Below are 108,410 nucleotides of genomic sequence, written 5' to 3' on the forward strand. Positions count from 1 at the left end.
ACGATATGACCCTTAGGTAATTGTTTAGAGACTATCCATATCATTCACAATAATGTAATTTAAAGTCGGATCTATCACCTTTACTTCTGTTGGTAGCATCTTGCTCTGGGAGTGGTGCCATCAAATCCAAGTAAGAATGGTGTAATGTGAACCACATTTTTAAAATTGCTTTGCCTTTTATAGAATCACTCATTGGTTTCTATATAACCTTGTATACACCATGGCTACATCTAGACCGGCATGATTTTCTGCAAATGCTTTTAACGGAAAAGTTTTCCATTAAAAGCATTTGCGGAAAAGCGCGTCTAGATTGGCATGGACGCTTTTCCGCAAAAAAGCCCCGATCACCATTTTCACGATCGAGGCTTTTTTGCTCAAAACAAATCTGAGCTGTCTACACTGGCCCTTTTGCACAAAAGCTTTGCTCAAAAGGACTTTTGCCCGAACGGGAGCAGCATAGTATTTCCTCAAGAAGCACTGATTTCAGACAGTAGGAAGTCAGTGTTCTTGTGGAAATTCAAGTGGCCAGTGTAGACAGCCGGCAATTTTTTCCGCAAAAGCAAATGCTTTTGCGGAAAAACTTGCCAGTCTAGACACAGCCCATGAGTATGTGATAAATTGTACTTTGGTTCTGAGGAAAATAGTTTTACGTTATTGTGAAATGAAGACCTTTTTTACCCTCCTGGAGATTATAATGCCAAAAAGAAGGTTTTACTGGGTAATTTTAGGCCTGGCTTCCTGTTGGCTGTAATTTTTTATCTGCAGCAAGGTGAAAGGCATGCCATATACTTGCTCTGTTCTGGTACTGGCAGCATGGCACTACCTAGAGAATATAACAGATAAAAAGAAAGTGAGTGGGTGATATGCCTTTCACTTCATTCAAATGCATACTACTATAGTCTCTGCACATTGTTGAGTAAAATTTCTAAGAGTTCGGTCAGACAGTCCCATTTTCATACCCTTGTGCTTGTTTATGCTCCAACGTGTTTTTTTCACCTTTACAATTTTAGCAGGGTTTCCCCAGAAACGTGAGTGCAAATTCCTTTTCTCTCTTCACATCATTATTCTTTGGTGAGATAAATGTCTAGAACAAAGGGGATGGTCAAGGCAGCTAGACTCTGTCAAGGTAGAAGAATTTGCATGGTCATCACACCATGCTAAGTTTACAGGGTTTGTGTTTCATGAACTGGTTGAAAATTTGAAAGTGGAAGGCAGCTTGAGTGCAAGTGATTATGAAATCATAGAGTGCATAATTCTAAGGAATGATAGAAGGGAGAACAGCAAGACAGAGACAATGGATTTCAGCAAAGCAGATTTTAGTAAACTCAGAAAGCTGGTATGTAAAGTCCCATAGGAAGCAAGACTAAGAAGAAAAACAACTGAAGAGAGTTGACAGTTGTTTAAAGGGACATCATTAAGGGCCCAAAAGCAAACTATTCCACTACATAGAAAAGATACAAAATATGGCAGGAGACCACCTTGGATCAACCAGGAGATCTTATTTGATCTAAAAATAAAAAAGGAGTCATACAAAAAGTGGAAACTAGGTCAAATTACAAAGGATGAATATAAGCAAATAACACAGGTATACAGGGCAAGATTAGAAAGGCAAAGGCACATAATGAACTAAATCTAGCTAGAGACATAAAGGGTAACAAGAAGACATTCTACAAATATATCTGAAGCAAGAGGAAGATCGAGAACAGGGTAGGCCCATTGCTCAGTGAAGAAGGAGAAACAATAACAGGAAACTTAGAAATGACAGAGATGCTTAATGACTTCTTTGTTTCAGTTTTCACCAAGAAGTTTGATGGTGAGGGGATGCCCAATATAATGAATGATAGTGGAAAGGAGTAGATTTACAAGTTAAAAAAGAAAGGACAAGTTAAAAGTTATTTACAAAAGTTAGAGGTCTTCAAGTCACCAGGGGCTGATGAGCATCCTAGGATACTCAAGGAGCTGACAGAGGAGGTATCTGAGCCTTTAGATAACATCTTTGAAAAATCATGGAAGTTGGGGGAGATTCCAGAAGACTGGAAAAGGGCAAATATAGTGCCCATCTATAAAAAGGAAAATAGGAACAACCCAGGAAACTACAGATCAGTAAGTTTAACTTCTGTGCCAGGGAAGATAATGGAGCAAGTAATTAGGAAGATAATAAGGTGATAGAAAACAGCCTGCATGGATTTGTAAAGAACATATCATGTCAAACCAATATGATAGATTTCTTTGATAGGATATCAAGCCTTGTGGATAAGGGAGAAGTGGTGGACACGATATACTAGACTTTAGTAAGGTATTTGACACAGTTTCATATGACCTTCTTACCAATAAACTAGGGAAATGTTACATCAATGGGGCTACTATAAGGTGGGTGGATAATCATTCTCAGAGAGTAGTTATTAATGGTTCACAATCCTGCTGGAAGGCATAACAAGTGGGGGTCAAAGGGGTCCGTTCTGGGGCTGGTTCTGTTCAATATCTTCATCAACGATTTAGATGATGACATAGAGACTACGATTATTAAATCTGCAGATGATACATACCTGGAAGGGGTTGCAAGTGCTTTGGAGGATGGGGGTCAAAATTCAAAATGATCTGAACAAACTAAAGAAATGGTCTGAGGTAAGTAGGATGAAGTTTAACAAGAACAAATGCAAAGTACTCCACTTAGGAAGGAACAATCAGTTTCACACATACAGAACAGGAAGTGATTGCCTAGGAAGGAGCACTGCTGAAAGTGATTTAGGGGTCATAGTGAACCACAGGCTAAATATACGTCAACAGTGTGATACTGTTGCAAAAAAAAGCAAACATGATTCTGGGATGCATTAACAGGAGTGTTGTGAGTAAGACACAAGAAGTTCTGGGCACCACATTTAAAGAAAGATGAGGAGAAATTGGAAATGGTCCAGAGAAGAGCAACAAAAATGATTAAAGGTCTAGAACACATAACCTGTGAGGGAAAACTGAAAGAATTGGGCTTGTTTAGTTTAGAAAAGAGAAGATCGAGCGGGTACGAGGCAGTAGTTTTTAAATATCTAAAAGGAGGGAGAAAATTTGTCCTCCTTAGCCTCTGAGGATAGGAAAAGAAGCACTGGACTTAAATTGCAGTGAGGGAGGTTTAGATTGGACATTAGCAAAAATTCCTTAACTATCAGGGTGGTTAGACACTAGAATAAATTGCCTGAGGATGGTTGTGTAATCTCCATCAATGGAGGTATTTAAGATCAATTTGGATAGACATCTATCAGGGATGATCTAGACAGTACTTGTTCCTGCTGTGAGGGCAGGGGACTGGACTGGATGATCTCTCGAGGCTCTTTCCAGATCTAGCATTTTTTTATTCTATGACTTCCAGGCCACTTAATTAGCCTCATTAGCATTGGTATTTTTCGGTCTCTCTTTAGGTGGAGAGGCAGAGAAGAAACAAATTGAAGACCCTGATTGTTTTCCTTCCCTACCTTATATAGGATTTCCATAAGGCAGACATCTTTTGTTTGATTCCCCTACCTCCCTGTGTTCAACAGTCCAAAATGGAGTTTAATATCAGGTGACCAGGTTATCTGATTCTATAGTATCACAGTGTCCATAATTTAGTGGCAGTATAGAATGTTGGCGGGAAGGCCAAGCTTTTTCACAGTCCATTGTCCTCGCTGAGAGGCCATCTATCCTGTCTGGCGTTTCCATTGTTGTACCAGAAGTGTTAGCCCTGGGTGTCATCCAGAGTAGCACAGCTGAAATGCAGATATATAGTCAATATTCCTAATTTTATATACAAAAATGGAATAATTGTATTCAGTAAATCACAACCTTTCCAATGAATTACGTGAATTATCTTGCATGAAGTATATATTAGTTATGCCTTATTCATATCATAAGCCCATTTCCATAAAGAATATGGAATATAATGTCACACTCATTACAGTGCCTAATGAAAACCAATGCACATAACAAAACCCACCATTCTATTTGTCACTCTTGCAGATTCTTTCAGCAATAAAGCCAAGGAGAGAGAGCTACCTTCTCGACATTGGAGATGGTCCCTTAAGATCAGGGCTGAGGTCTACTGCCAGAGTAAAAATGAGTGCCTTAAACAGATGCAGCCACCCTCCTGTACAATATAAACAGAGAACTTCCATTTCTAGTACTTTCCATTCATAGCATTCAAGGTCACCAGATCAAATTTGCACCAACCTATACACATAGGAAATATGGCCCATGGAGTAAGAAATATATTCATGTACTTTTACAGAAAGAATATATCATTATGTTGCTACATGCTACGTACTTTATTTTCTCACAACATGTATGTCACAACTGGAGATATGTAAATCTACAATAATAGCATGCAACTATTTCTCAGCTGTCTCCAGCCTGATCAGGGTTGACTGGTTCTAACAGCACTTGCATGTTTGTCTTCTATTGTCTAAATTCTTCATTATTGTGGTGGTGTCACAGTACTTACCATCCTGGCAGACCATTCTAAACAAACACGTATCATAAAACAAATGCACTAGCCCTGTGGGTCCAGGACTCAATTATTAGATCAGGCCCATATACAGGAATTTCTGGGGGGTGTGTGTGCTTTTTTGGTAAATGTGGACAACATTTGTTTTAAATACAAAGGAGTTCAAAATAGTGTACATGAGAAATGTTAATGAAAAATTTGAGTGGAAATAGTGATAGGTAAAATGATTTTGTTATACTAAAAATTTATACAGCAATACAGGTTTTATTACTTGTGTGATCTTGCTGTAATATCATAAGTGAAAAACAATATTCCAAAATATTCCAGTCTTTTTCTTCAGAATTTTTCAGCTAAGACTATAGATCAGTTACATATCTATAGCTAAGACTATAGATACCTTAGTAGTAGTGAAATAGATTTTAGTTAACAGCAAACTTTTCTTCATTACAGTAAGTTCATAGCAGTGTCTAAGACATGTTCCTAGTTAGTTTCCATCTTTAAGGAGTGTTTGAAGCTTAAATCTTCTAGGGAACTTCTGGGCAAAGATATCCACCACTTCATCCAAGTGCACTTTGGCTGCATAGTGACTGTGAGTGTGAATGAAACTGTAATACTTTCAGAAGAATGGGGGAGGGAGGCTCAGGTAGTACACTGCCCCAGACTTCCCCCGCCCACTCATGCTTGTGGGAACCTTTTGCCCCCCCTCCTCGCAGACAGGCCTGTAGATATAGGAAGGGGGAAGGCATACATCTCTGACCCCAAAGTGGGTTTTAAAGTAAGAGTAGAAAAACACAGTGTTACAGGAAAAACAACTAGGAGCCCAGTGGCACTTTAAAGCCTAACACATTGATTAGGGTTAGGGCATCAGATTTTGAGAGCTACAACTCACTTCCTCAGATGCTGAAAAGAAAGAAAGAAAGAAAGAAAGAAAGAAAGAAAGAAAGAAAGAAAGAAAGAAAGAAAGAAAGAAAGAAAGAAAGAAAGAAAGAAAGAAAGAAAGAAAGAAAGAAAGAAAGAAAGAAAGAAAACAAACTGGAGAGAGCTGGGAATGAGACATCAGTGCTAATTAAATCAGTGTGGGTATGGCTCATCTCCAATAGTGGTGAGAAGGAGAGTATCTGAATGGGAAATTACCTCTTACAATGCGAGAACCACTCCATGTGTCTATTTAAACCTTGGTTTAGGGTGTCAGATTTGCATATGAATTACAGAATGTTACAGATGTTGCAGCATACCTGTCCTACATTATATGCAATATACTCCATGTTCTCCTCCAAACCCAGATTGCTATGCCAAACATTTAGGCCTAAGAGATCTAACTGAAATCTCACAGGCTGATTTTCAAAAGGGCTGAATACCAGAATAACCATTAATGAGCAGGTGGCCATTAGTTTAAATGGGTGGCTGCCGTTAGTGTTAATTCTTCTACAGCTCATTCAGGAGGAAGCTGGTATTTCACATATGGTACTTGGTCCTGCCATGAGGGTAGGGGATTGGACTCGATGATGTCTCAAGATCCCTTCCAGTTCTATGAGATAGGTATATGTCCATATCTGATGACTAGCTAGTCCTAAGGATACTTATGGGAAGGTTGTCCCATGACTGTTACTAAACAGAATAGAAAGAAAAGTGCTAACAAATAAAATGTAGTATGATTAAGAGAGATTTACAGATAATAAATTAATGACTGGCTTGGCTTCAAAAGGGTCCAGTGAGGCAGTAATTAAACTGCTATTGTTATTGTTAATGAGATAGATATTTTCTATAGAAAGCACCATTGAGGCACATTTTTTATGAATACAATTGGCTGTGTTATTAGCACAGTTTACAAAAGTAAAAGGATTTATTGATCATTTTGTGTGTATTTCCTACTTGTGCAATTATGCCAACAGTTAAAACAAAGCAGGCACGAAAACGAGTTGGTGGGGGTTTACAATCTCAGTTTAACTGGAGAAATCCATGATCCAGTGAAAACCCTACAGGTATCTGCATATACACATCGAAACTAAGGCATTGTCATGCATGCTTCATAGTTCTACAAAAGGTTTTAAGCTAACAAAAATTGTTTGGAGAATATTCTCTCCTTACTGCATATGAACAGGAGTTGCAGATGCTCACTGAGTAAAGAATATACACCCAATAGCAACAGAATTTATATTTAACCCAGTTTTCAAGTTTCCTAATATTTTGTCAATCATTTATAGGTTTTAGCTTAGGGATAAATTTGAAGCTGGTATTTCCCTGGTGAAACCTGCAACAATAGAGAAATATATACTGAAGGGAAAGAGAAACAGGGATATAGAGCATGCCTAATAGAAATCTAACATTTCATGTTGCACTTAATAATTACTTTTTACAGATCCCTTTAACAGAGAAAGCTTTTGTGACTCAAAGTTTTATTGCTCAGCAATCTTGCGGAAAAACTCTAGACTTTTTTCTTGTTCCATATTCTAAAATATACACATGGTCTGTTGTCTGCTTTAAAACAATAGTTTCAGTTTCAAATGACATTAGACTGTCTATGCGCTGTGTAAAATTTTAACAGCTCAAAATTATTTTAAGGGCAACCTGTAAAAATGGCAATTGTCGCAGTTCACAGGAAATAGCTGATTTGTTCATTTACAAACAGAAACCTCATGTTTTGTTGTATAGCTATGGTAATTTCTACAGATGACTTATCCAGTGCTTTTATATGATTCAGACTTACTAGTACTTATCCAATTATCTCTCCCAGCCTGCATTACAGTATCTCCACTTTTCTCTGACTATTTCAGAACTGATTTCTTCAATCTCCATGTCCATATGAAGCTGTATGTTTACAAAACGAAACAAAAAAACCTAGACAGGGTCTTGATAAGGGTGAGTACATCTTATAATTTCAGGTTTTTATTATGGCACACCTACAGTGCTAGGTTCTGATCTACTACTTCATGACAGGATCTATTTTATAGTCAAAGTAGTAAAATAAGTACAGCATGTGACAAGGAAGTAAGTACACCCACAGTTTGTTTCCAAGTGGATCAGTTCTTCAGTATATATTAAGTCCTTCCCAAGTTAGCCCCAGTGGTTGGCTGCTTGCCAGGGCTTGGATTCTGTTCTATTGTGCAGTGCACTGAGTATTCCCAGGTGCTGCTATATTTTTATGCCTAGTTCTTATTTACAGTTTCTCTTAGGGTTGCTCTGAAATGTGAATAATCAAGTTGAAGCATGTGGCAAAGTTCTTTCCACATAAGGCAATTTTTTACTGCCTTAAGTTAAGCCTTTGTTAAAAGAGAAAATATTACGAGGATGAGTACTAATAAATGTAAAGAGGAGACACTCAATTTATTGTATAAAATGTTACTTGAACATATCAGAAACTATTTAGCAACAAATACAATGCAAAACTAATCATTTAAAATAAATCATTTCCTCTTCATAAGCCTTTTTGACATCAGCTACTAATGCACCATTGCTTTCAGCTCGACTGCTCCCCTTTATAACATTACTATAACATTTAACAAGCTTGGCTACCAAAGATATTCCTATAAAGTGGGACTATTGGAGACAATTACAAAACATCAAATGGAGTATTAGAGGTCTTCAATGCAAATCATGTTCCAATCCCTGCAACGTCAAGTGGCCAATGCAAAAAGGGCAATATCATGACCCTGTAGATCATAAAGAAGTACATTCAATTAGCTCTTTAACTTTTCAGGCAATTTTCAAAGCAACAACATCCAACAAATGCAGCATGATACATTCCAGTATTACTTCCATTTTGCAGAACAGGCACACAAGGAAGAATACCTAATAGTGAGAAAGGGGAGAATCAGTCACACTACACTGTGGTTTTTACAAACATCACTCAGATGTGACTCTTGACAGCTGTCTGATGCAAGCAACTGTTCAGCAGCTGGTAGAATGCCACATGACGTGCTAGTAAAAGCTGAGCATTCAGTGAGGCAGGCAGCATGCTGTGGAACAACAACAAAAATTAGGATGAAGCTCTTTGGACTCTTCTGGTTTTGGAAACATTGTTTTTCCTCCAAGTATGAATTAAGCTCTTGCAGACACTTTCCTGGTTTTGAAAATAATATTTTCCACTGATGATTATTTCTTTTCCTTCAATCCTTTCTTTTCCTTCAATCTATATCTATAAATTCAGATATAATCTAATTATTTATATACATATATACATAAGCAGTTTTATAAACATATTACTATCATGTTGTTTACAGTTCATAGGCTTATGGTGTTACTGTAAATATACCCTACAGGAAAGGGTACTCTAGTGTTTTGAGGAATACACAGGAAGCCAGAATTCCCTGGATTCTAAATCCACCCCAGACACTGAAGTACTTTGGCCAGCAGGCCACTGAGTGGTTTTGCCTCAAATTCATCATTTATAATATAAAGACATTACATCCAGGACTGTTGTGAGGATTAATTAGAGAGCATGTGCAGAATGTGTTCAATATGCAAAGCACTAAATATGTCAGGCTTTATGCACAGTACTATAAATTCTGTTAAAATATCTGAAAAACGTTGACAGAAATTGCATTGTGCAACAGTCTGAGATTCATAAGTGTGGGAACTAGGGAGAGCAGGAGGAGCTGCAGCACTCCCAAGCTACCAGCTTAGCACCCAAGGTCCTGGCTGCCTCCCAGGCACTGCAGGCTCTATTACCAGCCCACATCTGGGGTCCCAGCTGCCACCCCATGTTCCGGAGGCTCTACTGCTGGCTCCAGGGTTGGGGTCTCTGCTTTAGCCCTGTGTGCTGGGGGCTCTACCACCAGCCCCATGTCCCAAAGTCCCACACCAGGACTTTGCTCCTGGCCTCAGGTGGGGGAATAGGAGAGAGATGCCAGTACCCCCACTCTTAAAAATCTTCCTGTGCCACTGCTGGTTGTGGCAAAATGCAGGACAATGTAGCACTTTAAAGACTAACAAGATGGTTTATTAGATGATGAGCTTTCGTGGGCCAGACCCACTTCCTCAGATCAAATAATGGAAGAAAACAGTCACAACCATATATACCAAAGGATACAATTTAAAAAAAAGAACACACATGAAAAGGACAAATCACATTACAGAACAGAAGGGGAATGTGGGGGAGGGGGGGGAGGAAGGTGAATGCCAGTGAGTATGCTGGTTGTGGTTATGAGGAAAGTGGGTCATGGGCCTGCACCAAAGTCCCTACGAATTATTGAAAATCTTTCCATGAATCTCAACGGGCTTTCGATCAGGCCTTTCATGAGCCTATTTAAACTTCTAGCTGATGGTACAGCAAATAGCAATGGTGCTAACACACGGTCCAAACATTACCTACTAACTGCAGTACAGCCTTGATAGTAAGAGTCATACAGAGACAAATGTCAGAGAATATTCCATTTGACTACCATCCTCCCCTTCACACTGGATCTAGAGCCAAGGGAACCAATGCATCCTTGAAGCCATCCATCATTTATAACAGCTATTGCCAACTCTATATTTTTCAGTTTTGTATGCAGACCACTTTTAATACATGAATAGTTTGGGATCAGGTTTTAGGGAACATAGGTGATTTCCAAAATGCATTTGAAATGTTAACATTCTAGAGTCTGACTACATCCTTTCTCCTTCTCCCTCTCCCTACAATGTGCATGCACATGCGTACGTGCACTATCAACTCCCACTGACATCTCTTCATTTCTGTGAAAAAGTTCTCCTGAGAGATTTTTGCAAACTAGTATTCTTCTTTTTAATGAATGCTCCTTACTTATATCTCTGCAAATGATCTGCAGAAGTTTTTGTACTGCATCAGAAAGTATCATTTCTTGTCTTAAGGTGGAGGAGTCATGTTAACAAGGTCCTCTTGTGAAGGTTTTTACAGTCCTTGGAGCACTGCCTCATTCTTTCTGATGTCTTCTGTTTGTCCAGATTTCAAGAACAACATTAGAACATTTGTTTGGTGTTGGAGGATGGAAGTAGGGGAACATGTCATGTCTAGTACTCTATATTCTTCCATAGCAATCTTGGTTTCTTGGGAGGGAAAAATGCCTCCAACTCTATGGCTATGGCTATATATACGTTACCAAGCTATTTCAAAATAAGTAATTTTGAAATAATAACTCCCAAAGAGTACGTCTACACTGAACTGTTATTTCAAGATAACTAGCATTATTTCAAAAATAACAATGCAAGCGTCTACACAGCCATTCCGTTATTTCGAAATAATTTCAAAATAACAGACGGCTTATTCCAAAATCTGTAAACCTCATTCTACTAGGAATAATGCCTATTCCAAAATAACTATTTTGTAATAAGGGGTGGGTAGATGCTCCACTGCTACTATTTCAAAATAGCCCCTCACCAGGGCCATTCTAAGTTATTCCTCCCCAATGCCTTCTGGGGCTCTAAATTGAGATAGCACATCTACATTAGGGAAGCCTGCCTTGGACTAATTTTGAGGCTTCCCTGCAGTGTAGACATGCTATTTTGAAATAAGCTATTTTGGAATAAGTATTCCGGAATAGCTTATTTGAAATAAGCGTGCAATGTAGACGTACCCAAAATAACTATTTCAAAATAAGCTTATTCCTTTTCACAAGCGGGAGTTATTATTTCAAAATAACAAGTCTATTATTTCAAAATAACAGGCTTGGTAGGATGTATCTAGACTACAGGATTTTTTCAAAAAAGTGGCCTAATTTTGAAAAAACTTCCCCTGAGTCTAGACTGCTGCCGCAGTCTTTTGAAAGTAAATCAAAAGAATGTGGCAGTTTTTTTGACTGCAGAAAGCCTCATTTTGTGAGGAAGAACGCCTTTTTTCGAAAGTGCTCTTTCGAAAAAAGGTGCTATGTAACACAAACTGTGCTTTTTCGAAAGAGAGCATCCAGACTGCCTGGTTGCTCTCTTTCGAAAAAGTGGCTTGCTTTTTTGAAAGTACTGGTTGTAGTCTAGACACTTTTTTTCGAAAGAGGCTTTTTCAAAAGTATATGTCTAGCTCTTTAGGTAAACTTGGGGATATAACTTATAGGGACATTTTGGTTCTTATACTGCACTCATTACCATGGTGTCTGACTACCTAGAAGGCATGTTTTCCTAGAAACAATAATAGAACTTTAGGTACATATAGGGATCTGTTATGTAAAAATGTTTCTTTGGCTTTAGTAAAAATAGTAGTGCATATGCTTCCGGCCATTTAGTGCCATATATGTAAAATATGTGGGCAGTTCCAGGGACTGGAGCAAGATCACACTCCCTGTAGCAAATGCAACTGAGCCGTGAGAAAAGGCTGTGGAGAATTAATGTAGCTGGCAGCAGTACTAATTTAAGAAGTGCACACTATGACTCTCTACTACAGAGTCACAGTGCAGCAAAGGGCCTGTAACCAACAGCTGTAGGTTCTCATATCACCCTGTTGGTATCCATGATTGAGTACCTCCATTAGTAACTATTATCATCTCACTGCAGACTGCAAAATTAAGGCAGAGAGATTAGTGACTTGAGCAAGTGTAACGCCATCAGGCAGAACCAAACCTGGGAACTCTAAAGCTTAGTGCATGAGCCTCTACCACTTGAGCTAAAAGCCAGAAGAAATATTCCGAAATAGCTTATTTCAAAATAGCACAGCTACACTATAGGAAGTCTCAAAATTAGTCTGCGGCAGGCTCCCCCAATGTGGACATGCTACCTCAATTTAGAGCCTGAGGAAGCACTAGGGAGTAATTACTTTGAATGGTTCTGGGGAGGAGCTATTTCAAAATAGCAGCAAAGTATCCACACTACAGCTATTTCAAAATCGCTGTTTTGGAAGAGGTGGTATTCCTCATGGAATGAGGTTTACAGAAGTCGGAATAAGCCACCCATTATTTCAAATTTATTTTGAAATAACAGAATTGCTGCGTAGATGCTCACTTTGTTATTTCGGGATAACAGCCACTATTCCGAAATAACGCTGCTGTATAAACACACATTAAGTGTTCTCAGTGCCACTACATGGGACAGTCCACCACACCCAGAAGGTGTGTGGGTTACACAAGGTCACACAATGAACCAATATAACAATTAATATTAAAATTCAAGAATTTCCTGCTCCCAATCCTAAGCTCAACCCACTAGTCAGTGTTGTACCTGCAGAATCACATCAGCTTAAGATAAGGAAAATTAAAACAAAAAAGCAAACAAAAAAAAAACCCCTAAACCACTCACATTTTCTTCTTGCTATACCATTTCTTTAAAATATCTAAGAAGATTTTCTACAAATTTAATTTTTTAAAAAGCAATGTAGACTATGACCAGGTAGTAATTAAAACAAAACAAACAAACAAAGTATTGTGTGGGGGAGAGGGAGAAAGGAGTTTACAATAAAACTGCTGTCTACTGTCCATGTGGCAATAGTGTCACATTATGGTTTTACTTGGGATGGCCTATAAATCTAATCACATTGTCTTCATTTTGCAATTAAACATGTTTGCATTAAGGCTTCTTTATGGTTGTCTTGAAACTTAAATGGTAACTGCTGCTGTGGCCTCCTTCAAAATCAGAGGAAATAGATATTCTTTTGTTACCATTTTAGCTCCAAAGTACAGTGTAATTAATTTGAAAAGTCTCTTGGGGGGGAAGGGTTCTGACTTTTTGCTTATGCGGGTGTTCTTAACCATATAGTGCTGCTAACCTTGTTTTAACAAAACATCTGGTATTAGTATTCTACATTCACAGAAAGTACAGTTTATAGAATTCAACCAGGAAAAGAATGAATTCTAGAACAATTTCTTTTTGGTATACAAATATTAGGGTTTCAAGGGGATCTAGCTGATTGTTCTTGTTTGAGTTAGTCCTAAAATATCATATTAGCCTTGTGAAATCCTCATGAAGTATATATGATCTAATGTCATAGCAACATGTTTCAGTATTTGCTTTGTTTGTGTCTCCTATAGATATCTTATGATTTGATGAAAACGTATAAGCTCTTGGGACATGTCTACACTGGGGAGTTATTTCAAAACAACTCCCTTTATTTTGAAACAACAAGGCAAGCGTCCACACTATGGCTATGTCTAGACTGCAAGCCTCTTTCGAAAGAGGCTTTTTCAAAAGATACTCTCAACAAAGCCTCTTTCGAAAAAGAGCATCTAGACAACCAGTACTTTCAAAATAACGTCAGTTATTCTGAAATAATCGGGCTTGTTATTTCAAAATAAGGGGAGTTATTTTGAAATAACTCACCAGTATAGACATGCCCATACAGTCTGCATTAGCAGAATGACAGTTTAAGTGCCTTCCAGAACACATTCATGGTAATATTTTTCAAAGTATCTCCTCCACTCACCACTTCTGGCCTGTCTGCCTTCCAAAAATATTTCCCATTGTTGCCATAACCATCTTTTCTCCTGCAATTCTTGCCATATGGAACTGCCTTCCAATAGCCTCCACTTTGTTAGTTCTCCATTTCATTCCCTAGTTCATCTCAAAACCACTTTTTTGCTCCCTTGCTTCCTATTATATTCTCTCCTTATTCACACTATCTAACAACTCTATTAGAATTATTCTACAAAGCTTTGGGGATATAAATGCTGCAAAAGTGCAGTGTTTTAGAAAAAACATAGCACACAGTGAAAGGAATGAAAGCTCTGTGAAAAGATATGAATGGCCTATCACAGAACTGAAAGTGAGGTGGTCTAGACTTCTTTCCTAGCCAGGTCACCACAGGAAAAAGTGCTTCAAACATGGTCATTTTTCTACAGGAAACTAGAAGAACTTGAGCCTTAAAATCTTCAGAAATTATCTGTCAGTGTGTGTCAACAAAATAAAAATTCAATTTCACTGCTGAACTGCATAATCTATAATCTCTAGCTGCCACTCAATGTTGCATGAGTTTGAACATATCCAGGTTTGAACATATCCTCTGTTGTCCAGAACTGACAGGCTAACAAATTATATTCAGATTAGTTTTCTAAACATCAGGTTGTTTTCCATTTTTAAGATAATTACATTTGCCTTACCTAATAAATCCCACTGTCAATTTAGTTCCACTACCATACAATGTCCTACAATGCTGAAAGCTGTGTTCAGTGCCATTTCACATAGGTATATGCACCATATTGTGGCCCCTGGGGCTTCCAAAGTTGAGTAGCCCTACTCTAGACCATCACATTCTGAATCTTAATGTGTCACTGTGTGGCTAACTGATGGACTCTCTCATTTATGAGAGCAACTTTGGGGGAATGTTGACAAATAACTTTAAAATACTATATTCCTCAAAGCCATGCTGATTGGGTGGAATTGCTTTGAAAAATGGGTGAAGTATATTCTAATACTTAAGGCCCCAAATTCAACTCATGTGCTTAAAATTAAGCATGTTCAAGTGCTTTGCTACATCACAGTCCTATAATCCTCATTTTGGGCACAAGTGAAAAATATATACTACCATGTAGTATTGTGTAATTAATTACTGCTTGAGAAAGTGATGCCAAATGAGAAGTCAGAGTTAGAAAACATTAAACTACAAAGGCACAGGGCAGCCCTTGTTCATTTTAGCTCTTAGACAGGAATACATACATTGCACTAAAAATATGCCACTTTCAGTTGCCCCTTTTTTATCAAGACACTGTCTGGCATAATCTGATGCAACAGGTTGTATGGATATTTTGGGAAAAAATCCTACTTGTGTTATATTTTTTAATTTACAAAATACAAAGGAAAGAAACATCAAAGATACTATTTTATTGAGTAATATAAGCTGGCAGAAATATAGGGGGTGGACAACCTGCACTTTTAATATTTTAACCGTAAAAAGTATATTTAATGTACTTTAATGTGCTCACTTTCTAGAAATCAGTGATCACCTCAGTCCCCATCCTGTATTTTGATGGTTGTACATTTGTCCTAATTCATTTTTCCTATCTCACATACAAAGATTTAGATTAATTTTAAAACTCTCCTGTCTCTCTGTGACAAGATAACATGTTTTACATAGCAATAAGAAAATAGCCAGTATTTGGCATAAATTTTCAATAATAAATCTAAGTGTAAATTGTATTATCTGCTTGCACAGAACCTCAATATTAATTTAAAAGTAATATGTCACACCCTTTAGATCCTGACTTAGTATCACTATCATTACCTTAGAGTGAATGAATCAGGAGTAGATTTAGCCACAAGAAGAAATGCTCAGATTAATAAACGGGTTGGTATTGATCAGAAATGAACCTCCGAAACCTAATTCAGAGAAATTAACTTACATTTTATAGCTGCCATGTTACAAAGAACTACAGCAATATCTTGCAGGAGCCAGCAGAGGGTGCTTCCTTTTTAGGGTTGGAATGGAAGTGAATCTTAAACAGTAAAAGAAAAACAAATTTTTTTGTATAATGAATAGTGCTTGTGCCTCTCTTGTATACGTGTCACTTTTTTATATGAAATGTCGGTGCTTCAAACACAATGTAATTATATCATTTTAAATCATATGCATTAAAAAAAATATATAATCTTATAATAGCATCTATGTCAGTGGTTTGTGGTCTAAAGTTTCCAAAACACATTTTTTTTCCTATTTAAAGGAAGCGATTTACTCCACAAACTAATTTCAGGAGCACGTCACATAGGCAAGGTTTTCACTGCAGCAGCCCTGCACTCTATGAAACGGGATGGACTGTCAGTGATATCCTTGAAACTGCTATTTGCCTTTGAACATTATTTTAGTTTTCCTCAGGAATTCTCCATAATGAACGTAACATTTTCCTGATATTACATCACCACCAGGGATGCTTAGATCAGATGCCTGAGTACACCCATCAGGAAAAAAAATTGCTGTGCATTATGCATCAAAATAGCCTATTCTCCATGGTGGGCTACATATATAAATCCTAGGACCTACATTTTCCCAGCATGCACCACTTTTGTCCCAGAATTCCTTCCCTAGGGAAAACCAAGATCTGTAATTTTAAAAAAGACTTTTTACTAAGCTACCTAACTTCAAACTTGTCTTGCAGTGCTAGCCCTGTTAGCTTGCTTCCCAGTTTTGAGAGCAGTATTCTGATTTGAATCACAGTCCTCAGTAGAGCAAACCACCAGCTCTATAAAGGATTAAGAGTTCTGAGGCATCGAGCTAGCTTTAGGGTTTTTCTTTCCCCATTATTTTTATGTTGGATAGATTACTTATATTAAATACTTGGAAGATTACATATTGCTAAATATGTTGCAAGAAAACATATTCATCAAGAATATTCATCAAGAAAACATATTCAGCAGTGAAAATGTTCTTTCATCCGAGAACACTTATCTTGAAAAGGTAGCACATTTCCTTGGAAAGCAGCCATTCCTGGCAGCAGATCTCAGCACTCAGTAGGAAACCCATGTCTTTGAGTTCTGTACTAGCCCATACTGGAATTAAAACACAACACTAACAGTCAGAAATAGTTGTTCTTGGTGTGTAAGTGTTTTATAACTGTATGGAGATGTAAGAGCTGAGCTTCAAGTTTAAATCCTTTTTTAGAAAATGCTGTGATTAACTGCATGACTTCACTCATTGTTAAGGTAACAGATGGAAGTGCCTCAGTGAAATATTTCCTTTTTATTTACAAACAATAGAACATCTTTTTAACTGATAGGAATTATAACATTACACCAGCATTGGTTCCACAAGCTTAAATTCTTTCATGCTACTGCATACATCTTTCTCGAAAAGTCGACATCTTTAACATTTTTACGCTACCTGAATTTATCATTCGTAACTTTTTCATGACGCCCGTTCAAATGTTTGCTTTTTTAGAAAGAATTATGTACCTACAGTATAATAAGCTAATTAACCAAAGAACAAAAGATGCTTTTGGTTATTTGTGAGACACTGTTTCCTGGGATAAGCAACTCATTCTGTATTTTTAAAGGCTATCTGTATTGCTGATTTTGATGTCAGAAATCCTGTATCATTTTGTATAGTGCCACAAAAGACCTAATAATCCAATTGTCATTTTAATGTTTTAAGAACTAACTCTCTCTCTTTCTTTCTCTCTCCGTATTCTGACTTTTGAGAGGTTTGTAAAAGAGATTCAATTTGCCCAATTGCAGGACTTGTAAGAAAATAATTACTTTTACCTGTTTTGAATAATTACTTTTACCTGTTCATTCAGTGATGAACAAAAATTATAGTAAAAGACAGATGCGACACAAACAAAATAAAACTGGGATTTTATTAAATATTATTTCTATTAATTGACAGCATAATTGTGGCTTATTGTAGTGGTTTAAAAATGAAGTTGTCTTTATTCTAATCATTTCTCTGCAGCCAGCCAAAGTGCAACTTGTCTATGCGTGTGAAGATATCTTAGTTTGCTAGAAATGCCTCAAGCACAAAGAGCGCTAAAATAACAAAACATAAGCCATTCTAGATGTAAATTTTATCACACTTAACAAAATATATTAAAACAATGATCTATAACAGGGCTACTCAATTTTGGAAGCCCTGGGGGCCACAATGATACTCACAGCACATGCTGAGGGCCGCAACTTAAGTGTGATTGCATATACATGAAAATATATATGTAAATATATGCAAATAGCTCCTGGCACCTCCTCCCTGGGGGATAGAAACACTGACACCCTCTACCCGTCTGTTCCAGCCAGCCCATTTGCTTGCGTCTTTCAATGCTCACCCCACCTGGGAGATGCCTCGCCTTTGTGGAGCATGTTCCCAGTGGAGGCCCGCATAAACCTGAACTGCACCATAGGCCACAAACAAATGAGCCACGGGCCACATGTGGCCCATGGGCCACGTGTTGAGTAGCTCTGATCTATAACATAGTTATAGGTGTACTTTGGAGAACACATTTGCTTCTAACAAGTAACAACATAAAACCTTTCATCAAAGGACTTCAAGATATTTAAAAATATTATTCAATTAAGCCTCATAAAACTACTGTGAGATAATATACACGTAACTATTATTACATCCATTTTGTAAATGGGTAAATGGACATAGTGGCAAGGGTGAAATCCACACCAACTACAAAATACCCAAGAATCACAATCCAAAATCCAGGGCTTCTATAGGGCTGCAGCCCCTAAAGAGCAGTTGTGAGGATTGGCGTGGCAATGTCAGCTTCTTATTCCCACTGCACCCTTCACATCTTCCTTCACAAGGCCAGTGTCTTCATTTACTGTACACAGGGCTTTGCATTGACCCTACATACTAAGTGAATTAAATCCAAAGTGATCTAGCACTTGATCACATAGCAGAGCAAGAAAAAGAACTGGAGATCTTGCTCCCAGTCCCCAGCCCTAACCAAAAACCTCATACAAGTGTCTCCTGCCCACATTCTGAAGGCTATAGAAAAGCTCCATTTTTCTTTTATACCTCTCACCTCTAGAATGGATGAGGAGATATTCCTATAAGAACCACAATACTCCAAATTATTAGCCATCAGTCATCTATACAGAGCCTGCATACTTACAAATAGCATGCAATTTTCCAGTGCTCACCTGACTATCAGTACTAATGAAAGCTGAGAGAGAGACATTACCAGGTGATACTTCTGTTCCCCCCCCACCCAACATCTCAGAGAGTGCATGTTCTCACAGTGTACTGAGAAATGTATGGGCTATAGGCATATAGATACATCAGCTAAATCAGAGACATGCGACAGCAGGGTAAAAACACAGCTTTCTATAATTCCTATTTTCATTTACATTCCAAAATAATAACTAAACAAATGCTATTTGAGCCAAGGGAGGATTTCCCTTACTTGGGAATCTCAGGTTCTTCCTAAAACAAAAAAAGCAGTCATGTAGCACTTTAAAGACTAACAAGATAGTTTACTAGGTGATGAGCTTTCATGGGGCAGACCCACTTCTTCTGAACATATTCTGAAAGTGAATTGGCATGACCATTATATAACAGAGGAATACAATGAAAAAAGTAAACAAATTACAAACTAACAAATCAGCTACATAGAACAGAAGGTGGGGGCGAGAGGACAAGGAAGAGATAAGGAAGGAGGAAATTGCTTATTGTAAGAATCAATTAAGTGGATAATCTGGAGATACTATGAATATCAAAAGGTGGGGAAATTGTAATGTGTAAGGTAATTATCATCTATATTAAGGCCCATTCACAATGTGTCGAATTTTAGCATAAATAAAAGTTCTGAAGTCTCCCTGGCTGTGTCTAGACTGGCAAGTATTTCCGTAAAAGCAACTGCTTTTGCGGAAAAACTTTCCAGCTATCTACACTGGCCGCTTGTATTTCCGCAAGAACACTGACTTCCTACTGTCTGAAATCAGTGCTTCTTGCGGAAACACTATGGTGCTCCCATTCGGGCAAAAGTCCTTTTGTGCAAAGCTTTTGCGCAAAAGGGCCAGTGTAGACAGCTCAGATTTGTTTTGCGCAAAAGCACGTCTAGATTGGCACAGACGCTTTTCCTCAAAAGCACTTTTTGCGGAAAAGCGTCCATGCCAATCTAAATGCTCTTTTCCGCAAATGCTTTTAATGGAAAACTTTTCCATTACAAGCATTTGCGGAAAATCATGCCAGTCTAGATGTAGCCCCTCTGTAATCTGGTGTTAAAGTCTCTTTGTAGTAAGACACATGTTGTCAGGTCTTTAAGGAAATGGTCAGTTTGATTGAAATGCTGGCTGACAGGTTTCTGTGTGTGGAAATTTCTGATCTCTGATCTGTGAGCATTGATTCTCTGGCGAAGTGACTGACCAGTTTGTCCAATATACATCGCAGAGGAACATTGCTGGCACATGATGGCATATATCACATTGCTGGACATATACGATCTAGGGCTCATATTCCTGTAACTGACATGGTTAGGAGCAGTGATGGTGTCTCCAGAGTAAATATGGACAAAGCTGGCAACAGGGTTTGTTGCAAGGGAAAGTTCCAGGGTTAGTTTTAATGTAATATGTTACTTTTCATGTTCTTCCTGTGAGCCAGTCACTTGTGGCAATATGATTGCACACACTGAGCCAGGAACTCCCTTCAAGAGTTTCCTCCTTAGCATCTGAGGTTCACAGATGTTGCAATCCCAAAGTCAGAGCACTCTTATTGTGAACCAGATCCAGAACAGTTAGTTAGAAGAGCACAAGCTGGATTCTTATCCAGCTGTCAACTAGAAGGTGACGTGACTCGTGTACACTGAGCTAATACTTTGCATGGCGATATACAATGACATTTATAAATTAAGGCAAAATCTGCGAGAAACCTTTATTACAAATCCAGATTGCTTCTGGTTTCATGTTTCATCACAAACTCAAATCTCAGCTCAACTAAAAGCAACCTTTGCTGCTCCCTGTTCCTAGGACTTCAAGTCCATAGTTTAGTCCCAAGGAGTAACCTAGTATGGCTCTAAATTGTACCCAAGAATAGAGCCCAAGAAACGGTCCTCATCAGACAACGGAGGATCACTGGAAGAACAAGGTCATTCATGCCATGCTTCCAGATTTGTGTCTCCAGGAAACACTCTCCTACAGATAATTTAACTATTCCCCACAAGCTCATCTCAACAACAGCAAATCTAAAAAGACTTCTGTGTGACAGGTTTGGTCACAGAGATCCCCTTAAGACTGTCACCTGAGAAGTTGATCATAATGCTGTGTCCTCCCCCCACCCCACCACCTGCCCTCCGGAATGCTCCCTCCCCAGTCCTGCTGAGACAGAAGGTCTGGTCTCCCACAGCAAAAGTAAAAAGCCCACAGATGAGCAACACAGACACTGAGATCTACTCAGCTCTGGGAAGACTCAGACAAAGGGACTTGACACAACACCCAGGTGCACAGTCCTGATGGGAACAACCCCTCAGATAAATCCATCTCACTCTGCATAAAGTTTATACAGAAAGTGGTCATAAGTTGTGTGTCACATTTATGAATGAAAAGGAGAGATGCATAATTGTTTTCCCTCCCCAGGTAACAAATACTTACACTGGGTTCATTAATACACAAAATTATCTGATTAAGCATAAATACTAAGTGGTTGAAAGTAATAGCACACAGCACAAAGTAAGTTACTAAGCAAAGTCAAACAAAACATGCCAGCTAAACTTAAGAAACTTGTTATATGACATTTCTTACCCTAACAGTAGTTCTAATCAGCTTTTCTCACTAGTATGGAAGCCTCCTAACTTGGGCCTGATCCTTCCCTCTTTCAATCTTAGATATTTGCAGCCATCATCTTAGGTGGTAATCTAGGATCTCCTGGTATCTGGTAGCAGCCCCTATTGCTTGGTTTCATGCCTTTATATAGATTTTGCTCAATGTTCCATTCAAACTTTCCTCACCTTTACTAGAAAAATACAGTGTCAAAAATAGTTTCCAGCTTCTGTGGCCTGTTCACATGTCTTGGCAGGACCAACCATAATTGGCCAGGCTCACAGGAGAAGCAAGACTACTCATAGATCATTGTCTCAAATACCAGACCATCAAGCTCCTTGAGTACCCAATGGCCCTCACTTAGCCTGTCTAGCTTAGTAAACAGGTTTATACTTTATGTTTCCAACTTCAAATACAGGAATGATACATGCACACAATGAAAATATAAACAGTCAGGGGATTGCAAGCTTTCTAATGGTGGATTGGAAGCATTAGTTTGCATAAAGCATATTCAAGTTAGGCATATTCATGTTCAAAAGCATATTTCCATAAAGAATATGAGCTATTTCAAAATAAGCTATGCAATTGACGTAGCTCAATTTGCATAGCTTATTTCGAGTTAAGCTCTGCTGTGTAGATACACCCTCTTAAACAAATCTAGCTTAGTTTGCATGCTTTGTATTGTTTTCTTAGTAATCTGCTTTATTCTGCATGCTACTTCTTTAGCCATTCAAAATATCCCTTTTTATAATTAATAAATGTATTTCTGATTTATAATATAACACAACACAATGTATGTAATTTCTAACAGGGGTCAGGAAGTTGTGGTTATCCCCTCCACATTGAGGTAGGAGGTAAATTTCATATAATTTTGAGTTTGGCACGGCTAGAGAGGTGGACATCCGGGTACTGCGACAAGTACGTTAAGGTGAGCCATGCAGGGCTGAGCTCAGTGTCTGTATCATGCTGCAGCATATATGCAACATCTTATTCTGATTCTAGGCAGATTCTCCATGTAGCAGGAATTGCAGTTATCACTGGCATACCAATCATAGCACCTGCAGAGAACAAGGAAGTCTATCACCAAAAAACCCTCTTGTAATACAATGATTTGTTGTACTAGCACCATTTGAACTTATGTCCTGGCAATGGCAACTAATGTCCAGCCACGACACTTAGCCCTTCAGGAAACTACCTAATTTGAATTGGAACTGCATTTGTTCTAGACAGAAAGGAGATGTGTGGCCTTTCAATACAGGAAGAGACTGAGACCTGCAGACTCCACACGGCCCAAAAACCAAAGGGATAAGCAAAACATCACTCTGTGGGACCCTGAGTCCAGATCCTTCCTGAGGCTGATGCTCCCTTCTGTGCTTCCATTCCATCTGTAGAATTGCAAAGGGAAGAAAGACCTTGGAGAGACACTGTTCTGCTTCCCTCTTTCTCGTACAGCCAACCCACAAGCCCTAACCAGATATTGAACATTTGTGCAGAAGGGCTTCTGCAGAGTGGCAAGAAAGAGGAGGGCATTCAGCAGACAGAGCTGCAGAGAAATACAAGATACAATGCTTGGTGGACAATCATTTTTGACGGGGGGGACACTCCAAGAATTTGGAATGTGGTCAAGAGCGGCACTCTTCCATGATATTAGTGGAGGAGGTATGGGGTCTGAGATGGAGGTTGGGTGCAGAAGCGTGTTCAGGGATGGGGATGGGAGTGCAGGAGGGGGACTAGGGTTTGGGAGGGAGTTTGGGTGAAGGAGGGGGTTGTGACCTGTGATTGGGGTGCAGCAGAAGGTGCAGGTTCCAGGAGGGGGGTATGCATGCAAAAGAGGATTCTGACTCGGAGAGGAGTATAAGAGAGAGTGCAGAAGCAGGGGTGTAGAGTGTTTTGGCTACAAGGGGCAGGAGTGCCAGAAGGGAACAGAGGGCTGAGGGGAGGGAGAGGCTCAGGTGCCAAATGCAGGTTCTGCCTGGGAGGTTCTTACCTATGTAGCTCCGGACCAGCAGCCCAGCAGGTCCCTCAGGCAGGCTCCCTGTCTTCCACACCACTGCACACTGCTAACAGTGGCTGGTTTCAGTGGCATTGTGTTGCTCTGAGCTCCACAAGCCTCGGTGTGTGTATGGGGTGCAGGGGGTACTTTGCGTGCTGCCTGCCCTGCAAACAGGCAACAGCCAATGGGAACTGCAAGATTGTGTTGGGGCGGGGCAGTGTGTGAAGCCTCCTCCCAGCTTGCGGTAGCACTCAGAGAGGCACATGGCCCCTGTAGTGGGCTGCTCCAAGTGGCATGTGGGTGCAGAGCAGGCAGACAGCCTGCCTGAGGCTCTCACAGGCCATATTTTGCCTGCTCCTGCTCAGGATAATTTCTGTAAGTAACTGGTCACCATAAAAGTCCATGTTATAAAATTCAAAAGGCACTCGCTTACTTGAAAAGGTTCAAACACTATCATAAATTGCTTTCAGTTACTCTTCCTGGCAATACTGTCATTCCTGTCCTGAGCAAATTGCTGAAAACACAAAGATGTACATGTTGTGGCTGGGCCAATACATTAGCTCAAATGGTTCTTATACAACAAATCATATACAATTGTATTTCAAGAGATATTTTTGTGATAGATTTTCTTGTTCTCTGCAGGTGCTATTAGGCTCTTTTCCTAAACATTTTAAAAATGTGATCTCTTTGTCCCTCCATCTGTGTGTCTGTTTGTCCTAAATGGTAAGAAATAGGACCACAAAATTTGGTATGCAGGTTCCTCTTATATAACTTAAAGCAGTGGTGACCATCCATTATGAGAAAATGAGTGCAGGAGGGAGTTGGGGCGCAATGTCTGGCTGGGAGATAGGGTGCAGGAGCAGGCTGGGTGGGGAGGGGGTCTGGCCAGGATGTTGGGTGTAGGAACAAGATGAGGGTGGGGGTCTGGGTGGGACGGAGGGAAGGTACGGGGTAGGGTGGGAGTACAGAAGAGGGTGTGGGTCTGGGCATGAGCGAGTTGGGTGATGCTTACATGGCTCCTGCCACTCCTAGGCACTGCTCCCTGCTGCTCTCATTGGCCATGATTTCAGCCAATGAGATCAGCAGGGAATGCCTCCAGGTGAACAGTTTCCTGCACTGCCATTTTCCCAGCTGGGGAAAGGGGGAACAGCAGTGTAAGGAGCCACTTCCTTCCCTCGTAAGCTGGATCTGCCCTATGAGGTTCACCCCTTCCCCCACAGCAGGAAGCCGGTGCAGGTGCTCCAACCTCAAAAGGGAAGCTATGGGGCTAGAGAGCCAGCACAGGCTCCCAGATGCAAAGCAGGGAGCCCCAAGCCCGCAGCCCACCTGCAAGATGGAAAGGCACTCTTCACCTGGCCCCAAACTTCAGCAGTGAGAAAAGGCTGGGGTTGTCCTCTCCCTGGGAGAATCTGCTTATAAAACAGAAGTCTTCACATATTTGCTGTTGATGTGACCTTGAGAGAAACTCAGTTAAATTGATGTACTCCCAGATTACAATCCTCCAAAAAAAAACAACCCAGTAATCTATTACTTTATAAGTCACCAGTCACTTGTAACATTACATTCCCATTCCACTAATAAATATTTTATAAGAAAAAGGGTCTGATTCTCCATTCTCTTACACTTGTATAAATCAGAGTCAATGGAGATACACTAATTTAAATTTACCCCAAGAAAGAGAACAGTTTCAGTAACTTTAATAACCTTGATTAAGGATCGGTCATCATTTGCATTGTAAATCTCTATTTAGAACATGTGAAAGTCTGAATTGTCCTAGAAGCAAAATGACCTGAAAGATTAACACAATGACTCATAGCCTCCAAGCAGATAAATAGTTATTAGGTTGTTATACCTACCATAGATTTCTATATGCAGGATACAGGTTTTTGTTTAATTAAAGGGGTTGCAACAGAATAAAGTTAAGATATATTGAACTGCAGTAATAATGAAAAAGGATGTACACTTTACAGTAATATCTAATTCCTGGTCAACAGCAACTTCACATAGTTTAGCAATGACTGATTAATATCAGGCTACTCATTTTAATAGAGAAATCAACATTGATTCTAACCCACTTAATGAGGTGCTTAGTCCTACATCTAAGAAAAGTTTAATCCATGTTGCAACTGCTTGAAAAATAAATGCAATGGTGTTATAATTTGATTTGACAGTCAGGACTGCAGTGTAAGATCATTAGCACTTCACAGGTTATACCCTGAAGTAAATCTCACAAGAAGTTCACATAAATAAGGATAGATTTACACAATTATGTAGTTATGACTATCACTGAATTTCTAACCATAAGTGGAATGCTTTTCAATTTGCTATTCATTTGACTTTGATATGCATAAAAACCGCACTCCAACACAAAACAAGTCAACTGATTTTCCCTTTTTACTTATTTGGTTTCAGGACATTTATATTTCAGGTGGAGGTGTGTGACCCCTGACAGTTTCATCTAAGAGAATTTTTGCTTGTGAAAGAACTCTGAAAAGTTTCATTTGTTCTACTTAGGTTTGCATTTTTGCCCATTCTTTAAATGGAATGCTGCAACAGAATTACAAGAAAAGTTAATTGTGGCAAATACAAGTCAAAATCAAAGACTCCTTTCTGAAAAAAAATAAAATGCTGAGAATAATGAGAACAAAAATTTAGATAACCCCTGTGGTGGCAACATCAATGTTTTGGAACCCTTTTAAGAGAAAAAATGCAAAGATCAGGGAGCTCTCTACTTTGTAAGCTCTTCCTAGGTATTTGAAAATGAACAAGTCAGAAAATGTTATTGAAGCACACACTCCCTGATCAAACACACTAACTTGTCAAATTTCTCACCTCTGTGGAACCACTGACATCATTGTTTGGTTTTTATCTGATAGGGAGCAAAGAAGAATTGGGAATGCATGATTCTGTGAGATTATAAATCAGTCTACATCAAAGGCCTATACCCAGGAAACCTTGTTTTAAAGGATTTTACTTTTCATATTTTGAATTGTGTGGGTTAAGTATTTAAAAGTTAGAATAAACATAACTTGTTATTTGTCCATAGACAGAGGTTCTAATGTCATAAAATGTTCTCCGGTTTCCAAAATAGGATTATTTATGTTGGCATAGTGGTCGTCGGTTGACATTTAATGAGCTCAGCACAGCCAGTAACGCAGCAGAAGTCACTGACCATTCTGCTGGCTACTTGTGACAAAGCTCAGTTACATTAGTTTGAATGAAAGAAATAAATGCAATGTTTAATTTTAATCTGGTTGGGGAGGGCGGGTCTGGATTGCATCAGGATTAAACTGTTCATCTATAGGAGCCACTCCAAAACTTCAAAAAGGATTATTACCAACTATTTTCTTTGAAAATGTAAGTAATTGTTTTATTTATAAATTACATAGAAAATTAAATTGTTCTCTGCAGTGTTATTGTGCCAGATTTGGAGATGAAATTAAATCTGTGAAGTATGAAATAGAAGAATATTAGTCCTGCCATAGGACCCAATGCAGCCTTTACTACTTAGTCACTACTTATCTATTGATAATGTAATTTCTGCTATCCAAGAAGCTCAGTAAACTTTAGAAACATAGGTGCGGGGGATGAAGATTTGGAGAGTTTGTGCTGGGGTCTGCACCATCTGCATACTGCAAAGCCTTTCTTTTCCAGAGCTCCCTTCAAGCAGCTAAATGGTCATGATGGTCCTTCTGACAGTAGAGTCTACAAGTCTATGATCATTGTCATCTATGCAGATATTAGTTGGCATATTTGTGGAAATGGCAGGGATTGCTCTACATTACCTCCAAAACTCTGCAGAACCCCTTTCTACATAAAGCTTTAGCAAAGTTGGACATTTCGTAGTATTGCTCAGTCTCCATTTCTGCATAAAAAGAAGGAAACCTACCATGGAGCAATCTTCAGGACTCCAATTCAAAAGTGTCTTGACAAATCAGAGAGTTGATCTGAAATCAACATGATGAAATTTGATAAGAGCAAGTGCAAAGTACTACTCTTAGGAAAGAAAAGTCAAATGCACAGTTACAAAATGAGGAATAACTGGCTAGGCAGTAGTACTTCTGAAAGGGTTTTTTTTTAGCAGATTACAAACTGTGTAGGAGTCAATAGTGTAATGTAGTTGTGGAAAAGGCTAATAACATTCTAGGGTGCATTAATAAGAAAGTTGGATTAAGACAAAACAGGTAATTGTCACTCCAAGTCAGGAATACTTCATCAGGAGTACTATGTCCATCTCTAGACACCACACTTTTAAAAAGATGTAGACAAATTAGAGAGGCCAGAGAACAGCAAAAATGATAAAAGGGTTGGAAAACCTGACCTATGAGGAAAAGTTAAAAAATCGGAGCATGTTTTATCTTGAGAAAAAATTACCAAGCGTGGACTTGATAACAGACTTCAGGTATGTTACCGGTTGTTATATCAATTGTTCTCCAAGTCCACTGACAGTAGGACAAGAAATAAGCAGCTTAATCTGCAGTATTAGGTTAGATAATAGAAAAAAAGTTTGTAACTAAAAGGATAATTAAGCACTGGAATAGACTTCTAAGAGATGGTGTGGAATCTCTTCAGGTTTTTAAGAACAGGCTAGATAAACGCCTGACAAGGATGGTCTAGGAATATGTAGTCCTGTCTCCATTCAGGGAACTAGCCTAGTTCACTTCTCAAGTTCCCTCTAAGCATTTATTTTATGATTCACTCTGGATCTCTGACAACCAAAATTTGGATGTTTGCCCAAAACTCACCTGAACAAAGCTTGAATAATTTGTTTGTGAACTGCACTATAGCCCCTTGAGAAGTGGTTTTATCAAGTTATTTCTGGCATTATTATTTATACTATACAATGTTAGTGGGCTAGGTATTTGATAAATTTGATCGTGAATAAATGATACAAAGTTTTTACTCAGTTTGTTTGTTAGAAAATAATTTCTGTGATGTGTTTCCCAAAAGGCATGCTAAAAGTAACAGAAGAGGACACATTCACTCTGACATCCACTGGACACATAGAATCATAAAGCTGGAAGAGATGTCAGGAGATTATCAAGTCCAGCCCCCTGCCCGAGGCAGAACCAATCCCAACTAAATCAACCCAGCCAGGGCTTTGTCAAGTCGAGATTTAAAAGCCTCTAGCGATGGAGATTCCACCACCTCCCTAGGTAACCCATTCCAGTACTTCACTACGCTCCTAGTCTACGTCTAGACTGGCACGATTTTCTGTAAATGCTTTTAACGGAAAAGTTTTCCGTTAAAAGCATTTGTGGAAAAGAGCGTCTAGATTGGCACAGATGCTTTTCCACAAATGTACTTTTTGTGGAAAAGCGTCCATGCCAATCTAGACGCGCTTTTGTGCAAAAAAGCCCCGATCGCCATTTTCGCGATCGGGGCTTTTTTGCGCAAAACAAATCTGAGCTGTCTACACTGGACCTTTTGCGCAAAAGCTTTTGCACAAAAGGACTTTTGCCTGAATGGGAGCAGAATAGTATTTCCACAAGAAGCGCTGATTTCTTACATGAGATCGGCAGTGTTCTTGCGGAAATTCAAGCGGCCAGTGTAGACAGCTGGCAAGTTTTTCCACAAAAGCAGTTGCTTTTGCGGAAAATCTTGCCAGTCTAGGCACAGCCCTAGTGAAAGAGTTTTTCCTAATATCCAACCTAGACCCTGTAACTTAAGACCATTGCTCCTTGTTCTGCCATCCGTCACTACTGAGAACAGCCTTTCTCCATCCTCTTTGGAACTTCCCTTCAGGAAGGTTAAGGCTTCTATCAAATCCCCTTTCACTCTTCTCTTCTGCAGACTAAACAAACCCAAAACAAACCTCAGTCTCTCCTCATAGGTCACATGCTCCAGCCACCTAATCATTTTGGTTGCCCTCCACTGGACCCGCTCCAATGTATCCACATCCTTTCTATATTGGGGGGCCCAGAACTGGACACAATACTCCAGATGTGACCTCACCAAAGCCAAATAAAGGGGAATAATAACTTCTCTAAATCTGCTGACAACACTCCTCCTAATGCATCCTAATATGCCATTAGCCTTCTTGGCTACAAGGGGAAAATATTGACTCATATCCAGCTTCTCATCCATTGTAATCCCCAGGGGTATGTCTACACTACAAAGTTAATTCGAACTAACAGACGTTAGTTCGAATTAACTTTGATAGGCGCTACACACGCGAACCGGTAGTTCGAACTTAATTCGAACTAGCGGAGCGCTTAATTCGAACTAGGTAAACCTCATTCTATGAGGACTAACACCTAGTTCGAATTAACTAGTTTGAATTAAGGGCTGTGTCCACTTAATTCGAACTAGTGGGAGGCTAGCCCTCCCCAGCTTTCCCTGGTGGCCACTCTGGGCACCACCAGGGAAACTCTTCTGCCCCCCTCCCGGCCCCGGAGCCCTTAAAGGGGCACGGGCTGGCTACGGTGCCCGTGCCAGGTACAAGCCTGCCAGCACCCAGCCAGCAGACCCTGCACCTGGCATGGCACGAGCCAGCCACCCGCTGCCACCCAGCGCTCCGCCTCTTCCCGGGACCAGGCTGGTGGCTCCCGGGAGCCTGCCCAGGTCCGCAAGAGGCGGGCGCCCACCTGGTCTAGTGCAGAGATCATGGACCTCATCCACGACCTCCGTACTAGGCACAGGAAAGTGGCCATCTAGGGCAGGAGAGCTGCCAGCCTGGCCACCCAGGAGCAGGTGTGCATGAAAATCAGGGTGGTCCAGTGAGACCCCCGACCCTGAGCCCTGAGCTTAGAATGGCCATACTGGGTCAGACCAAACTGGCCATACTGGGCCAGACTGGGTTAGACAAGTGAGTGGGGAACCCCTAAGAATTGTCTGTCCGGGGTGGGGGTAGGATCCCTTTAAGCACAGCCCTCGGCTAGCCTGAGACAGCAGCTCCACGCTCTAACTCCTAATCTGATGCCCTGCCGGCACTGCTTCCGGCCAGCCTTAACCTCGGTTCAGGGTCCACTCAATGTAGACATGCTAGTTCGAATTAGCAAAATGCTAATTCGAACTAGTTTTTAGGTCTAGATGCACTAGTTCGAATTAGCTTAGTTCGAATTAACTAATTCGAATTAAGTTAGTTTGAATTAGTGCTGTAGTGTAGACATATCCCAAGTCGTTTTCTGCAGAACTGTAGACACTTCAGTGTTAATACTAAATCACATGAGACTAGACAAATGGAGTTTCCTAATGCAAAAATCTATATTTTTGAGGCAAAACTATATTACTAATTGAAGGGACCAGATTCAGCAAAGTTACCACAGGGAAGAGGGTGCACATTAACATTCCCTCTGATATCCAGAGGGAAGGAGACAGTGGGGATGTAGAACACGCAGTGTTTCTGAAGTGAACTGCTAAAAAGGAAGTGGAGAATCAGCACACTCTTTGACCTGGCCTTTTTCCAGTACTAGTGCCTTATAGAGTCACAACACACTGCGGTAGTTACACCAGAGGATCCCAGAGTGACTAACCTAACGTGAATGTCTCCAATTCACATGAAAAATGGAGCTCAATGATCAGAGAAAGACATACAAAAATCACATCCATTTATGATGTAAATAAGGACAACTGCAACTGTGCAGGGGGTCAGACTAGATGATCATAATGGTCCCTTCTGACCTTAAAGTCTATGAGTAATACAGATAGCGGGGTACATTTTCTTATACTCTGGCTGAATGTTGTCTAATATACAGCATTGAATGAATAACAAATAGTATTAGTAATGAAAGTATTTAGCCCTTAGATACCTCATAACATCTTTTAAAAACTCCATTATATACATTTTTATTGTATAATCTTCACAGCATCTTGGTTAGATCACCTGAACATCCTGACTTCAAAGGAATGAAGTGACATTCACCTAATGAAAGCTAAGAACATGTGTAAATCTTTGCAGGATCAGGGCCTACAGAGGAGCCCAATCCTGCAAGATGCAGAGAACATCCTGTGAAGGTAATAGGAATTAAAGAATTTCAGCACCTCATAGGTGGCACTCAGAAATCTCAGACATCCCTAGTGAGCAGGGCTTTAAACTAGGTTCAACAGGGGCAGGTGACCAAAGCCCACAGGTAAGTGAAAAGCATGGAGACATGGGAGATGGCTCAGAAATGGGGAGCATGGGCTCTAATAGGAGAGATAAAGGAGGGACTAGGCAGAACTGGGGGGCAAAATCAAATCAGTATCATGATAGCAGTTTTTAAGTAACTAAAAGAGATTTATAAAGAGGAGGGAGAAAAACTGTTCTGCTTGGCCTCTGAGGATGGAACAAGAAGCAATGGACTTAAACTGCAGTGAGGGAGGTTTAGGTTGGATAGTAGGAAAAACTTCTTAACTGTCAAGGCAATAAACGCTGGAATAAATTGCCTACGCAGGTTGTGGAATCTCCATCACTGGAGATATTTAAGAGAAGATTTGGGGTCTATCGGGATGATCTAGAGTGTGCTTGGTCGTGCCGTGAGGTCCCTTTCAGTTCTAGGATTCTGTGATTTTATGATTCTATGATTCAAACAGTCCCTTAGTTTGTTAATTTCAAGAAAGTTTGGAGTTAAATCCTGTCCTTTTTTAAATTAATGGGAATTTTGTCAGAATTTTAATCCTAAATTGTTTACTAGTCGCTACTGCCAGCAGTCACTATAAGGAATGTTCTAGTCAGTACTTCAACCAATGTCATGAATTCTTTCCTCTAAACTCCTTTTATCAAGTGTATCACTTTTAAAGTTACAGGGAAGCGTTTCAATACACAGCTAGATAATCAAAATAAAATAAATAAACAGAGAATTAAATTTAAAGTTAAATTTAAACAGATATTTTTCTTAAAACATGCAAAATGGGGTTGGTTCAGTCAGACTAGTACCCCAACCATTGAAAGGAATTAGAATTCCTCTCAGATTATTTTACATCTCTGTTGAAGTTTTCATGGATACTACCATTTTGAATTATCTGAACTTGTCATTTTTCAACCTAGCTTCTTTTTCTGAAATACTAGGGAACTAATTGCTCAGAGCACAAGTAAAACTAAGATAGTACATTCCTTGGAAAATACACTCTTTTTACATCTCTGTCTGAAAACCACTTTCTGTATGCAATGAATGTCCTTAGTTCATAAGATAATTTTCCACAAATGTTAATTTTGTTGATGAATCACAAGATCTCCAGCATCTTTTCAATATTACCTCGTTAAATCAGACTGAAAATCTACAGTAGCTATAATAATTCTTAATTATTATAAGACTTCTTAAGATGTTTTCTAGTATCTTCACAGTTTCTATAACTTAAAGCTTGAGAGATATTTATTTTTATAATCTACTTTGAGGTAGATTCAGCACAATATGGTAACACTACATGAAACTATTTGTATTGCTTTCAACTTTCTAGAGCCTTTTGTTTTACCAGACTTCTGTGTTACTTCACTGTGCAATTTACTGAAGACTAGTAATTATTAGGACATGTGGTAGGCGTTTATCACAAGTAACATCATACTATCCTCTCTGTGATCAAGACACAATAGGGCAAATGGTACAATTAAAGGCATATTCTATGGTGCATAACAATAGAAGCCTTGTGACATGGCAAGATTAAGAAAAGGCTCAAACATCTTTAAAACTACTCATTACCACCAGTTAAAATGTGCATGTCTGACCTTTATGATAATCAGTCGTATTCCTCTTGTGCACTATACAGCTAAATAAGCTTTAGTTTAGACACAGATTTCCTTATGATGACCTACAGTTAACTTGAATGATCTCAGAGCTGATGCAGACAATGAATCAAGCCATCAGTGGTCATAATGATAGGCCATCATCTTTATCTACCAATTTATGTTGACAGGCATGAAACAGTACTGGAGATTTTCCTGCACAGCACAGTAGTATTTAAATGTTGACTGCTACATATATCAGATTAACAAGGTTGCAAAGTTGCTGAGAAACCCAGTCCCTGAGGTGTAGATTCGCCCTGTGGTGCGATTATATGATAAGGTATATCAAAGATAATTGCTTAGTTTATTATCCTGTTGTCTTTTATGTCAGTCCATAATTGTGAATTCAGAAGTCCCTTGATCTTGATCTTCCAGTTCCCTTATGGACCTCCCATTAACCCCATTCATTTTAATTAGAATTTATTACTATTTTTACTTTTAAAGTGCAGAATTTTAAAATTAACTAGATGTCTCCAGATGACATGCAACTTCCTGATGTAACTCCTGTAACAGAGAGGCCCACATGATATTCAACCAACATTGAAAAGGACCCCAGGTGGTCCTTTCATCCCTTCTTTCCTCTTCCACCATTGCCGAAACCTACACATCATGATTCAGGACGCTACAGCTAGAATGGCTGCATTCTTAATTAAAGGGTAACTAAATGTGCAACGGTTTCTAAAATAAAGCCATATAACTGTAGAAGAGTCCTATCAGGAAAGCACAAGCTAGTTGTATCATAAATATCATTGCCTTGATGTACCAGAATATGATAGAATATTTTGTTTAGCATTTATGCTGCATTTTAATAGAGCAATTTAGCATGTGTCAATAAAACAAAATGGGAAACCTGAAGTTCCCAGAAAGAGTTAAAAGCTATGGCCTGGCTAGTACAGATAAGTAGTCATTCATAATTCCTCCTAATGTATACAATATTAATCTGTATGTACCTAGAAAATCTGGCTACTTCCTATACTTCAAAGTCATTGCCTTTGCTACGAGACCTAGAAAGTGCTTCAGGATTCATTATGACATGTGGAATATATATGCAATAAGGCATGACAAGGAGTGTGGTTATCATAAGATAATCACACCCCTGGGTCATTACAAAGCATGAGGTGCAGCCGAGCACCTCTCATTCCCCCTGGGGTGTGATTATATCATGATAAGCACACTTCATGCCGTTACCTTATTGCTTTTATAAAAGTCTTTGTTGGGAGAAAAACTATTTTTTTTTTTTGCTTAAAGATTATAAAGTTGGCAGTTTACAATATTGAACAGTAGTTTCAGCTAAACTTGATGGCTTATGTGTATGAATCTATTCCCTTAGAATGGACAGCTGCCAAAGCCAATCAGAATTCATCAATCCAAGAAGGTTTCCATTATTCAGCATGCATTCAAATGAGTCATCCTGGAAAGATTGTATGTATATTCTAGAGAACCCCTTGTCCAGTGACATGCTGCTGGACACATTTCTTTTAAAAAACTAAGCTCAAGTAAGAGTTTAAAATGTTTTCAAAAGTTGTACTTCCAGCAAAATGTAGGCTAAAGTAATTGGAAGAATCCTCAGCCTACAGTACAAGAAGAAATCATAACTTCCCTTCACCCCACTTAGGTGCCATCCACAAATTCAGGGTGACAATTTAATTTAGGGTCCTACATAAACTACAAAATCCCACTGCTGTCATTCAGGTTGTAGCCTAAGGGGGTCTAATGTGATCATTTGGATTTACAAACACCTGTCTTGGATTATGCCATATGTTCTTAGTGGCTCCAGGCAAGTATGCTCTGTCCAGTATTCTGCTCATCTAGTGCTTTAAACAGGCATAACAGCATACAGAATAGTAGGAGGATTGCATCCATACATTATGAAGGCCACATTCTGACTTCAGATACATTAGTAGGGGAGAGAGGATGCCCATGTTAGGGTCAAATTTGGCTCCAGGCTGTTTACACTTCTGGGTACCACTTCACCTAATGAGCAAGACAGAAATTAAAGTGTTGAATTTAAATAGGTCCTTGTCACTATCTACTTTCAAATTTAAGAGCCTCGGATAATAACACTGTCCCTTTGATGGATGAAAGGAGGAGAATGCCACTCGACTGCTATTCTCAGTAGCCTCCACACAGGGGAGTTACAGTGCAGCACACTAGTGCACACTGCAGCTGGCACCCATATAGTCTGAACTGAAGAGCTGTGCAGACAAACCCTTAGTGATCTTGTAATTAGAGACTATATCATAATGTGCAAAGGGGCCAAATTAAGATTGCATGGGCAAACTTCATTCTGGTCCTCTCTCACTTAACAGTGTTCCATTTTTCAACCTTAACATTCTTTTAACGTGTTCTTTATGTAATAGGATATGCAAAGGATTTTACACTATGAAAAAATAATTTGTAACTGCCTATGGACCTCTTTCTGCTAGCTTATAGGGCAGAAGGGATAATGGGAAGAGAAGATATGCAATTGGGGACCGGGAGAGCAGACTGTCCATAAGACTTTCTCTTACACGGCAGTATGCAAAATGTAAGTCTGATCTACTGCAAAATATTGATTTATGCTCTAATTTTCCAATTTGCTTCAAATTTCAGGTATCTGACTCATGTGAACCTCTCTTGAAGGGCTCAAAATGTTGGCACAATATGGCGCAATGAGTGAATGTGAGTAGCTAACCTTTTCCTGATTCCCCAAAAGCAGACAATAATTGCTAGCTCAGAATGATGAGCATTGAGATGGGCTTGTACAACATGGCTGGTACTCAGTGCACAGGCGGGGCAACAGAGATTATAGATTTCAGAACCTACTGGGTTCTCTGGATTGATTCCTATGGCTGCAATTGTCAGCATTTTGTTGTCTTCTACAGCACAAACTCCAGCAACCTAAGGGTAACTAGCCTATAAAAGCAATGACCAATTACCATAGATTCCATATTCCATTGTACTTCAGGGAAGGCTGAAGGACAAGGAAGCATTGTGAAGATCCATAAGAGCATAGGAATTGCTATAGAAGATCAGACCTGTCATCTGTCTACACCAGTAATTCTGTAATAGCCAGAGCCCAAATGCTTCAGTGAAAAGTGCAAGAAATCCCATATTAGGCAGTTGTGGGCTCATCTGTCTCCATCATAGCCTTACACTAATTCCAAATAGTTGGAGGTAAATTTCAATGTTTATTTTTAGGATGAGCAGCAGTGCGGCCCAACAGACTTGCCGGGCCTCTGGGAAAGTGGGAGAGGCCCAGTTCTGTGCTCCCAGGGTAGGAGCATCTGGCTTTCAGCTCCCCCCAAAGCATGCCATGTTCTCAGCCCCCAGCAAGCACGACATGCAGTGCTCCGGCAGTGATTTAAAGGGCCCAGCACTTCAGCTGCCATCACTCTTACAGGAGAGATAATTGGGAGCCCTGGGCCCTTTTGAATCGCTGAGCCCTGAGACAACCGTCCCCTTGCCTCCTCCCACTGTCGGCACTGATGACTAGTATAATCCTGGATATGCCTGAAAACTGAGTAGTCCTTTGGCACCTTAGAGACTAACAAAAATAGAGAGAATCATGAGCTTTTGTGGTTAAAATTCACTTCATCAGATAATCCATACAAGCTCCCAACCACTTTTGGAACTTCACGAAATTCATTACCTCAGTGATATCAGGTGGCAATGTCTTCCAAGGTCCAATCAGTATTTGTGGGGAAAAATACTTCCTTTTATAACTTGAATTTACAACTTTTCTGTTTTAATTGAATGTCCTCTTGTTCTTGTGTTATCAGAACAGAAACTCCCAAGCTACCTTCGGTAGACCATTCATTTCTTACTCATCTTTTCATAATAATTGTCCCAGTCTCTCACTGCATAAGAGTTTTATTATGCCCCTAATCTTTCTCACCTCTTTTCTCTAAACCCTCCTCTAATTCTGCACTATTTTTGAAAAGGGGTGATCACCATTGTACATGATTCCCGATGATACCACACCACTGGTTTACATAGGAGCATTGTAATGTTTTCCCATGTTATTCTAAATCTCATTTCTTATCAATGCTAACATCTTGTCTGCTTTGTTGGCAGCAGCTGAGCAAAGGTCTTCATTGAGCTCTCAATAATAATGCCCAAGTCCCTTTCCTGAGTTCATATCATTACTTTTAAATCCTGCAAGGTATATGAATAGTTCAAGATCTTCACTACATAGAATATGCGTTACTTTGCATCTATCAACAATGAATTGCTCTTATGATGCTCAATCACCTAATTTAGATAGGTCTCGCTCACAGTCTTCTCTGGTCTTAAATAATGTTCCGTCATCTGCATCTTTTGCTACATCAGCATAGAGATCCCTATCCAGATTTTGAATAAATATATAAAATAATGCCACACATAATACAAAACTATGAAGCACCCCATTTTTAGCTCTTCCCTCATGATAAATATTAACCATTTATTCCAATCCTATTTCCTGCATCTTAGCCGTAACAATATTTTGCCTCCCATCCCACAATTATTTCATTTCTTCAGCAGCCTCTTAAATAGATTTAAGTCAATTTGTTCTTTTGTTGACATGTTCAAGGAATTCTGATAGATTAGTGAGCCATGATTTTACTTTACAGAAATTGTGTTCATTAGATACTCTCATATCACTGTCTTTCAGATATTTTAATATTCTATTTTTAAATTATGTTTCAACCAATTTCCAAGTACAGCTATACGGCTTATCAGGTCTTTAACTCTATTGATACCACCCAAAGCTTTTTTCTGCTTCCATGGCTCCTCCCTTGTGGTCTGTTGTGGCCATACTTCCTCAGTTTCCCTCTAGCTCATCAGTGTTCAACCACCACCTCCCATATATTTCAGTGCTGTGGTGACTGGGTCAGTGACCCTCAACAACTTCAGGGGTATCATCTGTTAGGGAGGGAAGTTACTACTTCACATCTGTAAGGGAGGGAAGTTACCACTTGGTTTGCCATTTATCCTTACTTTTCACTTTTCTAACTTCTTAGGTTTTTCTTATCTCAAAACATAATATTACTGACATATTAAAAATCTTTTGTAATAGAATGTAATGGGGAAAACAGTCTGATGCACAAATTTCTGTCCCCTTAGCATCACTAAGGGTATGTCTAGACTGCATCCCTCTGTTGGCAGAGGGATGCAGATTAGGCAGGTTGACATTGCAAATGATGCAGAGATTTAAATATCTGTGCCTAATTTGCATAAAAATGGCCACTGCATTTTGCCGACTCAGCACTTTGTCGGCAAAAAGTGGTAGTCTAGAGGGGGATGTGTCGAGAAAGAAAGCCTTTTTCAACAGATCCTGTAAACCTCCTTGCAGGAGGCATAAGGTATCTGTCGAAAAAGGCTTTCTTTCTCAACAGATCCCCCTCTAGACTGCCACTTTTTGCCGACAAAGTACTGAGACCATTTTTATGCAAATTAGGCACGGGATATTTAAATTCCTGCCTCATTTGCAACGTCGACCTGCCTAATCTGCATCCCTCTGCCGACAGAGGGATGCAGTCTAGACATACCCTAAAGGAGATAGTTGCACTTAACTTTGTATCAGTTGTTTCAAACTTCATATGTTCCTGCTATATCATTAAAGTATAAAGATACACGAAAGCACAACTAGACAGGCCAACATCAAAACTGCTTCATTTTAATTGAATTGTTAGAGAATAGACATCGAAAATTGTTACATCACAGGAATCAAATAATACTATCATGCTAATATTAGGGTTAAGTAGAAACAAATTCACACCTCTGCACTGTGATCTGTTCTATGGAATGTGTAGGGTGATTACTGAAAGCCCAAAGAAGCCAGAAAAACAACAAATGGTCTGGTAGCACTTTATAGACTAACAAAACATGTAGATGGTATCATGTTCTTTCATGGGCACAGCCCACTTCTTTAGATGACCAGAGTTATGAGTAGGAGATATGAAAACTGGAAATAAATAGGAGAGGGGAAGAGAAAGGAAAAAGAAAGGGTGTGGGGGGGGAGAACAAGGCATCATTAAGTATCTGGAGAATGGGTACTTATACCTAAGCAGATAAAGATCAGATTCAATAGATAGATTGCTGAGACAGGAAGGATACAGCTCAGAAAGCTGTTAGCACCTTCAGTGGTAGGAAAGTGCCAGGAAAGCTACTGTAACAGCTTGGGCTAATTTGATGTCTTGCTATAGTTTCAGATAAACTGATAATATCAGTTTTCCTATTGCAACTCAGTACTAGTCCAATCCAGCATTTCTTACCCACTCAAAAATCTCACTGAAGTCAATGAGAGTTTCACCTGGTGGGTGATAAAAGGTTTGGCCCTCTAAGAGGGCTATTTTATTTTCAGAATACAGAAATATTGATACAAACATATAAACAAACGTTGTGTACCTTAGTAGACGTATCATTTTAAAATGTTAAAAATGGTTTTGTTTAACAAAACCACTGAAAGGTTTAACTGCTGGAAATTTTAAAGGCAAAACCTGCAAAATAAAAAGGGTTAGACTTTTCTTTTTACAGGGATTTACCATACTCATCAACTTCTATAGTTCACATTAGCATCCAGTGACATTGCTTTGTCTGTATATATTTCTAGCTGTCAACAGAATGTCCTGAGGCAATCGCATCCTGATTCTATAGCTATCTTTTATTCTTTTATAATACACAAGGGTCTAATTTTCCATCAGCAAAGCATGAAATCATGTAAGAATGCCACATAACCAGCATGTGCAAACAAGTAGCACTTTTTCTACGCATAAAAATGCTTCATAAAATAACAAATAAATTAAATCTTCTTGTTCAACTAAAGTGCTCACAAACGGGGACTCTTTATAGAAATTAGATACTACGTTTACAGAAGTGACAATGTCACACAATTCCTCTAAATATGTGCACCACCTCATAGTATTATTGTATGTGATCAAGTCATTTTACCGTGGCTGATAGTGGAGCTCTCTATTACGTAGCCAAGTAAAAGGGTTGCAAACATCAGGCATATTAAGTTAATTAATATTAATATTCAGTAATTAACAAATTAGTAAAGTAATAATTCTTGAACTATGGGCTAAATTCATCTGGGAAGTAAGCTGTTACCACTTTAACAGAGCTGGCCCAAAATACATATACGGCTACGTCTAGACTGGCATGATTTTCCAGAAATACTTTTAACGGAAAAGTTTTCCATTAAAAGCATTTTCGGAAAAGCGCATCTAGATTGGCATGGACACTTTACCGCAAAAGCACTTTTTGCAGAAAAGCGTCCATGGCCAATCTAGACACGCTTTTCCGCAAAAAAGCCCCGATCGCCATTTTCGCAATCGGGGCTTTTTTGCAGAAAACAAATCTCTGCTGTCTACACTAGCCCTTTTGCGCAAAAGTTTTTCGGAAAAAGACTTTTGCCCAAATGGGAGCAGCATAGTATTTCCACAAAATACTGAGATAGTCAGTGCTTTTGCAGAAATTCAAGCAGTGTAGACAGCTGGCAAGTTTTTCAGCAAAAGTAGATGATTTTGCGGAAAAACTTGCCAGTCTAGACACAGCCTAGATGTATTAGCTTTGACAAAATGGTTTAACATAATTCACCAAAAAGAAACTGTTTCCTTTGTTTGTTATTTTTAGTACATTGCTCTGATAGGGTGAAGGAAAACACTAATCCTCAGCCATCAAAATATTATAAAATGTGACAAAGTATATTGTACACTTAAAGTATTCTTCAGCTCACTATCTGGAAAATACATCTGGTTTTGCAGAATAGTTTGGAATTATCAGTTACCCTCTTAAATACTTTCTGTTCAGAATATATTTTAACCATTTTCAGTTCATATGTTTTCTTTGCTAAAAATACAAAATAGACAAAGCTCAATTCAACCTCACTGTATTGACTACAATGGCCAAAATTATTTTCTCTCTCTGTCTCTCATGTTTCTACCACTTCAGGGGAATTTTAACACTTGTCTCTACATAACATACATGTGGCTTTCATATGTCTGTCTGCAAAGCAACCTGTTGTAATTTAATGCAAATATGTTTTAAATAAAAGGTAGCTGGTGCTTCTAATCTCTGCTGTATTGAGTACAATAGAGGCTTTCAGAAAAAGATGGATTCCCGAGGTAGAAAAGGACCACACAGTCTCAACTCACGAAAAGAGCTGGCCTATAATTTACCTATATAACTTTCAATAAATCTGACTGTCAGGTCCTTACCAATCTACTAATACCTTTGAGAAATGAGACTGACATAAAGAAAACCATGTGCCTGTTTTTCCTATAAACTCTTTTTGGGTTTTGTTTGGTTTGGTTTGGTTTGGGTTTTTTTTTGTTTGTTTGTTTTGTTTATGGGAACTTTTCCAAATCATTATGAATCAATACAGAGACATGAATCTTTTTGCCTCTTAAATGTAGTGATAGTAATAAAAATAATTGTTGCCAAAAATAATAGTACTCTAATAACTAGAGTACTTTGTTATGATTCACTGGGAGAACACAGCACTTATCTTACAGGGGAAAGTCCTGTCCCACCTCCACATCCATAGACAAACCTGCCTGCAGTGGAACTAATGTGGATATGATGCTAAAAATCTACCCAGGTACAAAAGCCAGCTCTGAAATTACTCAAAGCCGCTGCAATGCAGACAAAGAATGTAAGAAGCATTACTGGTAGATCCACAAATGTGGTGGTCCACTAGCCAATTTCACCTGCACCCCAATGGAATAGAAGAAGCCATTATAATCCTAAAACTGGGATAATTCTGTAGATTAAGGCTGTGGTAATTCTGTGAATTAATGAGAGGATGCTTGTTATACAGTGGTTGCTTGGACTATTTGCTGGCACCAGCATTTGTCTCACATTACATCCAATGTCACATAACATCCAAGAAACTGGATATTAGCAAACCTCCAGGTAGTTATTTATAATCGATATCTTCTAGAATTCTCCAATATTAACATATATTTTTTAAAACTAGGGGGCCATGCCTCCTGCTCACTATGCTTGCCAATCCCCCTCTCCATAGACAGGCAGCCCCAGCTCTCCTCCCAGCCACCGGAGAAGGCCAGGCCAGGCCAAGGTGTGGAGAGGGAGGTTGGAGGGGGCCAAGGCCAAGGCGTCGTGGGTGGAGGGGGAGGTTGCATCAGACTGAGGTCACAGCTGGCCCAGCGCTCTCCTTCTGGCCGCTGGGGGGTTGGGCCAGGCCAAGGCTAGCCTGGCTCCTTCCCTCCAGCCACCAGGGTGTTAGGCCAGACTGGCTCCCTCCCTCCAGCCACTGGGGATGGGTTGGGCTGGCCTTAGGCCACAGCTGGCCAGGCCCTCTCCCTCTGGCAGGGATGAGGAAGGGAGTATGGTGCTCAGCCCTCTCCCTCCAGCTGCAAGGGAGAAGGCTGTGGCCCCCCCGGTCCTCCACTGGTGAGGGGCAAAGCCGCATGGCTCCCATGCACCCCCCTTCAGGGATGCTGCGCTTGTCCAGTGTACCTCCCTCCCTCTACCCAAGTTCCCACAAGGCTCTACAGCTCCCGTGCATCCCGTACCCGAGCCCCCCAAGAGATTGTGTGGCTCCCAGAGGGTGGGCAACTCCTGGAGGGACATCCAGCCCTGGCTAAGGGCAGGGGTGCTTACTGGCTCTGATTCAGGGGCCAGGGTGTCCACCACTCTGTCCTTCCCCCTCGCATCAGACCTCTGCAGCAGGGGCCCCTGCTCCCTGCCATGTCTTCTCACCCCCCACAGACAGAAATTGTAACTCCCAGCAGTCTGCCATGTGGCTGCTACCAGGGCGCATCCAGTCCCAGTCCCAGCTTAGGGGCTGGAGTGCTTAGGGGCTGGAGTGCTTCCCAGCCCAGTTCAGGGGCCGGAGTGTCCCCCAGTTCAGTGCCCTCCCCCACAGCAGGCCTCTCTGGTGGCCCATCCCCATTGCTGGAGCTTTTTTAGCCTCCCCTACAGTGGTCTCCCCACCTCCCTTCCCTCCCCCACAGTTTTCCGCCTCCCCCCGGAAACTAACCACCAGCAGCAGCAGCTTACCTTCAGTGCTGCTGCTGCTGCTGCTGCTGCTGCTGCTGCTGCTGCTGCTCGGGAGCCATGGGTTGCTGATCCCTGCTGGGTTAGCAGTGGAAGGAAGGAAGGAGGCAGGGCAGCTTAGGGAGCAGGGGAAGAGTGGGATGTCTGTTGGGATCAGAGTCACTCTGTCGTCCTGCAGGAAATTTTTTTTTAAATAATATACAGGCAGTCCCCGGGTTACGTACAAGATAGGGACTGTAGGTTTGTTCTTAAGTTGAATTTGTATGTAAGTCGGAACTGGTACATATTGTAGGGAAAACTCTAGCCAAACATTTCTCCAGAGCTCAGTTTTATTCTCCCACACCTCACTTCCCTCAGTCCTTTATTCTCAAGCTGAGGTGTCTGCTGAGAAAAGCCGCTCCGCGTTTCCCTGGTCTGCTGGGGGGGGGGGGAGCGCTAGCTTCGCGTCTCCCTGGTCTGCTGGGGGGAAGCAGCTAGTGCGGGGTTGCCTCACCCCGTTTGTAAGTAGGGATCCGATGGAAGTCGGATCCATGTAACCCGGGGACTGCCTGTAGATAGATATTTTTCTATCTATAAAAGGATTTTTTTCTATCTAAAAGAGAAATTGAGCTATCTAGGTTTTATGCCATTTCTCATCACCGTGATAGTTGAATGCTAGATGATCCTCATTCCTTTAAATCTCTCCTGTTTTGAAACCCCAAACCTTCAAACACACCAAGTCAGGATGGCCATGACTCTCATGAGGAGAACTGTTCTTAGAACTATCTAGAACTCATCAGTGATGTCCTCAGGTCATTGGAGATTAGCATGAGTGTTCCCAAGCTCTCTGGCCTGTGAGCAAGAGATAAATTGCAATCTGAGACTGAATTTGAAATCCTGGGAGTTCCATAGACTGACAGAGTAGCAGATAGATTTTATTCATACTGTTTTAAGCAGTTGTAAAAAAACAAAAAACAAAACAAAACAAAAAAACGTCTCTTGCTTTTACATGCTGAACCTCTCTAGTCTGGCAACATCTATGGCCTGGCACGATTTTAGTCAGCTGGATGTCCACTTAATCATGGGTGTGACCAAGTTTCCTGTGGTCCCAGTTTGTTTACAGTCCTGGCTCTCAGTGTTCTGTGCTGTTATTTAACTCTAATTTACCCCCTAATTTACCTCCAAGAGCCCAGTAAACAGTAGAAGTATTGATAATGCTGCTAGACAATACTGACCTCCCATAGGCTTGCAAATGTTCTGTTTTGGCACTGGTCAGATCCCGTGAGTGCTGGACTAGAGAGGGTCAGCCTGCATTAGCTCCTGAAAAGTACCAGACTTCCAGTTCTCTGTTCCCAAACCTGAGAGCTCTTCACCAATAACAAGCCAGAAGAGATCCTTTAAGGGTGAAAGAACAGTTCACTTTCCTTACCCGTTCACTGAATCATTTACAGAGACTGCTGACCAGGGTACCAGTTAGCAACTGCTGTGACTAAGAGCCTCACTGAAAGTTGAGATGAAATGAAAATTTTAAAATGCAACTAGCTTCTTATTCAAGAGCAGCAGTGCAAACAGTTTTTAATGAAACAAGAAATTTATATCCTAATGATTCCTCAAGCTCATGGAAGAGTTTAAATTAGTTAGCATTATTTTTTAAAATCTGCTTTAACTATTTACAACATATGACAACTGGAGGTAGCATAATTTAATTAGAAAAAAAAAATGGATTGTAGCGATATGTTTTTCGTTCTAGGTCAGAGTCAGCCTCCTCGAATAGCTCAGAGCAGTGTTTCTTAAACTATGTTCAGCAGAACACTGGTGTTCCGTGAAAAACTCGCAGGTGTGCCACAACCTCTTCTTTGTTTTTGTTACTTCTTTGTTTATGTCTTTTTTGCGTGACAATTTTTTAAAGAAAATTTTCATAGGTGTTCCGCATAAAAAATATTATTGTTTGATGTTCCGTAACCTCAAAAAGTTTAAGAAATACTGGCTTAAGGGCAGCTCCTCAGCTAGCGCACTTTCTCATCACTCTATTCAAGTCAATAGAATTGTGACAGTTTCACCAGCTGAAGTTCAAAGTTCACAGATTCAAAGGCCAGAAGGGAAGGAACTGTTGTAATATCTAGACTGACCTCCTGTATAACATAGGCCACAGGTCTTTCCCAGAATGATTCCTAGTATCAGATCATTCAGAAAAATATTCAATCTTGATTTAAAACTGACAGATCTGGATAATATACCTCAACTGTTGATAAAACTGTTGCTATTAAAAATGTGTGTCTTATTTCCAGCCTGAATTTGCCTACCTTTGACTTCCAGTCATTGGACTGTTATGTCTTTTTTTTTTCCCTACTAATCTGAAGAGCCCATTATTAAGTATTTGTTCATCAAATAGGCAGTATTGACAGTAATCAAATCACCCCTTAAGCTCCTCTTTGTTAAACTACATAGATTGCTCTCCTGGAATCTATCACAGTATAAGGCATGTTTTCTAATCTCTTAATCATTTTTGTGGTTCTTCTCTGAATCCTTTCCAAATTATCAACATCCTGTTTGCATTGTAGACCCCAGAACTTGACACAGAATTTCAGCCACAGTTTCATAGTGCCTAGTAGTGTGGTAAAATAACCTCTCTAACCCTTATTCAAGGGTCCTATATATCCATCCAAGAAATGTATTAGGCCTTTGGCCTCAGCATTGCACAAGGATCTCACATTAACGGATTGTGCACCCTCCATTTTTTTCAGAGTTACTGCTTCCCAGGAGATCATCCCCCCATCTGGAAATAGGCCTTTGTTCCCAGATGTATACATTACATTTAGCTATATTTAAATACCTATTATTTGCTACTGATTAGCTTACCAAGTGATCCAGGCCTATATCAGCGACGTGTGCTTTTGATTATTTATCGCGCCCCCCAATTTTAGGGTCATCTACAAACTTTATCAGTTATTGATTTTATGTTGTCTTTCACTCCATTGATAAATACGTTAGTGTATGGCCAAGCAAGGATACCTGAGAGACTCTCACTAAAGCATATCTAGTTGATGGTTATTTCCCTTTCACAGTTATATTTTGAGACTTATTCATTAGCAAGGTTTTAATCCATATAAAATGTGCCATGTTAATTTTATATTGTTTCCAATTTGTAATCAAAATGTCATGCAGTACCAAGTTAAATGCCTTTCAGACATCTAAATATATTACACCACTCTATTGCTTTTAATCAACCAAGTATATAAACTCATCAAAAATACAACATTTCCCATAAACTAATGTTATAGCATAAATTATATTACCCTTCTTTAATTCTTTTTTTAATTGAGTCTGGTATCAGCTGCTCTGTTATCTTCCATGGGACCGACTTCAGACTGACAGGCCTGATACATCCTTTTCACCCTTTTTAAATATGGAGTCAACTGTATCTTTCTTCCCCAATTTTGGAGCTACTTCAATGTTCCAAGACTTACTGAAAAATCAACATTCAGTTCCAATAAGCTCCTTGGTCAGTTCTTTTAAAACTCTCTGATATAAGTTATCTGGACCTGCTGATTTTAAAATGTCCCTTTAACATCCTCCTGAGAAATTAGTGAGGTGGAAAGAATGTTGTTACATCATTTTAATATGATTATATCTAGTTTTTCCATATACAGAATGGAAATGTTTATCAAACACTTCTGCCTTTTGCTGCATCATTAAAATAAATAATAATAACTATCATTTCTATCTGGTAAAGGGCCATACTCTTGTTATGATTCCTCTGTTTTAAATCCTGTTCCTTTAAAATAATAAAATTAAAAGATATGTTTAGAAGATATGGAATATTTTACAAAGGAAGGATGAGCGCACTAAACTGGGACGTAGGAAACTGGGCTCAATTCCCACATCTGCCATAGGCTTTCTGTTTAATCTTGGATGGATCTCTTAGTCTTTCTGACCTGCTTACTATACAGAAATAGTACTTCCTTATCTCACAAGGGTCTTATGATAAGTACATTAAAGCACATTAAAGAGTGTGTGATGCTCAGATATATGATAAAAGGGGCGGGGTCAGTAGAGTGCCATAGTTAGATGATCATACTAAGGGACAATGTATATTGGTGTACCTCAGGTAATAAACGTCTTCCTCAATACTCAGGCTTTGACTTCATCACACTATAGATACCCACCTTCAGTCAGCAGTCAACCTAGAAAAAAACATATTTTATCATTGGAATAACTGATGAATGAGTCACAGAGTGAATCCAACTTGTGTCTGCTGCTACCACTAGTGTGCTGCTAACGTTTCCATGGTTTTAACAGAAAATCCTAAATTATTTTCAAGCATTATATTGATTATCTTATGCAGTATGGTCAGAACATATACCTTTTCAAAGAGAAGGATTTTCACCTACATAGGATACATATTCTCCAATGCATAAAGCAACAGTAACCTTTCAAAGTCCCACAATCAAATGTAGCTCTCCACATATTAACATACTTCGCAGCTGCGATGGCATGGCATTATGAAATTAACCCAAAATTACATTCATTTTCAGATTTACAGTATTCTTTTGTATATAAAAGTTTTTGACACCAGTGGGTTTTTGACACCAGTGCCTTGCACCATGATTTACAGCTCAAAAGACTCCGTAAAGTGTATGCATTGTAATTAGAGCTGGGTGAAAATTTTTCAACTATATGATTTTTCATTACAAAATGCTAATTTATCAAAAACTGAAATCTTTATGGGAATGCCTCTGTTTACACCCAATTGTCATCAGAAAAAAAATTCACAGGCCCAGGATGCAATTTCAGAAAGAGAGCGAGAGGGAGAATAGCATCTCCCAGTTAGGCAGAGACTGTCGTATCGCAGGTGAGCACCTTAACCTATGGGTTATTGGATCTTCACATGCCCACTTCCTTATCATATCCACTCTCACTCACACTCCAACTTCTTCCTGCCACTGTTTCTGTGCAACTCTCACTGCATTAAACACGTTTTACAATATATTTATCCATAAAGAATAACAGACAAGCTCATAACTTGTCAAGATGCATAATCATTGTGAGATGTATGTATGGCTAACATTTAAGGATTAATGTATTATATTGTAAGTATGCTTAATGGAACTGTGGTAAAAATTAGTCACCAACAATGTTCCCGCTGAACTTTTTCATCCATGTGTGGATTTTTTGCATCCATATGAAGAATAAATCGTTTTATGAGCACAGGGGCATGTGTGAATGTGCATCACCATTAGGAAACCAAAAACCTATTTATGGATGCTCTGCTAATCAGTTTGGCTGCCTTTGAATCTCTCTTGAGTGGCTGCAAAAACTCACAGCTTACAGGGAACACAGATCTCCAGGAGATAATGTCTCAGTAATGGCCAATCAGGAAGGAGGGAGTTGTCTCCACACCCTGTTTAGCTGGTAATTCAATGCAGGGTGCCCCACGCTGGCAGTGAACCAGTAAGAGAGGGAGACACAACAGCATTACAATAGATAGAACGAGTGGCCCACGTCCTCATGCATTATTACATCAATATAACAGCTATATCTGACCAGGGTGTGAGTCTGAGGCTATGTCTAGACTGCAAGCCTCTTTCGAAAGAGGCTCTTTCGAAAGATACTTTCGAAAGAGGCTCTTTCGAAAGAGAGCGTCTAGACTGCACGCGGAATTTCGAAAAAGCAAGCCGCTTTTTTGAAAGAAAGCACCCAGTGACTCTGGATGCTCTCTTTCTAAAAAGTCTGTTTGCTTTCAAGAACGCCTTCTTTCGAAAGAGCACTTTCGAAAGAAGGCGTTCTTCCTCGTGGAATTAGGTTTACCACCGTCAAAAGAAAAGCCGCATTCTTTCGATTTAATTTCAAAAGAACGCGGCTGCAGTCTAGACGCAGGTGAAGTTTTTTCGAAAAAAGGCTACTTTGTTCGAAAAAACCCCTGAGTCTGGACACAGCCTGAGAGTACGTCTACATTGTATCCCTAGTTCGGAGTAGGGATGCAAATGGAGACGACCAAAGTAGTTAATGAAGCGGGGATTTAAATATCCCACGCTTCATTAACATGATCTCGCCAGCACTCTAGTTCGAATCACAGCTGATTTGAACCAGGAAGTGCGTGCCAGGACGCGTTAATTCAGACTTAGTCCGAACTAACGTTACTTCTCAAAAAATGAGTAGGCTCCTCTACTCCTGTCTGAAGTAATAGCAGCCTTGCTCAGTCCAACACTAGAGGTGCTGGAAATATAGCAATCAATCACATGGAAAATGCAAAGACTGCAATTAGATTTCTGAAAGGGTTAAATGATTACCATCTCAATTCATTCCTACATCTTAACATTTAGTTCTTGAGTCCCTGCCGCAAAGAACTTGTGGTTCAACTTAGTTAAAAACTCAGCATAGGGCAATAGCTTAGATTGGGGAAGGTGAACAGCATGGGAGGAAGTATTCATGGGGAAATAATTTGTGAGACGGGATGTGAAACTGTGAAGAAAAGAGTGCTGCCTGGCAGAGAAGTGTGAGGCTGACCCTAGTACAAGTTCATGAGGCTAAACCTGGGAAAAGGCTAACACCAACAAGAAAAGAAGAGCACACTCCCTATGATCTGGAAAAGAATGAAATGAGAACAATCAACGGATGGTGGACAGGATGGATAATGTGTATGTGTCGTCATGGCGTCACTGGAGTGCAACCATGCCACTTGAGCAGCTTATGCAGATGGGGCAACATTCTGCATAAGCCTGAAAGAGAGGGTGGGGAGTTGGGTTGGAATTTGATGTGCCAATAGAAAGGAATCCAGTGAAAGGATTTGAGGTTGGAGACCAAATGTGACATCTGAACATGCACGTACCACAAAGCTAAAATGTTTTGAAAGCAGTTGAGGCCAGCAAATTAATTGTCCTAATGAAGGTCAATGAGTGTGTTCTCATTCTGAATCCTTACCACATTCTTCAAAACATCTCTGGATTTAAAGGGGAAAAAAATCCCAAACTTTAAAACCACAGTTTCAACAAGGGTGCAAAACGCGTTTATGAATAAGGGTGATTAGTTTTCACTTGCTCTGAGTAACAATGCAATTAAGAGTGCTAATAAAACCCAAGAATGGCCTTTTCCCCTGCATTGGTCTCCACTTAAAGCTTCCTTAATGATTCCTTTGTAAAGTTGATTGTTATCGTCATTCTCAAGTAAGAGTCTGACACTTTATCAATATCACAGCATTTCCAAGGAACGTAACAGGAAATAGCACTGTGCCACTTTAAAGCATGTTTATTAAACACAGAATTAAACTGACAATTAAAATGCCAACAATATAAACAGATGTTCATTTCATACCAGGTCTTGTCAAAGTATTCTGTTCAAGAGCTGGCAACCATTCATCCAGAGCCAAAGCAGCACTAGTTTTACACCAGATGATTTTAAAGAGACATTATGCACTTTTCCTCTAAAACCTCATTGCACAATTTTTATTATATGCAAATGAGTAGCATCTGATTAGATCCTGAGGCAGCTTCACCTAGCTGTTCATAGGAATAGCAATGGGAACTGAGTAAGAATATTTCATAACTGAAGTATATTTTCCCTTGGGGGACACCACCATTTGATTTTGACATTTATTTGTCCTGTGCTGTAAAGGACAAAACTACAATTACACTTTTTTTTCTACTGTGCAGTGGGCGCAGTGTCGGAAAAAATTAAATCAAAGGTAGTGTGTTCTCACAAAAAAACAAGCTCTGAAACCAGACTTACAGAAAATATCCACAGTTAAAAGTCATATTGTGTTAGAACAGTCTCTTTGATTGAACAATGCATAGTGGGAATGCATTTTACAAAACATAAGCAAGTCACTAAACTATAGAAGATAGAAAAAATAAGGGAGAGCTATCTTTTTTTTTCTTCTTCCAGTTTTACAAACAAAATGCATTGGAGAACAAATCATAAATATTTGAGCTTATCACAATTTACCTAATCTATTTGTTAATGGGTTTGTTGTTGTTGTTAATTTAGTGAATACAGCTTTAACTGAACAGTGCAGAACATAAATGTTCCTTCCTGCATTTCAATTATATTATAATCTATTTTTAGCATCAGGATTAATACACAATATACAGTTCTTTACTCTTGAATTCCAATGGCACAATTCACAAATCATGTAAATGAATTTATTCACCTTTTACTGAGAGAATGTCTCGAAATTAGTAACACCGAAAGCAATTTATGATCCACAGTCACGTTTTTCCAGTTCATGAATTCCCAACCCTACTGCAAGCAATTACCTTAACCTCACTTTATGGTTTTAAAAAGCGTATAGATGAAAACTTATGGGGAGACAGCCATAAATAGGCATTTCATTTTCAGGTTGACAATATGCACATATTAACAAACAATGGAAATCTTTAACATTTTCTTCCATATCCAAGTGCCCCCAATGCCTTATCAGCAGAACACTCTTCCCACTGACTAATGGGGGCTGCATACACAGCAGATGAGATAATCATGATAACTTAAAATAAAAGTGTCTAAGGACAGCTTATGTTCTCCTCAGTCCATTCAGATTTCAAACCTCTGTGAGGAATTTGGAATGAAACCAGAAACAAGGCAAAACTGGTAAAGGACTTTGTTAAATCTTTTAATGCAGTTCATGTTTGTCAAATGATTCACATCCTTTTCAGGGATTTGGGATTGAGTGAACTGTAGTAGGATTAGGATGAATTGCAGTATTGTGATACCCAAGGTTTCAGCATGAAACCCATTGAAAACTGGTTGAGTTTCACTTTGAATTTTTGTGTTATTTTGAACCCAAAGTGCACATTCAGGTGGAGCAAAACAAAGTAATAGCCTCATCCAAACCCCTTTGAATTTTAACTGTCACTATATTTTGCACTCCTCTGGTGATTTAAATAGTGATGATGAATCAGCAGATTTGAGCATGAGGGAGCCAAGCTAGCTACTAGAGCACTTTATGTCCTTCTTTCGTTAGGCCCTGATCCAGCTAAACATTGAAGAAATGGATACGTTTAAGTCTATGAATAGCCCCACTAAAGTAGCACTATGCATGTGCTTAAATGCCATTTTTGTATCAAATTGTCTAGAGTGGCACATGACCGTGACTGCCAATCTCAGGGCATCAGAGGGGTAGCCGAGTTAGTCTGCAACAGAAAAACTTAAAAAACAACAGTCTAGTAGCACCTTAAAGACTAACAAAACAGTCTGATAAGAAGCAGAGCACTGAACTCAAACTAGTTGTGAACTCTATGCTCAGAGTTCAACAACCAAGTCTCCAATGTGAACTTCTCAAGCATTATAACCACCTTAACATGGAGTCATTTTGTGTGCTCCTGTCTACCTTGCCACCTAAGCAAGCTTGTCTTTGTGAGATGGTTGTTTTACACCAAAAACCACAGCAATATTTCAGTTATTCCCAGGTCTCAAAGGACCGGCCACTTACCCCAGGTTAATTGTACCTTACATCGCTCACCAAATACAGTGCTTGTAGCTAATCCTATAATAAGCTAAGCAAAGGTTTATTAACTTAGGCCTGGTCTACAATGGGGCTACGTCTACACTGGCCACAATTTCCGGAAAAGGGATGCAAATCAGGTAAGTCAGGATAGGGAAATCCGCGGGGGATTTAAATATCCCCCGCAGATTTAAATAAACATGTCCACCGCTTTATTTCCGGCTTGGGGAAAAGCCGGAAAAAAAGCGTCTAGACTGGCGCGATCCTCCGGAATAAAGCCCTTTTCCGGAGGATCTCTTATTCCTACCTGAGGGCTTTATTCCGGAGGATCGCGCCAGTCTAGATGCTTTTTTTCCGGCTTTTCCCCAAGCCGGAAAAAAAGCGGCGGACATGTTTATTTAAATCCGCGGGGGATATTTTAATCCCCCGCGGATTTCCCTATCCTAACTTACCTGATTTGCATCCCTTTTCCAGAAATTGTGGCCAGTGTAGACGTAGCCTGGGAGTTTAAGTCAAACTTAAACGCATAAGGATCGATATTCTAAAAAATGAGTCCACATTACCAACCCCATTCCTTCAAATTAAAGGGCTGTTAAATATGATTTCTGCACCTGCTTTCACAAGGAGTTATGGCTAAATTTGATCTTGCATGGTCAATTGTGAAAGTCAATGTTCTTGGCCACCGGGAGGTGTCCCACAGTGCCTGTGATGACCGGTCTAGCCATGGCTTTCAACTCTACTGTTCTCCAGGGGTGTGTCTAGACTACATGCCTCCTTCGACGGAGGCATGTAGATTAGCCAGATCGGAAGAGGGAAATGAAGCCGCGATTAAAATAATCGCGGCTTCATTTAAATTTAAATGGCTGCCCCGATCTGCCGATCAGCTGTTTGTCGGCAGATCGGGGGAGTCTGGACGCGATGCCCCGACAAAGAAGCCTTTCTTCATCGACACAGGTAAGCCTCGTGAAACCAGGCTTACCTGTGTCGATGAAGAAAGGCTTCTTTGTCGGGGCATCGCGTCCAGACTCCCCCGATCTGCCGACAAACAGCTGATCGGCAGATCGGGGCAGCCATTTAAATTTAAATGAAGCCGCGATTATTTTAATCGCGGCTTCATTTCCCTCTTCCGATCTGGCTAATCTACATGCCTCCGTCGAAGGAGGCATGTAGTCTAGACACACCCCAGGTGAACAGGAAAAGCCCCAGGAAAATATGAATTTCACTTCCTGTGTGGCCAGTAGACCTTAAGATTGGTGGCACATCTGAACAGAACACCTGACCACAAGTTCAAGTTCCATGAGCTCTAAGAGTGTCCAGGGTTGCAGATGAGCACCAGCAGGGAGCATGCAAGAAGTCCTGGACCTCATTGCAGAACTATAAACCAGCAAAAGAAGTGCAGATATCTATGCCAAAATCACAAGGGACATGGAGGACAAAGGATACACCAGGGTCACCCAGCAGTGCTGCATGAAAATAAAGGAGCTGAGGCAGCCATATCAAAAGACAAAGGAGGCAAACAATGGTCTGGAGCATCACTGCAAACATGCCACTTCTATGAGCAGCTGCATACAATCATCGGGAGGGACCCAATCAGCTTCCCTAGCCACTTCCTGAATATCTTCCAAGGCACTCAGGCAGCGTTGGGCAGTGACATGGAGGACAGCATGGTGGAGGAGAATGGTCATCAGGTGAGCAGAACTTTTTATAACTTTGAAGACAATCCTTTTCTTCCAAGATGTCTCACAGTCAGGCACTGGGGAGGGTACTTCTGGTGAGTTTACATTTTTTAAAATCTTGCTAAAAGTGGGTTAAGGCAATTGGGTGTGATCTGTGATAGCCACTGTGCTTGTTAACATGTCAGGAGATGGAATCCTCCTTGCATATCTCCATGAAGCTCTCATATAAGACCTCTTTGATACCTCTCACAAGGTTTCTGGGGAAGCCTGCCTTATTCCATGCTTCAAGGTAGGGCACCTTTCCATGCCAAGCCAGCAGTAAGTGGCCTGGCGTCATTGCAGCACAAAGCATCACAGTGTAAGGTCCAGGTTTCTGGACACATTCAGTCAGCATCTTCTCCTTATCACTCTGTGTGATTTGGAGAAGACTGATATCACACATGGCAACATGGATGAAGCAGGGGAAACTATTAGCTAATGCCTCTGCAGTAAACCTTCATTGCTCATCCCCAGTGAGCCCCTGCCCTGCCTCCACATGCAGACCCCCTGTTCCATCCCTCCCTCCCTCTCCTGCAGGGATCCTAGAATGCAGAGGGGGAGGTGAATGTTGTGGGCAGCCTCACACTGAAACCCTGGGGGTAGTAGCTTGAAAAGACATGATTTCCCATTACAAAAACCATATTGACTCTTCTCAAAAAAATCATGTTTATCTATGTGTCTGACAATTCTGCTCTTTGCTATAGTTTCAACTATTTTCCTTGGTACTGCAATTAGGTTTATTGGGCTGTAATTGTTGGGATTACCTCTGAAGCATTTCTTTAAAAGTGGCATCACATTAGCCATCCTCCAATCATTTGGTACTGAAGCTAATTTAAATGATAGGTTACAGATCAGTTAGTAGTTCCGCCATTTCACATTTAAGTTCCTTCAGAACTTTTGGATGAATGCCAACCAGTCCTGATGACTTCTAAATTTTAGTGTATCAGTTTGTTCCAAAACCTCCTCTACTGACAACTAAATCTGGGACAGTGGGGACAGATGACAGAACAGGAGTAAACGTCTTGAACTGCAGTGGGAGAGGTCTAGGTTGGATATTAGAAAAAACTATTTCACTAGAAGGAGGATGAAGCATTGGAATGGGTTACATAGGGAGATGGTAGAATTTTCATCCCTAAAGGTTTTTAAGTCCTAGCTTCAAAGACCCCACAGAGAATGGGGAGATGATGTAGTAGATTGGTGTGGAGCTAGTCTACAGAAACTAAGTCACTCTGCACTGGACAGGGAAAGTTGGAAGGAAATAGTAAGAGAAGCAACGGACATCAAAGGGCATTGAGCCCATGGTTGTTTATGATGATGATTAACAAAGCCCTGGCTATGCTGATTTAGTTGGGATTGGTCCTGCTTTTAGCAGGGGGTTGGACTCGATGCCTCCTTAGGTCTCGTTCAACCGTATGATTCTATGATCTGTCACCTAAAAGGAATGATTTAAGTTTGGGACTCTCTCCCACATCCTCAGCTGTGACGACCAATGCAAATAATTCACGTTGCTTTGGTAAAAGCAAAGAAATCAGAAACTCTCTAATCTATAATGATTCCCATACTATAGATTACTTTAAAAATAGTAGTTCAGAATATTGTCTCTATATTTCCAAAAATTAAAATACACATATTTCTGTGTCTTACATAGCAAAACAGAAAACACTTATTTCCTCTGTACAAATGTGTTCATGTATAACAATATATTAACACATTTAAGATTTTAGCATCAGAATTTCAGTGTAATAAAACTTGTTGTGGTTCCTTATCCAGTCTTGGTAAGACTGCAGTTCCTTATTTACATAGCTGATGTCCCTCTAGAGACAGAAAAGCTTCAAGTTAATTATCCATGTAGCTGTAAGAAGTCTTGTTTCAGTGGTAAGAACTCTCTGAAAGAAAACTAACAGTTATTAAATATTACTTTGAGTTACCAAAAGTAATCAAAATGCATTACAAGAGGCACTAAAGAGATGCTTGAATGTAATACTTTTTGCAGAATAAATAAAATGTAAGCCATTTACAACTCTTACATAGTGTCAAAAAATCAGCAAAAATTAAAAAGAAAAAGACCAGCTTTGGATGATGTAAAGACACCTTCAGTGGCATTTCTAAATACCTTGGGGTTGACTGTCTACATTGCATTTTGTGCAGTCATTTACACTTATAAAATGATTGCCCCCATTGGCTTCAATGGAGCATGATTATGCCTCACATACCAACAGAAGAGGCAATGCCCCTTAAGGATAATGAGTTGGACACCTTGACAAGACACACGCTTTAAAAAAAATGCACAGTAGCAAAGGCACCTAGATGTCCTGTGCACTTCACTGAACAGACTTATACCATCGAAGCATCACATAAGTACTGTGCAGTTTAGACCAATAGCATCTTAGAAGATGTTTCACTGAGTCAAGGCAAGATAAATGGCAAGCATTAATTGGACTTCAATTCTAGTCTCTTCTATATAGGGTCTAATACCGCTCTTACTCCTTGGCTGTGTCTACACTGGCGCGATCTTGCACCAAAGCGGCGGCTTTTGCGCAAAAACTTGCTGCCTGTCTACACTGGGGGTATGTCTACACTACCCCGTTAGTTCAAACTAGCAGGGTAATGTAGGCATACCGCACTTGCAAATGAAGCCCGAGATTTGAATTTCCCGGGCTTCATTTGCATAAGCGGGGCGCCGCCATTTTTAAAACCCCGCTCATTCGAACCCCGTGCAGCGCGGCTACATGGGGCACGAACTAGGTAGTTCGAACTAGGCTTCCTAGTTCAAACTACCGTTACTCGAACCCTAGTTCGAACTACCTAGTTCATGCACCGTTATTCGAACCCTAGTTCGAACTATCTAGTTCGTGCCCCGTGTAGCCGCGCTGCACGGGGTTCGAACGTGCGGGGTTTTAAAAATGGCGGCGCCCCGCTTATGCAAATGAAGCCCGGGAAATTCAAATCCCGGGCTTCATTTGCAAGTGTGGTTTGCCTACATTACCCTTCTAGTTCGAACTAGAAGGGTAGTGTAGACATACCCTGGCCGTGTGTTCTTACGCAAGTAAAGTGACGTTCTACTGTATAAAATCAGGGCTTCTTGAGCAAGAACTATGATGCTCCTGCTCAGGAATAAGCCCTCTTGCACAACTGTTCTTGTGCAAGAGGCCCTTGTAGACAGGCAACATGAATTTCTTGAGCAAGAAAGCCCTATGGCTAAAATGGCCATCAGAGCTTTCTTGCGCAAGAGAGCATCTACACTGTCAAGGATGCGCTTGTGCAAAAGCACATCTCTTGCGCAAAATCACATGCCAGTGTAGACGCTCTCTTGTGCAACTACTTTAACGCAAGAACTCTTGCGCTAAAGAGTTTTTGTGCAAGATCACGCCAGTGTAGCCGTAGCCCTTTAGGATCTGCGTGCCTTCCAGTATTGCATTAAGCCACATAATTCACATACATCATGTTATTCTCTTGCTCATCCTGTGCTGAAGCTGGCAATTTACAAGCACAGATATCAGGTGAAATAATATGGGAAGATTACAACAAATGAACATGTGCCATCTATTTCCCAAAGACTCATCATAGCTTGCATGTAAGCCAAACACACCTTGTGCGATTAAGAATTAGTGACTGTCCCCATTTTTTATTATATGCAGCCTGTAATTCAGTTACAAGGAATTTGAATAAAATGTGGATAGTCTCCTCTACAAGCCAACAAGCTCATTCCATGAATGAGCCTTGGAATTCATCCAGAAACAATCAGATATTCTCCAAGGTGCATGAAAAGTGACAAAGCTTGAAGGCACAGTGGCCTTTCCTTATGTGTCTTGTTCTCATATTCACATGCAGGCAAGTGGAAATAAGCCATCAAATAACACTTATATTTATATATATATATATATATAAACAAAAAACAATTTGCTATTATTTCTATTCAGTAAAATAAGGCAGGGAAGTTATTTATAGAGGTCAAGGAAAGCATTCCTTAACAAATTGCTATCATTCTATTCACTCAGTATCTTTGTATCTAAAATGAAAAAATGCTGATTGGCTTTACACTAACATATAAAGAGAGGGACAGATACATATTATTTTTCTGCTCTATTAGTATACAAAGTATTAATGTAAGAAAGCAAAGAGGTCAGGCCTAACTTTTCTCTGTCAACCAGTGGTCTCACAAATATTAGAACATACTCCCAGAATTTTTGGATCTTTGTTTTATTGCCATAACAATGGTTAAAACGAAAAATGTTCAGAGTCCTTGAAATGCAAAACCATGCAATCCTTAGGCAGGCAGAGCAACCATTTACTTCAAAGGAGAACATGTCTATTGTCACTCTGAAATGATCCCTTCTGGCTGAGGCACGGAGCAACGTTGACAGGCAACTGGAGACACATTTCCAGGCCTCCTCAGTCAGAGTTAGGATCACTGAGTTGTAGCTGTTCAAGGGTGTTTGCAGGAGTATGGGAAACTTTTTCCTGGAGGCACCATCAATTGTGCTTGGGAAGAGGCAGGCAAGGAGAAATTTTTATCCATCACTATATTGCTAAACTACTTACCATGGCTTGGTGGAAAAAAATATGTACAAAACAACTGTAGCTCTCCACTTCTCAATACATCGCTTTTTTCCTTCTCTTCTTAATCTTCTGTTTTTCCCCTGAACCTTTCTGTCATTATCTGGGCCTGAAAAGAGAGCCATGACTGGGTAAGGCTTTAGCAACTAGGTAGGTTTTGTGCTTTGATCCAGACAGTTCCCAGCTGGAGTTTCATCACTACAAACACTCTGCCTTCTACTCCTGGAATTCCATTACGCCCCATGTGCAGGTAGCTGCTTCTCGGCAGCTCATGGAGAGACAGGTTATCTTTATGACAACCAGATCTTAGTCCTCTGAGGACATGTTTACATTAGGAAGTTATCTTGAAATAATACTCCTGAAATAACTACAGGGAAACCTTGAAATTATTCTGAGGCAGGCTCCCTTAATATGGATGCCCTACCTTGACTTAGAGCCCCAGGAAGCATTGGGGTAGTTATTTCAAAAGAGCAACAGTGGAGAATCCACACTACAGCTATTTTGAAATAACTATTTCTAAATAAGTGTTATTCCTCGTGGAAAGCAGGAGTTATTATTTTGAATAACAGGCTTGGTGTTGTGGACGCTCCACTTATTATTTTGAAATAAGGAAAATTATTTCGAAATAACTCCCTAGTTTAGACCAGAGCTAACTTACTACAAGAAAATCCCAAGATGATTGATATGTGGATGCTCTAAACAAGTCCCTCTAATCACTTTACACTTGAAGAATGACTTGAATGAAAAAAAAGAATAAAAGTTAAATTTTTATTTGCCAGCAGTGGGGTCCACATTGGTTCTCACAGCCTCCGAATAGAGGAGAAGCAAACTACCTCTCTCTCTTCTTGCACCAATAGCTGTGCCAGCAGAGGGATTAATTTGGGTCATTACTTTTTAGAAGCATACAATCAACTGAAAAATATGATCCTGAAATAATGCCCTGAAAAAGTTGAAAGCAAACATTCAACTAAAATAATAGGTAACATTTTCGGATGACATCATGCTGTCCTGTGGACATGCAGATTTTGAGATGGGTCATGAGTCACAGACACACTAATTACATTTGAAAAACAAATTGAATGAAAAAATGTTAGGGGGCATCTACAGAGCACAGTTATTTCAAAATAACAAAGCGAGTATCTACACAGCAATTTATTCAGAAATCTGTAAACCTCATTCCCCAAGGAATAACTCCCATTTCAAAATAGCTATTTCGAAATAGGGCATGTGTGGATGTGGTAGCTGGAGTTATTTTGAAATAATGATCCTCCAGGAAATCCCACAGGTGCCTGCTGGCTACTTTGTCCACACTAGGACACATTATTCCTCGTGGGATGAGGTTTACCGGGGCTGCTGACAAAGGGCGTTGATGTCAGCAGGGGAGCGTCCAGACTAGCGCGCTGAGTGGACAAACAGCTGATCAGCTGTTTGTCGGCTCAGCACGGCAGCCATGTAATTTAAATGAAGCCGTGATTATTTTAATCGCGGCTTCATTTCCCTTTTTCGAATACACAAATCTACATGCCTCCGTCGATGGAGGCATGTAGTTTAGACGTACCCTGTAATTCCTCTTCCTCTGAAGCCCTTATATCTGCAGCCACAAGGGAAAGGGCTTGTGGCAGGAAGCTGGCTCTCACACCTACAGCCACACTGCAGCTGCCACAGCATGTCATCGAGCCAGCATGACTGACTCTCGAGCCCTCCAAGAGGGCCGTCCCCCTCCCCCTCCCAGGGAACTATGATGGCTCCCAGGAGACTGCCAGGCACCACAAGAGGCATGCGCCATTCGGGTCTGGGGCAGAGATACTGGCCCATAATGGTGTGTGGGGCAAGGAGGAAAACCTTCCAGATCTCCGCACCAGATGGCACAATGCTGATATCTATGGCCTCATAGCCAATAGCCTGGCCACATACAGAACCAGGAAAAAGTCAAAGAGCTCCACCAGGCCTATTCCAAGGTGAGCTCCTGCTCCAGGGAACTACCACACTCCTGCCCCTATTACCTAGACTTACACCACATCCTGGGGCGGGGGAGGGGAGTGCAGCCCCTTCCCAGCTCCTGGTGGTTGACTCAGAGCTGGAGACGCCTGTTGTTGCCCACCCCGGGGGGCGGAGCTGGTCATGGGGAGGAGGAAGAGGACCCTGACATGGCCAGCACTGTGACCTTGGTGACACTGGAGCCAGCACCCCACAGCTTGGATGTGCCCCAGGTACCCTCCAAGGCCAAGGAAGGATCATCAGGTGAGTGATCTTAGGCACATGACATAGACAGGGTGAAAGTGGTGGATGGTGAGGGCCTGGGGCATGGTCTTAATGCAGACTTTTTGGCCTGGGGATTGCGCTGCAGTCCATGCACTACGCAGCCCCAGGAGACTAGCCTGAGTCAAAAACTGTCGGTCTTGGCTCAAAGATGAGAGTAAGGCTTCAGGGACAATGTCTCCAGAGATGACTGACTGTCTCTCTCTATTCTCCACAGGCAGATCAACTGTGGGAGGGGGTTGGACAACACTTCCCAGTGCTGCTGCCTGATATCAGGGGAGCCACAGGCACCAGAGAACACAGGAGGAACTGCTGAAAGAGGACATCTCTGCGCTCTGGGCCCTGCATGATACACTGGACCAGAGGCTCCAGGAGGACATGCAGTTGTACAGAGACCTGGAGGGAGTTGCTGCAGCAGGGCTGAACCATGTATGCAACCGTTCAGTCTCTCCTCACCAACCCAGAGCCAGCTCCTGCTCCTGCTGCTGCTTCTGCCCCTCCTCCTATGCCTGACCAAGTTCCAGCTTCACCTCCTGCTTTTTCCATAGCCTCTGCTCACTGAGATCCCCGCACAAGAGGCAGTGGAACCAACCAAGCCAGGTGCCAATTCCACTCCCAGACCTGAGCGTATCCTCCCCCGTCCTCCTCAAAGGTTCTGATCCCCTCTACCCTCCACCACTCTCTTCTCCCAGGTTTTTTCTCCAGTCCTTCCCCAGTTACTTTGACCCCAAATAAAAACCACACAGAGCTGATTGTTGAAAAAAAATTCAGTTTTATTGTCTCTACAGGAGAGGAGGGAAGAGAGAGATGAGGGAAGAAAGGCAGAGAGGCTCAAGGCACAGGCCACTAGTGAGGAGGCCCCTAGGAGAGTGTCACTAGGGTCCTTGTGAGAAACTCTCCCTCAGGATCTCCTAGATGCATACCCCCCCATGGGCCTGCCAGATGGCAGCTGTGAGTGGCTGTTCAAAGGCCCTGCTGACCCAGCTTGCCTCTGCCCCCCACCCAGGGAGGAACGCCTCCCCCATCCACTTACATATGTTGTGGAGCATGCAACACGCTGCCACTACCTGGGAGATGTTTCACTCCCCAACACTCAGCCGGGTGTGGAGACATCTGAACCTCACCTTGAGATGCCCAAGGGCACCCTCCACTACCATGTGGGCCTTGCTGAGCCTGGCATTAAACATTCCTTGTTGGGGTCAAGGAGTCCGGTATATGGCTTCATAAGCCACGGCATGAGAGGGTAGGCTGTGTTCCCCACAATGCACAGTGGTATGTCCACATCCCTGACCCCTGATGGTGCACTCAGGGAAGAAAGTGCCGGCCTCCAGCTTCTGGAAGACACTGGAATGTCATGCGCCTTCCCCAACCACCCGATGTAGATATCAGTAAACTACTCATGGTGGTCAACCAGAACCTGCAGGACCATGGAGAAGTAGCCCTTGTGGTTTATGTAGAGAAATACCCAGTGGTTGGGGGCCCAGATGGGGATGTAGGTGCTGTCAATAACCCCTCTTCTCCCAGTTGGGGAAGTCCATGGTGACAAAGCCAGCGATGATGGGGTCCATGTTGCCGAGGTGCATGACTCTGTGCAGCAGGATGGTGTTAATGACCCTCACCACCTGTAGAAGGAGACAAACAAACAAAGAATCACAGGGGTGCCAGAGCCCTCAGCAGGTCCCTGAGCCCACCCTCTGTTTCTCCCCCAACCACACCAGGAGCCACACCTTACCGATACATGCAAGAACAGGGCTTAGTGCATGCAGGGCTCATTGAATTATTAGCTGCTAAATGAATAATGTGTGGAAGCTCCTGATCAAGAAATACTGTGTTCTCTATTCTAGCTCCTTGCACAATGTCCCAAACACGTTAAAAGCATACTGAAGGCCTACAAAATGGTTGTAGCATAATTCATACCATATTCCTAAATACGTTTGGCTGCTGATTTTAGTTTCTCATGATACTGAGTGCAATTGATGTAACTTTGTTTAGCAGATAAAGTTAGACTGACATGTCTCATATTCCATTTATATTTCTGGGCAAATTTTGGTCTTGTGACACAAAAATTCACATGTACTATTTTTAGCAGGTGATATTATTCAGGCACTTTACTCAGAAAGTACAAAATACATCCTGTCTCCTCCTTGTTACACATAAAGAAGTGATCAATGAGAAAAGTGCTCAGAGTCAGACAAAACGGCCATATTGTGCTTCAGTGCTCAATTTACGTGTGTTCTTTAAAAAACTGAACACTGGATAATAATTTGCCACACAGCTATGCTACAAGTAACTTCAGAAGCACACTCAAGTCTGTCCTTGTCAGTATGCTGATTGATGTGAAGTCGTCAGTCTCTGGGGGAAGACTACAGCACTTCCTACTGCTTGATCCATAAAGCAGCATTTACTACAGCCCACCTTCCTGGTCTGTGCTGTATAATACGTGGCTGGATTATGGGATTTAGGGAATTAAAAGGAAAGGAAAAGAATGGATGAAAAAGCCATGACCTCTACTACGCAAGTGGAATACCTGAACCCGACTCAAGGTGTTAGAATATATTGCCATCCTAATACCCAATAGCTGTTTGCACCTAAGCAATGCCCATCAGTCTGGCTGATGACCCAGTCTGAAAATTAACTGAAAAAGTTTGCATTGAATATTTGCATCTTGTGATGATGGGAAGCATTCAGCTGCACAGCTGTCATGTAAAGAAAGAAGAACAGGAACATGCAAAGGAGCATGCAAAAAAAAAAAGAGGAAAAATAGATCTCAAGGATCCTCCCTTCAATTTTTTTGCTGCTAAAAAGAACCAACTAAATCTGCAAAACAAAAAAAGTGTTTTAGTTTGGTTTTAGATAAGGTTGAGTTGGCAGAAGGTTCCAATTATTTTCTGAATCAGTGCACCATTCTCTGCTTTGGGGGGTCGGGAGAGGGTTGCAATCCCATGGTTATTCACTTCAAGTAGTCCTACATATGCTAGGGACTGTACTGATGTTAGCCAGGGCTTTCAGATGTTTCCTGGCATTCTCAGACAGTTGTTGAAAGAAATCCATAACACACTTGGAGTTAAAAAGAAGAGTAACATATTACTGTTTCAGGAGGTAGCCAAGTCATCTGAAAAAGTAGGCTGTGCCCACGAAAGCTCATGATACCATCTACATGTTTTGTTAGTTTATAAAGTGCTACCAGATCATTTGTTGTTTTTTAATATTACTATTTGGGTATGCTACTTCCTGGGAGAAAAAGCCAGATGCTGGATAGCCTGAATAAAGCTGAGGTTTCCCACTGATTATAGTCCGTTTCAAAGCAAACAACACCCATCAAGATAGATTTGATAAGATTATTAGTCATTCCAGGGCCTTGGGAAAATAAATTCATAAGGAAGAAACATAAAGACCCTTTTGGTGCCAAAGTGCAAATAAAGAGAGAAGAAGTTTGATACTGGAGATTAAGCAATAGATGCAAACAAAAGGATTCAGGCTTTGCAGAGTACTGAAATGGATTGTGTGATGATAGTTCTGGTTCATTCAGAAAGGGATGCCAACAGCCAAAAAAGACAGGGGCATTGTCTTCTTGTTAAAGCAACTCCCACCTTCAGTGGGGTTGTGCAGCTTGGAATGATCCCAACACTACAATAGTGTTCAAAAATTGTCATGTGCTGCACACAATATTTGAAGACACCGTCTTTATCCTATAGTCTCTAAAAGCAGACAGCAGGCAAGTGAAAGGGCAAGAATATACAAATAATAATTATAATAATATACCAAGTGGTTAAGGTAGTGACAGGGTCTTTTCTTGATTATTTTTTTAACCAAAGAAAACATGAGGTTCTGGGATGCATTAATAGGTGTGTTATGAGCAAGACACAAGAAGTCATTCCTCTGCTCTACTCTGCGCTGGTTAGGCCTCAATTGGAGTAGTGTGTCCAGTTCTGGGTGCCGCATTTCAAGAAAGATGTGGAGAAATTGGAGAGGGTCCAGAGAAGAGCAACATGGTTAAAGGTCTAGAGAACAAGACCTATGAAGGAAGGATGAAAGAATTGGGTTTGTTTAGTTTAGAAAAGAGAAGATTGGGGGTTGGGGGCATGATAGCAGCTTTCAGGTATCTAAGAGGGTGTCACAAGGAGGAGGGAGAAAACTTGTTCATCTTGGCCTCTGAGGATAGAACAAGAAGCAATGGGCTTAAACTGCAGCAAGGGAGGTTTAGGTTGGACATTAGGAAAAAGTTCCCAACTGTCAGGGTAGTCAAACACTGGAATAAATTGCCCAGGGAAGCTGTGGAATCCCCATCTCTGGAGATATTTAAGAGTAGGTTAGATAAATGTCTATTAGGAATGGTCTAGGCAGTATTTGGTCCTGCCATGAGGGCAGGGGACTGGACTCGATGACCTCTCGAGGTCCCTTCCAGTCCTAGTATTTGATGATTCTATGGAGGACTGTTTTACAATATATTTTGGATCTGGTTACTGCCTCGCTCCCTGGTACAGTTATTTATACATGTACTAAATGAGTGGAAAATAACTGCAGATCCAAAGGGTAGCATTTTATGCACAGGTGTGGCAAGCTACATGTAACCCCACCCATTCCCTTCCTGGGTTACTCAGGGTCAGGCAGCACTCACCTCTTTGCAGCAGTGTTCCTTCTAAGCTATGTGGCATGGAGCCCTGAGCCTCTGACTGGGCAGGGCTGATTAATCACCTGTGAAGCTGTGCTGCTGCCCAGCTTGGAGGGAACACTGGTCAACAGTCAAGGAGATCCTGACTATCCCAGTGGTGATGATGTGGATAGATGGGGATCCTTTACCCAGCCCTCTGCTGCAGTCCTTTCACATATAAAGGAAATTAATCATGGCAATGCTGCCATATGGCTCGCCCAGTAAACACTCACCTAGAGGCCTCGGGAGTCTCCAAGGAATAAACCTGAGTTAATCTATGCAATGGATCTAATTAAAAAATCAACTATCAACACTATACAACCACCAGACAGTGAGATTAAAGTTACCTTCACTTAATATTTTGAAAAGCGATACAGCATATTGAGATTAATTAAAAATGTCATAACCAATATAAATCAGCAAGGGACTCGTCAATAAAATTAATTGACAAATGCAGTTTATAGTACTAAATGAAACTTAACCAATGGCGTTTACATTGGCCCCATTTAGCCCAGCCCTGAGTGCACACTCCTCTGAATTACAGAATTCTAAATGCTTGTGTGGACATGCTTGAAGATCTTGAAGCAGGAGGAGTTGTATCAAAGACCAGATTGCAGCATTCTGGATCATCCCTACTGGAACACTCCCAGTTCAGTTCAGAGGCCCTTCTAGTACATGATGTTTTCACTCACAAAGTAGAAGGTGCTGGAGAGCCCCTCTTTTATATAAAAACTATTCTCAATTGCCTTCTTATAGCTATTTCTATGGGGAAACCAGTGGACAACGCAACAGGGCAGCATAACATGATCAATATGAAACACAAGAAATTAGGGAGAATACCGTTTCATTTTGCTCATGTGATTGGGCATGAACTTCCAAAAGGCAATGACAGACAGAGATATTGCAGCTGTTCTGACACAAAACATGAAAAATTATGGAAGTTGGGAGAGATTCCAGAAGACTGGAAAAGGGCAAGTATAGTGCCCATCTATGAAAAAGGGAAAAAAGAATAACCCAGGAAATTACAGACCAGTCAGATTAACTTCTGTGCCAGGAAAATAATGGAGCAAATAATTAAGGAATTCATCTGCAAACATCTGGAAAATAATAAGCTGATAGGTAACAGCCAGAATGGATTTGTAAAGAACAAATCATATCTGAATAATTTGATAGCTTTCATTAATAGGATAACAAGTCTTGTGGATAAAGGAGAAGCAGTGGACATGGTATACCTAGACTTTAGTAAGGCATTTGATACTGTCTCGCATGATCTTCTCATCAATAAACTAGGCAAATACATCTTAGGTGGGGCTGCTATAAGGTGGGTGCATAACTGGCTGGATAACCGTTCTCAGAAAGTAGTTATTAAGGGTTCACAATCATGCTGGAAGGACAAAACAAGTGGGGTTCTGCAGGGGTCTGTTTTGGGACCAGGTCTGTTCAATATCTCCATCAACATTTTAGATAGTCACATAGAGAGTACGCTTATTAAGTTTGCAGATGATACCAAAATGGGAGGGGTTATAACTGCTTTGGAGGATAGGGCCATAATTCAAAATGATCTGGACAAACTGGAGAAATGGTCTGAAGTAAACAAGATGAAGTTTAATAAGGATAAATGCAAAGTACTCCACTTAGGAAGGAACAATCAGTTTCACACATACAGAATGGGAAGCAACTGTCTAGGAAGGACTACTGCTGAAAAGGATCTAGGGTTCATTGTGGACCACAAGCTAAATATGAGTCAACAGTGTGACACTGCTGCAAAAAAAGCAAACAGGATTATGGAATCCACTAATAGGAATGTTGTGAGCAAGACACAGGAAGTCATTCTTCTGTTCTATTCTGCGCTGATTAGGCCTCAATTGGAGCATTGTGTCCAGTTCTGGGCACCACATTTCAAGAAAGATATGGAGAAATTGGAGATGTTCCAGAGAAGAGTAACAAGAATGATTAAAGGTCTAGAGAACATGAGCTATAAGGGAAAACTTAAAAAATTGGGCTTGTTTGGTTTAGAAAAGATAAGACTGAGAGGGGACATGATAAAGGTTTTCAAGTACCTAAAAGAGTGTTATTAGGGAGAGGGAGAAAAATTATTCTCCTTGGCCTCTGAGGAGCAATGGGCTTAAATTAAAGCAAGGGAGGTTTAGGTTGGACATTAGAAAAAACTTCCTAACTGTCAGAGTGTTTAAACACTGGAATAAATTGCCTAGGGAGGTTGTGGAATCTCCATCAATGGAGATATTTAAGAGCAGGTAAAATAGACATCTATCAGGGATGGTCTAGATGGTGCTTGGGCCTGTCGGGAGGGCAGGGAACTGGACTCAATGACCTCTTAAGGTCCCTTCCAGTTCTAGTATTCTATGGTTCTATGAAGAGTAAGAAGATTATCATTCTAAATGCACCATCATGAAATGGGAACTTTCCCACAGAAAACCAAAAGGAATTTTTATCTCAACTCACCAGCTCTGTAGGAATTGGTTTAGATGGCATTCCTGAAGAAAAAACAACAACATTACTACACAAACAGATGACGGTGAACTTCATGGCCAGGATACCAAATAATAAAGGTAGGATTCAAGGGATTAAATTTGATTACTTGGAGAGTCTTCTGTGACTCTTGTGTTCTTATGGACTCCATTTATTTTTGGACAAATAAATAAAACTAACAATTTTTAGCTATTTAATTACCCTCTGCCACATGCCTGGGTAATCAGCTTACCCAACTGGATTATTCTGTTCACCTCTGGTTGGTTCTGTCTTTGGATATGGCTAGACTACAAGTTTTTGTTGAAAAAAGGTACACAAAATGAGCTTTGCATTTTGCATACCTTTTTCTGATTCTTTTGTCAGAAGAGGCTTTTCTGACATTTGGCCCGTGTAGACTGAGCCAAATGTTAGGAAAAAACCCTCTTTCGAAAGCCCCCTTCTTCCTCATAGAACGAGGAATAAAGGGGCTTCCAAAAGAGTGTGTTTGCTCTTCCACAAAAAAAAAAAGCAGAAGAGCAAATGTGTTCCCTGGATGTGGTGGAGTTTTTTGGGGATACCTCTGGTAACCCGAAACCCATCCCCCCCGCAGTCTAGCCATACCCTTTGTCAGAAAGGGGAGAGGAAAAGGACAAGATATTTCTCTTTTAATATACACATGATAGTAATACATCTTTATAAAAACTGGGTCAAGAAGTGGAACTGCTTTAGGGATGCTCAGGCCAAAAACTTTTACGACTTTTGATGACAGGAAAGATCAAAAAGAAATAGCTACATTTGGAGAGAATAGAAGCAAAGGCAAAAAGAGCTCCGTGTGCATAGAAGCTACGTTATTTTGTTTGTCTCTATTATCTCAATGCTAAAAGAAATCAGGAAAATAATGATCTGTATAAATTCCACCTTGAAGCAGAGAATCAGACTTTCTCTAAAGAAAGGGTTACTTCAGTGGCCCATACTTGCCATTTGATTTCCATATGAAGATTTTCACCCAATAAAATTCTGGCATACTTCTGTTGAAATTCCTGCAATTGCAGCCATTTATTAAATACTTATACACATAGAAAAAAAGACCCCTGGCAAATGTGTAATATATGAACATGAGTATTTTGGTATTAATCAGAAGGACTCGTGTCTTTTTATTGTCTTAATACAACTTCTCATTGAAATCCATGGGAGTTGGATCCACTGTTACGGCAATAACTTAGGTAACATTAAGCTAATCTAGATGCATTTATGTATGTATCATTTACCCAGTGTTTTCTGGACTCTTTATCATCTTTTCCTTTTTTGCCCCCTCATTCTTAGCATAGTTTTACCCATGAGGAGTAACAGCCACAAGCATTCACGATGTGATGTGTGGTTATGCCCAGTTGACAGTGTGCTAGTGCTATATTTGTTCAAGTCTCCATTCGCTTTCAATTGATTCTTACATTCCAACAAAGCACTGTGTCTAGACTTTTGTCGACAAAACTAAACCTGCGTCTACACTACCGCTGAGTTCTGTCGACATAACGTAGACAGAACTCAGCAGTTTTGTCGATGCTGGTAAACCTCATTTTACGAGGAATAACACCTTTTGTCAACAGAGTTCTGTTGACAGAAGGGATTGTTGCATCTAAACTGTCCTTTGCGTCTACACTGCCATGTCGACAAAGCAGCTTGCTTTGTCGACAGAACTGAATGTAGTCTAGGCGCTCTTTGTCGACAGAAGCTTTATCGACAGTACCTGTCAACAAAACTTCTGTTGACAAAAGCCTGTGGTCTAGACGTACCCTTACATACATGCTCCCATTGACTTCAATGGAAGTACTTGACCAAATCTGGTCTTCAGAGTATTTTTATGAATTTGTATTTTCTCTGTAGTAAAACACAAATATAATAGTTAACTCAACTAGGACACTGAAAGAGTGGGCCAATTGTGCTTTGTTATATCAGTACAAAACTATCACAGGTGAAACTAAGGCAAGAATTCAGCACCAGAAGCATTTATTTAGCAGCTTATGGGTTAGCTTTGTAAGTGTTTGCATGCCGCCTGAGTATACTTTATCAAATAAAAATTTAGATTTTTTTCCCCCAAAGCAAAATGCAGGTTTGTTTATGTAGTTGCTTTATAGAATGGTATATTTTACATGTTGCCTATAATGTCAGGAATCCTTCTGGCATTCACTACTTTGAAACAATAATTTGAATAGCCAGCATTCTTTTGTTTCATTAAAAAACATCAAATATGCTTATTGACAATTACATTGCCAATTAATGCTACAGAAGGCACTGTTTATTATTCAGAAATTAGCCAGATCAACATATTTCAAGTATTTCTAGTTTATGTATTTCTGGCTTATGTAGACATAAGCATGAACATCTTAATGAGCAAAATAAATTTCACTGTTATTTTGTGTTTCTCTATGAACTGTGAAAATTAACAGAAAAATAACATTTTAAAAATGCAATAATTATTTTAAACACTGTGAAAAGACAACTTAATTAGTTCATTGTGGCTTAGAGTAAGTGAAACTTTATTTTACTATTATGTAATTAGAATAAAGTTATAAGTTATCAGTGGTTCTCCATTTTTACATTTAAATGCTGTAGTTAAAAATGGTGTTTTGGACAAGTCTTGCTAATAAATAATCATCTATTGCATTCTAAATTATTAGGAAGCTATGATCAGATCACAAATTAAGCTCATAAAATTTCCCTCGCCCATTTTACTGCAGCATACCTATGAATTCTTTCAATTATTTATCTTTAAAATAATATTAGAGGAATGCTGTAAAAATTCCCTTAGCTAACAACTGTACAAGAGTGAGCAGAAACAGTAGAATAAAATAAGAAATATATATTACTTTGCCTAAAGAATAAATTCTAAAACCAGTAATATTGCCACAGGTAAAACATGGAAGCTTTACACAGCTTTGCACATACTAAATGCAGCAGTAAAGAATTTTGACATGCATTATTTTCTGAACCATTGCTGCACCTCTGCAATGTGTTAAGTCCATGAACTTCCAGGACCAATCATAAAATGTCAGAAATGTTACTGCTATACTCCACAACATACTGTGTTGAATCGGGGCAAGCCTCAGGGAGACTTTAAGCCAAGTGGTTGCATGAGGCACCTAAGTGGATGGCACGCTTTGAGATTTAAACTCTTCCATCTCTGACCCAGAGCTCCAGAAACCTGAAAGCTAGTGTGTAATTCATATTTTGCCCTGAGAGATTTTTCATTTTAAAAACGTAATTCCTTTTAATTTACTAGCTTTGTTTTCTAACAAGTGAAAATTCAATCGCTACCCTTTGCATTTTTAACTAAAGATTTTACAGCGACTCTGAGGCTACATCTACACTGCAGGCTTCTTGCGCAACAAGCCTTTTCCACAAGAGTTTTTGTACAAAAACTTCTTGCCCAAGAGCACGTCCACACCTCAAAGTGTATTGCAAAAGTGATGTGCTTTTGCACAAGAGAGCGTCCACACTGCATGGACGCTCTTGCACAAGAAAGCTCTGATGGCCATTCACAGAATGGCTGTCAGAGCACCTGTGCTTTTTCCCAACTCTGGAGCATCCAAACTTGCCTTTTTGCACAATAGCTGTAGCGCAAAAGGGAGTTATGCCTCATAAAAGGAGGTTTACCTACACCGGCAAAAGCCCTCTGTTCTGCCATTTTACTGCCGATTTACTTGCGCAAAAGCACATTTGAGGTGTGGACACTCCATAGGTTTTTGCGCAAAAAAGGCTGGTTTTGCGCAAATATTCACAAGATTTTACACCATTTAAAGCTGAGAAGTCTATCCAGAACTAACAGACTTTTTGTCTTTGTAGTGTTGTTGTAGCTGTATTGATCCCAAAATCTGAAAAAGATAAGGTAGGCAAGGTAATATCTTTGGACCAACTTATTTTGGTGGAAAGTAAAAGTTTTCAAACTACACAATGTTCTCCTTTGGGTCTGGGGAAAGAAATAAGAGTGTTTGAGCTAAATACAAGTTGGGAGAGATAGTTAAGCATGGGCGATCACATATTGTATGAGGTCATTTGAATTCAAGTCAGTAATAAGGGTGAGATTGTTATGCAAAAGGGTAAGCAGGCTTAGCATAGGAGGTAACAGTAAGCAGGCAAATGTTTGCTACAGGTTGTTGTAATGAACCATCCTGCCCCGGTAAGTCCATGGTTTTTAATGGCTAGCAGAGTTATGAATTTAAGTTCCAAATGTCACTTTTTGAAGATGTTGAACAGATTTCTTTTGAGGATAAGTAATAAAAGATCATCTGTGGGGTATGCCCTTTTTGAAAAGTGCTTGCCCACAGGTGGCATGGTGTTTTTGTAATTCCACTGAAAAATGATAAAGGACATTTCAAATGACTTCCTGCAATATGTCACTCCTTATGTTTGTCTGTCACAACTTTAACTTAGCACTGAGGCCTTGTCTGGACTGATACACTGAGGCCTTGTCTGGACTAAAAAATTAGGTAGACCCAGCTACGTAGCTCAGGAGTATGCCATGAACGGTATAGGTAAGATGACATAACCCCCAGCATAGATGGAACTAGGCTGATGGAAGAATTCTGAATAACTATATATGTATCTCTGATCATGCCCACACCAAGCCAATAGATAATAGGATATATCCTATGGTGGATCAGTTGCTGTTTCCGCTGTAACAGAAAAGATATTGCCCAAGTTGTGTGACCCTGCCAGTCAACACTTCTAACTATAATCAAACTAAGCAGTAAAGTACGATGATATTAAAAAATCCCAGAGACCCCAATTCTGCATGCTGCTGGACCTTTGACCCATTAACTATAATGGGGATCTGTGACACCACAGGGATTTTCCTAAGCACAGTATCACACAGGATCTGGGTCTAATTATGGACTTAAACCAACTATCCAGACATTTATATTTTCAGTTCAATATAGTTCTCTGCTTTCTAGGGGCTATGTTGTGCCATATTCCTGTAGATCCACTGAATAATACCATATGGTCTCTAAAGTGACTAATTTTGATCTTTATATTAATCAAAACAAAATCTGTTCAAATGAAACTGATACCAAAAAAAAAAAAAAAAAAAAAAAGACAGGTGAGTTGTGATTATTCACCTTTTCACAATTTTCTTCTTTCACCAGCACCATCTTCCTCCTTATTTCCATGACAAGCATAGAATGAGCATGCCAGAATGTTGAAATAATCCTTCTGTTTGTGATATCCATCTCTCCGAATAGCTCCAGAGGCATAGCTTTGGAGTCCGTCATATGATTGGGTGAATATCAAATAGTCTGGAAGATTTCATTCTCTTACTGCCAGTTTCATGTTACTCCCCTCTGACTGGCTGTAAGTCATGCAATTTATCGTATTATTTTACATTTTTTTATGCAAAATAATGCTTATTAGATTTCTGCATAAGGCCTTATGTTTTCATGTCCACGTATTATCCTGCATCTCCATAATCCATAGACAGCCATTCCAAATATGCACGTACACCGAACTATTGAGATTTCATTTTAAAAAGGCTAATGCTTATAAATGTGCGGGAAAGTCCTAAATGCCATTTCTTTTCAAACAGAAACTTCAGAACATTCACATTAATGATACATTAAGAAAAGCTTTCTTTCTCCAGAACCACAAGTCTCTTAAGAAATGACATTTGATAGGAGCACAGATTAGTATCAGAAATAAACCAACAGATTTTAAGTAATCTCAGGTATTATGCTTCCAGTATAGTTATCAATAGGCAACTGACAATAGTATTATTGCTATTTACATATTGGTACCATGCTGCCATGAATTTGCATAATGTATTGTGGCTCTATGCTCTAGGGAGTTGCATTGTAACATATTGGTGCTTAATGAACTCTGAAAAAATTGATTTTCCACAGAGTAAATTAAGGAATGCATTATAGCTGTTAAAGCAATCTTAAGGGAAATCTGAGCCTTCCACTGCAGCACCATGCTTAGTAAGTAATAAATTACATGTTATACTTATTTGCCTTAATTCATGCTAATTTTGTCCAATTAATGTATCACAGTAATTCAGAAGCCTGTCACAGGAGAGCTAATTATTTATTGGATTTTTGTGTTCAGCTCCCTAGGAGTCTACTAGCAAACAAACTTGCGACTGTCTTTCTGTTAGGTCCGCAATGACATTCTTATGTCTTACTGTGGGTGGGAAATAAAAAGCTATTTTTTGTGGTTAAAGTTATAGAAATGGATCATTATTCACCTAAGCTAGTTTTTTGTTTACAAATCTGTGTCATAGTAGTGACAGACTGCCATACTATTAGGATGCCATCCAATATTTCCTCTCTTTCCTCCCCCCTACCCCATCAAATTACTTTCTGTAAATGCCTGTACATGACAGAATTCTCATTAAGGAGCATGACAGTATTTTTTGCAACTTGAAAGGTTCCTGTAGACTATATGTGTAAAGTTAAAAAAAGAAAAACTCACACACTTTTCATTGTAACTTAACAGTTTTCAAAATGAATTGGCTCAAGGAAATTAAGTACAAGATACCATAACAATTGATACCAGCTTCACAAATAGATTTTTAACTGTGGCAGCATGTTAATTCACAGCAAAAAAATGAATTATTTATTAGATTAATTTGTGCAATTCATACCTATAAATAATATGGCAGTTGCTAAATAATTTGCACAGTGATAAGATGCCGACTTCAGAGCTAAGCAATAAGAGATTCACCAGCTGTGAAATACCCACTATCTGCTAGAATTCTGTCATGCACAAGCATTTATGGAAAGTTATTTGTTGGGGGTAGAAAGTATTAGATATGATACTCTGCTTTTTCTCATGGTTACTAGAAGAAATCTTGTCAGGTGATTACCATCTTCTGCTCATATGTGAAAAGAAGTGATATTTCTTTAAATCTATAATGCAAAGTGATGTTACCAGCAGGCTACATAAAATCATGTGATGTAACCTGACATAATATGATGCACATGACTGACTGTGTCAAAAATTTAAACAGATTTATTATAGAAGAACTAGCTGAAAAAAAAATTACCACACTACACTTCAGTCAGTTGGCATTGATCTGTATTTGCCTATAGCCAAATGAATAGTTCAGTAAACGTCTACAAGCAATATACTATTTTATTCTTCCAGTAGCTGTTCTCATCACTTAAAAGGAAACTGTCATGCATAGTTTTCTAGCTTTATTTTTAAAACTATCTGTTTCTTCCAAAATATTATATTCTAAGATGCACTGCATGCACTTAGGCCATATTGCTAGGACAGGTAAAAAATACCCCAGTACACCATGCTCTCAAACTCTACATCGATATGCAAATGGATGCACTCCCTGACCCTACCTGGGATTGTTTGCAGGATCACCTCAGAGTTTTGGGAATTCGCTGGATTGAGCCAGATCTGGGAAACTTGAAAACATGCTGCCTGGTGCCATGCCATCAGCTGTGGAAGACACAGTGGTCCCCAGCAGACTATGTTTGTTTGAGGATGATGATGATGACTATGAGGATTCCTTGCCATGCTCTTAAAAAACCCTGAAAATACATTTTATCTCCCAGCATAGAGAGATAGAGATATATTTGCAGCACTGTTTAATTTTTATTATATTTCTGACTTCAGGGATTTTTCCTTTTTTTCCCCTCTTTGGTCCTGATACAGGAAAATGGATATTATGCACATACTTAAGTGCTCTCCTGAATCATTATTTGTGCATTCTCAGTGAGTCCAACAGTTGGGAATAGCATCCTATTGCCTATTCTAAGTGTAGGGGCAAGCAACAAATGTTCACTATGATAACTGTTGTATGAGCAATTTGCATAAGGAACAACTAAAGAGGGCAAAATAACAATCTACAAATAAACACCAAAAATGAGAAGGAATTATTTACAGGGGGCCTTAGGTCTAAGAAAGAAAGAATAGCTTACTTATCAGAAAATATTCTGAATATCAGTATGTATAAGTTATGAGACATTGTCTAGGACACATTTAAAACTAGACAGTACAAAATAATAGGGTCAATATGACTCCCATTCACTTCAGTGGACATTGGATAAGACCCACAAGGAACAATTCTACATTTAGTAGGGTCCTGAACGGAGTGTCCTATTAGTATTTTTTCATTTCGGAGTTCTATTCTTTGTATGAGTTGTGAGCAGAATGCAGAAAATTCTAAATATCCTCTCCTCACATGCCCAAATTGCATAGCCTGACAAGGACAATCATCTAAAATACTAATCATGCAGAATGGGTTACAGAAGGCTTGCAATGTAAAGTCAACAAAGTACTGGTGCAGAGAATAAGAAAAAACGAAAATCTAAAACTAGACTTGGAATTCCTGGTTGAATTCAATATTTTTGAATGTCCATGTTTATTTCCTTGTTAAACCAATATGTTTGCTTCTGCTAGCTGTAGCAAAAATGTATAAGCTAACTTTTGGGTTTTTTCTAACAATATAAAAATATTTAAATTATGTTGGAGATGGAAGCTTGGCTAATTGGGAGGTCCATATTTCCTTTAGTATCCACTTATAAAATGTCTCAATAGTCCTTAATAAAACTGGTCAGAAAGCAGAAATCCTTTAGCATGCAAAATTTTACTTTTTTGGGAGGGGAGGAGGGGAGGAATCATTCCAAATGATGAAAAGCAGAAAAACACACTCTTTTGTGAGATAGTAATTCCAGACAATCAGATTTAGGAGAACCCAAATGATTTTTTTCCACATGCCCAGCTGCCCACCTGGAACATTCTTGTCATTTTCACTTTCTAAATAGTGGAGTAGGGTCTTCAAATTGGCTATCCCACATCCCAGGAGAATGTCCTCACCCCTGAACTCTCTTTTGCTAAGGGTTTATCTACACAGCAACATTATTTTGAAATAACTTCTACATCTACATAGCAGGCAGTTATTTAGAAATAATGTCAAAATTAGGGGTGGGCAATAATTTTAGAAGGGGGAGCCACTTCACAAATTTTGGAAGTGGCTGTGGGCCATCCTGGAAGGAGAATAGCCTTGGGTGGAAGAGGGCAGGGCCTCAGGCAGGAGGAGCGGTGTTGAGAACTACCCTGCTGGGTACAGTGACCTTATTTTCTGAGCCAGCTGCAGCAAGTAAGAATGGTTTAATTTAAATTGTGAAACAGATTAAGTGTTTTAACTTTCTCATGTTAGTTGATCAAATTTCATTTTAAATAAAGTAAAGTATTATGTCCAACACAAAGGTTTCAATGTTTTCTTTATTTATGGTAGGGGTGGGGAACCCTTTTTGGGTCAGGGGTCACTGACCCACAAAAAATCAGTAGGGGACCACACAAGTGAGAAGCAAAAAAACTCCTCCAAAGCCCCCCAGTGCTCACTGATGTGGCCCCAACTGAGACACCTCACTCCTCTGGTGCCCCAACCTCTCAAGGAAGGGAGGACTGAGGTTCAGGGATTCCCATAGACTAGATTTACTTTTCTGGGGTTCTGGAGTTAGTGGATTTTATGGACTTCCTTAGGCTCTGGGGTAGGGACAAAAAAGAGGGGCATGGGCACGAGGCAGGGCTGCCAGCAAGTAGGATAGGGATGGGGTGCAGGATCTGGGAGGCAGCTGGGGTGCAGAAGCAGGCTGGGAGTAGGGCGATCCTGGGCTCTGTGCGGCGCTTCCCCTTTGAAATACTCCTTCTTCCCCCCTTCCCCACTTGCTGTCTCTATCTGATAGAGGCAGCAAAGGGTGGGGGAGGAAAACAATTAGTTGTCTAGTCCTTAACATCTTTACCCCAGAGGAGCCGTGGCCACAGGCCGCCTCGGGGGCACCGCCTGGGGCTGGCCTGTATGCACCACTGCCATAGCCATGTGGCATACCAGAGGCACTGCTGCTGTTGCCATGTGGCCTGGGGCCAATCCCCGACTGCATGGACATGATAGCACTGCCTTCAGAACTAGCCCCAGGCTATGTGGCCACGACTGCATGGCCAAGGCACTGTTGAGGAGCCTCAGCCCCAGCACTGCTTCCTCTCCAGCAGCTGCACGAGGGGAGGAGGAGTTGGGTTGAGCTCCTTTCCCCACAGCACACATGCCAGAGGGGGTGGGGCCTGGAAATGCTTCACAGGCCAGATCATAAGCACTAGGCAGGCTGGATCCAGCCTTCTGAAAGGCTTTTGCCCACCCCTTACCATATATACTGGTATCAAAAAGTGCTGTGTTATTGCATCAACCTTTTTTTTTTTTTTTTAATAGGGAGATATGCCTAGCTCATAGAACTGGAAGGGACTTTGAGAGGTCATTGAGTCCAGTCCCCTGCCCTCACAGCAGGACCAAGTACCATTCCTGACAGATTTGCCCCAGATCCCTAAATGGCCCCTCAACGATTGAATTCATAACACTGGGTTGAGCAGGCCAATGCTCAAACCACTGAGCTATCCCATTTACCTTGCTGTGATCTTGATTATTATTCACATCTACCTTTCTTTTCAAATTGCAGTTATGTATGACATGGATGGCCAGGTCTTCAAGCTATAGTGTCTTCTTTCTAAAACGCAGGTTGCCAGGACTATTATTACTGACTCTCAGCATGTTGTGCTATCCTCAAACACCGAGGCTCAACTGTAATCCATCCTAGAAAACTCCTATAATCGCTTGAGACTTTCCCTCAACATTGGGAAGACAGATGTGCTCCTTTAGTTTGTTCCCCACAAGTTACCCCCCTTCTCCCACAAATTGTTATCAGTAGTGAACTCCTGGAAAACTTTGAGCATGTGTTTTACCTTAGTAGACACTTGCCCCAGACAGTCAGTCTTGATGTGGAGATTGAACATAGGATCCATTGTGTCAGTGCACCCCTCAGAAAGTTGCTCCAGTGTGTCTTTATTGACAGAGATCTGCAGAGGGAAACTAAGATCCTGGTCTACTATGTAGTCCTCATCCCCACTCTTCTTTATGGTGAGAGACATGAGTGATATGCCAAAGCCACCTTAACCATATTGAGTGGTAGTAACGAAGATTCTCCAAATCAGATGGGAATTTGGTTGCATCGAAGCCAATGTTCTTTCTGCAGCTAACATCAGCAATATTGTGATAAAAATTACCTCAAGCCTTAGCCCATTTTGAAAGGAATGATCTTGCTCAAGAGGCTGAAAAATAGGGGAGGAAGACACTTGTGCTGTCTCCAAACAATCTCCTAATATACAGGCGGAAAAACCTAAAACACGGGTTGGACTCCTCGTCCATCTTACGTCTCATCAGTAACTTTTCCCCTCCCTGGAAGGCATCACCCTTGTATCAAGGGATAGCTGGTGATGGCTCTAAAGTTACATAGGGGGCACCATCCCTTCCTTCTCTAGCTGTGTTTTATGTGGAGCCAGCTCCAGTAAACATGATCTAAGGCAGCATCGTAGAAAGACTACCAGACTAGGCCACACAGACAAGATATGTTGTGGAAGGAGGGCTTCATAAGCACTTACACAAGCCTAGCTAGTTCACAGCACTGCTATACAAGCCATTTCTCTCCATGTCTAATTGGCAGAGGGTTTAGCAAAAAGTTGCACTAATGCCCAAGTACTTACACAAATTTTCTGTTTTCTGCATATTAATGCAAATTAGTAAATCCTTCATTTTGTTCCCACAGAACTAATACAGTGAACATTTTGAGATCCTCATATGTAATGTGTTATAGAAATGTAAACATTATTACTTGATTGTTTGACATAAAGGGCATTGCATAGCTTTCCCTACTTAACACATAGGCTCTCTATTGGTATCAGTATGCACCCTGACTTGGTACATGATGAAACAAGCATTATTAATTTTTTTCTGATATGCTAAATCCATAAAGTAATTTTGTTCTTTCAGTTTGGAACACATTGTCAGTTCAAATAAAACAGGGTTCCACTTGTTAGGATTTAAAATACAAACATTTAAAGGCAACAATTTTACTTAATTTTTCTAAAAAAAAAATTAAGGAAATTGAGTGCTATGTTGCTAATTCTAATTTTATCTACTGTAAAGTGCTCTGGGGTACTAACACAAAGGCACCGTAAAAAATTTATCATGCTCTATTCTTTCTGAATAGAATGAGTTATGGAAAGTTTGAGACTTAACTCTGAATTTCCAACCTTTAGATGACATACATATAGATATGTATCCATAAATATAGGTATGTATGAATTTTTAAATAAATTGTTTATTTGTTTTGTCTATCTAATAGTACAGTTGTACAGAGAGATGCATACAGGTATACAAAATAGGTTTTTATTTGTAAACAAATTTTTCACACATTCGATCATTGTGAGTCCTTAGAGATTAATTTTTTAAAACTAGGGACCATGCACATTACTCTGCAATAAAATCTTTCTTTTGTAGTGGGAAAGAGATACTTTCCTACTGAATGCCTGTGTGTGGAAAGTCAATTACATGTAAAAAATGCATGTAAATACTATACTGAGAATGAGAGATTGTGTACGCACAATAACCATTTTGAAATTAAACAACTTGCTGGGGCTTTGGTTGGTTGTTTTTTTTTTACCCAAAATAGCTTCCAGTATGTGCTAGTGACCTGCAAAAGCAACACTGGCTACATAAAAATCCCAACACTGAACTTCATTTTCCTTTAATAATTTTAAAAATAAAATTAGGAGAATATAGTGACTGATTAGAGTAAAAACTTTGTTTATGAAGCAAAGGTCACTTAAATAAAAAGTAGTTATATACTTCCATGGGCATGCATTTTTTTCCGTGTATAATAAGGGAGAGTGCATAGGGCAAGCACACGCTAAAAGAAATTGGTAAGAATTTCATTCTTATCATTATGTTTTCAAATGATTTGTTGCATTTCATATTTAATCTAGAATTCAGAGCAGGTGGTGAATACATAATAGACACAGGCATAATAATACTTTTAAAGTGATAAATACAACTGTTAAATTAGGACTTCAGAGGAAAACAGTCAGGAGTCTTAGAAAAGGTAAACATTAGCTTTGGAAGAATAAATGGAATGTTCTCTAACAGGTTTGGCAAGATCAGTGGAAAATATTCCTCACTCACTCTTTTTTTCCCCTCTTTCCCCTAAGAAGGGATAATTTGTGGAGGGATAAATTAGTGTAGCAAAAACAGCTTGGATGAACTATAAGCAGCATTTCAATAGAGATACAACCAACATGTACTCAAACTTCACCAGGTCACCAGGGAGGCAAATCGATATATGTAGGTTATCACTAACATCAAAAAGAATAGATATATCACAGAAAAAAAATCCCAGACTATTTAAAAATTGAAAGCACTATCTCTAGTCTTGTTATTCAAAGTCTTTCTGTACAATTGTGTTTGCTTGTATGTTTCTTTTGCTGCAGTAAGTATGGGATTAATCTTGCAACCCTTACTCACATATTCAGGATACTACATGGACTTTTTACTTCTGTATGTAAATAGCACTAAGAGATTCTCAACTTAAAACACAGTAAACTAAAATAAACACATCTTATTTCATAAATGGGGACAGATGCATAATCAGCCTGACACAAAGCACTAAACAACAAAGCAAAATGGCAGATGTGACTTGCACAACAAATGGTTATCTAGGTTTTTATACTCATACTCCACATATTAAAATACGTATTTATTATGAATGTATAGACCTCATACTATTTACCTACTCTGATTGGTCCCCGCCTGACCCAAAGACAATGGGAGGCTTTCCATTGTCTTCAGTGCTCCAAAAAGATTCTGACTTTAACAGTGCTCAATAGGAACTCATAGACTTGCCTATACTGAGTTCACTGCAGGATCAGGGTTTCAAATGAAAAGACAACACAAGTGAGAATACTGAACAACATGGAGGGAGTAGGAATAAAATATGTTGCAGAAGTAAGACCCTGCAGTTACCTAAATACTTTCTATGCACATCTTGATATTTTTCCAAGTTCATCAGCAGACACAAAGACTTTCTTGGTGAGGAAGAACATATTTTCTGTATGATATAAAAGCTTGTAAATCTATGGCAATTCTGTTAGAGAACTGGAATTAATTAAGGCATGAGACATGTTCTGCTGCTTTAAATGTAAAATAGTTCAATTAATCTAAGTTAAAGTTAATCTGATAAACTACTCACATTTCCGGCAGTGAAATTTGAACTGGGCTAGAAAAAAAGGGAAGACATGATTTCTCATAAGCTATAAAATGGATGATCATTTTATTTACAAGAATTTGTATTTCACACTGTTTGGAAAACATATTTTCCTCTAGAGGAAATTCTGATTTTTTTTTCAAAAAACAAACAAACAAACAAATTGCCCACTTTATTTTCTTCAAGCAAATGTGAAGTTTTCTGCAAGAAAAAGATACTTCCTCCCCCCCCCCCCAAAAAAAAATTGTTGAGTCAGAAACCTATTTTTTCATCAAAGAGCAGTAAGGACAGAAATGTCATTCCTGTTGGACATCTGAGATTGTATTATATCTATTTTTTTATTGTTTACTTTCTTGATGGCTTGGAAGGCAAGGAGGAGTACTATTTAGATCTGTGTTTGAAAAATAAATGTAAAATTAGAGCTGATCAGAATATGGCCTTTCAGCCAAAAGGCAAAATATCAAAAACTGAAATATTTCAGAAAAAAAACCACCAAATTATTTCAGTTACAAAATACCTCATGCGAGTTGTAGTTTGGATACTTCATGTTCCTATTTCCTTCATGTTCCTATTTCCTCTCTGATCAGAATACATCTCCAATGATGAACCATGCTCCTCTCATAGCAGCTCCGGGCCATTGCTACCGTGACAGCACTGGCAGTCAAAGTCCTGGGGCCCTTTGGAATTGCTGCCAGAGCTCTCAGAGCTCTGGGCTAGGTGGGTGCATCGAGGTCTGGGTGGTACTAAGGGCTGACGGCCTGGGCCCCTCCCATTCTGGGAGTCCCTCAATATTGTGCTGCAGGGAGATACAGACTGTTTGAGGAGTCCTTCTCATCAAGGAGAAGGAGGCTTGGCAAAACTGACCTACAATTCCCATAAGGCATCATGCCAAGATATTGGAACCCAAATTTTTCAATTTTAATTCATCTCTTTTTTTGACAACATATTGTTTTTTTCCTTGGAGAGCAGCATGATTAGTGAAAAATGCATGTAGTTGAAAACCCCATTTTCCATTGAAAAAAGTTTGAAAAAATATTTTCAACCATCCTCTCTCATGACTTTGTTTGTAGTATTTCATTCTGCTTTCTTCAGTTCTTTTGACTCTACCAGAATGCACTACTAATTAAAACAAATTGTTCTCAAAAACAATCTGCTGAGAAAAACAAACATGCTTTTGTTCACACCAGTGTGATAAATGATTGTCATGCCTGTAGTCCTATTGGTTTCTTATATATGCTGGCTCCTCTGGTATGTTCTACTGATTTGATTGTTCAGTAGTCGGATTTACATTGCATTAGAAAAGAAGGAAGAAAAATTGAATGAAAGCAGCCCCTCTTTTCAGTTCTTGTAAGCTGTACAATAGCTTTTCACAGTTCATTCATTAAGTGGAGGATGAGGGATGGACTCTTGGCCTGTGGTGGTGTTTAATATCATTGGTATTCTCCTGTTAGCATTCTGCACTGATCACATACTATTCGTCAGGAGGTGCTTCGCTGACAGTTCTCTGGTGACTCTAGACAGAACAGTAACCGCAGCAGAAATTTTCATATGCTCTCTAATTCAGTTACTAGAGGTTTTCTAATCTAAACTAACTAGAGGGTGATTTATAAGTTGTTTTATAAACCAACTTGTTCTTCCGCAATTTATATTTGTGTCTGGAACTTGACTAAATGCTTAGATTAAGTTAACATCCAAATCAAAAGTGCTGTTTAAAAAATGATAAAACACTATTTTTTCATGCTTTACTTCTTGAATGGGTGAATTAATTAATAGCACAGCAAATGGAAATCCTTTTTTGGAATAAAACACGTACAACATAAGCAATAGGTTTGGGTGGCAAACATACCTCATTCGTAATCCAGAGAAAACCTTTGGGAATGAGAGGCTATGTCTACACTGCATTTGTTTTTGGAAAAAGATTCATCTTTTTCCAATTCTTTTTTTGGAAGAGGTTTTTCTGATATTTAGCCCATCTATACAGAGCCAAATGTGGGAAAAACTTCCTCTTTTGGAAGAGCCCTTTTTCTCATAAAATGAGGAATACAGGGCTTCCGAAAGAATGCACCCGCTTTTTCAGAAACTGTTCGGGAAAAGCGGACGCATTCCCTGGACATTCTCTGTAGTGTAGACATAGCCAGATAGTAGGTAAATCACCTTGGGCATTGACCAATTGGCCTGCTATTCTGTTTAGAGTCTTATGATATTTTCATGGAGGTGTTGTCAGGTGTCCATTAGGAACCATACGCACAGTTCTGTGAACTGAGGTATAATACAAATTATTTTTGGTCACTTTTCTTCTTCACCTCCCTATACCCGCTTCAACCACTGCTCTTCCAAAACTAAAAAACCTTAAGTCATATTTTGAGATTCCATACAGAAGTCTTGTGCTGAATAAGTCTTATTTCAGCACCCTGCGTTCAGTTCAGTGGATTAAAATTCTGAAATAGTATATTAAAAAGAAAATAATGCTATGCACCATTAATTATTTTAACCTGAAATAATGTGTGAGTGCCAAGAAGAAAATAGCCTGTAATACAGATTCTCATCTCAGTTATAGCATTGTTAATTTGGATGGACTCCATTAAGGTCACTGATGTAAGATCAATGGAAGTGAAATCAGAGTCTGATATTATGGCCAGTTTCAGTTGTACTTCATGGCAAAATACATTATGCCATTAAAATCTTCCCATACAAAAAAATTAGCATACTGGACCACAGACCATTCACAACATTTTTTTTCCTGGTGCCTGTTCACGGTGCACAAAACCTAATCCGTAGAAACAATTAGTGGTCCTATGGCACCTGAAAAAGTAACCAAAATATATAGAATCATGAGCTTCCATGGGCAAAACCCACTTCATCAGATGAATTGGAGTGGAATCTGTAGAGTAAGCAGTAGTAGTACTAAATTTTTTAGTACTAATTAGTAGTACTAATTTTTTTCCCATAGTTCAACCTATATAATCCTTTCCTTGTCCTGGTATTGTGAGAAGAAAAAAAAATCCTTTGTGTCATTTTGGGATTAAAATATGGGAATAAATGTGTGACGGTCAAACATTTGCGGTAGTAAAATGGGACAAATAGGAGACAGTTCAGGAGCATTATTTCTTATACATAAATTTTTCAATTGCTTCTTTAAAACAGACTTTTTATTTAATCAAATTGTAAAACTCAGCATGGTCCCAAGTTATTCTCCTGCCCATGCAACATCAATTGTTAATTTATGAGGACCAACTGGGGAACTGAAATCAACCTTTATTAAAAATATAACACAAAGTTATTGAAAAGGTCCAGGTAGCAAATCCCTAGAGCCTTGGTCCTCGCACAAAGCTACAGGCCTAATTTTCCTAAAAATGTGTGCTTTCAAGTGAGAAATTAGATGCTTAAATGTATATTTGATCATACAAGTATTAATGTACACACCACAGTAATACAAATAATAAATAACAATAAATTTTGAATATATAGTGTATGCAGATAGGGCCTGATCTAAATCCCACCGAAATGAATGGGAGGCTTTCCAAAGACTACAGAGTGCATGGGATCAGGCCTATACCCAAAAGCGTGTGTTCTAATTATATGTACACATGTTGACATGCAATTTTTCATGCAGATTTAAATACATAAATTAGTTTTTCTTTGAAAATGTGGCTCATAAGAAAACAATATAGTGAAAAAATACTAAATATAGAAAGATATTTTTAGCCTATTTTCTTTGGAATCTGATTGCAATTTGGGAACTCTCCTGAAAGCTGGCATTATCTACCCATATTTAGTAAATATAAGATGCATGGCAACACTTAATACAATTGAAAACAGGGACATCTCCCTAATTTGATTTTTATATGTAACATATGGTCAATGCTTACAAACTCGACACAAAAAAATACATAAATTTTGTTTTCGAGCACAAATCCGTATAAACATTAGATTGTAAATGGTAAGAAAACTGTTGAAATATTACACTTAATACCAGAAGTTCAATATGTTTCCACTGCATATCATTTCATACACCTGAGTAACCATTGGTTTCTTCTTGAAGCAAAATTCCCCTTCTAATAGCAGGTTTCGAGGAGGTTCTGAGGACAATTCACATGAAATATTTAGATATCTACAGAGAACTTTCTTTTTGTAACCTGAAGGCTTATTTTATTTGTTGTTTCTTAACCAACAGCTTTTTCCCATTTGGAATATTTGCTGTAGTATGAAGGAGTTGTTAGTTACCCATCAGATTGCACCTTATCTTCTGCTGCAAACCTCTCAGGCAGGGCATGCACATTTCATGTCCTTTCACAGTGTGGTTCACTTGGAGACAAAAGCAAGAGGAATTTGTTTCAGTTGAGCTCTTCTCTTTTAACAGACACTTTCCAGCTGACTAAAGTTATCTTTAAATTTACAGAAGCGGTCAAAAGGGAATAAAGAATTTAGATGAATATTATTGGGAATTCAAAGATGAATAAAGCAAAAACTTTCATATTTATGTGTTTGAAAATATAATTAAAACATATAATTGTTAATTGATATGCTGTCATCAACTTGTCAATCTTAAATCATACCATGTAACTACATTACTCTCCAAGATGTCAGCATCAGATACTTGATTTAAATATGTCATAATGAAAATTGCTTCCAGTAAAATCCAAATGTGATACTTATTCTACCATTCCCATTAAAAATAAGTAATTGGCCTAGTTACAATAACAATAGAAGGCTAATTAGATCAACTATGTATTATTCACACCTTGGGCAGCCTAAACCCCACATTAATTTTAAAATAGATGTTTGCCGCATAATACCTTGATTATTGTAGGTACTACAGGCTGAATCTCTCTAGTCCAGCACTTGCTGGTCTGGCAACATCCATGGTCTGGCATGATTATTGTTAGCTAGATGTCCATTTATCATGGACGTGACCAAGTTTTCTATGGTCCCTTAAAGTTTGTTTACAGCCACTAGTCCTGGTTCTCAGTGTTCTGTGCTGTTATTTAGTTTTAATTTACCCCTAAACGTCTTCTAAGAGCTGAGTAAGCAGTGGAAGTGTTGGCGATGCTGCTAAACAATATTGACATCCTGTGAGTTCCTAGGGGCTGGACTAGAGAGGTTCAACTTGTAGTGCTATCTAACAAGTAAAATCACACGATCTGAAATCCTTATAAAATGTAACCATCAGTACTATTAAGGACAGAAATTGCTTTTCATCTCTGAACAGCTGTACGGGCTACAAATAATGAAATTTCATATCTGGATAGAATTTTGTCAATTTAAAGTTGAATGTGGATTTCATGTATTTATTATTATTTACACCTTAATAGTACTCAGAGATTATGATGGTGATCATTGCCATACTGTGCCAGGCACCATACAGAAGAAGACAGAATTGTTGACACAAGTACTTACAGCTTAAATTCTGGGAGAACTATCCCACAAAGCACTTGTGCAGCAGTTAGCTACTGCTCTCTGTCCCAGAGGTGGCTGCATTTCAGTGAGGCTAGGTGCATTTATAGCCATAGTGTGTCTCTTCTACATGTTCCTCCAGCACTCAGGCTAGTCACAACACAGTGCTAGCATTCAGGGAGCCCAAGGATTCTACTGGGCTATCTCCACTGTCAGCTCCACTTTCTGTAAAGAGATGGGAGAAGATGCCCTTTCCAACACTGCCCTTGGCACTAGCAGATCAGGAGCAAACATCACACCAGTCTACAGGTGATACAAACAATCAGGTTCACACTGCATTCCCCAAAGCTCTAAGACACATTGGCCCTGTCTTATTTATTACACCTTTAGGAGTTCTCCTGCCCCACTACCTTGGCAGCAGACCTCTAGCTATATGCTGTGGTGAAGCTTGAGTTTGTAAAGAACTTTGTGATCTTCTGGGATAAAAAGTTTTATATAGATGTAAAATATCATAATTATTGGCTGCTGTTTGAAAATAGAGAAGAGGAGCAAAGCTAAAAAATTACTCAAAATCCAAACCTCCATTCAACCCTGCTGTGCCTGTCACATTTTGGCAGGAGAGAGTGGCAGAACCAGCCATCCTGAAAGTCTTGTAGTCACTGAACCTTTCTTTCTAGAGAGAACAATTATGAACTGTGTTTGGGGATATATTATTGTGGGTGTTCAGACCAAAAGAAATGATGGCTGTAGAATATTATGGTGGCAGGTTTTGGACATATTTAATTGAAAAAGCTCTATGCAATTAAGAAATTATATTTCCATTAGTTTTTAAGACCCTGGACCAGATTGCAGGGGGTGGATTTAGGGAAGGCAATTATTAACAATATCCTTAAGAAGTTTTCAAAAGATGGGTGTCAGGGTGCATGCCCCCACCGTGCCTCAGTGCCCCCTGACTGTCCTCATCTAGCCCCTCTCAGGGCAAGTTACAGTCTGTATGGGTTGCTCCTCATTGGCAATGGGGTTATTTCTACTGCCCCACTTACCTAAGCCACGTTGTGATCTGCCTCCAAACCCTGGGCCTTGCCTCCGGCCCCTAGCCAGGGGGAGTCTTAGCTGGCCTTCTCCCGGCCCTTGCTGGCCATCCCCAGCTGGTCTCCCTCCTGGGAGCTCCTGCTTCCTCTGCAGCCAGCCCCCCACTAAGCAAAGTGTGCTTCTCTATATAGCTGTCAGCTGGGGTCTCACTAGCCTAACAGCTGGCCTCTCTGTTCCCAGCCCCAGCTCCGGGCCTGAGTCCTGGTCTTAAAGGGCCAGTGCAGGGCAGGCGCCCTGTCACACACCTTCCCCTTCGGATCGAGCTTCCCTTACTTGGCCGGCCCCCAGACGGGCCTCTCCTATACCTTCCCTCGGGGTCTGGTTTCCCCTCAAGGCCTTAGCTACCTTCAGGTTTGCCCTCACTACCTCTGAGCATGCGCCTCAACATCAGCGGGTCGGCAGGCATGCTCCCCAGAGGGTCGCCCCATCACTCACCCCTCTTTCCAGGACTCCATCCCCTTCCGCCGTCTCGTTATTGGCTAGGGACCTAGAAAAAAAATCTGTGTTGTTATGGGCTCTCCCCTGCCTGTGGCAGACCTTAAATTTATAAGGCTGTAAGGCCAAATACCACCTCATGATCTGAGAGTTGGTCTCCTTCATTTTCTGAATCCATCGTAATGGCGCATGGTCTGTTATCAATGTGAAGGTTCCCCCTAGCAGATAATAGCGTAGTGCCTCTATTGCCCACTTAGCTGCCAGGGCCTCTTTCTCGATCGTGGCATACTGTTGCTCTCGCGATAGTAATTTCCTGCTTAAATACTGGATTGGGTGTTCATCCCCTTCCTGCTCTTGTGAGAGGACGGCTCCTAGACCTCTGTCTGACGTGTCTGTCTGTACTATAAACGGTTTTGTAAAGTCAGGTTGGTGAAGAACTGGTGTTTGCATCAATCGGTGCTTTAACGCGTGGAACGCTTTCTCGCACTGCGCAGTCCATTGGACCCTTTGGGGTCGTGTATTTTGGGTCAAGTCCGTCAAGGGTGCTGCAATTGTGGCGAAATTGGGTATGAATCGCCGATAGTAACCGGCTAGACCCAAAATGCAGGACAATGTAGCACTTTAAAGACTAACAAGATGGTTTATTAGATGATGAGCTTTCGTGGGCCAGACCCACTTCCTCAGATCAAAAAAACTACCCCAGACTAACACGGCTACATTTCTACGGCTAGACCCAGGAACTGGCGGATTTGTCTTTTTGTGGTGGGAGCTTTGTAACTTCTCAGGGCTTCTACCTTGTCCACTTGGGGTTTTATCCTTCCCCGTCCCACCACATAGCCTAAATAGGATACTTCCCTCTGTCCAAAGTGGCATTTACTTGGGTTAGCAGTAAGCTGGGCATCGGCCAGGGCTCCGAGGACCGCCTTCAGATGTTGCAGATGTTCCGGCCATGATTCATTGTAAATGACAATGTCATCAATATATGCAGCAGCATACTCACGATGTTCATGTAATACCTTGTCTATCAGCCTCTGGAACGTCGCTGCTGCCTCATTCAATCCAAAAGGCATTGTGCTGAACTGGAACATGCCAAAGGGTGTGGCAAACGCGGTCTTGTCCTCGGAGGCTGGTGTCAGAGGGATCTGCCAATACCCTTTAGTGATGTCGAGCGTAGAGATATAGCAGGCCTTACCCAACCGTTCCAGCAGTTCATTTACTGTGGGCATAGGATACGCGTCAAATCGCGAAATTGCGTTGACTTTCCGGAAGTCTATGCAAAACCGTATTGTGCCGTTGGACTTAGGCACCAAAACGATGAGACTGCGCCACTCACTTCTTGATTCCCTGATCGTCCCCATTTGCAACATCTGTTGCAGCTCTTCCTGAACTGGCCTCCACATTTTCCGTGGGAGGGGTCGTATGTGGTCCCAGATCCTTTTACCTGGGGTTGTCGTGATATGGTGACTCATCAGAGAGGTCTTACCCGGTTGTGTAGTTAGGACCTGTTCAAATTCCCGAAGGAGGGAGCTCATCTCTCTTTGTTGTTCCTCCATCAACTCTGCCCTCATATGCATTGCCCCATCTGCCTTCAAGTCGCCTCCCCAGGGTCCCAGCTCCGGTTCTGGTTGCTGTAAGGTGATAAGCATACACTCTCATGTGTTCCACTTCTTTAGTAAATTGACATGATAAATCTGCTTGTCTTTCCGTTTTCCTGATAATTTGATTTCATAATCAACTGGTCCTACCTGTCGTATGACCTTGAAGGGCCCTTGCCATTTGGCCAATAATTTCAAGTATGGTGCGGGTAACAGCAGGAGTACCCTGTCACCTGGTTGAAATGCTCTGGATTTGGCCCCTCGATTATAATATTGGGCCTGCTTATTTTGGGCCTGGAGGAGGTTCTCTTTAGCCAGCTCCCCTACTGTCCAGAGTCGCTGTTGTAAGTCCAAAATATATGGTACTGTACCCTTCACCATTGAGTCCTGTTCCTCCCATGTCTCCCGCTGTAAGTCCAGTATTCCCCGGGGTTGTCGCCATAAAGCAATTCAAATGGGGAAAATCCTGTTGAGGCCTGGGGCACCTCTCGCACTGCAAATAACAGTGCCGGTAGTAATCGGTCCCAGTCCTTTGGGTCTAGCTCGACAAACCGCCGCAACATGCCTTTTAATGTCTTATTGAAGCGTTCGACAAGCCCATCTGTTTGTGGGTGGTAAACTGAGGTACGCAATGTCTTAATGTTTAAGAGGCAGCAAACAGATGTGGTCAGGCTCCCTATAGGCCCAACATGTCCGTGCCTCCCCTGTTGCCTTCACAGGGGGTGCTCTCCCTTTGTCCCTATTAGCTGGGTGGGGCCTCCTGGCTCCCACCTTGTAAGGGCACTCCCTCCTCAGGTGTCTCCTGTGCCCACAGGCAAACCAAGTTTTCAGTCTCGGCCCTTGCCCCCAGCTTTTGGAGCCTGGTTTACTATAGAGTCCAGGGTTACGCCTTTGTAGTGGCCGGCTCCACCTTTTCCCCAGCCTAGCCTGTAGGGCCTCCCAGGCCCTCCAATACTTATTCATTTTTCCCCCCCCCAGTTCCCCGCTCTTGTCCTGTGGCCTACTGGCATCTCCGGGACACCATTCTGCCACTGATTTAAAAGATGAAGGTGGGGTAGGATTCATCTACTTTATTTTATATTAAATATAGTATGATCTTTACCAGGACCATAAAATGGCTCTGTGCACACATTTATGTGCCGTGTTTCACCTCCTTACTTCCAGATATTGCCTTCACGGAGTAATTGCAGTTTATCACCATAATAATACCAACATCTGTGAAGCAAGTGACATGGAAAATCAATTATCTGATGTATATTTATTTAAATGTTACTCTATAAAGCACATACCAAAACCATATCCATGCACAAATACAAGTAGCTAAAGTCAGATACCACAAAACAGATAGTCAATGCAGGCCAAAAGAACAGATCCATTCAAAACTTTGCCCAAGCTAACAATAAACCATTGCAAGAATTAAAAGGCCTGAAAAAACAGGTAAGTCTGGCATGCCTTAAACTTTGTTTCTACTATGAAAAGTGACCATGACTATTTAAAAAAAGTTTTACTCCTGTTTGGAGTTGTACTTGTTCACTATAGGCACAAAAAGCTTTTAGTGCTTTTTTAGGCAGTTAGAGCTTCTGAATGAACACAACTAAGGGTGCGTCTACACTGCAAGAATAAGCTTTTCCAGAAGATATCTTCCAGAAAAGCTTATTTCAAAATAAATAGAGCATCCACACTACAGGGAAGCCTCAAAATTAATCCAAGGTAGGCTCCCCAAATGTGGATGCGTTATTTCGACTTAGAGCCCCAGGAGGCACTGAGGAGGAATAACTTTAGAATGGCCCTGGTGAGGAGCTAATTTGATATAGCAGCAGTGGAGTGTCTATACTTACCGTCTCCTGAAATAGCTTTTTTGGAAAAGGGTTTATTCAATGTGGAATCAGGTTTACCGCCGTTGGAAAAAGCTGTCTGTTATTTTGACTTTCCTGTCTAAATAATGCAATTGCAGTGTGGATGCTAGTATTGTTTTTCAGGAATATCCATCGTTATTCCGGAAAAACTGTGAGTGTAGACACATCCTCAGAGAGCAAAGTTCTATTCTTTCTTGAGCAACAGAATTCTTTCAAATTAAAATCATCTATGTACAACAACCATCATCTCAATAGTCAGGGAAGGTTGAACCCAGAAGTCCCATAGCATGAACTTGGCCAAAAGACTGCAATCAATTAGTCTTGGGGGAATTCTGCAATTGTTGCATTTGAAACTATAGTAAAATTGGCAGAATTCCTCCAGGACTGAATCATGCTTATATGGTTGCAGGATTGTGGCATTATCCCCTCTTGAAGCAAACCTATGGCCTTCATAGAATGGAACCATTGAACTCATACCACAATCTCAACAGTAGTTTATATATGCAAACTAATTGTTTGCAATGGGATTGCACTGGGAAGGCTCATTGGCCATCTCCAGCCAGAATCCTGAGTGGTGCAGAGTGGCCAGAATGACTCTAGCCCATCAGTTTATATGCAACCCTAGAACAGGGATTGAGCTCAGGCTCACAATGCAGTCATGCCAGGATAGTGCTTAAGGTAAAACCAGAGCCTCCTCTGATCTCCTTTGGGTTCAGAATACGTTCTTGAGTAATCCTAATTGATTAGTCTGTAGAAGTCTGACTCAGTCTTGTTTCTCTGCTAAGGCTGACAGTCAGGTCAACCATGTTGCTAAACTCCACCCCTACCTCAAGCAGACCTGCCTCACCAAGAATCTACACTGGACCCCTTTACATTTCCAAAAGGAAATGAAAATTCCTTAGGCTTTAACCTAGATATTCTTAAATAGTTAGGGAGAGAAGGAACCTCCCAAGCAGCCTGACCCTATTTGATGCTGCCACAGTTCAGTTCTGTCAAAATGTTTGATACGGAGGTCCATCAATACCAAAGAGAGGTAGTTGCTGGCAGGCATTTTCCATAAGAGACCCCCTCCACTTTAGAGCTTACTCCTTTGTGTCCACAGTCTAGAGGAGTCAAATTTCTGTTTATGTTGCAAAACCCAACATTTTCCCCAGGTTTTTGGTAAGAGGTTGGGCTTGGCTTGGAGGGATCCATTATGTTTGCTACAGATTGTTTTATATAGTCTATATTTGCTGGTGGATGGTTATCTGTTCTTTGAAGTGGGAGAAGCAATTAGATTGGAATTCTTGGCATTAGATTGCATGACTGATATTGTTAATGCTAATTTGTCTAAAAAGTACCCAGAACACCTATTGGGAGGGGTGCACCTACTGAGATTTTCTGCAATCAAAAAATAAATAAAATATAACACTTTTAAAAGACATGTACCTATCCACACAAAGAGATGAAATTTGTTGTGCCTCATATAAAATCATCTAAATGCATTTCATTTTAAAAACTGGCTTTAATTGATTTTCATATTTCAAGCTTCATCCATAAGGATTTTTTTTTATTTTATTGCTTGGCTCCTACTTTATTGTTTCATTCAACGCTAGTCTACTGAGATCTCTTTATACATGGTATTTTCTTCTTAGCCATATTTTATTGAAATGTCAACTAGTACTGGAGTTCTTCTTTCCATGGATTTTTGAAACTTAGAGGTATCCTGGTTCTTACATGATACTTTAATAATGTTGCCAATCCTCTGATAAGTTGTTCACATCAGATATTTAGCCCCAATACCTAATGCTTGAGAATCCACATTGATTCTCTTCACGTTCTGCCTCTGCATTCCAAGATTTATGAATATTAAGTTGTGCTTGCCCCAAAGCAAAAGTATACTCGCTAAGATATTTGCTGAGATCAGGAGTCTCTATGCCCCATTTTTAAAACAAAGGCATTAATAAGAAAGCACTATAAAATGTACAACATTCAAAAAATAAGGAAAACAGGAATTCAGTATTTTTTAATAACGTGGGGGAAGAAAAATCAGTTCAAAGCACCTTATTCTGAGCTACCCTGAATAATGCAAAAGAGCAACATTCATGAGATTGGTACAGAATTATCTCTGCTAAGAAATGTGAATAAATCCTTGAGCTCTACAGCTATGACCCTTGCTTTTTATAACCGTTGTCGTCTATTGTAAAAAGGCATCCTTCACTAGAATTTTAACCCCTTCAGACAGTAGGGGAATAACACTATGTGGTCTAATAACATGGAAGACTAGTTTTCTCAACCCTTATATAAAGGCTTAAGTCCTTTATGGAAAGTAGCACTGAGCTCCTCCTCTATCCAGCAAGGAGGACAAAAAAAGCCAACAGCCATTGTTTTCATATCAATCTTGGAAAACTCTCTAAACTAGACTCTACAGATATATATTTTCTGTAGATGTATATTTACTAATACCTCCTATATAGAGCATTGGCAGAAAGGGACAGTTATTACTGGGTCTCATCCATACCTTTGTCAGTATTTAGTAATAGAGATGTAGCCGTGTTAGTCTGCTGAAGCTGAAACAAAAAAGAGGACTATGTAGCACTTTAAAGACTAACAAGATGGTTTATTAGGTGATGAGCTTTCATGGGCCAGACCCACTTCTTCAGATTAAATTGTGGAATAAAATAGGCATGACCATATATACCAAAGGGATACAATAAAAAAAAAGTGAACACATAAAAAGGACAAATCAAATTTCAGACCAGAGGGGTATGGGGGGGGGGGGGAGGTAAATGTCTGTAAGCTAATGATATTAGAGGTGATAATTGGGGAAGCTATCTTTGTACAGTAATGGGTAAGATAATTAGTGTCTTTGTTAAGACTCCAGTAAATATTTGTGATGGGTAATCTGGGATCACTTATGACTAGTCCCCAAAAACAAATGGCATAATGAAAGTGAGGAGTTAAGTGAGCCACAAGTTTGGCATCCCAGGGTCCGATTAAATTAAATTTACCCCTGCTCATTTTTTCCCTACTTTCTTCCTAACTGTGAGGGAAAAGTACAGAAAATTCATAGTCATCTCAGAATATGTAAGAACATTAAGGCTTGCTAATAACACATGGTTTCTACTCAGTACAAGGAGGTCATGTAGCTAAACTTTCTTGGTCCATATTTACTTCTCAGTTCACTAAATCCTAATCATACCTCAAAAGAAGTCGCTAATTACAAAATATGCTTGTAACAGAAAAAGGGCTAAGCAAGAATTATGAAAATGAACATGCTATGATCTATAACCAAAATTTGTTTCAGGTCAGACTGAAAAGATTAAGTGTATATCTCATTGAAATAAGTGAGTAAAACTTTCAACTGGACAGAAATGCACACACAGAGAGTCAGTTTTAAATTTACTTTTGGGATTGCCAGTACAGATTCACAGATTAAAATACATGTGCATAAATAACTAAAAAAATAAAAATAAAAGCAATAGTATACTCATTCCCGAAATGAATACTTGTTTCAAGATCTCTTCCAGAAGTATTTACCACCTCTGGAGATTTGGCCCATTCTTATTTGATGGTGGAAATAAGCACTATATATTGCAAACAAGTTGCAAAAATATCAAATTTGCAGGAAAAAATATAAATAGCTGCTGGCAGAGTTAACAATGGATTTCTGGTTTACTAGCAGGTAGAATATACACCCGCAATCACAAAAAGCATTGCATTGAGACAAGTGCAGAACCAATCCAATACTAATCATTTATGTAGACATATATTAGGATATGCAAGGTTCAATTTATAAACTGACTGCATAACATGACTTCTGCCCCTTTATTTGTAATTACATCACATACAATACACTTATATGTATTATATGGTTCCCAAGCTGCTCTTTAGAAAATAATAAATTGCTTAATTTTAAAAGCAGCCCCATATGGTTAAGATAATTCAAGAGATACAACTGAGTAATATAATTCATAATTTTTTACTTAAATCTTTATATTAAACTAAAATAGAGATTTGCAGTGTTTATTACAGTAAATATTCTTATTAAAAATAACAGCGCATGAGAAATTCCCAGCAGGCTCTGTATAAGCCGTCAGTGAAACATCTCATTGCAATTATTTTTCTGCAGTTTCCTCCTACTGTGATGCACATTGTGGTTATATATACTCCAGAACACAGTGCAACAAAACGAGATCTTGATACTTCTCTGTCTACTGAATGAAGGCGTCTCAATGTAACTTCTATTAGCTCACAATTAAAAGAAGAGGAAAGCACAAACTAAAAACCAGTTGCACTCAATCCTCAGGAAGCTGGAGGAATCCACAAACCTTTTTTCCTTACATCTTCATTGGATATAGGCAGGAAAGCTGATCCAAGTGATGTTTCATTTCAACACAATGGCCTTGCTCACCAAAGTGGCAGAATAAGAAAAACACCTTGAGTTGTCCCACGCTACATTAGACAACTCCACATTAATAGACTGAATACTGAGGCATTATATGGTTGGCCAGATAGTACTGGGAACCATGTTTTCTTTAACCTGCATCTGGTCAGGAGATAATCTCTTTTTAAAGGATACCGGGTGTGGGCCTCCTCCCAGTGAGCTATGCTTTTATCATTCTCCAGACTGGATTACTGCACAGTGCCCTGGATGATGGTGGACAGTACAAAGAGGGACTCTCTTGTCCTGACAGTCCTCCAACTAGGACCCCTCAGCAGCTGGCAGAAAACCACTTTCAACTTTGGAATTTACTTCCCCGACACTCTTTGTCCAAGGAAGAGAGCATGTTGACCAGCTGAACTCTGCTTTTATTCAGACTCTCTCATGTTTGTTTGGAGAAACAGCTTTGTTGTGTTTGCTAATAATTAAAGATATGTTTAGCTGACACCTTAGTTATTCATATTACAGGTTGAACATCTCTCCTCTGGCATCCACATTACCTGAGTGGTTGCGAACCAGAGAATTTGCCAAACCATGGGAGGTCAATATTGTAGCGAGTGGTCTTTTTAAATTTTAATTTTGCTGAGGTGAATAAATGGAACAATGCTGCTAAATATTGTCTGACTGATACACCTTTTATAAACCTATGCTACACCAAGGCTTATCAGCTCTCTACCTAATAAAGTGTTAGTGTTACACATTTTTTATTGTATTGGCACAAAGAAATAAGTAGATAAAGCATAAAAACCATGCATGCTTACTTAGCAGCATGACCATCATTTCCCTGCTTGCTGGGCTCTTGGAAGACATTGGTTAAATATCTAAATAGACCTAACTAACAGCACAGAATACGGAAAGCCAGGACTGATGGCTGTAAACAAACTTTATGGGACTGTAGGAAACTTGGCCACACCTATGAAAAGTAGACGGCCAGCTAACTAAAATCATGCCAAACTTCAGTTGTTGCTGGATCAGAGAGTTTCAACCTGTGCTATATTATTTGCATTGCAATAGCACCTAGGGATATTGAATATGACCAGAATCCTGTTTTGCTAGGTGCTGTACAAACTCAAAACAAAAAAAAAGCAGCCCTTCCCCTAAGGAGTTTGTAATATGCCTTGTGTTTTCTATTAAATCCATTGTAAATGCACCTAGAGGCTGAGATATGTGTCTTATACAAGGCGCGGGGGGAAGGGGGAGAGATAAATCAGTATACTCAATCGATCAAACTTTTGCCTCCAAATTAAAAACAACATCTCTCTCCAGAATGGCAAACTAACATGAAATGAATGGGGCTACTTAATAAGTATAGGTACTATGCATTGTGAGTAATGGTGGCAGAATCTAGCCCTCAGTTTGAACAGGCTTCCTTTGAGAAACAACCTTTGCCAATATAACAGGAGCCTTCTGAATTTGCAAAGATCTATAAGTACAACTAACAGTCATTGTATACTAACTCTGTAAGAATGCAAATGCCGAGGAAGAGTGAAAATCTCTGATATCAGTAAGTTTCTCATTATCAGTGATATAACAGACCCTAAATGAATGAATGAGGTAATAGAGCCACTTTATTGTAAGCTGTAGGAGGAGAAGGGGGAACCCAAAGGCACTTCAAAAATTCTAGCGGTTTTTATTTTGTAGTATCAAGGAAAGAAGGAATAAAACACTGGAGGAAATATATTCATTAACCTCCCTGGAGAAAATCTATTAATTATCAACAAAGGCTCAGTCAAAATGCTAAGACAACTTATGTAGCAGATCAGACAAAATACGCTAACTAATCAAAACCCAAGACAGACACGATTAGGCTGGTGCAGATTGTCTCCCTGACATACGGTGTTCTAGACAAGCAAAGTGAACATGCTACCAGACAAGCCAGTGAACATATTACACAAGGACCTAAGAAAACTACAAAACGATCAAAGATGTCTTCAATATCATAATGTAAAAAATATAATGGGAAAGGAGACAGGCTGGTATAAAGAAACAGATCTCTTTGATATGCAAGTCAAGAGTGAAAAAAATGACAGGCTTACAGACTTTTCAGATAAGGATTGAAGATGGTGGTGCTTGCCACGAGAGCAGCCTAGGAAGTGAACATGAAATGTCTTGCTTTTAAAACAAGATTAGTATACTTTTGACAAACTAAATTATTCCAATACTGTAAAATTCAGCCAGTGCCAGAAAAGAAGGAATCACAGAACTCAGTGATGTAACATCTAATTAAATACAAAGCTAGAGAGAGCAATGCAGTTAAAGGAAGAATCAGAGTGAGTGTCTGCCCTCCCTGCATGGATTGCAGAGAAACCCTGCTGTGAAATAATAGGACGGAGCTCTGCTGATTTCCCCACCAGCCCTCCAGAAAGAAGGAAGCTGAAAAAGAAAGTAGGGGCTGTTGGCGGGTCTGGGCTGAGGAGTCATTACTCCGTTTAACTGGAAATGGAGCAAAGAGCACTTTCAGAAACACGCTCTAATTACACACAGACTGGAAGACTGTTACCTCATGTAACGTTACATTTCCAGTTGCAGAAGGCCCTATATTTTTATTTGTTTTAAAGCTGGCTGTGAGAAGTCATTTATTCATTGCCAGACATTGGTCATGGGAGGAACTGCTTTAGCCTACTGTAGCTGGAAAAAGAAGCAAGGGCCAATCACCCTCTACCTATACTTGGCTGGCCAGCATATTGTAACTAGAACAGAGGCAGCACCTCTGCAAATTAGACATTGGGCCATCATGTGCAGCAGCCAAAACATTTGAAAAATGGGGTGAATGGAGCAAAAACAGATTAACAATAAAATAAGATAAATCAGACAACAGAACAGCTATGGGGAAAGGACAGGAACAGTGTTGGAGTTCTCACTGCTTCTTGTTTGGACTTTTGAGGTACAACAGGTATGTAATTTATCTAAACTATATTCAATTACGGGCTCCATAAGGCCCTTGCAAAAATTGTCTGTAAAATCAAAGAAGGTTTGGATGATCTCCTGTTTCTGATGGACCAGAGAACTGGGGAATCCTTCTGAAAAGTTTTTGTACGTGTATCTGCCTTTTGATATCATTTGTCAGTTCCTACAGTAAAACATTGCATGTCAGGAGTATTGTAAGACTACTGTCAATATTTCAACTTGCTTGGCTACAGCTATGTCATTCCTGCCAGAGGTGAAATATTCATAGAAGTCTTACAATACTCTTGAAGAGCAAATCTTTACCGTACGAGCTGACAAATGACATCAAAATGACACTTCAAAAAACTTTGCAGAAAGACTGCCCAGTTCTCTGGTCCATCATGTTGACAAGCACATTCTCCCTCAGTGCATGAGGTTTAACACTGGATAGAAAAGAGATTGTTTAAAAACAGGCTTTTGCAAACAGTTTTATAGTTCATCTCTTGGGCCTTGAGTCCCATTGACTTCAATGGGCATTCGCTCAGGCTCTATATTCGTAGGTACATCCAGACTAAAGGAAGATAAAGGCAAGTACATCTACTGAACCCACCCCTCCCCCCCAAAAAACCCAGCCCCCTAACATATCTAAACATGGATAGTACATTTCAGCACTTCCTATGTTATGGCAGATGCAGAGAAGAAAAACAAGGGAAACAAAGGAAATTACAAATTTGATAAAGAGTGAAATTTTACTCTCATGGGGTATGTCTACACTACCACCCTAGTTCGAACTGGGGTGATTAATGTAGGCAACCGGAGTTGCAAATGAAGCCCGGGATTTGAATTTCCCGGGCTTCATTTGCATATTGCTGGGCGCCGCCATTTTTAAATGTCCACTAGCTCAGACACTGTGCCCGCGGCTACACGCGGCACGAACTAGGTAGTTCGGATTAGGCTTCCTATTTTGAACTACCATTACTCCTCGTGGAACGAGGTGTACCGGTAGTTCAGAATAGGAAGCCTAATCCGAACTCATAGAATCATAGAATAATAGGACTGGAAGGGACCTCGAGAGGTCATCGAGTCCAGCCCCCCGCCCTACCTAGTTCGTGCCGCGTGTAGCCGCGGGCACGGAGTCCGAACTAGCGGACATTTAAAAATGGCGGTGCCCGGCAATATGCAAATGAAGCCCGGGAAATTCAAATCCTGGGCTTTAATTGCAACTCCGGTTGCCTATACTAACCACCCTAGTTCGAACTAGGGTGGTAGTGTAGACATACCCATGGTGAACAAGATTTTTGTATTATTTTATTTTTGTTTTATTTTTTGTTTGTTTGGAAAACCTGGATTGAATAAATAATGAATTTTCATGAATGTCGCCAGTTTTAAACAGTCATTCTCAGAGAGAAATATTACCCTTTTGACCTCCAAAACGTGACTTTATTTGTTTCGAGGAAGTGGCTCCAAAATGCAAAACAAACAAAAATGGATTGAATGTCTGGCTTTTGGTTTTGGTTTGTTTTTTTGTTTTTGCATACTGCTAAAAAAATGTTGGGTTTTTTTCACCCGGTTGGCTGGTGATGTGAATGTTTCTTTGCACAGCTCTGTGAAATTCCCCCAGCACTAGGAATAGAACAACAAGTTAAGAAAATGAGAATAGGAGTGCCTGGGGAAGAAAGCACGGCACTGAACATTATAAAGATCAGAGGAAGCCCAGAAGTAGAACTAGAAAAATCTGTTCACAGCATGCACCACTATGTAGAAATTCCCAGAAAACTCAAATACCACTATTGTCATTTTCAAAACAAGAAAGCTAAAAAAGGTGACAAAAGGGACCTCAGAAAGGACAGACCTATGAGTGACTCGTAAATAGTGTGGAAAGATTTTATCAAGGCATTTTGACATCAAACAACAGAAATAATAGATTTCAAGTCCAATCAAGAGAATAATCTGTCCTTGAATCAGAATTCTCTATAATAGACTATCTTTATATATGATGAATAAAGCTGCTAAATATGCACATGTAATCTACCACTGTGTATGGAATTCATTGACCATAAAAGAGCTTTTGATTTAAATAAAAATAATTTGTTATAAGTGGTTCAGTGCCAAGGCACATACAAAAAAAAAGTTATATCCTGTCTTTGAGAAATAAACATGAAAATGAGCCTTCCGCTGTGCTTAGAAAGTAAAGGGAATAAATGGCAAAACAAAGAATGGGAGACAAGCTAGAGTTCTCTCTTTAAAGTATTCAGCATCTAGACAATAAATACAGAGCTTGAACTCTTTCAGTATTGCATATCTGACCTATCAACAACACAAGGATATACAAGAACTGATACAGTATCTAATATAGGAAACTACAGACCGGTCTGTTTAACGTCTGTCCCAGGGAAGATAATAGAGCAGGTAATTAAGGAAATCATATGCAAACACTTGGAAGGTAATAAAGTGATAGGGAATAGCCAGCATGGGTTTGTGAAGAACAAGTCATGCCAAACTAATCTGATAGCTTTCTTTGATAGGATACGAGCCTTGTGGATAAGGGAGAAGCGGTGGATGTCATATACCTAGACTTTAGTAAGGCATTTGATACAGTCTCGCATGATATTCTTATTGATAAACTAGGCAAATATAACTTAGATAGGGCCACGATAAGGTAGGTGCATAATTGGCTGGATAACAGTAGTCAGAGAGTTGTTGTTAACGGTGCTAAATCCTGCTGGAAAGGGATAACAAGTGGAGTTCCGCAAGGGTCTGTTTTGGGACCCGTACTGTTCAATATCTTCATCAATGACGTAGATATTGGGATAGAGAGTACACTTATTAAGTTTGCAGATGATACCAAACTGGGTGGGGTTGCAACTTCTTTGGAGGATAGGGACATAATTCAAAATGACCTTAAGTTAGAGAAATGGTCAGAGGTAAATAGGATGAAGTTTAATAAAGAGAAATGCAAAGTGCTCCACTTAGGAAGGAACAATCAGTTCCATACATACAAGATGGGAAGCGACTGTCTAGGAAGGAGCATGGCGGAAAGGGATCTAGGGGTCATAGTGGACCACAAGTTGAATATGAGTCAACAGTGTGATGCTGTTGCAAAAAAAGAAAATATGATTTTAGGTTGTATCAACAGGTGTGTTGTAAGCAAAACTCGTGAAGTCATTCTGCCGCTCTACTCTGCGCTAGTTAGGCCTCAGCTGGAGTACTGTGTCCAGTTCTGGGCGCCACATTTCAAGAAAGATGTGGAGAAATTGGAAAGGATACAGAGAAGAGCGACAAGAATGATTAAAGGTTTAGAGAACATGACCTATGAAGCCAGGCTTCATGAACTGGGCTTGTTTAGTTTGGAAAAAAGAAGATTAAGGGGGGACATGATAGCGGTTTTCAAATATCTAAAAGGGTGTCACAAGGAGGAAGGAGAAAATTTGTTCCTCTTGGTTTCTAAGGACAGGACAAGGAGTAATGGGCTTAAAGTGCAGCAGGGGAGGTTTAGATTGGACATTAGGAAAAAATTCCTAACTGTCAGGGTGGTCAAATATTGGAATAAATTGCCAAGGGAGGTGGTGGAATCTCCCTCTCTGGAGATATTTAAGAACAGGTTAGATAGACATCTGTCAGGGATGGTATAGACGGAGCTTGGTCCTGCCTTGAGGGCGGGGGGCTGGACTCGATGACCTCTCAAGGTCCCTTCCAGTCCTATTATTCTATGATTCTATATGAGAGTGAAGAGAACTGAATACCTGAGAAAAAATAAACTTTGTTCACAATCTATAGCAGAAAATAGCAACACTACAAGATAAATAGGAAAATGTACATGAAAATGAACAGAAACCAGAAGACATGAAGGACCAGGCTTAATGAGTTTGAAAATCATTCAAAAAGTATGAGCTGTAGACACTCAACGAGGGCCTGATCCTAGTGCATAGCACCAACTGTGCAAAATTCTGAGCTCAGTTACACCAGTGTAAATCAAAGTTGATGAGCTGATGCTCTAGGTTTTATGAAGCCAGGTGAAGAATTTGCTCCACTGACTTTAATGGGCATGGAATCAGGTTGTATATCTTGTGCTGAAATAAATTAAGAGCTTCAAAGTTTGGTGTTTTTAGCTGCTGGAATCAGGAGTTTTCAGGAGAATCTTAGGGTGCTGGTGGTTGTTTTTTAAAATGAGGTTCTAGTCCTCTTGGTTGAAAAAAAGCTCAAAAATGTGAAACAGGTATTATTCAGCTTTGTGTCAAACACTAATGGATCACTATTGCATTCAAAATCCAGATAACTGCAGTAAAGCCTTCTAGATTACATTTTTAATTATCACGGTGACTGACAACAGTCCAAGATCTAGTAACATGAAAAAATGCAGGACTACATGTATTGTCATTGTTATATGTCTGGGCTGTAGGTGGCAGCCTAGCTGGTGATATTCTGCTGTGAAGTTTAGCCTGGAAAAATTAAACGGGGCTCAATTTAAGTCTGATTACATTGTCCATGGGACTGGCCAATGCTTTGGCTTCTGAGCTGCCACAATAGATGAGATGCGTGGGCTATCCACACAATCAATTCTAAGCTTCCCTTCATGCATTAGTTCTCCTTCCACTAATATCCTTATGTGGAATGGGATTTCCTTTGTGTGACAAAACACAGGGTGAACTCTGTTATCTGTGTAATTCAATTTGATGTTCTTTGGGTTTTCGAGTGCTCTGGAAGAGGGCAGCATGCATTTGGAGTAGCTGATTCAACTTGTCAGGCAGCAGACTGTGTAACGTATATCAGCCTTAATTCAGCTGTAGGAGAGCAGGGTGTCTCTCTTGTCAGTCACTCTGTATATTGGGCTATTCACAAGAGTGCTGCAGAAAAGATGTCAACTGTGAATGCTCTAGGGAAGGATATTTATTTTGATGTATAAAATATCTCAAGCTCATCTGAAGAAGTCGGTTTTGCCCACGAAACTCATGATATGATATATGCTTTTGTTAGTCTCTAAGGCCGCGGTCACCAACCGGTCGCTCGGGAACTACTGGTCGATCTCGAGGTCTCGACCAGTCACTCACGAGGCGTCCTGTAAGCCCCGCCCCCATTTCCCTCCCACCCCCCAGAAGCCCCACTACTTACCTCCAGAGAAGACGGAGGTAGTGTCGGCTTCCGGAGCGCTGGGGTTTGGCCCCGGGGCTTCCCGGCGCGGGGAGGGGGTTGGCACCGGGACAAGCGCCCGTGGGGCTTCCCGGCGCGGGTAGGGGGGTCGGCTCCCTGGGCAGGCGTGCGTGTGCGTGAGGCTTTCCTACACAGGAGGGCGGCGGGGGCTTGGCCCCGGGGCAGGGGAGCGCACGCGGGGCTTCCCTGCACGGGTGGGGGGGGGTCAGCCCCCTGGGCAGGCACGTGCTGGTTTCCGGGGGGGGCGGGGTGTGAATGCTGGGAGGAGGGAGATGCAGGGGACTCTCTGCATCCACTGGCATCCCACTCTCCTGTCCCCACTCCCGTCCTCAACTACAGAATGCTGTCCCCATTCCTGTCCCCACTCCCCGAACTCTGTCCCCAGCTACAGAACTGTCCCCACTCCCCTGTCCCCACTCCCCGAATTCTGTCCGTATTCCTGTCCCCACTCCCCGAACTCTGTCCGTACTCCTGTCCCCACTCCCGTCCCCACTCCCCGAACTCTGTCCCCACTGGCACTCTGTCCCCTGCTGCAGAATCCTGTCCTCTGCCCTCCCAGCACCCTGTTCCCTCTCCTCTGCCCCCAGCCACAGTACTCTGTCCCCACAAAATGTATAATTATAAATGCTTCATTTTAGATTTAAATAGCATGAATAAAAAACAGACCATTTATTTCATAACTAAAACACGTGATTTTAATTGTATGTGATTTTAATTGTATGTATCGCATAATTTAAAAATAAACTGTTTATCAGAGTGTGTAAGTAAGGGCTGGGGATAGCAAGTGATGGACAGGAGGAGAATAGAGAGGGCGGGGCTTCAATGGAGGGGCGGGGCTTCAAGGAAGGGGAGGGGCTTCAAGGAAGGGGTGGGGCGGTAGATCTTCACCTGTTCTGAGATTTAAAAAGTGATCTTGGGTGTAAAAAGGTTGGAGACCACTGCTCTAAGGTGCCACAGGACTGCTGACTGTTTTTAAAAATGGCTTATGTGAACCTTGATACAAATATTAAAACGTATAATCAAGAAAATGTTTTTATGCAAATGATTAATGGGGCTGTGGACTTCTGTAAGAATAATCCATAGTTCACAAGTGGTTCAGTATTCCTCTCTGACATTGGGCACCTAGGAATTACATTTTCTGTCATCTCCATCTGCTAAGAAATTCCATCATATTTTGAGAAACAATGACTTATCCTGAGAATCCTGTCTTGTTATCATGCTGTGCTTAGCAAGATCCAAATGACTTTAGAATTGATTCTTCTTGCTGCCATGATTTGGGGAAGAAGGTGGGGAGCAGGGGGTTATATCTGGAGGACTAGGAAGAGGAATAACAAAAAATGTAGATGGTATCATGAGCTTTCATGAGCAAAACCCTCTTCTTTGGATGAATGGAGTTAAAGGTTCCAGGGGAGGGAGGGAGGAAAGGAAGGAGAAAGGAAGACCCCGGACTCCTTAATTTCATTCACCTGGGTTGTGCCCATGAAAGCTCATGATAACATTTTTTTGTTAGTCTCTATGGTGCTGCAGGACTATTTGTTGTTTTTTTATTTTTTTCAGTTGCAGACTAACATGGCTACCTCTCTGAAACTTTCAGGCAGAGGAATGATACTAATAGTACAATTTGCATCCCACCAAATGCAGAAAACTCCTATCTTATGGTATGTATCAAGCAACTGCCACTCTGCTGCAGTCTTCCACATGCAATGCTCAGAACTTACATTATAGGAAGAATGTTTTACACATGGTATCTTAATACACACAAATGTGATGCATACACTGATAATGCTTCTTGTCTACTTGGAAATTGTCTACTTGGGAAATGCCCAGCATACTTCTAACTCCAACTGAAAAACACACAAACAACTCACTGGAGCAAAGAGCAACACATCCCATGTTTATTCAGATCACATACCATTTTGATTAATCTTCAAACACAGATCAGAAGACACTTCCTTTTCCTCATATTCCACTTCCATAATTTCCAAGGTCCAGAATTTTCAGAATGTCCAGAATTACAGTGCAGTGAGTAGATAGCAATGTATTCCTCAGACATTTGTATTATGCCTCATGTTTTTCTGAGCTCAGAACTTGGGTCCAACTAACATATTAACCCAAACAGTGCAGCTTAGTAGCATTTCAGACATAATTAGTACTATATCAAGCATCTACGTCTTATGGTCATTGCAGAGGACCACTGATTAATAAGGATATGCACTTCATATGCTAATTTCTATAAAAGGCTCACCAATGGATTGCACTTTAAAAAGTCCTTATGCTTTCATGTAATGGAATGCCCTTTGTGTGCTAGAATCCTTAATGTGGTGCTGATAGCCTAGTTGTATCACCCACAGTCAACAATATTCTTTTCACCATACTGATTGAATGAGTGACATTTGCTATTGGGGAATCCCCCATGGAACAACAGGAGTTCATATGTGCCTAGCTACAATACCATTAATGACATGATTCTAAGGGAATTTGAAACCCTACCTCAACAAATTTATTTCTGTTTTTCAACCTATATTCAAAGCAATACTTTGGCATTGTAATGTGAGTCTTGACAGGGCTAGGGTAAATTCACCATGCTAAAATGAAATGTTTTTGGCAGATGTCTACTCTGCAACAATCAAACTGTGTGTACTATAATATGTGACAACCACAGTGCTACTTCTAGCTGTAAAAATTACAAGTATAATGCTTATTCTTAATATAATTAAGACACACTGCATTTTTATTAGGCAGTTTTTTTGCAAAAAAGTACTTGTGTATTTTTGTTTATATTTTATATAACACAAGATTAATTTCAAAAGTAAATATTGAGGGAAAATGTACTATTACAAAGTCACCAAAGAAGAATTTTTTACACTTAACAGAAATATTTCTCTCACTCAATTTACACCCCTGTGAAATGTGAAATAGATTTCCCCCATTCCCTATTAAACTTTTTTCTTTTCTACCTCTCACATGCTCATTTATGGCTGGACAGCTATAGTTGAATGACAGAACCCAGAAGCAACTTTGGAAACAGATTGTGACTTCAAGAGGTTCTGAGTACTGGTCTCCCAGGACTTCAGGGAGGAAGTACTCTGTGATGAATCAACAGCAGAAGCACCAGTTGGTGGGTAACATATACTGTGCCAAGTCACAATATGTTTCCCAAGCTGCTCCTGAGACAGCAAAACTGTGTTCTGCTCCTTGAGAGGGTACAATGATAAAGTG

The 108,410-nt window shown here is 40.2% G+C and overlaps 1 long non-coding RNA gene across 2 annotated transcripts; it reads left to right on the forward strand.

Moving 5' to 3' along the window:
• Positions 1-7,245: 7,245 nt before the first annotated feature.
• On the forward strand, positions 7,246-61,808 carry LOC142829523 (uncharacterized). 2 transcript variants are annotated; one of them, XR_012903968.1, is made up of 3 exons: positions 7,246-7,330; positions 35,812-35,880; positions 61,367-61,808. It is a non-coding gene; the product is annotated as an uncharacterized LOC142829523 (long non-coding RNA). The 2 variants fall into 2 exon arrangements; XR_012903967.1 differs by lacking the exon at positions 61,367-61,808 and adding an exon at positions 53,805-54,368.
• The last annotated feature ends 46,602 nt before the right edge of the window (positions 61,809-108,410 follow it).

This window comes from Pelodiscus sinensis, chromosome 1 (genome assembly GCF_049634645.1).
Source record: "Pelodiscus sinensis isolate JC-2024 chromosome 1, ASM4963464v1, whole genome shotgun sequence".
NCBI lineage: Eukaryota > Metazoa > Chordata > Testudines > Trionychidae > Pelodiscus > Pelodiscus sinensis.